This window comes from Natrix helvetica, assembly GCF_964273705.1.
Source record: "Natrix helvetica genome assembly, chromosome: Z".
Classification (NCBI taxonomy): domain Eukaryota; kingdom Metazoa; phylum Chordata; class Lepidosauria; order Squamata; family Natricidae; genus Natrix; species Natrix helvetica.
The window spans coordinates 119,629,450-119,773,628 of NC_138554.1; the positions used below are offsets into that span (position 1 = coordinate 119,629,450).

The 144,179-nt window shown below is 39.1% G+C and overlaps 4 protein-coding genes across 7 annotated transcripts; 2 read left to right on the forward strand and 2 right to left on the reverse strand.

Annotated features, from left to right (window-relative positions):
• Positions 1-865: 865 nt before the first annotated feature.
• ACBD5 (acyl-CoA binding domain containing 5) lies at positions 866-36,589 on the forward strand. 3 transcript variants are annotated; one of them, XM_081932924.1, is made up of 14 exons: positions 866-924; positions 1,829-1,957; positions 2,620-2,795; positions 6,659-6,779; positions 7,484-7,556; positions 9,758-9,869; positions 14,087-14,203; positions 17,911-18,126; positions 20,558-20,661; positions 21,950-22,211; positions 24,135-24,334; positions 25,806-25,847; positions 27,656-27,765; positions 31,551-36,589. In XM_081932924.1, exons 3-14 carry the CDS (start codon positions 2,705-2,707, stop codon positions 31,561-31,563), a joined length of 1,461 nt encoding a protein of 486 aa, XP_081789050.1. In that variant the 5' UTR covers positions 866-924; positions 1,829-1,957; positions 2,620-2,704; the 3' UTR covers positions 31,564-36,589. The 3 variants fall into 3 exon arrangements, with proteins under 3 accessions (XP_081789050.1, XP_081789051.1, XP_081789052.1); XM_081932925.1 differs by lacking the exon at positions 866-924 and adding an exon at positions 1,175-1,192 and having other exon boundaries at positions 1,833-1,957; XM_081932926.1 differs by lacking the exons at positions 866-924; positions 1,829-1,957; positions 2,620-2,795; positions 6,659-6,779; positions 7,484-7,556 and adding an exon at positions 7,829-7,971.
• Positions 36,590-37,941: 1,352 nt separating this feature from the next.
• On the reverse strand, positions 37,942-58,758 carry MASTL (microtubule associated serine/threonine kinase like). The gene is made up of 12 exons (XM_081933759.1): positions 58,362-58,758; positions 57,261-57,398; positions 54,330-54,469; positions 52,885-52,973; positions 52,609-52,715; positions 51,801-51,930; positions 48,304-48,476; positions 45,849-47,063; positions 43,839-43,974; positions 40,029-40,142; positions 39,837-39,938; positions 37,942-39,131 (listed from the first exon to the last, which is right to left on the reverse strand). Exons 1-12 carry the CDS (start codon positions 58,548-58,550, stop codon positions 38,974-38,976), a joined length of 2,691 nt encoding a protein of 896 aa, XP_081789885.1. The 5' UTR covers positions 58,551-58,758; the 3' UTR covers positions 37,942-38,973.
• Positions 58,759-59,755: 997 nt separating this feature from the next.
• Positions 59,756-89,397, forward strand: YME1L1 (YME1 like 1 ATPase). 2 transcript variants are annotated; one of them, XM_081932634.1, is made up of 20 exons: positions 59,756-59,955; positions 63,539-63,670; positions 66,458-66,620; positions 70,031-70,129; positions 71,217-71,326; positions 72,628-72,778; positions 74,205-74,309; positions 75,243-75,325; positions 76,311-76,401; positions 77,000-77,152; positions 77,444-77,576; positions 78,388-78,450; positions 78,919-79,031; positions 79,523-79,678; positions 80,939-81,090; positions 82,224-82,350; positions 83,389-83,462; positions 86,115-86,201; positions 87,186-87,320; positions 89,119-89,397. In XM_081932634.1, exons 1-20 carry the CDS (start codon positions 59,923-59,925, stop codon positions 89,119-89,121), a joined length of 2,163 nt encoding a protein of 720 aa, XP_081788760.1. In that variant the 5' UTR covers positions 59,756-59,922; the 3' UTR covers positions 89,122-89,397. The 2 variants fall into 2 exon arrangements, with proteins under 2 accessions (XP_081788760.1, XP_081788759.1); XM_081932633.1 differs by having other exon boundaries at positions 59,757-59,955; positions 87,186-89,397.
• A 20,617-nt stretch (positions 89,398-110,014) lies between these two features.
• On the reverse strand, positions 110,015-119,039 carry PTCHD3 (patched domain containing 3; the record flags this gene model as incomplete). Its single annotated transcript, XM_081933082.1, has 4 exons — positions 110,015-111,537; positions 112,847-112,992; positions 115,532-115,653; positions 118,284-119,039. The coding sequence occupies 4 exons, from the start codon at positions 119,037-119,039 to the stop codon at positions 110,015-110,017; spliced, it is 2,547 nt and encodes an 848-aa protein (XP_081789208.1).
• Positions 119,040-144,179: the final 25,140 nt, after the last annotated feature.

Consider the following 144,179-nt stretch of genomic DNA (forward strand, 5'->3'; position numbering starts at 1 on the left):
CCATTGTTTTTTCATGACATTTCACAATTGGCCAGTGCTGCTGCTTTTATTTTTATTGCTAGAAAATAATGGAATTTCCATGTTGCTGTATCTGCTGCGGTTTTAAGGAAATAGTTATTTATAAGGAAAAATGAGGAATAAGTGATTTTAAGGAAGAATGAGGAAAACAATACCGGTTGGTTAAGGATTTTAAATTTCAGTCATTCAGAGTTTATTAAGTACATTTAAATGTTGTTTAGTGAATAGTTAACTTACATTTGGGAGTGGCTTAGATTCGTAAAGAAGCTTAAAATAAGAAAGGAACACAAAGCAGTTGCTGCTTTCATTATATGTCCGAAGGAACAACAATGCCTGGAATGCACTACCGACTCTGTTGCTACATCCTCAAACCCCTATAACTTTAACCTTTAAGCTGTCGAGCGTGGACCTCATGCCATTCCTAAGAGATCTGTAAGGGGGCATGCATAAGTGCACCAGCGTGTCTACCGTCTCTGTCCTATTGTTCCCATTTATTCGTACCCATTCCCTGTGTTCATATCCATGTTTATCTCGTACATGTTTGACAAACTAAATTAAATTAAATTAAAAAATTCTACCAAAGAGGAGCATTGCAATGAAATGCGCTGCGTGCCCAAAGTTAAGAAGCATCCATCATTACATTTCCTAATATATATAAGCATCTAAAGTTCATTATCCAGGAATAAAAGATCCACACGCTGAGGAAAAGTACTTTGATTTATTTAAAAAGGGGTTTTTTTCTACGATAGCCAGGATGTCAGCAACAGGAAGTACTAGTAAGTGGACTACATTACCCAGAATTCTCCTTAGGAGGTGGGACAAGAATGAGTCGAAGGCTACTGTTGGAAGACAATAACAGAAGATCTTGAACCGTGAGCAAAGGCTGGAGGAGCCTGTCATCCCAAGGTAGGAACAGTCTTCTCTTGATAACGATTTGCAGTCCTTGAATACTGGACATCGGATGGAAGCTTAGCTATTGTTTGATGCCGCCGGGCCTTCCGCCTTCTTAGGATGACGTTTCAGTCTTGAAAGTTGGAGGAAGGACATTTTACTGCAATTTGGCCTTAATAACTGTCACCTGCTTGCAAGTGGGCAGGTAGAGTCGGCAGCCTGGCAGAGGGGCACCCTGCCTTGCCTCTCCAGCTGTGCATGATAATAGTAATAATAATAATAGGTAAAAAAATCACTCGTGGAATAAGGCAAAGTATTACTCTAAGCGGATCGCAAAGCTGTCTTGGAAAAGGAAGGACGGGAGGAGAAAACTTGGGAGCGTCCAGCTTGGTGAGGGATAAGGGAACGCAGGTCTGCCCGCTATGCAAGCCGCCGTGGGAAATCGATTGGCTAGGTTTGCATCGCGAGGTTGTTAATATTAATTATGAGAAATGACATTCTTGATGGTGGGGAAGAGTGAGGAATAAGGATTACGTTGAAGTTTTGGGTTTCGGTCAGGAGTGTGGGCAGGAAAAGTAGAACGTACTGAAATTTGGAGAATGTTGATGGGCTGGGGGGGGAAAAGAAACATTTTTTTTAATTGAAGCTCACTCAATGTCTATAATCAACTTTTATTACTGCCTTTATGCTGTGGTAACTAGCCAAAGGTTGAATTAAACTTTCCTAGATAACTTTCTTTCCTGTGCGTTTGGAAATTGAGTTTAAGTTACAAGTCCCGAATCAGAAGGGTACCGATTGTGAAGCTATACGCGCGTGTTGTTTACACGTCGGAAAGCTTCATTTTTTTAAAAAAAATCTATATTTCCTACGGGTCGTCTGTATAACCTGCACAACTGCAGTCCCCTATCTACAATTTCAGAGAGAAAACCCCCCTAGACCACAGTGGAGCTTCTAAACAAATCTGAATACGATTGGATTGAATGATTTCGGAGTGTGAGGAGAGATTTTTTTAGTATGCAAAGATACAAGTAGAAATAGAAGAGAGAAGGTGAGTAACATTTTTTTTTTCCAAAAAATGCTGGGCTAGAACAATTCCATCCTCATTTCTTGTCATAAGAAATGAGATAGCACAGTAGTTCCTTGCCCCGTGTCTCTTTTCTCCTGAAAGGATACGGATAGGGACCCTGCATAAGGGGTGAAGGTGGCCTCCGTGCAACAGTAATAAATGGAAGAATAGGAGGACGAAGTTTGTGCTATTGGGTGAGAAATCAGGATCAAGTATGGGAAATAAATCCTATTGAATTCAGTAGCGCTCGCTCCTTAGCCTGCCCTGGACCAACTTGTCTTGTCTCACCCTTAAACTTTTCTGTCTTCTAGCCAGCAGGAGTAGGGATAGTTGCCGAAGTTACGTAGGTATACAGGGTGGTGCAGGAATAGGACGAGATTGTCTTCTGCTTATAAGGGGGTAGAAGTTTGCGTTCCGTTCTTTCCGACGACCACCAGCTGTGTAGACCCCCAGAAGCATGGGTCTTGGAGAGGGGTGGTCTGGAAACTGGGGGATGCAGATATTGCCGAGGAAAGACCAAACGGAGAACCGAGGGCGGTGCTGGGCAAAGGACGTGAGAAGCCGGCTTGGCTTAAGCGGACTGCTCTTCTCCGTTTTCCCCGCGGCCTTCGCCCTCCCTTGCTCTTTGCCGGATGATCCCGAAGTGCCTCGGCCGCAGGGCCCTCAGCCGACAAGGGAAGCGGTGGTGGCTGTGGCCCGTTTCGGCTCGCCTGAACCAGGAGTCCGGCCATGGCAGAGACGGAGAGCGGCGGAGACAGCTCGGTGCATGAGACTCGCTTCGAAGCGGCCGTGAAAGTGATCCAGAGCCTGCCCAAAAATGGTAAGTAGAAAGGAAACACGATGGAGGTGGTAGACCTGGAGCAAGTGAGGGGTGGGGGTGGGATTGTAAAATGTGGATGAGTCCGATTCCCCCCCCCCCTGACTTTTTGAAATAAATGGTGCCAATAAATTAATCAGCCTTGTGTAGTATCAAAAGCTAAGCAGAGCTGGACCTGGTCAGAACTCCAGTGGTCCATTAAGGCTCCCTGGCTCCCTAAGCACTGACAAATCTTGGTGCCCCTCCTTTGTACATACAGTACAAATATTCATTGGTGGGGTTTTTTTCTTTCTCAACTTTGTGGTGCCCTCTTTGGGGCTGGTGCCCTAAGCACGTGCTTAATCTGCTTAATGGTTAACACACCACTCTGGGACTCCCTTCAAAGGACATTGTGACTGGGAAGTGAAAGGCTATACCAGACTACTTAAGTGGGATTGCCAAAGTGGTCAAGGACAACTTGAGGAAGTTTTATGTTAGATCTGGAGTGTCCAAGGTAGACTGCTCACTCTAGATAGAAAAAAACATCAAACATCTCTCTCCCAGTCTGGAATGACACAACGCTCTGGCCCACAAACCAGTCAGCCATGTTTTAGCTTAGTGTGTTAAATTAATCCAGTTAGGGCGGTTTACTTATGATTCTGCATATTCTATACAAATTCCCATACATTCATTGAATGGCATTAACAATTAGAATTACATCCATGGTAAGGGTTTTTCCACAATGCTGGGAAATTTTCCATTGATGGCAAACTAGAGCCAAAAAGGTAGCGTGTGCGATTGCACGCACGCTCATCTGGGTCGCAACTCAGAAGAAGAGCTGCCCAGGGGACATGCACACTTCGGGAAAATGAATTTCTGGTTTCCGGCTCACAGATGCACGCTGGCCAGCTAGTCTTTTGGTTACTAGGATGCATGTGTGCGTGACGATCAGCTGGCTGGCATGCAAGCTCATGCCGGAAAATGGAAGACCAGCTCTTCCAGTTTCCGGCACTGCTGCAGCACAAAGGACAGTTGGCTGACGTGCGCACATGCACACCAGAAACCCGAAAGAGGAGAGCAACGATGTACATGCCAGGCGACAGGGCTCCTTGTGCCACTTCGGGCACACGTGCCATAGGTTCGTCATAACAGTTATAGAATTAGGTTGCCACCACATTTGTATAATTACTACAACGTATATTTCCAGGCTGAGAATGGACTTGAATCTAAATTTTGCAAATTCTATGTTCAGATAGAATTTAGGCTGAAAATGATTGTTCTTGGAATATAATTCTATGCAATTCATTTTAAAATCAGTGAAACTTCAAATATACAATGATATGCTGAAAGTAAAGGCATGGGTATTGACCATAAAATAATAAACTTAAATCTGTACTGTAAAAATATCAGGAAGTTAAATCTTGGCAACCAGACTTTTCCTGTTCCTACATATGTTTCGATGCTTCTTCAATCTTAGCAAGCTGGTTGGGGAAACTCCATATATATTCCAGGATGGTTTCATTTTTCACCTGATCTGAATAGATTTGTTAAGTGAGGAGGCAGAGAATAAATGTTTCAACTCCTAAATCCTTTCCCTCCACGAGTCCCTGTAAGTGTGGGGTCCCTATACTGAAAAATGTTTTTTATCCAATTGCCTTAAAGTTACAAGCTAAGCTTCAGAAATTCTCCCCTTAAGCAAAATAGTTAGAAATACATAAAAAAGTTCAGTGGGGAAGAGAATGTGGCCAGTGACGAAGCCATGGAGTGTTCGGAATGTCTGTAGAATGTAAAACGGTTAACCCTGAATGAGAACAGCTCTTCAGAATCTAAAATTGCCTTAATTTTGGCAACTTCTTTAACAATTAAACAGATGATTTACATTTCAACCAATTCTATTCTTCTTTGGCTAGCATCCATATGTCCACACTAGGATTAGGAATACATTGTCCCTTTTCATTTGTGTAGGCGATGGCTTATGGGTGTAACAATATGTATTCATGTATCTTGCATTTCTACGCAATCCTTTTTTTGAAACTGCTGGAGCAGCACAGGAATTCACTAAACATAATTTGTAGACGCTTTAAAAAGTATTTTGAGAAACAATAAATCAAGAACAAAATTTTGTTTCCATTCCTTCATCTTTGTTTGTTTATCTTGTCAGTGGCAAAATGATTTCCTGTGCAATGGTCTAAGCATGATTTTAGCTGTGAAAATAACGCCTCCACTTTAATTTCTCTATTTATTTAAAGGAACCATCATTTATTCCTTCATTAGTAATATTGATTGGTTGGTTTTCTTCTTAAGTAAAGCCATGTTTTGGAATCAAAGGCTCCTTTTTCAATACAGGTGGTCCTTGACTTACAACCACAATTGAGCCCAAAATTTATGCTGCTAAGTGAAACATTTATTAAATGGGTTTGCCCCATTTTACGACTTTTCTTGCCACAGTTGTTAAGTGAATCATTGCATTTGTTAAGTTGGTAAAATTGTTCTTAAGTGAATTTGGAGTCCGCCATTGACTTTGCTTGTCAGGAGGTTGCAAAAGCTGATCACATGACCCCCGGACACTGCAACTGTCACAAATATGAACCACTTGTCAAGCATCTGAATTTTGATCATGTGACCGTGGGGATGCTTCAACGGTCGTAAGTGTGAAAAATGGTCATAAGTCAATTTTTCCGTTGTGACTCTGAATGGTCACAAAACGAACTATTGTAAGTCAAGGACTACCTGAATATATATCAAATTGTTGTCACAAGTAATTCTTGGAACTATAAATGTAAAATAGGAAGTACTGTATGAACATAAGGTACATTTGCCATAAGCAAGATGGATGTGATAAACTCAATTTCTAACATATTGAGAAGTATCTTAATAAAATAAATAGAATAGATTTGGGAGTAGTTTGAATAAAGACTTCAGATTTTTAAAATCTTTTTTACTGGCCCATTCTGCCATTATTTTGCAAATGGTCAAAGATCTCCTAGATAGATCTAAAAGAGCTAAACTGCCTAAAGAGTAAAGACAGTTGTGGATTCAATATTATTAGTTGAGTCATAGGGATAAGAGAGGGATGTGGAGGCTCAGTGGCTGAGCTTGTCGATCAGAAAGGTTGGTAGTTTGGTGGTTCGAATCCCTAGTGCCGCGTAACAGAGTGAGCTCCCGTTACTTGTCCCAGCTTCTGCCAACCTAGCCGTTCGAAAGCATGTAAAAATGCAAGTAATAAAATAGGGACCATCTTTGATGGGAAGGAAACAGTGTTCCATGTGCCTTTGGCATTTAGTCATACCAGCCACATGACCACGAGATGTCTTTGGACAGCGCTGGCTCTTCAGCTTTGAAACGGAGATGAAAACCGCCCCCTAGAGCTGGGAATGACTAGCACATATGTGCAAGGGGAACATTTACCTTTACTAGGGATAAGAACATTCTGATTAATCATTAGTAGAATAATTGTCATATTTTACTGCAATGTGCTTTGAATTTCTATGGTGTTTTGTTTATCACTAGAATATGGCTTTTATCCATGGATTCCACTTCAGATCTAATATGAGACATAGCAGCAATCATCCTTTTTTATGTTTGTCTGGACATTATACTTTTTCTAAAGAAACATAAAATAGTGTTGATACCATTGCTTTAATATTCATATTGATTGGTTCTTTTCTATTTGTGCAAAGGTAGTTTCATCATTAGATCTCCTCAGAGTTTAAAGTCAAAACAAACAGGCAAGATGACTGATCTTTGAGCTAAAACTAGTGGGAATAAAGCCATTTTTAAATGATTGGCTACTCTCTTTATTTTGACTTTACAATAACCTAGAATTATTTTGTAAAAGCAATCATGTCACTGTGTTCTTTTCTCACACTAAAAATCTTTTCCCGTAGGTTCTTTCCAGCCAACAAATGAAATGATGCTGAAATTCTATAGTTTTTATAAGCAAGCAACTCAAGGACCTTGTAATATTCCAAGACCAGGATTTTGGGATCCCATTGGTAGATACAAATGGTAAATAGTATACAACAAATATGTTTTTAATGATTTAAAGTGAGCCTTTTCTATTCTCCTCCCTGGTATGGAAAGTACGTATTTGTCTTGGGATTACAGCACATCCTTTGTCCAAATTCTGTCCTTGTTATCTCCAGATGGTGCTGAAAAGATATTTTTAAATAATGAAAAATAGGCAGAAAAATAGCTTCTATCCCAGAGCAGTAACTATATTGAATTCTACTGTATGGTGTAATATTAATACAGTATAGGGGGTTTTCGATTCAATTTTATAGAATGTGAAGGATGTGAGTTTTTTGTTTTATTTTTATAGTCTTCTTATGTATGATGTAAATTAAAGATGAAATTTAATTTCGTTGCACAAGGTGCAATGACAATAAAGTAAACTAAACTAAAATATGATCCTGAAAACTCTGGAGATCATAAAAATATTTTTCCATCTGCCTATTATTGTTATTTTTTGGGGGGAGGGGATAAAAACTTTATTACAAAAATATGAACGTATGCACTATTTGAAATAGAGTTTGACCACTTTCTTGGTGTTTTTTTTTGAAAGTGAACTAACAATGTGATTCTGTACTGGAAAAATAATCTATGCAGTTTTGTAGACAATAAGCACACATATTAATTATCAAAGTTACTATTATATAATAGTAAAGCAGCCCAGTGTTTTGAAGATGTTCTTCCTGTGGCATTCATTGTAGGGATGCATGGAGTTCATTGGGCAAAATGCCCAAAGAAGACGCTATGATTGCATATGTTGAAGAAATGAAAAAGGTAAGGTGTCTTTTATATACCTAGATTGACTATATTCTGTATATTTTGCAGGGATTTTATTTCTAGCCTCAGTAGCCTTCCAACTGGTTTAGGCGGGTTTTTTTTTTAAAAAAAAACTACATTTCAAAAGGAATTTCTGTGACTTACTTATTGAATGTTAATCTTAGAGCCAGCTACCCTCATATGGAGAGCATTAGGAAAATTACTGCCACAAAAAATAAGTGATAAATAGTAGTTTAGCGCATTATGGAAGTTTATGCCTGGGAGATGGCAGGCTCTCCATAAAATTGCCTGCACCTGTGCTGCCTTCTCTCCTCTTTAAGTGCTCTTCCCAGCATCAGCATAGCAAACCTGATTACAAAAGTTGAGCTGTAAAAAAACTCAGTGTGAGCAAAGGAGAGAGAAGATGATGTGGGTAAGCAAGCAAGCAAGCAAGCAGCCAAATAGGCAATTTTTTTTTCTAACAGTACTCACAAGGAATAGTAGCAACTGTAATAGGAGTAGTAGCAGTGGAGAAGATTAGAGAAGAGTGAGTAGTGAATAATAGGATGTATGAGTACATGTGTATCTCTTATCTAGGGGCCTATGTTGTTGTTAGCTCTTTTATGTCTTCAGCTCACCAAATTGGGCATAGTTTAAAAAAAACTCCTGCAAAAATATGAGGCAATCAACCTTCCATGGATTGCTGGGAGTTAGTTTATAGCAAAATAAAATTAAATGTGTGCCATTTAAAATTTGTGGTTAAAGGCCATCAGGTTTTTTGTTGGATGAAATGTATTTCTGGGTGGCTTGAAAATGAAGCATCAAAAACCTAAAAATATGTAAGACTCTCACTACAGTTTGGTGGCTTATCAATCTTGTTCTTCTCCAGAACTTTTGGTATGTATGATTTCACTTTGAATAGAGAGAAATGTAGTATTTTCCAACCTTTTGATACTGAGTAAAAATGTATCATTACATTCTAAATATATACCCTTTTCAGTAAATTTAATATATATCGAAACAGTGTGTGAATTCATATGACTAGAAGACTAGGAAGTTGATAAATCCTTAATAATTTTCTAGCGAAACCTGTTTTGTTTTTAAAGCTTGCCCAACTATAGAAGGGCAAATGTAAGCAGAAAACATGGAATGGCAAGTATCTATTTAATAGAGTAAGTTAGTTAGGTTTGTACAGGAATTGTAAGTAACTGTTAATGAATTAACACATCTTGATATACCATTTATCACCATCTTCAAAACAATATATTCCTCATATAAGAATAAAAAGCAAGTCTTTGTGTACCATTTTTGTTATGGCATGTGTATTCACATTTACTATATATCTGTATTAATGGTCAACAGAACCTTTCAAATAAGTAGGCCCTACTTCAGTGATAGGGCACCTTTTAGACAGCAAGTGCCCAAACTGTGCATACCAATTATGATAAATAACATGGAAGTGTAATTGCTGATTTACTGGACATTCATGAATAATGGATGTCTGCTAGGTTTTACTCCTAGCCAGGGGCAAACTATTTAGAGAAGCTCACAAGAAACAAAATAATAATAATAATAATAATCAGATAAGTAATATTTATTAAACAAAATTAGAAGCCACAACCAAATGAAATGTTGTAAACAATAGTGAAATCTATTACATGCACAGATTATGTCACCGAGGTACAATAAACTGAAGTTTTGCTATAATTAAAAAAACTACTCTGTACTCATTTAAACAAGAAATAAACAAAAAGTCAGGTGGAAGAAATTGGAGCAATACCAGGAGTTGATCAGCGTTAGTTCTTTATCGTTGAGTGCCTATTTACAAGAATTTTGCCAGGCTCACCCCATTCTCTTGGGAATAGCTAGATAAGGGATTCGTGGATTCTGGAGGTGGTCAGATCCATGTGGCTTCTTGCTGTGCAAGCATTCTAAGATAGCTAGTCTTTTCTTCCTCCCACTCTAGCTGGAGATTCCACTACGAATATGCCAACATCTTAGAAATATTGGGAACCCTTCTAAAAGTAAATAGTAGATAAAAATTAGCTAATGCAAACATTGAAGGTTTGCTGATTTAGTTTTGATAACTGTTGGATACAATCCAAATCTGCTTGAGAAGAGATTTTTCTTGTGGGACTGGTTCATAGCAAAGCATGACAGAGATTGTCAAATTTAGCACTGAAAGGTGGGCGGTTCATTCATGTTTTGTGTTTCTCCAGATTCTTGAAACAATGCCGATGACGGACAAAGTTGAGGAACTGCTACATGTTTTAGGCCCATTTTATGAAATTGTAGAGGATAAAAAAAATAAAGGATCTGATCTAATCACAGGTGGGAATACATAACAACTCTCTTATCTCTTATCAGCTTTAAATTGCTTAATTTTACATTACACAACATTTTTAATGCTGTTTCTCTGGCTTGTACTACTAGCGATTTAAAAGAATGTTAAACCTTTTTTGGGGTACAGATGAACAACCTCTCATCAGCAATTTGTTTAACTTGCAAAGACACTGAATGAATGGTCCTCATTTGCAGCATCCCTATTTTTACATCACCACCATTCAGAGGTGGGTTACTACCGGTTCGGCCTGGATTGGCCAAACCAGTAGTAGCGGTGGCAGGAGGCTCTGCCCACCCGCCTGAATGCTTCTGCACGGGCGCACATGGGGCCCCGCCTGAACCAGTAGTAAAAAATTAGCAACCCACCTCTGCCACCATTTGTGACCTTATCTGCCAACTTCCTACAAATAAAATCAAATAGTAGCCAGTGGTGTCCTTGCTTAACAATCCACAGTGAATTGCTTAATAAAGGCAATCAGAAATGTTGAGATTTCAGTCACCAAAGGGTAGTTGACATTGCATTTTACTACATGTTGCTCAATTCCAATTGCCATTGCTAACTGAGGATTATCTGTATTTGTTTTAGAATAAATTATATTGAATATTGAAAAAAGATGTATATGGGTAGGGTTACCACACTCGATTTGCAAAGTTCTGGAATTCCCCTAAAATGGAAGCAAAAATTTAGACTTTCTTGATCTTCCCACCTAGTGGTTGTTTTACAACCTGTGTGGATTTTTGCAATCTAATATATAAAGTTATAAATATCAGAAAAATAAGACTGCTAATAACTCCTGTGAAAATACATTTACTTATATTATCATGACATAACTTCTGTTGCTTTGTTCTGGCTTATCTTGGCTGGCTCTTTTTTTTCACCATGTCTAAACCAGGTGTGTCCAACCTGCAGCCCACAGGTCACCTGTGGCTCTGAACAGCTAGCAGTGCAGCACCACAAGGTGTGAACTTTTAACAATAATATATTTTATATGCCACCCAAGTCAATCCCTCTTCATTCAGCGTGGCCTGGACAAGTCAAAAAGTTGGATACCCATGGTCTAAACAAATATGCATCTTTTCCCTTTTTTTCCTTCAAGAATATATATTTGAAAAGGCACTTAATATGAACTCAAATATGAGATCTAAATTCTATTATTAATAGCTAGTTATATTCTGCATAGGGTGACAAAAAATAGCAATCATGATATCATGCAATTCTCCTTTCAATGCCTCAGGTGAAAAAGATTTTACATAACATATTTAGCTTGATTCAATATTTCATTTTGTAGTTTGCGGAAGAGGTTGGCTCACAAACCAAAAAAACAAGCTAGCTTTGCACAACTTAAAAAACATTGGAAGGTTAAAACTTAACTGAATGGCTAATTTTTAACTGATCTGGTTGTATAAATTCAACCACTTTTAATGCTCAGGTTATGAGTTGTACCCCCCACTCATCTCCCTTGTAGAGAGCTGCAGGTTTTCGGTTGTGGCAGAATGTGGGAATGTGATACCACTTTGCTATGCAATGCCTGATGGCTATATTTCTAAGCAGTACAATGGGGGAAATGTAGAAGAGATGTTGGCTACATTCTCTGAGTAAATATTAACACAGTGTAGCTTTTGTACCGCATAAGGTCAATGCTAGTTAATCAGATAAGTAGGTCAAATAAAATCTGTAAATTCAGGCATTTAATTAAAATATTCTCTTGTCCTTCTCTCCTAATTTGCCACAAGTAGTTACATTATCTGAGGATACATAGAGATAAATACACAGAGAAAATAGGTCTTGATTTTTCAATATTATAGTGATATGAAAAAATTCTGACAAAACAGTCAAAAGGACTTTGGTCGTATTTACTTCTAAGAACATTATTCTCTTTTACGCTGCCAAATCATGCAAAACAACTTAAACAGAACATTTGCAAAGCAGTTGTTCAATGAAAAATTTTTTTTCAACTATTTCGTTAGCCAAAGTAGCATTTTGCAGCTTGATCATCAGTCAAAAATCAGTATGTATATCAAGAACCTTTCTTTAAAAATAAGTATGGTAGTTTATTTATCTTCTTAAAAACAAAAGTATGTAATATGGTTTATTTTTGTTGTTATCAAAGAAACAACCCCTAGCTATATATGGATACCTGGTATGAAATTTAGCACTTGTCTCTGAATGTGAGTAGAATATTTTGGAAAAGCCATGACTGTCGAATAGTGCTATTGTACATTTAGTCTACTCCAAATGCTCGTATGACTCCATAAGTGGGTGTCTATTTTGTTCATGAGATATATTCAGCAGCAACAAAATTCTTACAGAGATTGCTAAACTTTCCAACATGTAAGGCATGATTTGAATATGTATTTCTCTGATTGACAGCAAGTAATGATGTTACAAATATAATGAAAAGTCTTAGTGCATATTAAAAGTCTTAGTTTATATAGCATAAGCCAATATTTCTCAACCATGGCAGCTTTAAAATTGTAGATTTCAAATCCCTGTAAGGTTGGCTGGGGAATTCTGGGAATTGAAGTCCACTCATCTTAATGTTGTGAGGTTGAGAAACACTGCCATAATGGCAGATGGTATCTTTTTTAGTGTGGTACATATTCTCATGGATGAAAATGTATTTCATCACAGGCATGAAATATTAGCTTCTGATGAAATGAATTAAGAAATACACATTTATGCCATATTAAATTACCATAATCCCTTTTTTTTTACCATAAGAGTCCCTGATTCTGGTGAAATATTGTTACTGATTTAAAAAGCTGTAGAAATAACGTTCTGACTGCTATGGCAATAGTGCAAATTGAGAAAAAAGTCAGTAAATGATTATATCCATGCACGTACATTTTTCAGTAATTATAATTTAGTGTTGAGCCTAGATTAAGGTTTTTCCTCTTCTGTAAAAATATTCTGAGTTACTAACGTATTTGGGAAGGCGTGACATTGATTGATGCAGTCACATTTCATCCTTCTTCTTAGGAGCCCAACGCAATATAATAATTTTCGCTCTGATATTTAAGCCACAAAATATTATCAGCTAGTCCACCCCTTAATTATCCTGAGCTTTTGGGTTCTGAATAAAAACGGACAGCAAAAGATGATGCACAATATCCAAGATGTAACTTACACATGCATAGTAGGTGGTCAAGTTATGTTACAGATTTGAAAATCTGTCAATCTGTGAATATGACTGTGGCTTGCATAACAGCCCTGCACAAATTGTAAAATCAGTAGTAGAAATAAATCCCACTATTTTATGTAGTAATGAATGAAAGCGATAGAGAACTATATACAGGTAATCCTCACTTAATGACTTAATGATTGTTGTGATGGACATTTTTAAAAAAGCTATTTACGGCCATCCTTAAAGTTACAGTTGCCATATACATACCTACCGTCATGGGATAGCATTTTGAGTATTTGACAACTGGCTCGCATTTATGATTGGTTCCAGCCTCTTGCAGTCACGTGAACCACAATTTGTGACAAAAATGTTAAAATAACATCCATTGGATAGTCAGGATTCATTTAATTACAATGTGGTTAGCTTCATAAACTTCCCTTATTGTTATAGATCGGTTCATAATCTGTCTTCGATTCTTCGTAGACTTTAGTACATTTTGTGTTTTAAATAATCAGCTACCATTTCCAAGGAAATGTCATGTCCTATGTACAAGTTAGAATAATACAAATAAGATTTTTGCTGTAGCCACTGTTAACATAGTATTACCCTCTTGAAGTTTCACAAAATGTGGACTTGAAGAGGAAGGAAAAGTGACTTGCGTTATTCCAAATGAAAATTTAGGTAAAGATTTCCCATCTAGTCAAGTCTTACTCTGGATTTAGGAGTCATGCTCATCTTCATTTCTTAGCGGAGGGAGCCACCATTGTCCAAAGATGCTTCTGTGGTCACGTAGCCAGTATAGCTGTACGCCAAGGTGCATGGAACACTGTTAGCTTCCCGGCAGAGTTGTACTTATTTATCTATTTGCAGCTGCGTGCTTTCTAGGTGGGCAAGAGCTAGAACAAGCAACAGGAGGTCACCCTGTTTTGCCGCGCTTGGGTGTTGAACCCAGGCTCTCAACTTTCTAGCTGACAAGCTCAGCATTTTCAACCACTGAGGCATCATGCCCCATGAAAATTAGGCATCTAAATAATTATTTTACAACTTCAGTTTTTAGGTAAATAAAATTTATCTTAATAGATCTCCATAAAGCTGTGCCAGCTGTGAATGGAAAATCAGAAAACAATGACAGTGGAGCAGAATCAGAGGACGAACCACAGCCGGAAGAATTGAGAGATGTCCAGCAGATTGATAAAGGTACGTATTTATTTCTGAATAGCATATACACTTTTTCACAGGTTTTTGTTAAAGCTGCTTCTCAGGACGGCCCCCCACCTTAAAAAGGCAAATATTGTTGGGAAACAATTCTGTTCTCCTAACAATAATGAGAAAGCATGATTTTCATTTATATTATATTTTCAGTATTTTGAATTGTACATTCTAGTTATTTGAGGGATCATCTGTGTTCCATGGTATGATCGAAGTGGCCAAGTTGATGTTCTCTGTGTTCCTTTGATTAAACAATGTCAAGGATTCCAGAAAGTCATCTCAATGTGAAGTGCAATATTTGTTAATTAATTAATATTATATATATATAAATGGCTTGTTCCAGTATAATTCTGGAACGCCTTGAGCAATTTCAATCAAACTTGGTACACAGATGATTCATCTCTGGAGGGGTAGGACACCCCTAACACTCCTCGGGATGTGTATTCTGTTAAGGTGCAGCCTGTTGTGCCTTTAAATGGATTCTACTGCACAGCGCAGTGGAGTTACCATGGTAGCGGCTTCACTGTACTCCACAAGGGAGAGTCCTCCTGGTAAGGGGGAAAATCCTACATTAGAAATTACGTTTGGTCTGGACATTTCCCCCCTATAAATAAATACCTGGGCATTGCTGGGTTATCAGCGTGCGTGTGTGTGTTGGGGGGGGTTGTTCTGCCGGCATTACTGCCGCTTCGGTGTGCAAAAAATTTGCACCTAAAATTTGCCCCCCAAAATTTAGGTGCGTATGCGCATTTGCACCAAAAAGATCTGCACATGTGCACAACGTTAGAAAAGGGAAAAAAAATAAATTTCTGTAATGAAGATTGTTCTGCACATGTGCAGAACTGAAAATCAAGATGGCGCCGCTGCTGCCAGAACCGGTTTGGGTGTGTGACAGGCCAAGTAGGTACTCAGCTGAACCAGTCTGAACCAGTAGGAACCCACTTCTGGTGTGTGTGTATCAGGAGTGGGTTCCTGCCAGTTCTAACCTCTTCTATAGAAGAGGTTCCACAAATCTACAGTGCCGTTTAGAACTGGTTCCAGCTCCCTCCCCCTGCCTGTGCTCACATCATCAAGATGAAGAGCGAGAGGAGGAATTCTGGGAGTTGAAGTCCATAAGTCTTAAAGCTGTCAAGTTTGAACATCCCTGGGTTTTATTTCTAAAGGATTAGGGGTGCAAGAGTCTTGTAACTTGACAGCTTTAAGACTTGCACACTTCAATGGCAGAGTTCCTGAGACAACATGACTGGAGGAGGGATTCTGGGAGTTGAAGTCCACAAGTCCTAAAGCTGTCATGTGTGAACACCCCTGGGGTTTTTTTCCCTAAAGGGTTAGGGGTCAAGGGTTTTGTAACTTGAGAGCTTTAAGACCTGCGTGCTTCAAATGCCAGAATTTCTGAGCCAACATTTTTGTTGTTAAGCAAGAGCGTTGTTAAGTGAGTCTCACCACATTTTACAAGTTGGCCACACCCACCCGGTCACATGGCTGCCAAGCCACTTCCACCCGTTCACATGGCTAGCAAGCCACTCTCACAAAGCAGGCCATATCTACAGAAGAGGTCTAAAAAAAATTTAAACCCACCATTGGTATGTATGTATGTGTGTGTCAATTTGTTAAAAGTCATAAGCTTAAAACAAGGAGGCTGTGAGTTCTAATTCCATTTTAGAAATGAAGCCAGCCTCCTTCTCTCAGCCCTAGGAAGGAGGCAATAATGAACCGCTTCTGAAATCTTGCCAGTAAAACTGCAAGGACAGTAATGAATTGAATAAATAAATAATTCATTATGTTACTCTTTGTCACTTATTTATGAGCTAATCTCACAAAAAAGCACCTTTGTCAAATAAGCAATTATAGAGTTGGGCTCTGCAGCCTGAATACCAATTCATTAGATTCAGACTTCTTTTTAAAATGAAAGTAACTATTTACATCAAATCTGGATATTGCCCCTCTCAATATCTAAGTCAGCAGCCCCCGACCTTTTGGGCTTTAGGGACTGGTTCTGTGAAGAGAGGTTTGTCTGTGGACCAACGGTGGTTCCATATGCTGCCTGCATCTCATAGATGGGGTTTTGCTTGTTTGCGTGGTCCGGTTTCTGACATGCTTTGGACCAGTGCCAATTCATGGGGGCTGGGGACCCTAGTCTGATTCTGGGTGGTTTATAGGTAAAAATCATAAAACCATATGAAAACACCATCCATTACGCAACTAAAAACAAATTTGGAGACAGTTAAAAGGTGGAGGGAACACTTTCTAGCCATCTAGACCTGGGATTGCGTGCTACTCTTCAATCCTTGTGCCACTTAGCAGAGCCAAGTCTACACACTATTCCAAAAGGCTGTAAAAGTGGGGACCATTGTCACCTCTGAATGCAAGGTTTTCCATAGAGTAGAGCAACTCCCTTCCTAGTTCCTCCCAGACAAAATTCTTTAACCAAGTGAGTCTTGTAACATGGCCTCCTCCCTGCCTAACCAGGTGGAACAGGTTGAAGTAATTGGGACAAGATGGTTCTTCAGGTAAGCTGATTCCAATTGAGAAATCTTTTAATGCTTGTAAGTAAATCCTATAATTCTGTACCTGGGTAGTTGGATTCTTGGAATTCTGTTGCACTTAGTTTCAAAGATTCTACTCCCAGATACTGTAAATATGTACACTGTACCCACTTTTTTTTTTCTAATGGCAATTAAAATTTCAGTTTTCCTGTACAAAATGAAAATGTATGGACAGCAAATTATTGGGAGAAATCAGATTCATGGGTCAGCCATGGAAGTTCAGAGCCAATTTGGGTGTTTCTCAAGTGCTCTTAACCTAACACTTAAAGTTGTCATAGGAGAAATGAGAGAAGCTGTTGTGTCTGTTGCCTTGACCATCTGGAAAAATCGGTGGCACATATGTTGTTAAATATAATAGAAATAGATAGCAGTTTAATGGATTTTTTTAACAACGAGCTGTTTTAAGCACTTTTATTACCAATGGCCATTTAGATTAATCTGTGAAATATTTAATTCATAAATATTGTATATCACTACGTGACTCTGTTGCTACATCCCCAAACCCCCCTAATTTTAACCTAAGACTGTCTACCATTCCTGAGAGGTCTGTAAGGGGCGTGCATAAGAGCACAAGTGTGCTTACCGTCCCTGTCCTACTGCCTCCATTTATTCATACCCATTTACTGTGTTCGTATTATATTTATACTTATATACCTGTTACCTTTTACATGTTTGACAAAATAAATAAATTAAATTAAAAATGTACAGGTAGTCATTGATTTGCAACAGTTTGTTTAGTGACCATTCAAAGTTACAATGGCACTGAAAAAAGTGACGACCATTGCAGCGTCCCCATAGTGACACGATCAAAATTCAGGCACTTGGCAACTGACTCATATGATGGTTGCAGTGTCCCAGGGTCAAGGTGATCATCTTTTGTGATCTTTTGACCAGCAAAGTCAATGGTGAAACCAGAGTCACTTAACAGCCATTTTACCAGCTAAATTGATGAAGTTGATAAACTTCATTGATTCACTTAACAGCTGTGATACAGAAAGGTCATAAAAGTGGGGAAAATTTACTTAGCTTACTTAGCAACAGAAAGCTTGGGCTCAATTGTGGTCATAGGTTGAGGACTATCAGTATTTGTAAAAAATGTAGAGTACTATAGGTGATAATGAAGTTCTGTTTGCAAATTTATCTCCGTAGGACCTTCAGAAGATGTGAAACAAAATTCATCCCCAGATAAGGATCTAGATGGTGTGGTTATCAATGGCAGTTGTAATGCTGTTTCTAACATTGACATAAACAATGGCTTACAGACCAAATCTAATCTGAATGGCATCAATGTGGATGACGAAATACAGATAAGTGAAAAGTGCCTTGAGTTACCAGTCATCCCTAACTGGGATTCTACTCATCAAGGTACTGTGTTCAGATGCTTTTGTTATCCAAATCCATGTTAATAAGAAAGATAGAGTAGGGTGGGGTCGGGTGGGATGGGATAGGATGGAAGGGACCTTGTAGGTCATCTAGTTCAACTCCTCGCCCAAGCAGGAGGCCCTATGTATACCATTTCTGACAGATGGCAGTCCAGTCTCTTCTTGAAAGTTCCCACCACTTCTGAAGGCAAGCTATTCCATTGGTTGATTGATGTTTGCCAATGTGGTTAATTTTTTGGAAAACATTTCCTGTTGGTGCTACTTCAGTGGTGGGTTGCAGGCAGTACGTCCTGATACAGGCGTACCGGAGCCACTGGATACCATTTTGGTATGGTGCTCCGGAGGGCCCACCCACGCCCCCGAGCTCCTCACTGGTCTTTTAAGTCTTCTGCGCTTCTGCGCACGTGCATGGTGCATACAGCACCTGCACGACGCTCCGCTGAGCAGCTGGAGCATTGCGGAGGCTTGCAGAAGTGCTAAGATGCATGCGTGCACTGCGCGTGTGTGCACACGCACTGCATGCGTCCATGTGGATGCCGCCGGGCCTTTTCCAACCGTACCGGTTGGAACGGGATCTGGAACTCACCACTGTGCTACTTGGTTTGTTTTCCAGCATTGATACATATAGGAGAGCAAACAATTGGTTGATGCCCAGTTTAAGTGAAGAATTAATTTAAATATCCTTTTACATTGTCTGCCATGGTACCATGAACACCGCTTTCCTTTGGCTGCAGTCAAATGGTCCTACTTTCTGATGATTTGTTTTCCTGCTTCACTGGGAAGATTAATAATCCCTACTTACTCTTTTGTCTGCTTAAACAATGGAGCAAGTAATGGAGCCCCCTTAAATTTTAGCATCTTTAGAAAAGATGGTCAGCTTTTTGTTTAAGCTAATGAATACTTTTTTATGCAAGCATACTTATTTATAACTATTATTATACCAGACCTGTCAAACTGGCAGCCCACGGGCCAGATGCGCCACGTATAGGCCACACCCACCCCTGCTCCGCAAAGGAAAAAAATGTTGCGATATATCACATGATGTGATTGAGTTTGACACCCATGTTATATTTCTCCCTGGAGGGGAGAAATACTGTAAAAGTGCTCCAAGAGGCCTTTTGGAAGAAAAGAAGGAGTAAGAGTAGGCTGGTATCTACATATAAAACATTGTATACTGTATGTGGATATATATCAGTGGTGGGTTGCAGGCGGTACACCCCGGTACGGGTACCAGTTGGAACGGGATCCAGAACCCACCACTGATACACACACACACACACACACACACATACATATATACATACATACACACACACATATATATATATACATACCTACATACATATATACATACATACATACATACATACATACATACATACACACACACACATATGTATATGTGTGTGTGTGTGTGTGTGTGTGTGTGTGTATATGTATATGTTTTCGTAGATTTTCACGGGTGTAGGTATGCTGGTTTTGTTGTATTCGGGTCTTTTCCCGTGTACAATCTCAACCTTACACGGGAAAAGACCCAAATACAACAAAACCAGCGTGTGTGTATGTATGTATGTATGTATGTATGTATGTATGTATGTATGTATATATATATATATATAATATATATAAATATAAAAATAAAAATAAAAATAAAAATAAATAAATAAATTATGGCAAGTATATATGTGCAAACTATGAAATTGGAAGCATGGCTTCTGATAGAATGAAGTTAAAGATGCTTTCAAATGGAGCATGGCTCTTTATGATTGCCTGGGCCCAACCCAGATTTTTCTTGCTTTGGAATAAAGTCTTTTCCAAGTTGTCATTCAATTTCAATCTAACATACTCCCATCCATGTATTAACCAATCTGATCATGGTTACACACCCAGACTAGATTGACCACATTAGCTAAGACTGAGTGAGCGTATCTCTGATGTTTATCAATTTAGAAAACACAGAAATGTAAATATACATAAGCCTTTCATGTGCAAAGAAAAAGATCGGGCCAACTTAATTAAGAATTGCATATTAAAAATGTGTGATTTGTTTTCCCCTCATGCAGAGAGTGAAAAATCTTTGAGATATTAACTCTTCTACCTTTGATTTTGCATGAAAACAGTTATTTTAAAATATATTTATGTGCATATTCTTCTTCCCGCAAATTATTGGGATTAAATTAATTTATCACACAGACACACACAGATATAAAGATTATATAGCAGCATTTTTTTCATTGTAAACTATCATTGCAAAGAAAGATTCAGTCTAGCTGCTTTTTAGCCCTATTTTTTTTTTACAAACTGCTGTTAAAAATGAATTCTCAGTAATAGTGTTTGATATTACACAATATTATTGTAATAATTAAGTATTAAATATCTACTGCTGCTAAGTATTTGCCCATGTATACACCTAGGTCAAAATGAAGATACTACTGAAGTGTCTGGAATTCAACTCTTGACAAGTGATTCAGACAGTGAAATATATTGTGATTCAATGGAGCAGTTTGTACAAGAAGAGGTAAATTTGCAATCTGTCGTGTTGTAACATTAAAAAAATATTTACATGATAATCATTTCACAAATGCACAAAATTGTTTTGAGGCTGTAAACAGTAACCATCTTATATTGCCTACCCGGTCAAAGAATTCAGCTCAGAGTCAGTTTCGGTTTCTAATCAGCAATAGTAAATCTTTCTTCCCAAGAGCCTGAATAGCTTTTGCATCTTTCTGAAGCTTAATGTTAGCTTTAAAAAAAGGAATAGTATACATCTATGCACCTTTGCATTTAACTTGCATTTAATTAAAAGCAGAGTAAGGGGGAGGCTAGTAATTAATGGTGGAGCTTTATAATGAGAGGGATAGAGGTAGTCCTTGATTTATGAACACAATTGCTTTTTTATTGCTAAGCAAAGCAGTTGTTAAATGTGTCATACACAATTTCATGACTTTTTTTTTGCCATAATTGTTCAGCAAATCACTGAAATTGTTAAATGAATCACATGGTTATTAGGTTATTCCAGCTTTCCCAATTGACTTTACATGTTGGAAGCCAGCTGGGAAGGTTCCAAATGGCAATCACATGAACCCAGGGATGCTGCAACTATTGTAAATACATGCAGGTTGCCACGTACCTGAAGTTTGATCACATGGTTTCATATCTTTTCTGCTGTGACATCTGCCTCGTGGAATATTCTTTTAAAAATTAGATTAGCTCCATTGCTTCTGATATTCCATAAGGCCAAGATGTCAAACTCAAGGCTCAGATCTGGCCCATGGGGCCACCCTGGAAACAGCGAAGGACTGGCCCGTGGAGCCTTTGCCAGGGAAAATAGCGGCCCTCCCGAGCTCAATTTTCCCCGGCAGAGGGTTGCAGGAGGCCATAGCAGCTGAAAATGGAACTTGGGAACCCGTTTTCTCTGGCAGACACAACATGAGTGATGTTGAGCTGGTCATGACCAGCCTGGCCATGCCGATTCCCCCCAAGATCAAACACAACCCTGATGTGGCACCTGTGCACAAGGCTCTCAAAATCAGATTATGTTATTGGGCCTGGAGTTCCCAAATAATCAGTGACATGCTTGGATAGCTCCATTGCTGAGCTGGTTGTTTTGTATTCCCTCTTCAACTAAGGTTTGTACCTGTTTTTATAATACTTATTGTTAAGGTGACTTTTTCCATTTTTAAAAAATCTGTGTTTTTTACATATGATTATACCTGTTTGTTATGCACCAGAGACTCCTTGGGTAAGATGGGCAGCTATATAAGTTAGATAAACAAATAGTGCCTTTTGCTCTTGTTAACTTATAGATCCTGGAAATCAGCTCATCAGTCAAGGAAATTTCCAGAAATCCATTAACTTTCTCGGAAATAGATTATAATAATCTGTTAGAAACTTCTGGTTTTCTTGAACTTGGAAATCACAAAGCAGAAGGTATAAAGGAAGCAGCAACTGAAGGAAAAGGTGAAATCAAGTGTGGCGGTGAAGATGGCAAAGAAAATGATGGAGGTCCTCAAAAAGAGAAGAAAAATGGTGAAAAGGTTGACTTCTATGGAGTTCGAAGGGGAAGAGGTATTATTGGAATAAGTATTTTGTTGGAACTCTTGCATAAATGAAGCATACTTAAACTCATTCTTAACATTCCTTGTATTAATGGTTTTGTGTATGATTGATACATAAATTATATCTATATATAATACATATTAGAGCTGTGCATACTTTGAAAATGATTCACACTAGAGCTTTGGAACTCTGCTATTTATTAAAGCAGCCACATCTTTATTAGGCTTCTGTGCAAGTAGTGGTGGGTTCCTACTAGTTCAGACTGGTTTGGTCGAACCGGTAGTAGCTTGGCGGCCTGGGTCGCTGGAACTGGCAGCGACCCAGGCCTGGCACAGCCCTGGTTCTCTCGGCGGCGCCATAGGCACTGCCATCTTTTTTGCTTTTGTGCATGCACAGAACAATTTTAGTTGTACTGCGCATGTGCGCGGCATGCCCCTGAGCAAACAAGCAGTAGAATCCACGACTGTGTGCAAGTCTAGCTTTAAGAATCCTTTTAAAGTAGTGGTATCTTTTTTTCACGTTTTCCTGTACGATAGGAAAAAGTTTATTTTATGAAAAATATTGTGCCTTTGCACAATGTACAAGCATCATAAATCTTTTTGAAAAGATACAGTGCTTCCCCCAAAATAAGACAGGGTCTTATTTTCTTTTGACCCACAAAATATGGCTTGGGCCTTATTATCAGGGGAGGGCTTATTGTTTTGGGGTTGCCGGGCAGCTGCTCCCTTGCAAGCGGGCTCCCAAAGAGCCAGCACAGCCTCAGGGGTGAAACAGCCATGAGGTGACCATGCTCAGGAGCAGCCGCCCGGCAAACCCCCTCTCCAGCCATGCAGAACGCCATTCACTGCCCTAGGGGGTATCCTTAAGGTGCCAAGCCACGTGGCACTCTGCCCGCCCCCCAGCTCTAGCAACTTGGCACATTCGGGATATCCCCTAGGTCAGTACATGGAGCTCTGCCCGGCTAAAGAGGGTGGTTGCGTGAGCATCTGTTCCTCCCCCAGCTTGCATGCCTTCCAGCCTCACCTGCCCAGGTCTCCCTGCAGGGCCAGGGCACCACCATCGCTGCCGCACTCCGAGCATAACTCTTTCTCCAGCTTACAAACTCCGGAACTCAGCTTCCGATTCTTCTAGCAGCGGCTGCTCTAGGAGTGCGTGTTAAGTAAGTAAGCTCCCCGTTAGGAGAGCGAGTGTGCAGAGAAGCGTAATGAGAGTGGTATGGAAGAACACACACAAACCAGCATACAGGGACACTGAATAGTATAAAAATATAGTAGTTTACTATGTGGAAATAGAGAGTTATTCAGAGTTCAGTTTACATTCCAAGTCATACACGGTTCAGTCAGTCAGTTATCAAATAATCAGTTTAGCACACAAAACAGCTAACCGTAGCAAAACACAGTACCTCACAATACATCCACTATCAGCATCTAACAAACAGAGAGCTAACAGTCATTGTGGCTCCCTCTTATGGCTGCTTGAGGTAACAGCAACCAATTACATCTCTCTAGCATTTAAAGTAACAGATACATTTGTTACAGTCATGGCTTATATACATTGCCAAGCCAAGACTAGGGTTACATCCCTAACAATGCGCTCTATGGTTGTGAGCCCTATGGCTCCCACTCCAGCCAGGCAGAACGCCACTCCCCAACCTAGCAGTATTCCAAAGGTACCAAGCAACGTGAGCGCCTTTCCCCCCATGGCTCCCGCAGCTTGGTGCCTTTGGGATACCGCTAGTTTGGTGAGCAGTGATCTGCCTGGCTGGAAGGGGAGTTGTCCAGGGGGATTATTTTCAGGGGGCCCTTATATTTTTGCCCACGCAAAAAATGTGGCAAGGCCTTAGTTTCAGGACAGGTCGTATTTTCGGGGAAACACGGTATCTAGCTCTGATTCAATTACTTTCCTTCTAAAAGTATATTTCCCTTAATTTAGGACATAGAATGTATCCTTTAGGAGATGGTGGCCAAGGTGGACAGATGGGCAGTGGAGGAGATGGAGAACGATGGGGTTCAGACAGAGGACCACGGAGCAACCTCAGTGAACAGATTGCAGTTGTACTCATACGATTGCAAGAAGATATGCAAAATGTTCTTCAAAGATTACATGCACTTGAGGCACTCACAACTTCACAGGTAAACGTATATGGATTAGTATCCAAGAAAGTCTCTCTGTCTACCCTTCTATCCAGTGCCATACAGTTCAATATGGGGTATTTTCAAGGCAAGTATATATCTGAATATCCATTTGAATTTTTAAAAAGTTTTCCAAGGAAGATAATTTATTAGAAGCTCTACCATTATTGAATCTGGTGAAGAAATGTCTCTGAAACCATGGGTCATGGATTGTCTAGTACAGTGGTGGGCAACCTTTTTTTTCAACTGAGCCAAATCTCGCCAGAACCACGATTGAAATTTATTTTGAGAGCCACATTTTTAAAACCGAAAATACATAGGATGGTACACTGTTTTTAGTTTCAATAAACTCTGGCATTGAAGCATGCAAGTCTTAAAGCTGTCAAGTTGCAAGACCCTCGCACCCCCAACCCTTTAGAAAAAAAACCCCAGGGTCTTCAAACCTGACAGCTTGAAGACTTGTGGACTTCAACTCCCAGAATTCTGAGAATTGAAGTCCACCAGTCTTAAAACAGCCAACTTTGCAGACCTCTGTGTTAGCCCAAAGCCTGGCGCTGGGCAGGCCTTGCTCCCCCATTGGTGGAGCCCCAAGAAGCGAGGAGGGAGAAAAAGAGACGGAGGCCAAGGAGCTTCCCCCCCACCCCCTCCCAGCAAAAATCTAACCGGGGAGCTGGGCGGGCAGTAGCAAGTTAGCCGATCACGCTGCGTGGGCAGTAGCAAATTAACCGATCACGCGGCATGATCGGCTAATTTGCTACTGCCCGCCCGGCTCCCCAGTTAGATTTTTGCTGGGAGGGGGCGGGGGGGAAGCTCCTTAGCCTCCGTTTCTTTTTCTGCCTCCTCGCTTCTCGTCCCCGCCTGACTTCAGGATCCTCCCTAATCATTGTGGGTCGAAAAGAAAAAAGGGAAAGGGGCGCTTGTTTTGAAGTGCCCGAGAGGAGGGGGGGAACGGGCGCCCAGCACACAGAAGAGCCGCATTAAAATGTGTAAAGAGCCGCGTGTGGCTCGCGAGCCGCGGCTTGCCGACCACTGGTCTAGTACATGGGTGTCAAACTGGATTTCTTCGAGGGCCGGATCAGCATTATAGTTCTCCTCCCTGGCCCAGCTGGTGGGAGGGGAGGAGATGTGATGGACCGGACATCTCCTGCAGCATCCTACCAGCCAAAATGGGGTGCAGCCCCCCCCATGTTTTTTTTTGGCTGGCAAAGTGCTGCAGGAAGCTGTCCATGCCTAAAACGGGGCACGGGGGTGAGGGGCTCATGCAGCCTCCCTGTGCCCAATTTTGGCTGCCAGGCACCATAGCACCGCGGGCCAGATTTAAACACCATGCAGGCCGGATTTGGCATGCGGGCCTTGAATTTGACACCCCTGGTCTAGTATAGGTTACTAAAACTTTCATGTGTCTTTGACTGAAACTATCAATTGAGCAAAATGGTACACTGACTCAATTTCAATTGGTTTGTGTTTGTAGGCAACACTACAGCCAAATAATCAGCCTGAGGCACCTGTTAAGGTAGATTTTTATTTACTTCTTAATATACAAATAAATCAGTTTAGAGCTTTATTGTGATTTTCTTAAACTGCACAGATTAGAATAGAAGAGTTTTTTGCACCCCAGTATCTAAGAAACTATCCCAGAAAATATTTTAAATGTTATTTTAACTATATTGAAAAGATGAATGAGTTTATTGTTTCATCTAATTAGAGGTAGTTCACAATTTACGAGCATAACTGGGATTGGAATTTTGGACTCTAAACAATGATGTCATTAATGCCATCATCAAATAACTGGACCTGATTTGGGGGACATTTTTATCATACACATTAAGTGAACCTGACTTCTTCAATGGACTTTGTTTATTAGAAGTAAGCTGGCTAGAATGCAACTTGCAGTCAGTTGCAACTGTGTTGAATTTATATTTACTGACAAATAAAGAGAGACTAGTACAGATCTATTTCAAGCTCTTTAGCTCTCATTAGCTAGCCAGACCCTTCTGGGATTCAAACCTAGGCTACTTGCATATTAGGTAGATATATTACCCTCTAAGCCACAGGCTGTCCTTGCTTTGTCAGCTTTACTAGGAGAGAGTCTAACCAAATATGGGATGAAGCAAGCTGCTGCCACTTTCACCTTTCAGCCCCAATGCAGGAGCCTTCACAGGCTGTCACTTTTACATCAAACTATATTTGTGTTGAATTTATATTTATTAACAAAGTACTGTTGTAAATGCAAGCTAGCAATGCCAACGGGCGGCGCCTAGGAGTAGAGCCTTCTCTGTGATGGGCCCAACCCTCTGGAATGACCTCCCCCCGATATCAGAACCACCACCGACTTCCGCTCCTTCCGACAAAAACTGAAGACTCACCTGTTCCGTTTAGCCGGCCTGGCCCATTCATAGTCTTATTCTACCTCCTGGCAGATATTTTAATTGGGTATTTTTAGGGTTATTTAAATATTGTTTTTAACTGCTTTGCTTTTTGTACAGTTTCTTATTGCCTCCTCTTTTATGTTTGTATTTTCTATCTTGTTGTGTTTTATCTGACTGTACACCGCCCCGAGTCCCTTTAGGGAGAGGGGGCAGTATAAAAGTCTAAATAAAAGTAAAAGTAAAGTAAAGGTTGCCAAGCACCCAAATTGTGATCACTTGACACAAGGGTTGGTACGAAAGTCAAACATTTGAGGATAGATAATAAGTTATTTTTTCTGAGGCTTTCGTAACTTTGAACCATCAGTAAATAAATGGAAGTCAAGAACTGTATTTTCAAAGGTTGCATGCCAGCGTTCAGACCAAAATGGCCAACAGAAATAAATTGAAATAAAAAAACATATTGAACATTTTAATGTATGTTAAGAAACAAATTTGTGTTGCTACATTGGCAGCTGCTAACAAGTAATTTAAATCTTTCAATGTTTATTTACTTTCAGAGAAAATACTCAAATTGCAGGACAATTTCAATAGTGTTATGTTAAATGTAATTTTACGGTGGTACATATAAAATTAAAAAAGCTCTTCAGAAATAGTGAAGTGTGGCAAAACAGTGTTTGCTTAACTTGCGATAACATATGAACCACAGTTTGGTTGCAAACTTATACAGTAATCCTTAAAAGTTTTTGTCAGAACAACAATTATTCCAAAGTCTTGGGAGATGATGGTCATCTTGATGGAAGTGTTTTTAAATAGTTGATAGGCATCTTATTTATGATTTTTGAGCTACATAGGTGATTATTACCAGGGACATTTTAATATTTAATGTTGAAATTTTTATAGCAGGTGATGATTTAATATTTATTGGTGAACATGAATTTTGTATGCCATTTAGAAACCATCATGGTGGCCCTTTGAGATTTCCCCTGGTACTTTAACCTTTGCCGTTTTATGGCCCTTTGTTACTCAATGGCTGGTGCATTTATATCTTCAAAGAAGAAGAAGGTAAGAATAAGGTATCAATTAGAGTTATACACACTTTATGTCTTAACCTTTAGGAACAACTTAATTCTTACCCCAAGTCTTGGGAATAATAAGCATGTTTTGCATACAAAAGCTTGGCATCCATCTTAGTCTGGAAGAAATATACTTTCACAAACCTTAAAAGATCAATTCTAGTCAATCAGACTGTGCTATACTGGGAAATACCAGACACTATCTAGCTAAGATTGAATTTAGCCATTTAATACAAATGTTGAGAATAGGAATAGGAATAGAATAGAATAGAATAGAATAGAATAGAATGGAATAGAATAGAATGTTGGAAGGGACCTTGAAGATCTAGTCCACCTCTGCTTAGGCAGGAAACCCTACCCCACTTCAGACAAACGGTTATACAATCTCTTCTTTAAAACGTCCAGTGTTGGAGCACTTACGATTTCTGGAGGCAAGTTGTTTCACTGATTAATTGTTCTGTCAGGAAATTTCTCCTTAGTTCTCTCCTTGATTAGTTTCCAGCCATTGCTTCTTGTTCTGCCCTCAGGTGCTTTGGAGAATAGTTTGACTCCCACTTCTTTGTGGCAACCCCTGAGATATTGGAACACTGCTATCATGTCTCCCCTAATCCTTCTTTTCATCAAATTTAGACACACCCAATTCCAGCAACTGTTCTTCATATGTTTTAGCCTTCAATTCCCTATTTTAGCCTCCAGTCCCCTTGCTAAATCTCCTTTTGCAAGAAGTATATAGAGAATGGGCAGCGTTTCCCAAGTTTAAGAATTTTTGAGTTTCATTACATTGTTTTTTTACATATATGTGGTTTGTTGGACACATCCAGAGTATGGGAAAAGGTACAAAAGTGGAAATAAAATATAAATAAATGTATCTAAAATAGTGAGAATATACTAGTATATCTTATAGCTGTAACCTATCTGCAGATTTTATAGATTACATTGACACATATTTTAATGAATACTGGTAATGGAAAATATTGTGTATAGTTAAAGTGTTGGATTAGGACTGATCTGGAATAATTTCTAATCTATCTTCTACTACAGAGGATCAATAGGGTGATTATGGGCTAGATTTGCCTGGTCTTTTAATCTAACCTCACTGGAGGAAAATTGCATATAGTTCCATCACCAACACAATTCTGTAAAAGGTTCTACTGATTCTTAACACAGCAATCTGTTTTCTCCAATTTTTTTTCTTTTCTTTTTCATTCTTCTTTTATTTATTCAGCAATGCCAGATCAATCAGTGGGGGCAATCATCAAGAGTATTCGCTCCATAAATCCTGTTTAGGAACAAGAGCATTTGTCTGAGTTGTGTAAAAAGCAACAACCTCAAGATCCACCTTTGGGACTAAAGCTCTGGGCTTTTTAATATGTGTCTGTTTTAAAAGGGCAGAATTTCAGTCAATATGTAGTCCTGAATGAAACTACCGGGAGGGAAGCATGCGGTGGGGTAACCCAAGGGGCCCAATATTTTCAGCATCTTCATAATTGATTTAAATAAGTGGATAGAAGGGGAATTCATCAGATTTGCAGATGACATCAAGCTGAAGGGATAAAGAAGACTTTAGAAGAAAAGGCTCAAAAATCCAGAAAGATCCTGACAGACCAAAACGCTGGGCCTGTCCAAAAAAATTGAATTTGGTGGCAAGTAAAATAATAGGGCAAGAAAAAACAAATGCGCAGGTGTAGAATAAATGGCACATTGCTCAAACTGTTGGAAAAACCTAGGAGTCTAGTGGGCAACTTGTTAAGTGTGAGCTAGTAGTGTGTGCTGCAGCAGCCAAAACAGGCAATGCAGTCCTAGGGTACATCAACAGAGGAATAGTACTGAGATCACAGGGGATGTTAATATCACTGACAAGTCTGACAAGGACCAGGGGTGGTATGATAACAAACTTGCAATATTTGAAGAGCTGTCAGAGTGAAGAGGGAGTCAGTCTATTCTCCAAAGCACCCGAGGACAGAGCAAAATGCAATGGATGGAAACTTTTCAAGGAGAATTCCAACCTAGAACTAAGGAGAAATTTCCTGACAGTGAGAAGTCAGTGGAGTGGCTTTCCTCTAGAGGTTGTGGATGCTCCAACAAGGGAAGTTTTTAAGGAGGGATTGGCTGGTTGTTTGTCTGGAGTGGTATAGGGTCTCCTGATTGAGTAGAGGGTTGGACTAAAGACTTGCAAAGTCCCTTTCAATTCTGTTATTCTGTAGAATGGAATAGCACAGAATTTGCAAGTTTCCAATGTAAGTAGGACAAGAGTTACAAGATTGGGCCCTGCTTGCCAAACCTGATACGCAACTTTATCTCAGCTGTGTACATTATTGTTATGGAGCAATGGAGGATAGGCTTTCCCCCGCCCCCCACTTTCTGAATTCTTTTTCACTGTTCATCTTACTATCCTTCTACTCACCCAGGGCCTCCAGTAGCAGTCCATAATAAGGATGTCTAAAATAAGAGTAAAGGTTCAAAAAGATTTTTGCTATGTGTTATTGGATCAGTTACTTAGAAGTGGAAAATAACAAATCCTTACCTCTGGGTGTTTTCTGTTTTTGATTCTGGCAGATTAGAATAATTAACAATGCAGAAGGATTTTTCACAAGCGTGTAGAATTTTTGTTTTGCTGTATAAAAAAAGGGTTTCTTACAGATACATATTTGAAATTATTTCATAATCAAAGACAAATAGATACATGCCATGACAAATAGATACACTCTGTACAATGCAGAATTATCCAGTATCCAACAGTCTTGTGGGGAGAGAAAATGTAGACATATTGGCTGAATTCAAACTATATTAATCTGAATGCAGTTTTTGTTTGTGGCTATAACATTTATCCTGTGGTTGAGGCAAAGCACAAGCTGCTATTTTATTACGCTCAAGAAGCATTAATGAGGTTGATTACAGATTTAAAAGAGCAAGTTCACCTCTTTAACATAGTATCTTCTTTCTCCTATTTATATATTTATACAATTAAATAATAATAATGGAAACTTCCCAAGCAAACATATAGATAGTCTTAGACTTATGATTATTCGCTTAATAACTGAAGTTATGATAGACTTCCCTGGGGATAGTTACAACTTGGTTCTGAATTCCAGCGGCTTTCTCCATTCCCACAGTCACGTGACCACATTAGGCCTTGGTAGCTGCTCCACATTTACATCTGTTTGTAGTGTCTTGCAGTCACATGACTGCACTTTACAACCTTTTTGTTCAAACCTTGTATTCTAGTTTTCAGCAAAAATGCCCCATAGCAACCAATTGATTCACTTAAGGACTGCCACAGTCACTTTACAATTGCTGTGTTCACATTACTACCACAAAAAATGTCATAAAAATGGCTTGGTCATGTAGTTGACCCTTTTACAACTATCATGACTTATGACTCTAATAGGCAGGTTCTACTATGGTCGTAAGTCAAGGAAGGTATAGATGAAAGAATATATATGAACCTGAGAGCTTTGTTAAATATTTAAGGGTTTCAGTAACAGAAATCGTGTTGCAAAGAAACCTTTTCTGTTTTAAGATTAAAATTCATAAATTGAACTTTATATATAACATTTAGCTTATTAATTATGTGCTTACACGTTAAAGTTTACACTAGGAAGAATACTAAATGTCTAGCTCTGTTATTTACAAATAAAAGAGAAATTAAGGGGGCATTTTGCATGAATTTTGAGAAATAATCTCACTGGAAGAAATGTATATGCCTGTATTTTCAGTAGAAATGCATGGGTTTGCACTGAAGTTGATAATCTCTGCCTCTCCTCTCTCTTTCAGAAAACAGAACTGAGCCTTCCATTCCTGATTTTGCTTAAGAACTACTAGTATGGGAAGATTTTGAAAAATACTATAGTTAACACAGGAAATATAAGCCCTGGAATGATTAAAACATCCTTGTCTTTTTCCTTAACATTTTTCTTTTTCTTTTTGCACTACTGAAGATTCTATACTTGAATGAGACATTTTTCCTATATTTCTAATAGAATAAATACAACTGTCCTACTAAGCAATCATATGAACTACAATTATTATGACAACACCTTCCTGATGAACAGTTTGTATAATGTCTTTAATTTTCAGTTCCTATTGGGGAGAAAAAATAAGTCTTTAGAAAAGAGAGGAAAAATCCTTGAAAGCATGTATCCCCTCCCCCCAAATTCCATAGTACTATAACTGTATGATTTGATTTATAATAACAGCCTTTTGGTTAGACACGCAATAGATTGAGTAAACGGTACACCCCCAAAGGCCAAAATAAACAGGATCACTACTATTGCATTTAAGAGTATTGGGTCTAATTTCTAACTGCTAGTATATGTGATAACTTTTTAATAAAGTGTTTGAGGCTGTTGATTTTGCTTCCACAGATGCCACCAAGATTATATATTTTTAAAAGCCACAAAACTAGGCATAGCCATACATTTCAGTGTAATAATACTCAAGTGAGTCACAAATAGCACAATTGATTCAAAGTAGTTGATTGGACAAAATGCTTAAGAAAGGAAAACAGCTCTGAAGATACTAAATTAAGTGCAACCTCAGGGCAGGTATGAACAAGTCATGAACACATCTAAGTACTATCTTTATTCAAAAAGTCCAATTTAATTAATACTTAGTCATACGTTTTGCATATTAAAAACTTGCTCAATGATGCTGTTCTGCATTTGTAAAGAAATACTTTGTAAGTAGATGCCAATGGAAAAATGGTGTTAACAGCTATACTTTTTCTAAAGCTATGCAACCAACTCTGCTGTTAAGATACTCCCACTGATTAATTAGGACTGGGCAATTCATTGTACTGTATTCAACACTGGAAGAAATGTATCGAAATGAATAAGACTATGATACTTGCAAGCAGGCTCACTTTTTAAAAAAAGTAAAATGTCTTAAGAGCTTATATGATTGCTTTCAGCTCTTTTCAACATCAGAATGGAAGGAAGCTTTCAGCCATCGTGGCAACAGGGGGCAGGAAGCCCCTGCCATGTACAGTGCCTACAAGAGGGATGCAAGCAAATCTTAACATGCTCCAGGAACCCTAAATTTGGTGACATTATATTATCCAAAAGCTAGGTGCTTTGTTCTTATGACTGAGCATTCATCAGTGTTAAAACATCCCCTGCAGTTTGCACTCTGTCCAGAGATTGGCTCTTGAATTTATAAAACAGTAAATCTTTCAGCTGTAGTTGTTCAATATTGCAGGTTTAGCGGTCTGAATGTCACCTTGAGGAAAAGTAAATGCTTCAAGCCATATAGATCTTTATGCAGGTGCATTTGCAGGATATGGTCAGAAAACTCAAGGTGGCAGCAAAGCAAGTGTGTTTGAAGTTCTGCTCATATTTTATATAAAACTAGCAAACAGCCTGGCATTGCCCGGGTATTTATTTATAGGGGGAAAATGTCCAGACCAAACGTAATTTCTAATGTTGGATTTTCCCCCTTACCAGAGAGAACCTGCTTGTGGAGTACTGTGAAGCTGTTACCATGGCAATTCCACTATGCTGTACAGTAGAAGCCATTTTACAGCAATACAGTAGAAGTCATTTAAAGGCACAACAGGTTGTATCTTAACAGAACACACATCCCAAGGGGTGTTAGGGGTGTCTTACCTCCACAGTATTTTTCTCCAGATAGTAAATTATCTATGTAACAAGTTTGGTTGAAATTGCTCTGGTGTTCCAGAGTTATGCTGTTACACACACAAACATACACAATTTTATATAGATCAGGCAGAATTTGGGTCACATTGTTGGCCATTCTTTAGACCACATACTCCTACCTTCCTGCAAGAGTTTATAAATTTTATCAGGCTGTATAGATATGAATATTGTACGAAGCCACAGCTGGCTGTTTCTGTAATGTTTCCATATTGCTGAATCCAGAACATTCATTTTTACTGTAACAGATAAGCAAAATGTTTGACTGTTACAGTAAACTTTTACTGTAAACTTTTAACTTTTCCTTTGTTTTAATCCTTGCTTTTGTAGTCCATCCCCCCCCCCCTAAATTGCTTTAAGGAAATCATTTTAGCATTCTCATTTTATATTTCTGCCTATCGATCCTATCTATATAAGGGTATAACAGCTGTAGTAGTTTTCTAAATGCAATTAGAAAGAAGACAGAAAACGGTGAAGGCTAATTTTGGGGGGTTGATATGATCTTCAGCTGTTTTGCAATGCAGCTTAAAGTGATTGCCTCCTGGTTATAGTGAAAAAGAAAATGAACTAAAACTGACAGGTTTCCATATTTCCAGATAATGATGTACTACACTGTAATTGATGAGACTAATGGGAAAAAATTATGCTCTTTAAGGTTTCAAAGTTTGAAAATCAACTTTATATATATATTATGTACAAATACTGTAATTGCAGAAGTCAAACACTTCTGTTATATTATTTAGAACATGTTTTTATGGTTAAATTTTAAGATAAATCATTTGAATCTTTTGTAAAACAACATTTCAAATAAAAGAATGATAGGAGTATATTACCCTAAGATTTGTTAATGGTCTTGTATAATTGTAAGAGTCAGTTCTGGTGCATGATTAAAGCACAAATTATACATTTGCGGTCTTAATCCTACCTTAGGCACAAAGCGAGCTGGGTGACTTTAAGTCAGTCTCTCTCAGCCTTAGGCAATGGCAAACCACTTCCAAAACATTTTGCCAAGAAAATATGCAGTAGCTTGTCCAGTCAATTACTGGAGTAGAATATTGACAAAAGCGCACTAACCCACAAAATAATAATTGTATATTAGTTTGTATCATAGGCCAGGAGGGAAATATCAGGACTCCCAGAATATTGGTGAATTCTATTATCAGTCTTTACATAAATGCATACATTAAGAATTTAAAAGGACACCAGACTTCTGGCTGTACTTCTGGCATGATCAGAAGTGAGTTCCACGGCCCCACTCTCAGCTCTCCTCGTCGGAGGGCTACAATAGGAGCCATAGCCACCACCTGTAGGGGTGGTGAAGTAAAGGGAGGTGCCTTGTAGGTCAAGGAAAGCTGCTTCTTTCCTCCCTGATTTGGAAAATCATCCAAAGACGAGGAGCAGCAGCAGCAAATATGGCTGCCGTGCTGGGGATCATCTGAATACCTAAGACAGTGCAGGAGCGGAGAAGGTGAATGGTGTGTGAACTGGGTGAGATTGTTGACAAATTGTTGAAATTTGACCCAAAGGCAATCTAAGGGGAATATATATTTAGAACTACTTGTTAAAGCTGCGAACAAGCACTTTGAAAAAATACCAGATAATTTATGAAGATAATTTTTTAAGAAACAGAAAATTGAACTCTCAAAGTAAAAAGATGTGGTATCGAGAAGGAATTTTAAAATGCTGGAATTATGGACCTAAAATATTTTTTATTGATACTGCTTTACTTATTGGATTTATAATTTAAAATAATTAAAATCAGATTTGCCAATAACATTGCAAAGAGGTTGAAGCAGGGAGCACCGTGTGTTTATGAGAGAGGAACTATGCAAGCCTGTGATTAACCAGCTGAAAACTGAAAATACTTACTGGACTATATTTATCTACTCTAATCTGGAGATTTAAATATTAAATAAGAACTTTAGTTAAAAGACCCCTGAATATTATTAATGTATAAAAGTGCCTTGAAGAGGCTCGGATAATTCCCTGGTGTATTTAAATTGATTTGATTGATTATTGATGAGATATTAAAAATTGTGATTTGGAAGCTCTGTTTTGAATCGATTCCTGGATAACTGGCTAAAAAGGAGACCCATTAAAGATGCAGCACAAGGCAGAAGTGAGTGGAGATCTGAACAGAATGGAGCTGATGTTTCAAAGTATTAAGGACCTTATACAGGAACAACATGAGATGGTGGAAATATTTGATCACATAAATCAAAAATGGAAAAATATTATACAAGGAACAATGAGCAAAGACCAGGACAATGAGGAAAGAAAGGAGCACCAGAAGGAATGGAGGGGAAAGCAGAATTGAGAAACCAGCAATAAGAAGACGAGGAGATATTACCACAAACTAATAATGATTAAGGAATTAAAACAGGAGGAAAATACTTTATAAAAGATTATAAAAGGGAATGGGAGAAACAGGAAGGTATCTGGAGAAAAGAGATAGGGGCTAGAACAAATAGCTTTAAAATTAGACAGTGGGAAAGGGTAGAGGGGAGAAAAAGTTAGATTGCATAGTCAGAATATAGATCTAGAAGTAATGGAATAAAATACTTAAGAGAAGAATATGGGAGGCAAAAAAAAAGACTAAAACTTCTGATGCAGGCAATAGATGATGGATAAAGAAAAAAAGAGACAGTAAAAGATCTCCCATGAATATATTTCAATAAAAATATGTGTATTAATATCAGAATTATATAGGCTGGATAAATATTTTGTACGTAATCTGATAAATTAGGATAATATTCTAATATAACCAAATATGAAGAATGAAATAGAGGAATTATGAATAAGAATTAAGCATTAATTAGAAAATTAGAATTTGAATGGTGATATTATTAAATATACATAAAAATATGATTAGCAGTGAAATTATAAGATTGATGATTAGTGATTAGATAATAAAAGAATATACTTTAATGTAAATGTGTATTAACCACAGAATCACATGGAGGATTGGAAAGAACATGAATAGATGTATTTTAAATGTTTAAATGATTGTGATTGGTACTAGAAGTGTACATTGAGACATTGAATAATGAAAGAATGAAGGATGAAATTTTAACATAAATTGATGTGAAGATCTAAATAAGAGAAATATGAATAATAAAACAGGCAAAAGATGGGAAATAGAAAATAAACATCTTTGAATATTACAGTGATATGAAAAAAATAAAAGAAATAGAAATAAGAGGTGAATAATATATATTATGATATTAAGATATGTGAAAGAGGGATGTTTAGAAACTGAAGGCAGGTAGTAAAAGATATGTGTAAACAATGTGAAATAATGAAAATGAAATGTAATAACTATAAGTAATAATATTATGCCTATTTGTATAGAAATGTATGATACCCATGTATCACGCCATTCACGCATTGATATGTATAAATAATATAAAATTAAATAAACGTGATGAAAAAAGTTTAAATGGATTAAGAGTTTAAATTTAAATCAAGTTAAATTTCAACATCAACCTACTGAAAATAAAAAAGCATTGTAGAGTTCCAGTGTGAAACAAGAAAGGAGAGGGAAAAAGTATTTGAAAATGGTAATTGTTAACTTAACAGAAGCATTTAGGTTTGGAAAAATCAGTCAATATTTCAACAGGTGATCTGGATATCCATCTTTAATTAATATACAGTAGCAACTGACAAAGTTGATACATTCTAAGGCAGGGGTGTCGAACTCAAAGCTTGGGGGCCAGATCTGATCTGCAAGGTGCTTAGATCTGGAGCTGTCCTGGAAATGGCAAAGGTCTGGCCCAGTGCCTGTTAGAGAAAATGGAGCTTGTGGGGGGGTGGGTGTCTGCTGGCAGAGGGTTGCAGGAAGCAGTCTCGGCCGATAATGTGGCCCATGAAGGCTGTGTATGGCTCCCTGAGCTCCATTTTTGGTGGCAGAGGGCTGCAGAAGGTGGCTGAAAACAGAGCTTGGAGCCGATTTTCACTGGCAGAGTGCTTCGGCCAAGCTGGTCATGCCCACCCTGACCACACTCACCCCAACCCAAGATCAAACACAACCCTGATACAGCCCTCAATGAAATAGTTTGACACTCTGTTCTAAGGATAGTCAAATTAATTGACATGTGCCTAAAGGGAGGCATTCATCAGGTTTCACGTGTCCCTTAGTTAACATTAGAAGTGAAGAATAAATGATTAGGAAATATCATGGATAGAATACTGGTTTCATAATATAAATAGACTTATTTTTAAATTGTATTATATAATATTTCTTTCATTATTAACAATTGCTTTGATATTTTTTGGCAGTGAAATATAATAATTGCCAATATTTTCTAGCTGTCCATAATATAATTGTTCTGCTTATAGAATGAAGAATCAGATATAATTATATTTCTTGCTAGGAATCTATTCTGATACAATCAGTAAATATGCTTTTAATTACTTGAGAATATTGAAGAGTTATCCATTAAATTTCAGATATGCAACCAGACCAACTAAAAATAGAGACTGAAGCTCTGTTCCAAGTTGATCCTATAGTATTAAAAGAATATTGCTACCAAACAGTCCAGCAGCCATTCCTAAAGTCCTCCTAAAAGGCAACTCTATGTTACTAAACTCCTTTGTGCAATCCTATGGGAGACATGGAATAAAATTGAGAAATTTTGCAATGTGGAGCTTATTTAAATAAATTCTTATAACAGTAATACAACCTGAAAGAAGTAATATTCAGTGCTTAATTCAAAAGAGAATTAGAAATTATGCACTACAAAATATATACATATTTTTTATTTTCAAAGTTTTAAATACATAGTAATTGAAATAAACCACTATCTTTTCTGTTTCACTGAACTGGAGTGAATAAGCATGCATGATTATTTTTTTCTCCAGACTGAAATGCAAATTCTCATTTTCAATATTTAAAATGGCAATATAATTTATCCAAAAACATAGCAATAACTAAACCTTTTCTTGTTTTGCTTTTGCCACATTTTTATAGATAAACTAAGAATGAAAACGTTGACAATAAAATTAGAAACCACTGGGAATACTAATAGTTTAAACACCAGGATAACTAACATATAAATTATACCAAATGCCTAAAAACAGGCAAATTTCCATTCAGTGCATTGAAAATATAGAAGTACAGCTCCAAATCGACCTGAAATCAGTTTCAAATAGATTCTAATATTGAGGCATCATGTTATAATTACAAGCACAATGATAATTACATTGTATGCATTTAAGTTTCCCTGTTACAGCTGATAGCTAAGACAGTCATTTCACCCATATTTGGAAATACCCATAGCAGCAGAAAAATAATTTTTGTTGAGTAGGAAAGTGTCAGAGATAATAATTACATTATGTAATACAATTAATATAAAGTGCAGTATTCAAAGTAAAAAATTAGGTCAGAAGTTATTTTTATATAAACTAGTTCAATATAGCTTTTACAGAAAAATATTGAGTTAAAAGCAGACTCTCTTTAAAAAAAACTGAAATTCTTACAAAATAAGTGTTAGGAAGTTCTGTCATGATAAATATGAAATCCTCTTCACAACTCTTTTTCTTTGATCCTACAGACTAAATCCAGACACTGTTAGTTGCTGAGCATTATTCCTGGCTTCAAAATAGGATGTATCTGTTTCATCATTTGGCTGAGGTATAAAGGTCATGGTCTGATGGTGAAGATTATCCCAATCCATACCATGAAAGAGGGGATGAAGCTTCAGCTCTGGAATACATAATTAGAGCATGTGTTAGATTTAATTCTCTGTCTTTCTCATTCTAATGCATGTTGGCTGAGGAATACTGAAAACTGAGGTCTAGACATCTTTAAGTTGCCAATGTTGACAAACACTGTTCTAATTATTTTGATTTATGATTCTGGATATTTTAAGAATTCAGTCTGGATTGATTACCTGGACTTAGTCTCTGAACAGTTCCCTGGCTAAAGTTTAAATTAAACACAACCAATAAGAATGTTTGCTAATTTTGTCCTGTATTTATTTTTGAAATGCCGCCTTAACAAACATAGTATCTTGTCAAATGCTTATGTCAGTCCTTTATTACCTTGGAAATTCCAGGAAGCAATCCTGTAATTTCTGAATTTTACAAGTAAATGAAGCAAAATATATTTACATTTATAATAGCAAGAGAAGAATCTCGTGTGATATTCTGAACTCAAGGAACAAGACTGTTGTCCTTTAACAGATTTTGTTTTGTTAATTGTAAAGTATTACATTGAACAGGTTTGTGACCAATTGTATCACTAGGTTTTAAGGACAGATAGTTTGGCTTTTTCCTCAGCCAGCTTTTTCCTCCAAACCCTCAACGCCTTAAAAAGAATTCCATGCCCACCCTGCCTCATGTAGCTTGAAACTATGAATACTAAATTATAATCCTCTAAATTTTACTGGATTAAGAAGAAATAACTAACCCTTGAGTCCAGCTCGCTTAGCACTGTCAACAGTTAAAAGAATATCAATGGCATTCTGAGAATTATCTGACAACTTTTCTTCACCTTCAGGCCATGGGATATCTGGAAAGACATACCCACACAAATCAGTATCACAATATTTACGCTAAATAAGGATTCTTTGGATTTGATTTTGATGGAAGTAATAATTACCCCTTTTAAGAATATTCTGGAATACTTGCTGTGGTGTTTCATCATTGAATGGTGGAATTCCAGTTAAAAACTCAAACAAGCAAACCCCAAGGGCCCACCAGTCTACAGAAGCACCTGAGATAAAAGCAGTTCAAATAAATTAACATTGATTCCTGGAGATGCATTAAATCATGTTGTACTTACAGGAAGAAAATGTGTAACAGCTAAACATCCTAGAGAAACAGGAACTTTCTTTTATGCACTTGTCCCCTCACTGTGTTATTATAGTAATATTTGCCTAAATTCTTCATGACAAAGGCATATTGATGCAAGCCATGTGACTTCCAGAGGCCATTTGCAGAACAGAAAACTAAACCAAGCATGCTGAATTTCTTAGGCTTTAAACGGAAACCAATTACTCCAACTAGATTTTACATAGCAAAGATTAAACTGTCTAAGAAAGATTTCATTTTGTTTTTTTTAAGCATTTCATTGTTTTGGAGAGTGATGAATTCTTTAAAAACTGTGTACATAAAATAATCTCCAGTGAGAAGTTTGGATTCAGTAACAAGTTCTCTTGTGTTTAGGGCTATATCTAGTTAATGTCTTTATTGTGATAGCTTTCAGGTCATGAAATTCAGCATTGCAATCAGAAGCAAAAGCAAGCAAAGCTGCTGAGGCACCAAAGCCATGATTAAGCAACATGCATTTTCTAGCTGCTATGTTACTAAAGCCCCAGTCAGCTCATTTTGCTGGAAGTTAAACATGCATTTACTGTGCCAAATTATATGCAGATATATAGATATATCCCCTTGGTGTTTCATAGATAATAGTTCAGATAAATTGGATACGCTGGCCAACCCCAGCTAAAAACCTTCTGTAAGTTCCTTAGTTACCTCAAAGATTGGCAGCAATCAAATTGAATCAAATAAAAAAATACTAAATCATTTCATTCACTCATTGTGCGTGAAGGTAATTTAAAGCACTCACATGACCAAGAAATATGTCTGAACCATTTCAACCATATTTAGTTAGAAATCCCCCCCCAAAGAGCAAAAAGCCACTTAAATATTGAAAGCCTAGCCCTATAGTTCAATTTAGCGTTTAATTTTTAATGAGACCATAGTCAATAATCACTGAGGCATGTTTAAGAAGAACTTGAATATTCTCCTGCATTAAAATGTCAATGCGTAATTGTTCTATGCACTGACATTCTATACAAGAAAATCTAGTTTATAAGTGGCCAATTTTCCTAAGCAAACAAACAGGTTTTCTTAAAAGATGTAGTCAAAATCCACAAAATCTAAAATTTATACTGCATTTTAACCTTTGTGTGATAAAACTATACACTGTAATAGGAAACTAATAAAAAAAATTCATGGTTGTCTTCCTCTTCTCCTTCATAAATCACTGAATAAAATAACCTTTGGAATACAAGTGAAAACGTTTTTTAATGTTGCAACACAGCATATTTTAAAGGAAGGAAGGAAAGTCAACACTGTATTTTTTTAAAAAAAAATCCACTCTGAAATGAAGGAATGTGAATATTTCCCTGTTAGAGATGTTAGCTTCCATAAACCATACTTTAATTTTATTGAACTAGACTAACAAAATGATGATTTTGGAAATCTAAACTGCTCATTGTAAAGGTCTTTCAATACTTGTCTTGAACAATGCAAACTTTGTTTTGCGAAGTGCTATAAAAAACTTACCAGTGGTGTGACTTCCTGTATGTAAAAAAAATCAAGTAAATATTTTGGTATATTTACCACAGTTACTATAATTATTACATTGTATTCACTTATTAAATGTTGATAATGCTTAGCATACCAAGTTCACCATCAATTAGCAGCTTTCAAAATAAAAATGTTCTCCTTAAAATAATGTTTTGCTTTTTATATAAGCCAAAGGAATATCTAGTCTATTTATTCACACATAAGGGGGAATTTTAAATGTCTGAGAATCAAATGAAAATACTTTTAGGTCACTTCAAGCTACAACTGCTGGATTATATGTTTGAATGTAATATCCCCCCAATATTCATATCAATGAGATAAATAAGACTACATCAATTTCTCTGACATTTGTTTACACATATGAAAGATATTTTTACACAATTAAATGTCAATCCTATCTTTATTATGAATTCTGAAGTGCTGCAAACTTAGGAACATCTAGACAACATATAAAAATTTGAAACCATGGTTTGATTCTTATTTGAACCATCTTAAGGTAGAAACACATTAATTTCAAATACTTCTATAATGAAACTGTTAAGTATTAAAAAAAAAAACCTTCCCAAATAAATTAGATTGTTGTTCAAAATGCAACATAAATGGTTCATATTTATTTTACTCGTTATTTATGGAATGAACCACAATTAACTCTACATATCACCATGCAGAACGGTTAATAAATCATAATACTTGACTTGATTGCTAGGTGTACTCTGTGAACCTGATTCAAAAGAAAGATTAAGCTATTTCTGCACTATAATCAGAAAATACAGGCAGTCCTTGATTTGCAACTACAATTGGATGGGAACATCTGAAACTCAGTGATGTGGTCCTAAGTGACTCATATGTGGTTTTACAACTTTTTTGTGTAGTTGTTAACCAATTAATTGCAGTAATTAAGTGAAACCAGCTTCTCCCATTGACTTCGCTTGGCAGAAGAACCACAGGAAGGTCACAAATGGCAATCATGTGACCCTCAATGCTATAAGTTGTAAATATATGCCAGTTGCCAAATGTTCAAATTTTCATATGACCAGAGGGACACTGTGATGTTGTAACTGCAAGGCATAAGTCACTTTTTTTAGTGCCATCATAACTTTGAATGGTCGAGGACTACCTATACAAATAGTCCACAATTTACAACCATTCATTTAGCAACTGATATTTAACAGCCATGTAATTCACTTTAACTGCAGTGATTATCAACAATTTTGTAAATTTAAGCACAACTCACTTAACTTGCTTAGCAACAGAAATTCTGGTCCCAGTTGTGGCTGTAAGTCGAGGACAACCTGTATTATAAAACTTTTTGAGACATGGGCCTTGAGAAGGTAGACTAATTTCTTGTTAAAAAAAAAAAAACCAGTGTTACATCAAGTATGCTTATCTCTCTTTGCAGAGATTTTACAATGTCGGAAACAATTCAAGTAATATTTTTGTTGTTTCTATTAACATATACTGTAGTTCATGAAACATAAAGACAAATTAAATGATAAGAACTACAGACTATCATCCCACAGTCCTCATCCAGTCCTTCCTTTTTTCTTTGTTTGTAAGATTGAATCAGATTACATACTAAATTTTTATGGGCCATCCATGATGGTTCAGTGGTTAAAGACATTGAGACTGTCAGTTGGAAAGCTGATAGTCCATGTTTGACACCCAAGTGCTATACTTCCTTGCTACAGCTACTGCTCACCTAGCAGTTTGAAAGCATGCAAATGCAAGTAGATAAAGAAGTAGTTCAGTGGAAAGGTAATAATGTTCCATGTGCCTCGGTGTATGGTCTTGCTAGTCACATGATCAGAGAAGTGTCTTTGGACAAAGCTGGCCCCCTCGGATAAGAAATGGAGATGAGCACTGTCCCTAGAGTCAGACATGACTGGATAGAGGAATCATTTCCCTTTACCTATATAATAAATTGATGTGAATTCAAATGATATTCTCGATTGAATAATTTTTAACATTAAATCTTGGATTTCATTAGGTTAATAATTAAGGATTTTTAAAAAGTCAGAATCTTATCACAAGACTGAAAAATATAAGTGATGAAAACATGTAATTATCCATAACCAGTGAAAATTAATTTGCTTACCATGAGTTTTTGCAATGAGAAGCTCAGGTGCCAAATAGTCTGGGGTTCCTAAAATGCGTTCTCCGTCTACTGGAGCAGCCCCTCTTCGCACACTTTTTGGGGTCCTATAGGGTGTCCCAACATTTCCCTGAGGAGTCTGATGCAAAAAATAAATATTACATCAAATATAAAGTAAGATGCTCAGAATATATTCATTTTATTCCTTGATTTAAATCAATGGTTCCCAACGTGGGTCCCACACCCCACAGGGGGGCAATTTGATTTTTAATGGGGGAAATCTGAACTTTGTTTAAACCAAGTTAGTGGCCTTTTAGGCTTCCTCTGTGTGAGTAGAAATCACTTTTTGAGTAAAGTAATAATTATATGTGACAGGGGGGAGGGGCATCAGGATTTTAAATATGCTTAGGTGGGGCATGGCCACAAAAAGGTTGAGAACCACTGAAAAAAGAACCTACCGTATTTTTCGGGGTATAAGACGCACCTTTTTCCCTCAAAAAAGAGAATGAAAATCTGGGTGCGTCTTACACACTGAATATAGCATTTTTTGCCACCCGAAACCGCACCCCTTTCACCAAAATGGCCGTGTAGAGTCTTTAAGAGGCTTGCAAAGTACTCCTGGAGGCTGGGGAGGGCAGAAATGAGCAAAAAACAGGCCCCCCGCCCAGGAGCACTCTATAAGCCTCCTAAAGGCTATGCATGCCCTTTTTTGACAAAAGTGAGCTGTTTTTTGTTTGTTTTAGGGGGAGGGGCACCCCCCCAGGAGCACTCTGCAAGTGTCCTGAAAGCTATTCATGCCCTTTTTTTAAAAAAAAAAACGGGCCTGTTTTCATGAAAAATGGGCTATGTTTGGAAGGTCTGAGGAGTGCAAAAACTTTTTTTTTTTAATTTGCCTCTTCAAAATCTTGGTGTGTCTTATACTCTGGTGCACCTTATACTCCGAAAAATACGGTAGTTACTTTACCTGCAATGAAGCATCTTATTCAATTCCAAAATACTCAGTATTATCTCAAGCTAAACAGGTTTTTTTGTATGTCTCTTTTGATAAGTAGGGAGCTATAATTTATTATTACTTTTAATTATCCAAGGGATGTAACAGGGAAAGTTAGGCAGATCTTCAGTTCTTTGGGGAAAGACTGGAGTTTTTTTTTAAAATGCAAATGAAATGTCTTAAAAATAATTATTATGAACCGAATTGTTTTGGGTCTAATTTTGGCTGCATAATTCTGGCGTTTTTATGGATTGGACCAAAGTGATAAAGGATCCATGAATTGCCTATGCTGTTGTAGAAGCAAAGTTTCATTATAAACAGTAAATGGTAACTGGCCATGAAATCTTAATATCACTTGTGAGAAGCTCCCATCTGAAAAGTACAACAGGTTTTGAGCTTTGAGCTGTACATTTACCATAAAACTAAAGCTAGCCTTTATTTACCTATTATTCAGGTTTCTACACTGTTTTAATTCATTGATTCTCAGTGGATTAAAAAAAATCTCAATTCAGTATTAAGGTTAAAAACATAGCTATTAAACAAAAGAAATATTGCCGGGTTTTCTCAAAGCCTAAATCGAGTACCCCCAATCTTTCTCCAGTTTAGCCCTCAACCATCGTTTTTTTAGCCTATACAACTACGAGCTGTACAAAAAGCCTCCGGACGGTCCATGAAGCCTTCGGAAGGCTTAAAACGACTCTCCGAGCAACCTGGAAGTCACTTCCGGTTTGCTCGGAGGGTGGTTTTAAGCGTTCCGAAGGCTTCAGGGAAGCCTCCGGACGGTCCCTGAAGCCTCTGGAGGGCCTTGGGGGGGGGGCAGGGGAGGCTCTTTTCACCCTCCCCAGGCTCCTATAAAGCCTCTTGAGCCTGGGGAAGGCAAAAAATAGCTTTAAAAGGTGCCCTGACAAATGGCTCTGCATGCCGCTTGTGGCACGCGTGCCATAGGTTCGCCATCACTGCTCTATATAGAAATGTCCTATAATGCTATGTTGTATATTCAATGTGTTCGTTCAGTTACCCACCTGATATATCCTGTAGGGTGTTCCTTTTTGTGCAGGGGTGATGGTCATTGGATAAGAACCACTGCAGGCAGAGATATTCATTCCTTCTACAGATAGCATACTGATTTTTGAAGGCTCAGTCATATTAGACATATTAATAGAACTATTGTAACTTCGGAAGGCAACAATATTTTTTTTAAGTGCCTTTAGCATCTCCATTGGTGAAGAGTGAACACCAGTGTGCTTCTCTGTAATATATTTCAAACTCTTATCTTGATTGCGATCCAGGGATTTGCTTTCCTGGACAGGGAGCATTGGCTGATCTCTGGTTTCCCATCTGGAGCAGCAAGGTAATGATAACATAGTTTCTGATTTTGATTCCTCAAGGGGGACATCTTTAATGCTCCCATTTAAATCAAATGTGGGTTTTTCTAAATGGTTCTCTGTAGCAGAGATCTCTGGAAGGGATAAATCAGAGTCTATGCTCATGCTCACTAAAGGCTTTTCATCATCAATGCTTACGAAACTGAAGTTTGTGTGTTTCCCACCCTTTTCATAATCTGCATCTAGTTCATTCATAAGATTTTTAGCTATTAAGGGGCCCCCTGATTTATTCCCTTTATTTTCTTCCAAACAATTTGAATCCTTTGTTTGACTTTTCTTCGGGCAGCTCTCTTGCAGGCACCCTTCAAGTTTTAAGCAACAGATTTCAGCTGTCAAACTTGTGCTTTTCTTTTCTGGGAACTCAATAATTTTACAACCACGCTTATACTCGCTATTGTTTTTTTTCACAAGGATACGTTCTTGAGAAGGGCTAGTATCAACTAATTCAAAGCATCTTTTAATACCAGTCTTCTGCAACACTGGTCTCTCCTTCTCTTCTTTCTTGAGATTATCCAAGCCCAGATGGGAAAAGTGACAGTTAGGTTTTGCTACATCTTTGGATTGAACAGAGTTGTTTGTACAAAGCTTTTCTTCCCATTCTTTGTACTCTGAAAGACATTTTCTGACTAGATCTTTCACATCACAAATTCTTACGGAAACATCAGAGGAGTCGAAGTATTCACTCTTTCCATTATGCTTGTCTGTAGAGTCATTACTACTAATAGGAGAGATAGCAGTTTCCAGCAACTTTTGCTTTAAAACTTTACTATTGTTGACAAGCGGCATATCTGCAGCCTCATGTTTTTCCATTGCATTCATTTGACCTGCTGCAGGACAGAAATTGTCTTCTTCCTGAAAACCAAGCAGTTTCAAACTAAGTAGACAAACATTACTCTAATCCAACCCAAAGTAATTACACACATAGAACAACTAAAATTAAAATAAACTAGAATGAAACGAAGGATGCATAAACAATATATACATCTAAAAAGTATAGTTTTTTTCAGCCCCTTAGCTGAAAGAGACAAGTCTTTGTTTTTGAGGAACAGATCTCTGTACATTCTGGATTCTGAGCAGAATATATAGTCTGTCTGCCATATTTCAGATGGAAAAGGCCTCTAATTGAAACTGAATGAAAAGAGAGAACGTCCTTTATCACAGCTGCACCCTAGTTCAATTTCACATCCAATCACAAAACTATCTCCATGGTGGTTGATATAAGATGCTTATTACTATTAACTCATCTTGCGTTAATACTGAACTAAAAATAAAATGGCATACTAGTAAACATATTACTGAGAAGCCTTTCAATCTTAGTTTAGTAATACACTTTTTGTTCCCTACTCCAGAAATATTGTATGTGGTAAAAGCAAGAAAATTATTATACTTGTTTCATATTCTGCTTAGAGGACATTGCTTTGAATCCACATTTAGATATAGAAACTCACGAGTTACGAAAGGACAATCTCTTATTTCTCACATGCCATCCAAATCATACAAGCCAGTATTTATTTACATATTGTCATGAAATGTATAATAAAGTCTCAATTTGCAATCTTCATAAGAATAAAACTGAAGACTAGAATATTACCCTATGAATGATATTCTGAGCTGTTGGGAAAAAGATACATTTAAGTCTAACAAATAAATAATCCATTGAATTTGAAGACGGAATCACCATAACATACAGATACTATTTGAAAGTAGAGAGGTTTTACTAACTTTGGAGGAGCTTCTGTTTCTATAGACATATTCTCTACTAACTAATGTAGGAATGGAATGTGTTGAGGGGACAAAACAGTCAGAAGATGGGCGTGTGAGCCGAAAATTGCTATCAATTACTTGAACCAACTTTTAGAAAATGTGTATTCCTATCCTTTGTAACAGGATCGGAAGGAACAATTTTCCAAAAATATAGCAAAACAAAATAACTAACAATTATATCTCTTCATCAGAATATGCTATCCATTTCTTGCAAGGTTATCCTATTTAGAAAAATAATTTTTAAAAGCCTTTGAAATGTCGTTACGTACCAACAGAGAATCATTCAGGTTAAGAAGAAGCAAATTCTTAGAAAAAAAGCAGTCCTAACCTGGATGTCTTTTTCCCACCTGGGGCTGCTGCAGCACTCTGATTCCATACTAGAAAGCTGGGTCCGAGAATGGCTACTGGCACTAGATGTTCCATACCTTCTTCTGGACTGAAGCAGAGTTGGTGTTAAACTTCTTATAGGCATTCCAGGGGTAACAGCTGAAGAATCAATGCCTTCAAAAGGAATAGGTCATTTTTGTCTGTTTAATAAAACGATGTCTTACAGCAAATCGAACCATTAAGTAAAATTGCTCAAAATAAGTAATGTAAAATGCATTTCTTTTAAATAAATTAGATATTTCTCTCCTGCCTTCAAAAATTTTTCTAATGTAATTTATATTTTAATATATATTGTTTTGAATTTGTTCAATTAAAAGAATTTTCTGGAAGTTTAGAAAAGGTACTACTGGCAAAAGTATAAAATATAGAAAGAGTATAATACAAATAATTATATATTTCATAAAGCACACCAACACAAATTTCTAACTTAAATTGCCGTGCATTTAGTCTGAAGAAGTACAACACTAAGAAGAACCAAGTTGATTGCAATTATTGGATATCTGCTTTACAAGAAAGGCGGACAGTGGAACAATGGAAAAATAAAGATTTTTTATAGAGGGTGAGGGCTGCAAGGCAAGAAATCCTAGGGAATCTGATTTGCCTGGTCACTTTGGGGAAGCTATTATTGTGTTTCCCCGAAAATACGACATTTCCTGAAACTAAGGCCTTGCCAGATTTTCATGGTGGGCAAAAATATAAACCCTCCCCCGAAAATAAGCCCTAGCGAAGGGGTGGGTTTAGCCAGAACAGGGGGCAGCCCTTCCCTTCCCCGGTCACCTCAGGGCTTTTTGGCCCCTTAATCGGATCGGCTGGGCTGCTCTGTTCACAAAACAACTGATTCGCAGGTGCCGCTCAGGTCTCTGCCTCCAGCAAACGCCAGTCGCTTTTGTAGCCAATTGCGGCTGCAAAAGAAGCCAGAGGCCAAGCAACACAACCTAAGTGCCTCATGCCCTCCTTGCCTAACAGTAACAGTCACAGCTTGCAATTCCGTCCATGGAACAAGAAAAGAAGGCATGGAAATCAATACACCTGGGACATCGGAAGAAGCCATGCGAAGAGATGCTGTTGCCAAGTGCAGGAAATCTCCCACCACCACCTGCAGATCGTCCTTTCAAAGAGGAGTTTCACCAGGATGAAGGCGACATAAACGCCACCTTCAGCCACCTCTTCTTCCTGGTGAAACTCCTCTTTGAAAGGGCGATCTGCAGGTTGGGGAGGGGGGAGATTTCCTGTACTTCGGCAGCAGCGTCTCCTCGCAGGGCGTCTTCCAATGTCCCAAGTGTATGGATTTTAATGCCTACAGGTCGCTTCTCACCTGCATATTCACATTGAAGACTCGAAATGGGGTGTTTTTGGAAATGGCTTGAAAATGGGGAGATTTTCCTGCCTCTCCCCCTGTTCTGAAGGTCAGCACAGACTGAGAACAGGATAAGAGACGAAATCCCCCCTCCCCATTTTCAAGAGGTTTGAAAAACGCCAGATTCCAAGCCTTCACATTATCCAGGATTGCAGGATTGAAGGCATGCGGGAGGGAGGATTTTGTCTCTTATCCTGTTTTCAGTCTGTGACCTTCAGAACAGGGGGAGAGGCAGGAATATCCCCCTCCATATTTTCAAATGGTTTGCAAAAACGTTCCATTTCGAGCCTTCAGCATATTCCAAGATTGCAGGATTGAAGGCTCGGAATGAGGCATTTTTGCGAACAGCTTGAAAATGGGGAGGGGAGATTTTCCTTTCTCTTACCCTGTTCTGAAGCTCAGCACAGACTCAGAACAGGATAAGAGGCAAAATCCCCCCACCTTTTCCTGGCAATCGTTCTTTCCTTGGGATCTCAGCGCAGACGCACATCCCCCAAATGCTCTATCCGAAGCCGCCTCTGCATCTGTGCAGAGCTCCCAAGGAAAGGATGGTGTGTATGTGTGTGTGAGAAAGAGATCCCTACCCCCCCCCCACTCCCAAGGCAGCCACATCCCTTCACTAACCTGCTTTCCTACTCCATTCTCCACTGCCATGTGCAGGGCAAGAAAAGTAGTTTGTGGGACTACTTCCAACTTCGCGAGAACTTCTTTTTTTTGCGTGAGAACTTGGAAAGTATTTTCTGGTACTTTTTTTTACCATAGGCACACAGTCTACTTTTCTTGTCCTGCACGTGGGGTGGACAATGGAGCTGGAAAGCAAGTTAGTGAAGGGATGTGGCTGCCTTGGAGTGGGAGGGTGTGTGTGTGTATTCGTTCTGCCAGGAAGAGCCCCCACCCCCCGTGAGGCCAGAGCAGCACAGTCAGCTGGTTCCACGGCCAGCAAGCAGGGCAGGCGAAGGCCAGGATGCAAGGAGAACTTGGGTCATTGTGGCCGCAGACAAGCAGATGGTGGGACTGGTGGGATATCTGCGTCCTCCACCTGAAAAATAATAAGCCCTCCCCCTCTAATAAGCCCAAGGCCATATTTCGTGGGTCAAAAAAATATAAGACCCTGTCTTATTTTCGGGGAAACATGGTAGCAGGACAGAGCTGATAACAAAATGGGTCTTTCAGGAGAGCTGAAAAAGTTTATTGTTAAAGGGGGTAGAATGTTAATTTCATTAGGTGATAGCAGATGGAAGGCTGGAGTTTCTTTATGTTGCAATTTTATACTAAAGGTTAGGTTGCCATAGGGCTTCATTGTGAGGGGGCTACTTTTCTTTGCCTTAGATAATATTGCAGGAAGCTTTGTTTAGGGGGAGGGAGAAACAATTTGGGACTGATGAGATTAGGCAAAGCTATGAGTAGGCATTTGATCTTTGTCATATGTAAAAGGCAGTTGGGGGGGAGGGAGGGTGCAGTCTCCATTTTGTTTGTTAAGATTTATTTTCTCCATTACAATAAAGTAGGATAGAGTCATTCAGAAATTAATTGCTCCGAATTTAAAGCACTCAGAAGTGAAATGTCATCAAGATGAACAATGGATATGCCTATTTTGGATAGAATTCCAATAATGGGCAGGGCACTTCAATGGCCCTTTCCACACAAATTGATCTCTTTAAAAGGATAGGATCACCACTGGTTTGAAAGATGGGCTACATTAGGATTGAACAGCCCTCTTTAAACAGAGGGAGAGGGATAAGACACCACCTAACTCCTATACAGTACAGTCCTTTCAGCATTTCCAAGAAGGATTCACGCCCACTTGCACTAATAAGAACACAGAAAAACTTCCAAGTGACCTCAACGACTCTTAAAATCAGAATAAGTGGTAATGACCATATGGCTGCAAGATTATAAATCCTTCCATTTTCCACCATTCAGTGAGAACTGAAAAAGCTTTTTGGATAGGAAGCGAAACATCTTCAAGGAAAAACAAAACTCAGTTGCTTTTTGAAAAAGCATCTTTGGGACAACCATGACTTGGAGGATTGAGAATCTCCATAGATGGTAGGATCAAATCATTCCAGTTAGATACTTACATGCTCTCAGAAGCTTACTTGATGCCATAGAATAATCTTTGCAATTTATGGATTCTCGAGACACCTGAGGCATATCTGCAGAAACAGGGCTTGGACTCTGCACAGGCCCTTTTCCTCCAACTGGAGTATACTGCCAAAATAAAGATATATATATATTTAGTAGATAGACAAATCAAAATTAATCATGGGTGTTTCTGAACCCAAATATATGCTTTGGTATTTAATTTTTTGTGAGATAGATAGATAGGTAGATGATAGATAGATAGATAGATAGATAGATAGATAGATAGATAGATAGATAGATAGATAGATAGATAGATAGATAGATAGATAGATAGGCAGGCAGGCAGGCAGGCAGGCAGGCAGAATCTCAAGCTTTCTGCCAAAATAAAGCCCTATGGATCAGTTAACATTATAACAACCAGAGTTCCACTGATATGCTGCTGAATGTTAGATGTGTGAATGACAAGCTTAAAGAAGTTTCTTTCAATGCACAGAGATTAAGCCAGCCAAAAGGTGAGGATTTATTAATTGTTCAAATGGCTAAAAACCACCTAATGTAATTTAGTAGAATTTCTTTGTATTCTCCCACTTAGTATTCTCATTGCTGTTTCATGGGGGTCTAGTCAGATTTTTTTTTAGACTTAAGTATTTCATTATGTAATTTCCAACTATATCAGCAGTGTGATCTTAATGGTTGTAAAAAGATAGCTGCATTAGCTGACAGTTTTTCATTTATAATTTTAAACATTGTGTATTCATTATGTTGTAAACAATACTGTATAAATACATTATTTTGAACACTTACAAAACCAAAAGAGCTGATAAGAGATAATACTTGTCCAGGAGTACGAGAATAGTCTTGCATAGGTTTGGACATTGATGGTGTAGTAAGAATATCTATCATATTTATTTCTGAAAAAAAGTATGATCATTAAGTTCTATTTGATATTTATAAACATGCATCAAAGAAATAACATTGTAATTGGGCATGTAAACTTACACTGCATATTAAAAAAAGTATTTGGCAACAACTCTGACGCATATATAGATGCATAAATACATCAAGATGAGTAGGGCTTACCTCTGTTCAAAGTAACTCTGGACAGTCCAAAGTCTGTCAATTTAATGTGACCCTCATTAGATATCAGCATGTTGTCTGGTTTTAAATCTCTAGTAATTAAAAAAAAAGATTTATAACCCGCTTTTATTACTTTTACAAATAACTCAAGTTGGCAAATATATCCAACACACCTTCTTCCTCTTAAATTCCCTACAATAATAACTCTCTGAGGTGAACTGGGCTGAGAAAGAATGACTGCCCAAGGGCACCTAGCTCAATGTTGGCAAATCTTTCTGGAACTGAATGCCGGGCAGAGGGGAACACCAGAAACTGGAAGACCAGCTCTCTGATCCTCCTGCGTGGGAGCGCCAGAAACCAAAAGAGCAGTTCCATGGCGTGCATGCTTTTCCTGTTTCCAGCGCTCCCGCATGCGCGAAGGCCAGTTGACTGGCGTGCACATGCATGCCGGAACCCGGAAAAGCAACAGGCGACCGTTGGTTTGCCCAGAGATGGCCACTTCCAGCATGCTTGTGACTCTTTATTAAGTATACATGTAGAGGACACAGATATCCTTGCTTCAGTAGAAAACAGGTTTTCTGTGCCTACAATATTCCTATAGTTTATTATTACCAAAGCAATCAGAATAAAACTTCTTAGAATGGTTTACTTCTTATGTAGTGTATACTCTATAATACTGCATTTCAGAGGACACTAATTTCAATTTTCATCTGAAATTATATTTCTAATAAACTTTTTTTTTTGGAGTATAAGACGCACCGGAGTATAAGATGCACCAAGGTTTTGAAGAGGCAAATTTTAAAAAAAAGTTTTTGCACTCTGCAAACCTCCCCAAAACGGCCTGTTTTTCACGAAAACAGGCCCTATTTTTTTTTCAAAAAAAAAAAGGCATGAATAGCCTTCAGGAGGCTCGTAGAGTGCTCCTGGGGGGAGGGGCAAAAACGAGCAGCAAATGGTCCATTTTTTGTCCAAAAAATGGCATGCATAGCCTTTAGGAGGCTTATAGAGTGCTCCTGGGGGCTGGGAGAGGGGCAAAATTGAGCAAAAAAAGGCCCATTTTTCGCTCATTTCTGCCCTCCCCAGCCTCCAGAAGCACTCTATAAGCCTCCTAAAGGCTCTGCATGGCCATTTTTGCAAAAGGGGTGGGGTTTTGGAAGGCCAAAAATGCTGTATTCAGTGTATAAGACGCACCCAGTTTTTCAGCCTCTTTTTTGAGGGAAAAAGGTGCATCTTATACTCTGAAAAATGCGGTATTTAAGAGAAAAAGTACACCATTTTAAAAAAAATTAATCTAAATCCATTAAACATGAATCTTAAAGCAGCAGATCTACCACAAAAGTTATTATAGGTGATGAGTTAAGTTTCAGCCTTTTGAAATATGTGTAAACTCTATGGTCTATTTGAAAATGTTAAAATTTTAAGGAAATCCAGCACAGCATGATTTTTACCTATGGATTATTCCATGTCTGTGAAGGTAATCAAGAGCCAGTGCTACTTCAGAAATATATTTTACTGCCATTTCTTCATCAAAGTAACCACATATATGAAGAAGAGATTTAACATCTCCGCCAATTAGATATTCCATTACCTGCAAGAGAAAAATACCTTTGTAAAACTTGGGGACGAATTTGTTAAGAGCAAAGATAGACAATATATGGCTGACGTGAATCCTTCCATCTCGTATAGCCCATTCCAATTGTTCTGTTAAATTCCAGAGGCAACACTAAGAATAATCATGCTAGCAGAATCACTGAATCATAAATTTCAAAGAGCCTGGAGCATAGAGTTATTATTATAAGACTGAAAACCCTAACCCTAGAGAAGAGCTGGCGTGATTCCCATTTCAAAAAAAGGAAAAATGGATTCAAAAACTACAGACCAGTCAGCCTGATATCAATACCTGGAAATATTCTGGAAAAGATAATTACACAACAGATCTATGAATCAGAATCAGAATAGAGCTGGAAGGGACCTTGGAGGTCTTCTATTCCAGCCCCTACTCAAGCAGGAGTTCCTATACCATTTCAGACAAGTGACTGCCCAGTCTCTTCTTAAAAACCTCCAGTGATGAAGTCCCTACAACATCTGAAAACAAGCTGTTCCACTGGTTAAGTGCCCTCACTATTAGAAAGTTTCTCCTCAATTCCAGGCTGCTTCTCTCCTTGATTAGCTTCCATCTATTATTTCTTGTCATGCCCTCTGGTGCTTTGGAAAATAATTGACCCTTCCCTCCTCTTTGTGACAGCCTCTCAAATACTGAAATACTGCTATCATGCCCCCTCAGTCCTTATTTTCTCTAGACTGGCCAAACTCAAATCTTGCAATAGTTTTTCATGTTTTAATCTTCAGGCCTTTAATCATCTTTGTTGCTCTTCTCTGCACTTTTTCCAAAGTCAGCATCTTTTTTGTAATGTGGTGACCAATACTGGATGCAGTATTCCAGATGTGTTTTTACTTTATAAAGTGGTACTAATACTTCACGTGATTTTGATTCTATGCCTCTGTTTATATAACCAAGGATTTTATTAGCTTTTTTGGCTGCTGCCGCATACTGCTGTCACTTGCTTAAGTGATTGTCCATTAGGACTCCAAGGTGCCTCTCAAAGCTACTGTTTTTGAGCCAGGTTTTGCCTAACATGTACTCTACCTTTACTTTTTCCTGTCCAGGTGTAAAACGTTGCTTTTCTCCACATTAAATTCCATGTTGTTGCATAGGGTCCATTGTTCAAGTCTGTCATAGTCTTTCGGAATTCTGAGCTTGTTTTCTGGGGTGTTGGCTATTTGTGCCAGCTTAGTGTCATCTGCAAATTTGATGAATTCTTGTTGTATTTCATCATCTAAGTCATTTATGAAGATATTGAAGAGTATTGGACCTAAGACAGAACCTTGTGGTATCCCACTGCTTACTTCCCTCCATGTAGATGTAGTACCACTAAGGACTACTCATTGAGTATGGTTTGTCAGCCAGTTACAAATCCATCTGGTGGTGATGCTGTCTATCCCACGTTTTTCTAGATGACCAAGAAGTAGATTGTGCTCTATTTTGATAAATGCCTTGCTGAAATCTAAACATATGGACATAGTATACTTGGGTTTCAGTAAGGCATTTGACAGAGTAGACTACAACCTACTTATTAATAAGATAGAAAAATGTGGTATAGACAATATTACCACCAGATGGATTCCCAATTGATTAATTAACCACGCTCAATGTGTAGTCCTCAATGGAACTAAATCTACATGGAGGAATTCTGTCTTAGAACCAATACTCTTCAACATCTTCATAAATTATTTGAGGGGGTAGAAGGGAAACTCATAAAATTTGCAGATGACCCCAAACTGGGGGTAATAGCCAACCCTTTCAAAGATAGATTCAAGATACAAAAGGATCTTGACAGACTTGAACATTGGCCCTGTCCAACAAAATGCAATTCAGTGGCAAGAAAAGTAAGCTTTTACACAAAAGCAAGAAAAATCAAATGCACAGGTATGGAATAAGTGGCACATAGTTCAACAATAGAGAGGAATCTAGTAGTCCTAGTGGACAATCACTTAAATATGAGCCAGCAGTGTGCTGCAGCAGCAGCAAAAAAAAAAGGTGAATGCAGTATTAGGTTGCATGACAGAGGGATAGAATCAAGGTCAGTAAAGTGTTAGTACTGTTTTATACTACTTTGGTAAGACCACATCCAGAAAGAATGTAGAGAAGAGCAACTAAGATGATTAGAGAACTGGATGCTAAAACATACACTGAATGGTTGCAGGAACTAAGTATCTCTTGTCTAACGAAGAAAAGAGCTAGAGGTGATATGATAGCAGTCTTTCAATAATTAGGGGCTGTCACAGAGAAAAATGTTATTCTCCAAAAAGCACCTGAGGGCAGGACAAAAAGTAATGGATGGAAACCCATAAACGAGAGATTTAGAACTAAGAGGAAATTTTCTGACAGCGAGAACAATTTATCAGTAGAACTACTTGCTTCCAAAAGCTTTCCATTATTTCCAGAAATAATGGTTTAAGATTGGCAACTGAAGTTGATATTCAAACAAGAGGTGGTAAGGACATTGGAAAGTACTATAAAAATAAACAATAGATTGAAACAATAGCTACACTAGGTACAGTAGAACCTCCAATCATGACCATAATTTGTTCCATAACTATGGTCACAACCCGATTTGGTTGTGACTCGAACCTAATTTTGGAAATTTGGCGCTTACAAAAAAAAATGGCATGGAAGGGGAGATTGGCTATGGGAAAAAAATGTGAATTTTTTGGTTGGAACCCGATTTAGTCGTAGTCAGAAGCTTTCATGACCAGAGGTTCTACTATACACTTAAAAGATACAGGGTTTTCTAAGACACTACATGTAGATTACTCACCAAGTAGACATTGTTGGCAGATTGAAGTGAATAGAATAAGTGTACTATGAAAGGACTTTTACTAAGAGCCAAGGCATTTCTTTCTGCCTGTACCTGATGGGCCATATTTTTATTGATCAGATCAGCCTTTTTCACCACCTGTAAAAACAATTGTACCTATAGTGATATATGCATCATACTTCTCCACTGCAGAAAAATGCATTATAAAATTACTTTTCCTTATCCCTATAATTCATAAATCCTCTATATTAAGGGTTTTTGCAGAATGCACCATGCATTTAGTCCTAAATACATTTTCATAATACATGATTTAGTTATTAATTATACTATAGCAACAGCACAAGACTTATATACCTCTTCATAGTGCTTTCCAGCCCTCTCTAAGCAGTTTACAGAGTCAGCATATTGCCCCCAACAATCTGGGTCCTCATTTTACCCACCACAGAAGGATAAATAATTTATGCTGGAAATCTTAAATCTTTTGTTTACTTTCAATCAAAATCTGAGATACCTCACTCAATCCTTAAAAATTAGGAATTAAACTTAATTATAAAGATGATTACACTCAATTACATGGAATGATTAGGCATTTATACCATGGTTCATTTACCGGCTACCTTTTCTAATAATGAAGTTTGCTAACTTTCTAAATGCTTAATGGACTCGATATTTTAAAAAAGCAAATTGGAAGGATTAAGTATATATATAAAGGAGCATGAGATGACTGTAATTTTTCAAAACAGAAGCTACATAGGGGAAAATACACTTGACTCTATCCACTGCCACTTGTCTCCCACAACTAACTCCTGTAAGATTGTCAACGCTGCACAAGTAAGTAGACATGGGCAGCAGCTGGAGAGGGGGGTGGGTGGAGGAAGCAATGCCAGAAAAACGAAGGATCGATATTCCTGGAACACATTTTTCTAAATGTAAATCGTCCCCTCACGCCAGATGCTCTGCAACTTTTAATTGCCATTTCCCTATTTTGTCACTGAAGCCTGTGACCAATCAAAATGAAAGCTAACCATTTTTAACTGTATTTCGCGACAATTGTTGAGAAGAGGGAAGACTCCCGGGCAACCCCACCCGCGGGAGCCTCACCTTAACGGCGTAGAGTTTTCCGCCTTTGCGACCCAGATAAACTTTCCCGAAAGCGCCTCGGCTGATCGGTTTAACGATGGTAAAGTCCTCAATGGAGGGCGGCTGGGGTACGGCGATGCGCTTCCCGCATGAGGCGCCCTTCTCCTCCTCCCTTCTCACATCGTCTTGGGGTACAAAAGTTTCCGCCATCACGATCACTAATTGCCACAGTCCTGCTCTTCTTCTCCGGGCCTTCCTGCGCCCAGCCCGAACAGCTGCTTCGCCCCGCGACAATTCAAACTAAGCTCCACCCCCTGCTTCCGTCATTTGCACGTTAACCGAAGCTACGTAAAAAGTATTGGCCTCCAAGGGACGCACAAGAGAGGCGGGGGGCGGACTAATCATCCACACTTCCGGTTTACTCGCGCCTGCTCGGTTGCCGCTCTCGGCGACGCTTCTCTATGATCCAGGAAACACTAACGCAACTGGTACGTTTGTTTTGGATGTCATTTTATCTCCCCTCCCCCCCGCCCAAAAACATATTAAAAACAAGCGCGATCTTTCAAACTGTATTGTTACTCGTGATATTACGTACTCCTCCCCAAATTTATTTTTAGATTTCGTCTTTATCAGTGTGTAAGAATTTAATCCAGAAATTCAAGACTTTCATAGACCCCATGGGAATCCTGCCAGAGTTGGAGATTGCGGCGGCACAAAGTCCGCTAGTGAGGTTTAAGAATAGATCTGAAAGTCACCAGAGCCAGTCCGGTACTAGCAACCCCTCGAAGGTGGCTTTGATCATCTCTATTCCACTCAGAATGCTGTTCGACCATCAGAAGGACAGGCTTGGAGCGAAGACGGAAAAAAACTGCTTCCTCCACAAACACATTTAAACGGGCTTCAAATTAAAATAATCGATGAAAATAAACTGTCTTTTTTATACATGGGTGGAGAGGAAACTAAATGCCCCCACATCCTTTTATTCTGCACTTAACAATGCCGACGAGAAGAGGAACTTATCAGGCACACAGGGAAAGTTTGTGGGGAAGCCAGAAAGGAAGAGAAGAAGCCGCTTTTCGCCCCGGTCCAAACAAAAGCTTGCTTCAGTCTCGTTGTCCTCCGCCACAGAGAGCGCATGCATTTCACGAACGCTTCCTTCTAATTCAGTGTTCTTATTCATGTTTATTCCTATTCCTGTTATCTTGTGCATGAGTGACAAACTAAATAAATAAGTTTTAACTCAAACTAGCTTCCCCTCCGACCATTTTACAAAAGGCTTCAGACACAAAAACACCCGCCAATCGTCTACATTTACAAATTCGAGCACAGGCCCATCCGAAGCGCTAGGGTTGCTAGGAGACGTACGGGGGATCGTGAGGTCACCCGGAAATACTCGGGACAACCGTCATCTGCTGGGCGGGGCTCAGCCCGCCCCGTTCCAACTGTGAGAGGCGGCCATTTTCGGGAAGAGTTGATAAACCACCGAATCCTCTTCCCCGCGAAGAACGAGGCCGGAGGAAGCGCAGAGGAAGAGGCGTCCTCGGTCTCGGACGTGTCAGGCCGCTTGAGTGGGGCGAGAAGGATGCTTTCTTTTTCTACCACGGTGCAGCCGCAGGTGAAGGCCTCCCTAAGAGCAGCTGGAAGCCGCTATTGTTCTGCGTAGTTAGAGAGCCCGGGACGGGAAGGGAAACAGGATCCCCCTTTGTGGGAGGGAGGTTCCGAAAGGGGGACGACGGGAGGGCGAGGCTTCCTTGGCCCTAGAAGTTTATTAGACAATCTGCGGGAGAGGAAAGAAAAAGCCTTTGGAAAATGTGCTGGATTTTACCTTCAACGGATGTTAGTTGAAGCCGAGGAAAGCATCCAAGACGGTCGCCCCTTCCCTGAAATTTGAAGGGATGCCACTCTTGAAGGGCGACGCCTTCTCTAATTATCCTTAATTTCATTAATTTCTTTTGAAAAGGCTATTACTTGGCTGTCTTTGTGGAGATAACTCCCGTTCGTTAACTGTGACATATTTTTGGTTCTGAGCCTCCTGATTTGCAAATTTCCTGGGGTGGCGATGAATTGAAGAACGGATGGATAGATGTTCCGTTTCTTAATGTTACAGGCTCTTGCTTCACATTTTCGCCATAATCTCAAATGCCCAAAGCAAATACTTGAGTTTTTGAGCACATTATCCAAATGTTAAAAGTACTATATTAAGCTGCCTTTTACTGGAATCAAGATCTTAATTTTAGGTTCAATGAGATCTGGAGGCAGTTTTGGTAAATTTCAGGATTAGGTTCATAGAAAGTGTGTAATTCAATACAGGACCTGTAAAATAATATGACAATTAAACATTTTAATTTTTTTCTGATCCTTGTATCCAGTTGAGTTAGGTCACCACTCATAATTCCTGCTCAAAATCGCTATGGGTGGAATTTGTAGCCCAGTAGACTTATCTAATTGGAAAGTTTGCTTTATATAGAATTAAAGCATTTTGAGGTTGCAAAGATACAAACTAAGGTAATCTGAATCAATCTTTCAAAGATCCAGGTTTTATGTTATAGCAAAAGATTGATATTTTAGTCTTTAAAAAGTGTATTTTATTATTTTGGCCAATTGGCTACAAACAACAGAGCAAATTTGGTTTGGTAGTTAAGGCCAAAAGTCACTCTGACTAACCCATCTCACAGGATTGAGATTGTAGGGACAATAGGAGAAAGGTGTGTTCAATATATTTTCCACCTTTAATTACTTAGTAAAAGTAATAAAGGTGGGATACAAATAAATAAAAATATATTGCCAAAAGCTGTGACAAGTTGCATGTTATCTTTAATCTCAAGGAGAAAATGAGATGAATTTTAATGGAAATTACAAAAAAATACAGACAATCCCTTTACCTCTATTGTTTATTTATTTAGTAAACATGCCATCCATGTCATTTTACAATCAAAAACAAGATAAAATTAAAACAATAACACTTAAATTGATCTAATATTAACAAGATGGGAAGGAAGGCAGCAAGATGTACACAGGGAGGAGATGACATTTTATCCATTAACCACCTCCAGAATGACATGCCACCCTCCATCGAGGACTTTACCATCGTTAAACCATTAGACCCCAGCCCAGGTGGTAGAGAAGTCTTCGGGTTCTTTCAGAAGGCAAAGAATTGGATCCAACTCATTTTGGGGATAGGGCACAATATTCATAAGGATAACAGCCATGGCAGAAAAAGCTCTTCATCTGGAACTGCCATCTGGAATTCCTTGACCAACAGGGGCCATAGCATGCCTCTTCTACCAGCATGGGTGGAAGGCAATCCCATTAGGATGAGATGGTTCCTCAGATAACTTGGTCCTTGCAAACATGATCTTTAATGTTGCTAACCAACACCTTGAATTGGACCCAGAAGCAAATTGACAACCAGGCAGCTTGCAGAACATCAGCATAAGATGGGCGCCGTAGAGCTCCCAAAAGCGTTCACATAACTGCTTTCTGCACCAGCAGTAGCTTCCAAATACTCAAGAATACACCCATGTATAGAATGTGGATATAGTCTAACATGAAATGACCTGGTTTTATGTGACTAAGTGCAGGGATTTCTGATCCAGGAAAGGGCACAATTGGTGCACAATACATAGTTGGACAAGCTCTCTTGGCCACAGCTACCACCTGCTCTTTGTGAAGTTGCAATTCCAGGAGAACCCCTTGCATATTGGATCTGTCTAGAGCAGTGCGACTCCATCCCAAAGTAAAGATGTTACAGTCCCGATCTTGAAACCCCACACTCCAAAAGCCTCTCCATCTTACTAGGGTTTAGCCAAAGTCTGTTGCCCCCCACCTAAGCCTCACAGCCTCAGCAAGAGAGCAGTGACTGTAACATTTAGGACACCAAGGATGGACAGATAGTTGAATATCATCAGCATACTGGTGGTACTCCATGGGGTCAGATGATTTCACTCGGGGACTTCATGTAGATATTAAAAAGGAGTGGAGAGAGCACTGGACCCTGAGGTACACCACAAAGGAACAGCTGTGGGCTGGACTTCTCATTCCCTGTCAACAACAATTGAGACTAGCCTTGGGGAAAGGAGCCAAATCAGCGCAATACTGCTCAGTTCCAAACTCAATAGCTGGCCCAAAAGGATACCATAGTCAATGGTATTGAAGGCCACTGAGAGGTCAAGGATGAATATACTGGTCCCATCCCAATCTTGCCAGAGATCATCAAGTACAACTAATTTGTTTCTGTCCCATAAACTGGGTCTGAACCATGGCTGGATATCGTGTATTAAATAAATAGAATCAATATTCTTCATTTGTGTTTACATTATTCAACTATTTGTCTTCTAAGAATAACATTGTGCATTAATAGATTGGTAGTTACTATAGGTCAGGACTGTCAAACTCCTGGCCCATCACGTACTGGCCACGCCCAGGCCTGGTTTAGCAAAGGGTGGAAAAGTCCCGATACATCACATGATGCTGCTGTGGCGACGTGAGTTTGATACGCCTACTATAGGTGAAATACAAACTATGGCTAACACGTATTCTTCACAGTTTATCATTCTGGCTTAAATGTCAGTTTCAAGGCTGTAGATTGTAAACATTTTCAGTAAAATGATTGTTAATATAACAATCTGTTTCAAAAATATTTTACAATAAAAATGTTCACATCCTTAAAAACAATCAGGCGAGGATATTAAATCTTTGGAAATATTTGGTGTCAGTAGCTATTACCTTTATCAGTTATGTGGTCATATTAGATAAGATACGGGCAACACATACTTTGTTTTCATATAGTTTAGTAAACATGGTAAGTACATTTTTATGTTCTACAATGCTATGCATATTTGTAGTTTCAGTTTTCTAGTTTAAGTAGGAGCAGTTACAAGAATAATTTATTTCACAAAATCAAAATATTAAAATTAGTTTTGCTAAGTGGGAGGAACTTTTTGTACAATGTATTCCGCAGTAATGAATTGATTGCTTCTAAAAAGTTTGTAAATATTTGCAAAATTAAAGTAGAGATTTTATGGTTTCAATCTTTCTGTTACTAAAAATTTCTGTGATACCAAATCCGTGTTCAAACTGTGTTTTGAAATATACAGCAATAGCTGCTTGTTAAAGCAAAAATAGGGATTTTACAGTTATTTAAGAACAACCAAATTATATAATATGTGACTTAATATATATACCTTTTATTTTACCAGGTTACAGTTTCTTTGAGCCACCTGATAAATGCATTTCATTCACCCAAAAATTTAACACAGACTTGCATCCCAACATCCACCCAGTCTGTGCAGAAAGAAGCACCACCTGAACATGATGTGTTGAGCCCTGAAGTAAGGTTCCTTAAATGGTGTTTGTTTATGAATATTTTTCATATAATTTATACATTACAAAAATATCAGTAAGTGTACTTGATTTTGCCTGTAATACGAAAATGTTATAGAGACTTGGGTTGATATTAGGCATCTCAGAGAAAAAAATCTATTACAAGTGAAACTCGAAAAATTAGAATATCATGCAAAAGTTCATTTATTCCAGTAATGCAACTTAAAAGGTGAAACTAATACATGAGATAGACTCATCACATGCAAAGCAAGGTAGTTCAAGCCATGATTTGTCATAATTGTGCTGATTATGGCTTACAGCTCATGAAAACTCCAAATCCACAATCTCAGATAATTAGAATAATGTGAAAAGGTGCAATATTCTAGGCTCAAAGTGTCCCACTCTAATCAGCTAATTAAGCCATAACACCTGCAAAGGGTTCCTGAGCCTTTAAATGGTCTCTCAGTCTGGTTCAGTAGGAATCACAATCATCAGAAAGACTGCTGACCTGACAGTTGTGCAGAAAACCATCACTGACACCCTCCATAAGGAGGGAAAGCTTCAAAAGGTAATTGCAAATGAAGTTGGATGTTCCCAAAGTGCTGTATCAAAGCACATTAATAGAAAGTTATGTGGAAGGGGAAAGTGTGGAAGAAAAAGGTGCACAAGCAGCAGGGATGACCACAGCCTGGAGAGGATTGTCAGGAAAAGGCCATTCAAAAGTGTTGGGGACTTGGCATCAAGAGCCACCACGCACAGATGGATCCTGGACATGGGCTTCAAATATTGTATTCCTCTTGTCAAGCTGCTCCTGAGCAACAAACAATGTCAAAAGCGTCTTACCTGGGCTAAAGAAAAACAGACCTGGTCTGTTGCTCAGTGGTCCAAAGTCCTCTTTTCTGATGAGAGCAACTTTTGCATCTCATTTGGAAACCAAGTACCCAGAGTATGGAGGAAGAATGGAGAGGCACACACTGCAAGATGCTTGAAGTCCAGTGTGAAGTTTCCACAGTCTGTGTTGATTTGGGGAGCCATGTCATCTCCTGGTGTTGGTCCACTGTGCTTCATTAAGTCCAGGGTCAACGCAGCCGTCTACCAGGAGATTTTGGAGCACTTCATGCTTCCTTCCGCAGACAAGCTTTATGGGGATGCTGATTTCATTTTCCAGCAGGACTTGGCACCTGCCCACACTGCCAAAAGCACCAAAACCTGGTTCAATGACCATGGGATTACTGTGCTTGATTGGCCAGCAAACTCGGCATAGAGAATCTATGGGGCATTGCCAAGAGAAAGTTGAGAGACAATGCAGAAGAGCTGAAGGCCGCTATTGAAGCATCCTGGTCTTCCATAACACCTCAGCAGTGCCACAGGCTGATAGCTTCCATGCCATACCGTTTTCATGAGCTGTAAGCCATAATCATCACAGTTATGACAAATCACGGCTTGAACTATCTTGCTTTGCATGTAATGAGTCTATCTCATATATTAGTTACACCTTTTAAATTGCATTACTGAAATAAATGAACTTTTGCATGATAATTCTAATTTTTTGACTTTTACCTGTATATTGGTAGGACTGGCTAGCTCTGTGATGATGAACCTTTGGCACCCGTGCCGGAAGTGGCACGCAGAGCCATCTCTCCGGGCAAGCGAGCCATTGCCCGTTGCTCTTCCAGGTTCTGGTGCGCCGGCCAGCTGCTTTTCATGAGCGCGGGAGCACCGGAAACCAGAAGAGCAGCACACATGCCAGCTGGAAGACCAGATGGCTGGTGCATATGTGCACGCCGGAAACAGGAAGATCCTCTTCCTTGTCCATGGGGGTGGCTGCTCTTTTGGTTTCTGACACACCTATGCTGGTCTTCGTGTGTGCATGCATGCCAGAAACCGGAAGGGCAGCTGCCTGGTGCTGGTCTTCGTGTGTGTATGCATGCCAGAAACCGGAAGGGCAGCTGCCTGGTGCATATGCGCTCACCGGAAACAGGATGATCATCTTCCTGGTGCGTGCATGGGCACTGGGCGGCTGCTCTTTGGATTTCCAGTGTGCGTATATACACTGACCAGCTGGTCTTCACATGTACATGCGCCTCAGAAACCGAAAGACCAGGTGGCCAGTGTGCATGCACGTGCCAGAAACCAGAAGTTCATCTTCCTGGTGCGTGCATGCACACCGGGTGGCTGCCCTTCCGGTTTCCGGCACATGCACGCACACTCCCATTTCGGCACTTGGCTAGCTCTAAGTATGTGTCCATGGGATTTCAATATGAATTCCCAAAGAAATTAAATACATCTTTGAGATTAAGTGTTCATTAATTTAATAGTATGCTGTGAGGGAGATAACATGTTACATGACTATTAAAGAGCACCTGTAATTTACATGTTTAAATATACTAATAATTCTTACTGTTGTTAAATAATGGTACAATATTTTAATAGATATTTGTTTATTTATTGAATTTGTTTTGCCGCTTATTTGACCATGGCAACTCAAGGTGGCATACAGAATATAAAACCACATTTAAAACAAAAACTAACAAAAAGAATCAAATAAATTAATATAATACAATATAACAAAATCACCTCCCTGCCCCCACTTCGGCGACCGCAGAAAACACGAGCCATTTAATGGGTATTGAGTATGAACACATGTTTCAGAAAGAATAAGCAAAAACATAGCTTTTTATCAATTTGGTACTTAAACACATAAGAATCATGGTTGTCAGATTTTAAAAGTTAAATGCTATTTTTGAAGTAATCCAATTTTTAATTATAATTTGAATCCTTTATGATTTTTACAGCCATTACTTAATCTACGAGACCTAGGACTGAGTGATCTGAAAATTAGCCAACTTAATGAAATAGTGAACAAACTGATTCCTGGCTTTGGTGAAGAAAATAAAATACCCTCACATTGGCAAACGTCATATGTATCAGCAGAGTCTTTCTTTGAAAATAAATATGGTATGCTTTGGGATGATATTTTAACATATCTGGGCAGAAAAGTAATTTAATGTATTCCTAAACTGTATCACCCATTAGCAATGCTTCTTACTAAGAACAGCAATATAATTAAAGTGATTTAATTATGTTGCTGTTTCATTGTAATGCAGTTCAAAATTCAGAATTCTTGCTAGTTTTGTTTCTAGATTTTGTCATTCTTCATCTAAGGTCAGCTTATTCAGCACTACCTTGTTTACATGATATAGCTTGATTATACTGGAATTAATCTTGACATTGGTAATAGTATCAAACATAATTAACGATAATTTGCAAATAAGGAATTACTGTGTTTCCCCGAAAATACGACATGTCCTGATAATAAGGCCATGCCACATTTTTCTGGTGGGCAAAAATATAAGCCCTCCCCCGCAAATAAGCCCCCTGGACAACCCTCCACCTCCGACCAGGCAGAGTGCCACTCACCAACCTAGCGGTATTCCGAAGGTGCCAAGCCGCGGGAACCGGGGGGAGGGTGAAGGTAATTGCGTTGCTTGGTGCCTTCAGGTTACCGCTAGGTTGGTGAGCGGCGCTGTGCCCAGCTGAAGAGGGGTTGCCAGGCGGCTGCTCTCTTGCGAGTGGGCTCCCAAACCCCCTTTCTAGCTGGGCACAGCGCCATTCACTGACCTAGAGGTATCGCCAAGCCGCGTGAGCACCTGTTCGCCGCCCAGCTCGCAGCTTGGCGCCTTCGGCATGCTAGTGAATGGCGCTCTGCACGGCTGGAGAAGGGGGTTGCCTGAGCGGCTGTTCCACTCCCACTTGCGCGCCACCCAGCCTCACAATGCTGTGGCCCAGCTCTGCCTGCAGAGCCAGGGCACCTCTGCCGCCGCCGCCATTGCACCATGACTTTTTTGGCAGCTTCCAAACCGAGTCTTCCGGCAGTGGCTGCTCTGGGCGTACGCTCTATGGTTGTGGGCTGGCTGTTGGCAGAGCATACAACCATAGAGCGTACGCCCAGAGCAGCCACTGCCAGAAGACTCGGTTTGGAAGCCGCCGAAAAAGCTATGCTGGGATGGCGGTGGCGGCGGCAGCGGAGGTGCCCTGGCTCTGCAGGGAGAGCTGGACCAGGGCATCGTGAGGCTGGGAGGCGCGTGAGCGAGAGCGGAACAGCCGCTCGCACAACCTCCCTCTACCCATGCAGAGCGCCATTCAGTGGCATTTTGAAGGCGCCAAGCTGCGGGAGCCGGATGGCGGCGAACAGACACTCATTCGGCTTGGTGATACCCCTAGGTCAGTGAATGGCGCTGTGCCCTGCTGCAGAGGGGGTTTGCTGGGTGGCTGCTCGTGAACATGGCCGCTTCATGGCTGTTGTGCTGCACTGCTGCGACAGCGCATCACAGCCATTCGCCCATGAGGCTGTGCTCGGCTCTTTGGGAGCCCGCTCACAAGAGAGCAGCTGCCCAGCAATCCCAAAACAATAAACCCCTCATAATAAGGCCCAAGCCATATTTTGTGTGTAAAAAGAAAATAAGACCCTGTCTTATTTTCGGGGAAACACGGTAATAAAATCATTATTTTAAATAAATAAATAAATAGCATTGTCAGGCCCAAACAACCAGAGCCATACTTGAATCCAGTTGGCTGCTTTATTGCTCAAGCATACGCACAGGGATTTTCTGACAATTGCATCTGGGTGATACTAGATAAGGTTTCACAGCATTCAAGGAGGGGTTGGACCTCACCTTGTTGTGCTCACATAGAAATTCTAGACTATGTCCCCGTTTGACTCTAGCTTGGCCAGTCTCCTTCCTACAGGCAAAATTTTGTTTGCTCTTAGTCCCTTAATCCATTTTATTTCTAGTTCTTTTGTATTCTCTTGGGTCTGAAATATCCCTTGTGTTTATAGAATTAGAATTCTGACTTCAACATAATATATGCATTTTCCAAATATTAAGTAGACAATCTTTGTGTAGCTTCTTCAAAACTGCTACACTAATACACCCACACGCAAGAGAGAGAGAGAGAGAGATTGTGTATATCTCTCTCTGTGTGTAAATGTGTAATATGATCCTTCAGAAGAACCCTCACTAGTTCACTGTTGTTGTTTTTAATTACACTATAGTTTGGTATGAAGGAGTCGTGTCCACACTGAAACTCACTGAATTTCTTTGGCCTTATTACTTTTCCTTATCCCAATCTACTTGACAGAATTGTTAGGATGAAATATGAACTCCTAGAGAAAAGGCAGGATTGAAATATTAACAATGTAAATAAATAATTTCTCATTTATTTGCTTATTCCATTCTACCATGTATAATGAGTCTGATATCTTGGCTAACGTTTTGGTCTGACATTGGAGTGACTTATACATTATAGTCCTCTTTTAACCACTTTTCCTTAGCCCAATCCACCTCAGGAGTATTGTGGGGTAAAATGAGAGGATGAAGTAGAGCATACCACTTTCAGTTACTGAATGAAAGATGGAGCATAATTCAAAAAAATTATATGGCTTTTGTTATGATAGAAGCTTCAGATAAAAATCATAATTATTCACTATAGAGAGAATGTTTTTACAACAGGAAATTGTAGAACCTTTATCATGGGTTCTTCCATTATCGCAGTATAATTGTATTTGCAGCTACATAGCAAGATTGTTGGAATTTGCATGTACAAGTTACTCTCAATGCCTAGCTCAGTTATACTTAAAAATCTATATGTACTCCAATTTTCATGCTTAGAGTTTGCTAAGTGTAGTTCCCTGTTCAAATCTATATGGATTGCACAATTATCACTTATCTGATGACATGGGCTCGTTAATGGTGGATAAATCTTGCTATATTACAAATTTCCAATGTAAGTAGCATTTGGGAAGCTATATTCAAAGCAAAATTAATACCTGCTATTGTAATTGAAGAGTTTTTGGTTTTTATGCTTGCACAGTTACTTAAAATTCAGATCCATTGTCTATATAGTTAATTTTCTCCATATTGCCTCCCATCTTTGGTTCTACTTATAGTAGAAGTTGGCCCTTAAGAAGGCTTAAATCCATTAATCCAAATTTTAAGCAAGAAATGCGTAGCATGTATCATGTTTAACGTTATTCACTTTCCTGAGTTTTGAGAGGAAAGCAATAATCTGTTTACTCATACACAAATCTCTTATTCTTTGTTCTCTTTCAGCTATCATACCACAATTTTAACTAAGCATAAAATATTCAGAGTGATTTTTGATTTTGTATACTGTATATCATCATTGCAAAATTGCTTATTTAAGGGACCGCATTAGCACATTGTCTAATTTACCAAAGCAGTATCATATCAAACTTCATGAATCTGAGATGTATGTATGTGTATAATTTAAAATTTTTAAATGCACAAGATCTTATTTTTGCAAGGCCTAAGTAAATGCTAAATAAGCTTTTTATTTTTTCCTAGGTTTTGCAGATACATTTAGGGTTTTACGTTCCTCTTACCTCTACAGGCAGCATCCTAATCTTCCCCAGAGTATATGTTCCAGTCTTCAGCAATGGCCAGGTAGGAAGTCAAAATGTTTCTTTTTCCAAAGTAAGAGAAATATGGCTTCATCCAGAGTTTCCATGATAGAAGATGTCTTCCTCTATATAAAGGAGTTCGCTAAAAGATTTTCCAAAGAAGAATAATTCCCTATATTTCACGATAGCAGGAGAACTAGTTCTGTTTTCCTTGTTTTACAACAGTTCATTTAATGACTGTTTGAAGTTATAACAGCACTGAAAAAAGTGACATTATCTTTTTTCACACTTATCAATGTTGCCACATTCCTATGGTCACGTGATCAAAATTCAAATGGTTGGCAACTTTTAGCGGTCATTAAACTGTTGTAAGTCGAGAACTTCCTGCAGAAGTGAATGCAAAAGCAGTATTAAAGAAATGGTATCTTTTTAACTAAAACGAACAAGACATTCTAAAAAAACAGTTCTGAATTTGCAAAGGGCTGCCTTACGCATTATTGTTTTAGTTCTTTTCCTCTGCCAGTTCTTAACTTACTCCCTATCTGCTGTAGGTATTTCCTGAAGCCTTCTTACTCCTCAGCTGCATATCATCTAAGCTCTTTCTTTCTTAGTTCTGATCTGAATTGCTCTCTTAGTTCTGATCTGAATTGATCACTTATTTCATAGGCATCTCCTGCAGGACTTGAAACACAAACAAACAAACACACAAAGTTTAAAAAAATTCCTCTTATGAAGCTTATATCTAACATGCTTACATGACAGTTAGCAGGTTGTTTCCATTTATTTTATTTTTCTTACCTCGTTGCTCTCATATCCTTGCATTCAACCATGAGTTCCCTCAAAAAAAATCCCTTTAATCTGCATATGTATATTTCTACAAAAAACAAACAAACCAAGTTTTCAAATATGTTCTCAAACACTGCTACAATGGTGCTTAGGTAGCTATTTTGGTATTGAAAATCTGAAACTGCATACAGGATTACACATTGAGAAATGATTATATAGATTTTTATATTACAATATCAATTAATGATTAGTATCTAAGCAGTATGCCAGAGAAGCTATTGAACACATCTCACTGTTTTTTCTCACATGTTCTTAAAGTATATCATCTCCTTTTCTGTATTAAGTTTTCATTCAGTCTCGAGGTTTTAAGACTCTGAAATCAAGAGCAAGGCGGCTACAGTCCACATCAGAACATTCAGCAGAAACAGAAGATGTAGCTCCCTCATTTGTAAAGGTAATTATGAAAATGTGCACATTATGTTGATAACAGGATCTTACGCCTTCTCTGGTGACTGTTACCATGTAATGTCTTCCACACACATATAGTAGTACACTTGAAGTTAGCAAATGCAGTCAAATGTCAGACAGCTATAAAGTTCCATAGAAATAGTAACATTACCAAGCGTTGGTGACTTTATGCATCAAGTTTGTTGTGCAAATAGGATTAGATTCATTATATTTTTAAGTAATTAGTACAGGCAGTAAAGAATGAAAGAAAATATAAATTAATGAATATTCAAACTAATTCCTGTGAAATACTTGGAACAGATTTCACCTAATTGATGTTTGTTAGATGTATTAGGCTTCTACTACCGTAATAGCATAGCCAAGGATATCAGCTTATGGAAAGCAAAACTAAATAATTAGGCTTATTTTTTAAAGGCCAAATTATCACAATATTGCCACAATGTAATATTTTGATATGCTTGATTTAAAATATTATAAAATATTGATAGTTCTCTTTAAATCTTAGGAGAGTTTATTGCATTTTTGAAGATTTGTCTATTTAAATCATTTAAACTTTTGAAGGATTCTCAAATATCTGGTCTGAGAGGGAGTAGGTGATAGAGTGTTCATGAAAACTGCATTGCCAATCCATTCTTTGATTAGTTGCATGTTTATTATTAGTTTATTAATTTTATATGACAAGCACATTCTCTTGGTTGGTAGTTTTAAGACCTATGTTTATTTGGCAAAAGACACATTAACTTAAAAGTTCAGTAGGAGTTCTTGGGTTTAGAATTGCACTTTTAGGGGAAAAATCACTTTGTTATTATCCAATATATAATCCTTTTGTTGCTAAGATTAACATATGGAATGGGAATTAATGTGGAATGGGACAACTCTTCCTGGCCATCTCATCACAGGTGACTTGCCATGGCCATCTTGCCATAGTCGACTCACCATGGCCAACTCGCCAAGGGATAATTCAACCCAAGATAACTCAAGAGAAGAACAAGTGGAATTGCAGCTCATCTCAACCTCAAAAACTTGAGAAGATTAAAACGTAAAGCAAGATAATGTCCACTGCAATTCACTTGTCCCTCTCTTGAATTGTTGAATTGTTCTGGGGTGAGTTGGCCAGGGCGAGTTGCCCTTGACCCTGCGTAAAGCTTTTTAAAAACAAAGGTTTGACTAATGCCATGAAATTACATAACAACAGAAATATAATTATAAATACTTCTGGAGAAATTGTGTTTTAACATGAGATTTGGTAATTTTTTTAAAATAATGTTTTTCCTGTTTTGTTCTTAGGGTCTTTTACTGAGAGAGAGAGTATCTGAGATTGAAAGCTTAGACAAACTAATGAAAAGAAAAAACATACCTGAAGCTCATCAAGATGCGTTTAAAACTGGGTTTGCAGAGGGTTTTTTGAAATCACAGGCACTTGCACAGCGTACAATTGGTCAGTTAATCTGTTTTGTTAAAGCAGATTTTGTAATCATTTGTAAATTTCCTTTCTTTTTAATATTGGGAGAACATATTTTAAATATGTAGTAAAATCAATTCCTTTATGCCTGTTTTGTCTACCGATAGATAAGTATCTCTCCCCTCCATGTCTTCATCACATGTAAGATGATTAGTTTTAATAATTTTCTTGTTCCTTTGAGGCCAGATGTCACCAGATGGGGAGAGACATAGCTATAAGCTTCTTCTTTGTGCATTTTGCATAGCTTGACTCCCCATTCCAAATAGACATCTATGTGAAGTTGCTGTGTGAGGCAATCTCTTGATGTAAGGCTAAGTATCAATAGTGTTCATACTCAGCTATACATCTTTGTTTCAGGCCACCTACGTTATTGGCCTGTACAGATACTCAGTCATCCAGATCATGGTTGACAACCATGATCTGGATGACTGAGTATCTCTTCAGACATTTAGCTATTCAATTTGGAATGAACACCCTTTGAATGGTGTAGGAGTAGGAATGTATTTCTAGAGAAAAATTGCAGACTACAGGAAGCAGGAGCACTACTCAAGTGACCCTGAAAACACAGAAAAAACTCCCAAGTGCTTCAACAACCCTCTAAAATGATGCAGATTATCAGCTATCTGCAAGGAATATAAATCATTCCATTCCCCACTATCCTTCATAGCTGAAGAAGCTTCTTGGATGAGAAGCGAAACGTCTTCAAAAGAAAAAGCAAGAAAGTCCAGCTGCCTCATGAAAAAAGCACCACTGGGACACCCAAGTTATTGTTCTTTCCCAATACCTGGAAGCTTTGAGAGTCTGATTGACATTGTTAACCAAGTGAGGATACCATTCCCCAGTGAGTTGTGCAATCTGAGGGTCAGTCTCATGGTTCCTGCTCAAGAAATGGATGGCAACTATAGCCAGGCATTTTGCACTGCACCATCTTTTGTATCAGTTGTCTCATTCCTACACTGGGAGATGCTTCCTATAGTCACTGATGGCATATTATCCAGTTGAGTTATTGCAGTGTAATGTATGGGAGGGGTTTTTTCCTTGAAAAGCATTGGAAGGTGTGAAACAATGTCACTTTGAAGGACCCAGGAGGCATGCCTTCTCTCTTACAATGCCAGCCACTTGAAAGACTCTCTGTCCTAAGTTTCAGACGGCCCTGATCCTGGGAATATTCTGGAAGCCTTAAAGATCTGGTTTTCCACTCAGAGGCCAAAAGATGTAATATGTATATTTGATTTTTGTGTTGTTGGAGAATATGTAAGGAGCCTCGACTTTTTATTTTAATTGGGTGTTTATGATATTTTGTGTTGTGCTTATTTCAGTTTAATCAGATGCACAGATTAATTTAGTTAAAATGAGCCCGATAATCAACTGACTAAACAAATATTCTTTTTTTCCCTTTCAGATTCCTTAAGACGAACCCGATTATTTGTCTTTCTAGCAGTGTTGTTTGGTATTTATACTGTGTTAAAAAGCCAGTTCTTACCTAAAGGCTCCTTTTCTGATGCTGGTTTGTTAACATTTCATTTTACTAAATTTTTAATTTATTATTATTTATTTTATTATCCTATGCTATACTTAAAATTTAAAAGTCAAGTTATTCTGTGTCCGATTGTTAAAGAGTATATTTTAAGTAGAGGAAAGAATTGCCTGAAATATAATGGAGATAAGAGAAAGAGATTAGAGATTACTATCTGTATCTTTGTTTTATATTCATCTGTTTGAAGTATTTTTGAATAGGTTACATAGATCACAGCTGGCATTTTCTTCAAATCAGATAAATAATCCCAGCAGGTTTAATACTGTAGTAATGTCTCCTTTGCATTCCAGTATCTATTTACTGTAGCATCAACCATTTCAGTACTTCTATATTGAACAATATCAGAATCTTAATTTTAATGACATATTTTCTATCTTCTTGAATCTTTGTGAAGTCTTTGATCAGTATTTTAATTATAGAAAATTTGAAGATGTTCTTATTGTAGAAATCAGATGCCTGGGTGATATGAGTCCAACATTTGATATGAGTGGAAAAACATCTAATTGAGTAAACAGCTGTTAATGGTTTGTGTACATACTGAGACAGAAGCATTGTCAAAGCTGGAGGTATTGGTATATATGAATATGCATAGTCACTTTTGGATCCCTTCTAAGAGTGAAAGGAAAGTATAGTTTTTAAAGAATATCAGTTTTGCATTCTTATGGTATTTTAGTATTTATTTATGAAATAAATTTATACAGCTGCCCAGATCATACAAGAATATTGTCACAGATGAAAAATTCTTAGTTATTTTGATTGTGGTTTAAATGGCCACCTCTCTCTGTGTAGCTAAGTAGCTTTAAAACACCAATGCAAGAACAAATAGCAGCAATAATAATATATTGTACAAAAATAAAGTAAATGACAAAATTTATTTCATTAGATAAATTATTTTGCTTGCAGTTCGCTTCCGAGCAAGTTCTGGGCTTGATGCAGCAGTTGATCCTATTCAAATGAAAAATATCACCTTTGAACATGTGAAGGGGGTAAGTTCAAAGGATTGGATGTCTTCCGATTATGCAATAGAATTGAAGCAGTCAAATAAAACATGATAAATCCAAACCCTGATAAATCCAAAAAGGCAAGAAGTCAGTTCCCATAAAACATGTTACTGGGACAAGAAAAGTGAAGTGAATGAATTATATTGTGGATGAATTTTAAAAACCTGATGCTTTTATTTAAAAAGTATATAATAGATCTGAAATGGCAGGATCGGATCCAATTTTGCTGTATTTAAGATGAACATTTGATACTTGGGCTATCAGAATTGTGATCTGTTCAAATGTTTACTATTAATACTTGACAGTATATTCTCTCTCCCGTGCTGCTAAGTATCTGGCAGAATATATTTTTTTTCTAAGAATTGCTTCAGATTGGCTTGGCATAGTATTGCCCACATGTATTCTACAGTTATCTTCCTTTATAATGGAATTCATTGTTTAACTTCAATCATTAATGATTTTGTTTTTTAAAAAAGGACATATAATCAGAGGAAGTTGCTATTTTTCACCTTTTAAAATTATGTAGCATTAATATAAACTCACAGGGTTTGACTTTGTTTCAGCAGTGTTCCAAAAAGTTATATAGCAATTAATTTCCCTTTTTACCAAGTGTACAATGAGTATTTGTTTTTCACAATATTGTTAATACTAGTAAATATTTCTACCAAATTTGCTCTCATGGGCCACGGATACTGCCATTATACTGATAGTATCCAGTTGGGAAATTCTTTTTTTAAAAAAATCCATTCTGTTCTTATTTTGCCCAGAAACATACCACCTTGAATAATACAGAAATATTCTGCTTAATGTGTGAAATAGCATAATGAAGTCGAATCCTATTTAACAGTTACATTAAAGGAAATATCTTTAAAAGTAACTTTATGTAGGGTAACTATGTAATTAACATGTTAGAAGCATATTAGTATGAAATTATGGTAGTCTACAAAAGTATTTTCTTAATTACATTCAGGTAGATGAAGCTAAGCAAGAGCTGCAGGAGATTGTAGAATTTCTGAAAAATCCTCAGAAATTTACCATTTTAGGAGGTAAACTCCCTAAAGGTAAGTGTGAACTTTTTTATTGTAAGCATGAACCTTTCCTTACTAATATTGTATGATTTTTGTAAACCAAATACAATTTAACATAATGTCTGATATACATTCAAATAATTTATTCTCATTCTGAATTATCAAGTTGGTTTTAAATCTTGGAGGGGGGACGAAAGGGTCGGGCAAAGGCGAGATTGCTTAGAGAAATCTTTTATCCCCCTCCCAGCAGAGATTGGATACAGAGAGATTTGCCTGATGACACTGCTTTTGATATACAGGAGAGCAAACAACGTACTCTTTTGAAACCTTTCTTTTCGATCCTCCAGGAGGAACAAAAAGAAAACAAAATGGTCAGGAACAGAACAACGTGCACTGAGTGAAATGACGATCATGTAACTGAGGGTCATAAATGGGTCAAAAAGTTATTTTTTCAGCATAGTTATAACTACAAATAGTTGCTGAACGAATGGTCAGTAAGCTGGGACTACTTGTACTTCTTACTGTGTAATAAAGTTGCTTATTAAAAAATTACAGAACTTAGGACCAGTATTGACAATAATACAGTCTGTATGTTTAGCTTGATATTCTTTTCATTCTTATATCTTTCTAGGTGTTCTGTTGGTAGGTCCACCTGGTACTGGCAAAACTCTGCTTGCCAGGGCTGTGGCAGGAGAAGCTGATGTTCCCTTCTATTACGCTTCTGGGTCTGAGTTTGATGAGATGTTTGTTGGAGTGGGAGCCAGCCGTATTAGAAATCTATTTAGTAAGTTTTGGGTTTTTCCTTGAATCCCTTTAGTGAAAATATCATCAATGCCTCAACATCTTATTAGTAAATAGCATCAGTTCCTTATTAGTAAATGGGTAACATATATATTTTTGTTAACTACATTAGAAATTAGTGAACATCACAATAACTCAATTTGTGGGGTTATTCAGAGAATAGCTTTTGTGAATAAAGAAAATGCATAATGATAGTCAGAAAAATCTCCTGACTTTTGTACTAGAAACCAATGGAGACAAAGATTCTAAAGAATTTGACGTGTTATTTTCTTAGAGGAAGCAAAAGCAAATGCCCCTAGTGTTATATTCATCGATGAATTAGATTCGGTTGGTGGCAAACGAGTTGAATCTCCAATGCATCCCTACTCAAAGCAGACTATAAACCAGCTCCTTGCTGAAATGGATGGGTAAGTTTTGATTTTTTGTCTAACTAAAATTTTAATTTCATTTTAGTACGAGCAGTGGGTGTTGAACCAAGTTGTACAAAACATTTCGGATTTGAAATGTTTTATATATGTCTAGAAGTGAACATGATCCATAAATATTGAGAAATCTTTTTATTCTTCTTAGGAGGGAAAGTTATTTATTTTGGCCGTAGGATCCATAAACTCTTTTGTACTTAAATATATGGATTTTGGGGATTTGGGGTGAGGGCAAAATCCTACTCAAGAGTTAAGGACAGTGCAGACATTCAAGTGGGGGAGTAGTATTAAAATCACAAATGGGTGAAAAGTAGGATGGTGCATTCTTCAAAAACAATTCAGCTTAAGTATTTTGAACCTTACATAAGAAAAGCAGCTTTTTGATACTTGAGAAATTTGCCCATTGAACAATGCCTATATTCATACAAGGTCTGAAAAATATATTGCTAATCATTCTCCAAGCATGTACACCTGTATTCAAAAACTAATTTTCAGGGTTTTCCCTATTTCTTTCATTTTAAAAGTTGAACTATCCTTTTGTTAAAATCCAACTGGTATTGGCTGCTATTGCATGCACTGAATATGATTAAAAATAGTTATTCTGTGATGCACAATGTCAGATGCTCAAGGAAGTGTTGGCTTCAATTGGAAAAAAAATCCTCTACTACTAGATTTGCCTATAAAATAAATGAAGCATTCTTTGCAAATCCACTGAATAGAATATGACTTGCTAGATCTAAATAACTAGGGAAATATCACTGTAAGTATATTAATTACTTCTTTTTTTCTTTTGAAGCTTTAAATCTAATGAAGGAATCATTATCATTGGTGCAACAAATTTCCCTGAAGCACTAGATAAGTATGTCTGTGTACATGTGCGTATGTGCGTAAAATACAACTTTGAATGATTTGATTTGTGCAAATAAGGCTTTGGTAGTTTAGGACAGTAATAAGGATGAACAATTAATAATCCTGCTAATATTCCTTGATTTCATAATTAAGTAATTAAGAAAACAGCTATATTTTGCTGGAGCAACCATTCTAAATGGAAGTTCTTAACTGAAAATAATACAGATTTAAATGCAGTTAGTACACTAGAAATATAGCTGTGTAATATTGGTTCTTAAGTAGTCTTTCAAGAGATTCTTGTGCTCATAATTATTGTGAGATTTTCTGTGGAAAGCATTTAATTGTGCAAACTGACTTTAGTGGAAATTACAAATGTATTAGCAACTTTTCGTATTAAATTGCCTTTTAAAATATTTTAATATAAAAAAATAACCAAGATTATTAAATCATTCACAATATTTTTTCCTTCCCTATTTAGTGCTTTGTTACGCCCTGGCCGCTTTGACATGCAAGTTACAGTTCCCAGACCAGATGTCAAGGGACGAACAGAAATTTTGAAATGGTATCTTAATAAAATAAAATATGATAAGTGTAAGTGCTGCATTTTTTAAATAAAAACATAGAATTGCTAGCAGGCTGGCTACATAAGAAATGCATGCTGATTGAGATTCAAGATCTTCTCATTAATATGAATATTTGTGCTTAATAGAACATACTCAGTTAAAGGCTAGAGGTCTGCTGTTTGAAGATTTTATAACTATCTTTACAATTAAATTTTATCAAGTGAAAACTAAATTAAAAATTGATGCAATGCTTGCTGCACTGAGGAACTACTGTATATTTTTAAGAAAAGGAAAGAAATTGGTTCAATCATTTGAACAATTCTATTTGTTTCTCATGTCACAGTTCTTATTCAAATATTATGATTATAAAAATGATAAATTCTTAAAGCTGGATTATCATAAATAGTGTATGCAATGCAGAACTCGGCATCTTTACGTTTATTGTTTGTGCTAAATATTGCCTGAATATTAACCTCAATTTGGATTAACAAATACAAAAATGTGTCTTTGTTTGCACAGCTATTAATCCAGAAATCATTGCCAGAGGGACAGTAGGTTTTTCTGGAGCTGAATTGGAAAACCTTGTGAATCAAGCTGCATTAAAAGCAGCAATTGATGAAAAGGACATGGTTACTATGAAGGAGCTAGAATTTGCAAAGGACAAAATTGTCATGGGTAGGTAGTATATTTTAAAATCACTTATTTATATTTGTCTCCAAAATTTGGTTGATTGCATGTGATCATGTTATATCAAAATTTACAGAATCATTGTATGGGATAATTTTTACAGAGATGTGAGATTCTTACATATATTAAATAGCATTCGTGAGTTGAAAGCTTTATTTGGATTGTTTATTTTCAGGGAAACCACACCACAGCTGTTAATAATATAATATTTATACAATAAGCTTCAGAAATAAGTTTAATTAAACAGACCTTACAAATAACACTATTTAGGGAGTGAGATGCAGGGAATATAAGGGGCTTGGTTTAGGCTCTGTGTTTAAGACTTTTCTATGCATCTGTATGGCATATATAGATTTTGTGGCCTGCCATGGGTGCTACTTTTCTTATGTGAATAAGGCATGGAGTTCATATTGGCCTTGAATGATAGCTGGGCTGCCATGAGGCTTGGTGAGCTCCTAGCCAGGATTGATAAGGGGAAGATTTAGAGTCTGCTGTGGTTTAGCAGAACCCTAAAATGGTTCTCCCCCTAGCACAGAAATGGATGATGTTTTGGCTGATCTAGAGAAAAGTCAAGCAGCACTGAGCACACCCCACACTTTTTTTTTCTTTTTCTCTCTCTTGTCAAGCCCAGAAAAGGGAAGAGGGAGGCAGAAAGGGAGAGGAAGTAGGAGAAGTTGAGGGGGAAAGCCCCTGGTAGGGAGAAATGGGAAGTAACCTAACACACCTGTAGTGTTTTTTGTTATCATTGTTATAAATATCTTCGGTGAATACTGTCTATAACAAAAAGACTGTCATATGTTTCTTTGTCCATTGCCACCTTTGATTCATAATATACCTGCAGTCCAAAAATGAATCTAGCCTGAAATGCAACTGTGAAGCCTCTGAAATATAATAAACGTCCAGCAAATCTAGAGTGAACACAAATCTTTTGAATTCTGATCGTCAGTATCAATCATATACAAAATGGAAATTTTTATACATAATAAATAGATCTGAGATTTATAGAAATGTAGACTATCTTAGAAAAAAATGAAATGATGGAAGGGAGTAGAAAAAAAAGCAGACTAAGGATATTCATTATTAATGGAATACTGACTGGTAAAGGGACGGGGCAGATAGTAAGAGGAAAGGGAATAAAGACAACGTGAGTGAGTCACTAAAATCCTGAAAAGAAGATACTGTTCAGTTTTTGTCAATATACTGTAATTGAAAGGTTGTTAAAGTTCTCTTGATTTATTTTAATTTCAGGTCCTGAGCGTAGAAGTGTAGAAATTGGTGATAAAAATAAAACAATTACAGCATATCATGAATCTGGGCATGCAATTATTGCATATTATACCACAGATGCTATGCCAATCAATAAAGCCACAATTATGCCACGAGGACCAACACTTGGACATGTAAGATTTTGAATAGTAGAAAACACTGCTTACCTTGTTGATTTTAATAGGGCTGTTTGAAGGGATTCACGAAGTATGTAATTTGATGGGTTATATAAATCTTAGCGTATGATTGTGCTGTATACATTTCTTCTTCGAATCTGGAATAGTGTATAGCCCTAGAGTTTAACAATTTTACAACTTAGAAATTCTTAGAGATTTTTTCTTGGTCCAATGATGCCAAAGACTACAAAGATAGTTTTTTATGTAAGATATTCCTTAAAGCAGGGGTGTCAAACAGGCGATCCGCAAGCCAGATGTGTCACACGCAGGCCACGCCCACCCCAGCTCTGGGATTGGGGAAAACATTGTGAAATGTCACGTGACAGCAATGTGATGCCACACATTTGACACCCGTACCTTAAAAGAATTGGGCACCAAATCACACTATCTAAACTAGTTATGATTTAAAGCAAAATACGTTAAGTGATCATAGTTATTTTTATTGGTAAGCTTCAGGGAAAGCATTTCATTAGTTTTGATTATTTCCAGATTGCTCCACAATAATTACCTTAGCACAATTTTGTATAACACTATAGGACTGCAAGGATGATAGTATTAACAATGTTAACTTACTGAAAACTATTAATAACAGTAAACTTGTATTTATAAAGAATTATTTTTTATTGGGTTACCTATTGTAACTACATTGATTATTTTGCACATTTCTTTAAAGTCACAGTATTTTCTAGTTCCTTTTCAGTACTGTGAGTCTGTGTAAACATGCTATCTGCCAGTCCCACAATCAAATGTGCTGGATTTGGTTCTTAGGAAATGGTGTGGTAAGACAATAAATGAGAATATTGGCAGTTGGTCATCTCATTTTATTTTCTGTGACAAAGCTTCCTCTCGAACCCCTTTGAAATACCATGACAGTGATATTTTGGAGCCCTTCATGGATTTCTTACTTGCAAAATATGCTGTGAGGAAACAGCATATTTTACAAACAAGAAAAGCTTGCAGAGGGCTCAAAAATGTCTAGGCACTTAGAATCCTTAAGCGTTATCACTTTAACAAGCAGAACAAATCAACTGGCAGCCATTAAACCTGATTTATTGGTTTTGCTCAACTTAATGTGTAATTTTGTATTAAAGGTTTCTATGTTGCCAGAAAGTGACAGATGGAATGAAACTAGGTCTCAGTTGCTTGCCCAGATGGATGTCAGTATGGGGGGAAGAGTAGCAGAAGAACTCATATTTGGCAGTGAACACATCACAACAGGTTAGTCAAAATTAAGATAATGCACAAAGGGAAAATAGTGTTTTGTTTCAAACTTGGAACAGTTATTTCTCTGAGATTGTAGACTTAGTCTTCAATTTACAACCATTTGTTTAGTTACAACACCACTGGAGAAAAATGACTTATGACCGTTTTTCACACTTATGACCATTGTAGCATCCCTATGCTTACGTATCAAAATTTGGCTGCTTAGCAGCTGGCTCATATTTATGAAGTTGTAGTGTCCTGGGGTCATGTGATCATCGTTTGCAACCTTCTGACATTCTGAAAAAGTCGATGGGGAAGCCAGATTCACTTAACAAAGAGTTATTGAACTAGCAGCTACAGTTATTCCCTTAACAATTGTGGCAAGAAAGGTCATAAAATGGGGCAAAACTCATTTAACAACTGTCTCACTTAGCAATGGAAATTTGGATCGTAACTGGTTGTAAGTCTAAGACTATCTGTACAGAGTTTTCAGGTCAGGTACAGTTTTATTGAACCAGAACCCAAATCACTTTAGTTTTAGATGCAACTGACAGAGTGACTAAAGCAAGGCTGGTATGCATCACTCCTGCTTTTCTCCCAGCAACTTCTGATGAGGCACATACCACTGTCCACTGGTTTTCCAAATGCCTTCCCTTCTTCCTCAGCTGTTACAAGTGCCTCAATTTGGTATATCCCAACAGCTGTCTTCCTTCTTGCCTCCTTCAGTAATCACTGTCAGTGTCCCAGCACAGCACAATAATATAACTACTCATTCTCCAATCTTCCCAGTATTTCACCTCCCTTCTTCCTGGCCCCATTCATACATCCTGGTCTTTTCCTGCATTCTCTTCTTTGAACATTTCTCCCAGGAACAGATGCATTTAGTTGTGTGACCCATATTTAATTCCACTCATGCACTTAGAACAAAGATTTTAGTTAGGTACAGACTACTCAAATACTCTGTGCATTCCTAGTCAAAACAAGAACTTTCATAATTCATATGTAAGGAGTTTAGCTTTTTGAATTAACGTTATGCTGTTTATAATTATCTAGGTTCTTCTAATGACTTTGAGAATGCTACTAGGATAGCACAACTCATGGTGACCAAATTTGGAATGAGTGACAAGGTATAATTACATTTACTCTTCTTTATAATGAATTTGCATTGAAACATTTTCATGTCGTAGATGCACAAATATACAGTGCATTCAGAAAATATTCAGACCACCTTCACTTTTGTCAATTTTGCATACTGATTCTACATTTGTTAAAATTCATTTTTTCTCATTAATCTATACTTAGTAGCCCATAGCAACAAAGTGAAAGCAGAATTTTAGAAAAGTCTGTAAATTTATTTTTTAAAAAACCTGAAATATCACATTGGCATAAATATTCAGATCCTTCATTCAGTACTTTGTTGAAGCACCTTTGGCAACAAAACCTTGAATCTTTTTGAGTATGATGCAACAAGCTTTGCACACCTAGATTGGGGGATTTTCTGCCATTCTTCCTTGCAAATCCTGTCAAGGTTGGATGGTGACCATCGTTGAACAGCCATTTTCAGGTCCCTCCAGAGATGTTCAATAAGATTCAAGTCTGTGTTCTGGCTGGTCTACTCTAGGACATTCATAGTGTTGACAAGTGTATTGTTTGGACTGTGTGCTTAGAATCATTACCATGTTGGAAAGTGAACCTTCGGCCCAGTGCTGTGGAACAGGTTTTCATTGAGGGTATCCCTGTACTATGCTCCATTCAGCTTTCCCTCAACTCTGACCAGTCTCCCAGTTCCTGCTTCTGAAAAACACCCCTACAGCATGATGCTTCTGCCACCACCATGCTTCACTATTGGATACTGAGTAGGTGATGCAAATACAACATCCTCCAGACATAACGTTTAGAATTGAGGACAAACAGTTCAACCTTGGTTTCATCAGATCAGAAAAGTTCTTCAAAGTCTGAGAGTCCTTCAGTTACTTTTTTGTAAACTCCAAACTGGCTTTCATGTGTTTTGCACTGAGAAGAGGCTTCCGTCTAGACTCTAGCCCAGTGATGGCGAACCTATGGCACGTATGCCACAGGTGGCACGCGGAGCCATTTGTCAGAGCATGCGAGGCGCTGCCCTGTCAACTGGCCAGCACACATGTGCACGCTGCCCAGCTGAGTTCACCCTTTTTAAAAGCCATTTTTCGCACTCCCCAGGCTCTCCCCCGCTCCCCCCCGGAAGCCGCTCCCCCCGGAACCTCCCCCGCTCCCCCCCGGAAGCCCTCAGGAAGCGTCAGGGAAGCTCCAGACAGTCCCTGAAGCCTTCGGAGCGCTCAAAACGATCCTCTGAGCAAATCGGAAGTGAGTGACCAGGGCATAAGCAATACATTGAGGAAATTTGCTCATATAAAAAGAATGAATGCGTCCAAATTGCAAAAGAGATATATGAAGGAAGAGTGAATGGGTTGACAGACGAATGCCAACGCATCTTAAATCTAAGATTTACAAGACAACCATCCACCCTGTTGCACTGTATGGCAGTGAATGCTGGGCAGCAACAACAGGGACAGAAAGCTATCTCCATGCTCTTTTGGATATCCGGCATCTCCCTTCTTGACCACATCATAAATAATACCATTCAACAACGTTTTGGAGTGGCACCAATTATAGAGAAGAGAGAAGGCTGGCTCTGCTGGTATGTCCAGAGAGCAGTACCTTCCACTGTTGCCAAGACAGCCTACCAACTAGAAGTCAATGGCCAGTGACCTTGCGGACGCCCAAAACAGAGATGGGAAGACAAAGTTATGCAAGCTGAGGACCTGCGCCCTGGAGACGCAGCTGACCACGCAAATGATCCGAAAAGCAGACCCTGCATTTGTAGGAATATGCTAGGAGGAGGAGGAAGAAGTGGATATGTTGAGAGGATAGGAAGGATCAAAAAAGTTGTGGTTGCAGCTGATGGGCTCTTTCAAATCAAATAGCAAACAGGTCACAACTCATTTATTTACTTAATGGCTAGTTGCCTTCCACCCATCTCAAACTTCTGCTTTTGATTGCTAGTAGACCCATTTTACTTGCAGCATTTCAGATTGGATACTTAAACTAGAATGAAACAAAAATAGACATCGTTGAACTTCTCAGTAATGTTATCTTCCCTTTTTTGCATTTATTTTACAATTAGATGGCTTAAATGCATAAGTCTTTGAAAGTTTCTGAAATGAAAACAAGTTATTAAGGATGACTCATAAACCTCTTTAAAATTAATTATATGGGGGTTTCGTACTGTAAAGTGTATAACTTTATTTAATTGTTAGTTTGTTTGTTTATTGGCTGCTCATCTTACTTCAAGATAACTCTGGGCGGCTTACAATCATAAACGATAATAACTATATAAATTAAAACATAAATAAGTTAATACAAAATCCAAACACTCTACAACCCAATTAAAAGATGGGGACTAGTAGGATGGGAGCAGATGGAATCTGTTGTTAATCAGACAACCACTGTACAATTCTAGTCACACAAAAGACTAAGTTCCCACAGATAAACTCTTACATAAATATGGAACTGCAGTATTGGGCCGGGGGGATTGTTCAAATTAACAAGTCAGTTGACATGATATGTTGCTGTCAAATATGAATAAGACCCAGTGGTCAGATCCTTCAGATAAAATTATATTTATTACAAGATGCGTAGTGATCAAATTATCTAACAATTATGCTGCATTTGACTTCTTGAAAATGCTAAATAAATAAGCATTTTCTTTTCTCTCTCAAATCATTTCCTTTTTCTATAAGCTTGGTGTTATGACCTTTAGAGAGGCAACAAATTTCAGTCCTGAAACCCAATCTGCAATTGAACAAGAAATAAGAACTCTTTTAAAGGTAAACATTTTAATTCTCTGATTCAAAAGTGGATATTTTATAGATCCTTAATTTTGTTGAATGTTAATATGATTTGCTATAAATATTAATCAGCTAAGGATCTAAAACAGTATGTTATGTTGCTGCTTCATCTTTAATTTATTGCTTATAAATTAAATTATAAATTATTTCAGTAAAGTTGAGATTCTATTTATGTAAGTTGAAAAATTACATACCGTATTTTTCAGAGTATAAGATGCACCAAGATTTTGAAGAGGCAAATTAAAAAAAATAGTTTTGCATTCTGCAAACCTCCCATTTTTCGTGAAAACTGTCCCTTTTTTTTTTAAAAAAAAGGTATGAATAGCCTTTAGGGAGCTTGCAAAGTGCTCCGGGGGGGGGTAGCCCCCTTCAAACAAGCAAAAAATGGCCCTTTTTTTGTGAAAACGGCCCAGTTTTTTGTTTAAAAAATTGCATGCATAGCCTTTAGAAGGCTTATAGAGTACTCCGGGGGGGGGGGGGAATTGAGCAAAAAAGTCCCGTTTTCACTCATTTCTGCCTTCCGCAGCCCCCAGGAACTCTCTGAAAACCTTCTACAGGCTCTGCACAGCCATTTTGGTGAAGGAGTGGAGTTTCGGGAGGCAAAAAATGCTGTATTCAGTGTATAAGATGCTCCCAGATTTTCAGCCTCTTTTTTGAGGGAAAAAGGTCCGTCTTATACTCTGAAAAATATGGTAATTATTGAACTTGCTTGTTTCTTTGCGAGTTTTTAAAATTATTTTTATGGATGTTTATGCATTATACTTCTTATTCCATTCCTTGTGTTCCTTGGTTGTGTTGATATATACTTCAAGAGGATCTGATGTATTTGTATGACGTGTATTTGAATGAGCTACAAATGTTTTTAGATTAATTATAAATAATGTTAGTGGATAATCTTAGGTGTTTTTTTTTCATTTGCTGTGTTTTGTTGGTATCTTTCTTAATTTAACTTTTTTGTGCTAGGAATCATATGAACGGGCAAAGAGTATCTTGAAGGCCCATGCAAAAGAACACAAGAATTTAGCAGAAGCTTTATTAACCTACGAGACCTTGGATGCCAAAGAAATTCAGATCGTTTTAGAAGGCAAAAAACTTGAAGTGAGATAACTTCTTGTCAAGCTGTCAGTCAAAGTAGTGGCCACTTTATATGGTGTAACTTTCCTGCTGGATGTATGTGTGCTAATAATCATATTTCTTAAAGATAACAACTTGTCTTGTGAGCTTTTGTTCCCCTTACAAGTAGTCCTCGCTTACTGATTACAGCTGAGACCAACAACTCTGCTGCTAAGTGCCACAGTCACTAAGTGAAAAATCACATGACTGTGTCAGATTTATGATGTCACTTCCATTTTTGGTTGTGAATTAATGTAGTAGAGGAAAAGCAGATCTGGGAGGTGGAAGTAAACACGTCAGAAGTTTAAAATCCTTGCTTTGCCACAAGAGATCCAAGTCCAGCCCTTCTAGAATTCTGTTGTAGCACTAATTTAGTGCTGATTTTAGTTGATCAGGTTCTTTTCTATAGGTTGGACTAAATCTTCTATGCTGCAACTTTATGAATAATCCTGATTCTTCGTGCCTGACATTCGCTGCTTTTATTAAGCGAGACATCGTGTGATCTATTGCAATTTCACTTCCATGTTCTCCATTAATTCTGCTGGTTGAAAGTCAGTTGTGAAGCTTGTAAATAATGGCCACATGATCATGAGATACTGCAACAGTTGTAAATGCGAGGATTGGTTGCAAAGCTATTTTTCTTCCAGCTACAGTAACTTCAAGTAGTTGCTAAACAAGGCAGTCAGTAAGCAAGGACTACCTATATTTAATTTTGTTTTTTGTTAGGAGCAAGGTTATAAAAGTAATTTGTCAGGGGTTCTACCAAAACAAAAGACTGAATTTATATACTTCACTGCTAGCTTGTTCAAGTGGATAGGAAAAAGAACTGATAGCTGCTAATTGCGGCATTTGAAATTGCAGAACATACAGTTACAGGAAAATAAGACTTCTGTTTCTAAACCAAAATTTTATAAAGCCTTCATAATTTATAAAACAGGAACTTAAGGGCAGGCACTATAGTAATAGTGCTCTGTCCTCCAGTTGACTTTTAATGTGAGACAAGGAGTTTGAACTCTTAATGGGCCCAAAAATAATAAGGTTCATCTATCTGGAAGATAGAACTTCAGAATGAGTGAACAAGTGAGTTCACTGGACGGTAATATTTGTTACAACTGGAAAAATTGCATTGTCACCTCTAGTGTTGGGGAAATGTTTTCAATTTTATGGAGGTGTGATTTTAGTGCCCCTGTTAAGCTTTTTAAATAGAGAATAGTTATGGAAATTTGAGTCCGTCATTGTGTACTTGGTGGCCCTTTTTAAAATAAAGTCCAATTTTTTATTTCAAAAATTTTAACCTATTTTATAAGCACATGCCATTCAGATATTAAGTGATGATTAAAACATGTTCTAAAAACAGATTAGGGTGGGATTGACTATAGCAATTGAGAATAGCTAATAATAATTACACTGTTTTGTAGGGGAGTTAAGTGTTTAATAGATGGCTCTCCACAATTTTAAGCCCTACACTAATTTTAAAAAGGAGTTAAGTATTTAATAGATGGCTCTCCACAATTTTAAGCCCTACACTAATTTTAAAAAGGAGCTAAATGTTTAATAGATGGCTCTCCACAATTTAAAGCCCTACACTAATTTAAAAAGGAAAGACAGTTCTGTCAGTGAGAAAATAAAACAAGTTTAGCAAAAAAATGGATTTTGAATTACGACTTATGAGGCATTTTGGTGCCTTGTTGATAGTCCAGTTTCATTTGAATTTGTAGATAATTCGTTTTCTTTCAGCAATCCCAGTATTTCAATGGAACTCTTTTCTGCTTTTTCCATATAGTAAACTTGGAAGAACCTCAAGTTCATTTCATTATTGGAATTCCAAACTACTATGCTGTTCCATTATAAATATATACTTTTTTTAGCAATAAACAGTAAAAGATGTGCAAATGCAGCATGTTTAGCACATTTGGGAAATCATATATTTTAATTATGCAAAGTGCTTTTTAAAGTTTTCCTCTTATTGTAAAACTGCTTTTACTCTGGTTGCCCTCATATGTAAATTGAGGTGTATAAAACATATTTTAAATCTGTAAATAAATTTGAGAGTTAAGCAAAATGTGTAATTTTTTAATAGCTTGAATTTCCATAAATCTTTTTTTTTGTGAGAATTTCTGCTACTTTGTTGCTGCTACTTGTTCATAACATAATATGGGGACTTTACAATTTAAGATTGAATTGTTAAATAAATTTCACATTGTCAGTATTTAGATGCTATGGAATCCTGTAACTTCTAACGCATTTTCTCTTTCATGAAACCTTGTTAAGCTTTGAGATGGTGAGAATAACTAGCTAGCAAGTTTCATATGTATGTTCCTGCAAAAGCAAAGAATTAAAACTGGATAGAATATTTTGCTTCATATTTTGTTGCATACACTATTCCCTACACAATAATTTTTCATTTTATTTATTCATTAAATTTATATGGCCTCCCCTCTCATGACTTTCCTTGGATGGCAGAGTATAAAATATGCACACATTTCACCTTACAATACTGAGAGCAATCAATAGAGATTGCCTCAATACCAAGATTTCTGAATACAAACTGATGAAATTTTGGCTCACGACACTAGATTTCACCATGTCTTAAAAGAAGAAAATGTGGATAATTAATCAGGCAATAGCAGAATAATAGAAGACAAAGAATGTAAGATGATCACAAAGTAACGAGCTGAAAATTGGAACATAGCATAAGCTAGCCATCTGATCTAGTACTCCTTGACTTGAGCTCAAAATGTCTGTTGCTAAGTGAGCATTTGCTGAGTTTTCCTGTACACTGCTTGGAGAGTCCAAGCATGGGTTAAATTCTGTCTGACTGCCCTGGACTGAATTGAAAGATCTTTAGCCATGCCTCCTCTTCCGGTTCTCCAGATTTTTCTATCAGTTCTAGCCCAATGAACACGTTTTCAGTGGTTCCAGCATGTCAATAGAAATTTAACCTTTACTTGGACTTTCCAACCAGAAAAAATGTTTTTCCATCCTGCAAGGAAGTAAGGTCTGTTAAAGTTGCTTTTATTTCCCTGGTTTCTGCTTGTTGCCGGCGCTTGATCTGGGCTTCTCCAGGCGCCCGCGGCTTCTCTGACTCTCTGGGCAACGCGAGCTGGCTTGGGAGCCACTGCATTCGCTTTTTGTATGGTGCAGCAGCACTCGTTTCAGTGTTTTGGCGTGACGGTCAGTGGTGTGAGGACCCAGCCATCGCACCATGGCCTTTTACTAATGAAGCGTTCGGCGCGATGGTCAGTGGTGCGAGGACCCAACCGTTCGCGCCATCGCTTCTACTGACTTGAATTTCACGCTGCCTTTTGCCAGTAGTAGTAACCGAGGTGGCCATTTTGAGTGAGGGAAAACTTCCGGTGGCCATTTTGTTCTGCAATTTTGCCGCATTTATCCCTGCACTTTGGAGCGAGCCTTGGACAGTGGTGGCAGCCTGACTTCTCTGTCCGGCAAGCCAGCAGCAGGTCACACACACCCCGCCATTAAGTGGCAATTGCTAAATAACAGCGAGGTGTTGGTCCTTACCTGAGTCCTCTCTCCAGCTGTTCAATCTGCAGGCACTTGGAGGATCTGATCTAGTGCCAGAGATTCCCTCATGGAATAATCTCAGCCATCGACCTCCTCACTTGGGATCCAGCAGCTGCAGCTACTCCAACTGTGTTCCAGGTGGTGAGTGGTGACCAGAATACACCTGCCCACAACACAATGGCAGACAACAATCAGGAGGCAATTCAGCTAGGGCCCTCTAGCAGCAGGAGCCTCACCAGACAGGCTAGCAAAGCAGCCTCAGAGGCCATCAACAAACAGAGCCAGGCAGGGGGAAAGAAAAGGTCAAAGTCCCAAGATCAAGTTGCCCCCAGAAGCCAAAGAGCACCAGAGAAACAACCTGATCTAGTCCAGCAACAACTGGTGGTTAGTTCTCCAATTCCTGCAGAGGAATTACCAGAGGCCCCAGCTCCTACTTATCAGGACCCACCACGGTCAGATAGTGATGATGAGGGCCAGGAATTTTCATCAGATGATTACTCTGACTCAGCCAACTCCCCTAGGCCAGCGAGGCTAACCTTTTTTGTGGAGGGAGTGCAGGGGGCGTGCCACACCCATAATGCAATGCACAACCGCCCCAAGTGCGCATGTGCGCACTACAGACACTCCGCCCCATTTTTTGCATGCTTTTTTTGCCCTCCTCAGGCTCCAGAGACTTTATAGGAGCCTGGGGAGAGCGACAACAGCCTCCCCGCCCCTCCGGAAGCCCTCTAGAAGCTTGAGCGACTTTCAGGACGCTTCCCTGAAGCCTCCGGAGCAGTCAAAACGACCCTCTGAGCAAACCAGAAGTGATTTCCGGTTTGCTCGGAGGGTTGTTTTGAGCGCTCCGAAGCTTGAGGGACCTTCAGGACGCTTCCCTGAAGCCTCCAGAGCAACCAAAACGACCCTCCGAGCAAACCGGAAGTTCGTTCCCGAACTTTCGGTTTGCCCATAAGGCCGTTTTTTTGTGCTCCGGAGACTTCAGGGAAGCTCATGAAGCCTCTGGTGGGCCTTTGGGTGGGGGGCTCTTTTTGCTCTCCTCAGGCTCCTATAAAGGCTCTGGAGCCTGGGGAGGGCGAAAAATGGCTTTTAAAAGGGTGAACTCAGCTGGCCAGCGCACACATGACAAATGGCTCCACGTGCCACCTGTGGCACGCATGCCATAGGTTCACCATCACTGCCCTAGGCCATCCATTGGTGAGAATTTTCATTTGTTTCAGTGCTCCTTGGAAGTAGAGGATTCCCCTCCAGTTCTATCACTGGTTCCACAACATCCTCTGCCCCGCCGGGCCACTAAGCGTAGGTGGCCTGTGGAAGACCAAGGGCCGGCCCTCTCCTTGGAAATGCAGGAGGTTATCACCAAGGCCATATCCCAGGGTATTGCAGAGGGTCTCAAGCAATGTGCCAAGCGATGTTGCAGGGCCAGGTCTTCTTCCTCTAAGACAGCCCCTTCAGAGGCTCCCCAGGGATCCACCTCTCCCCATTCCTCACTGGACAGCGAGGATTCAGCTGTAGATGAGGAAGTCCTTCCAGAGCAGGAGTTCTCAGGGGCCGAGGGAGCGGTCATGGATAAACCAGCCTTCACTGAGTTGTTTAAACATGTTTCATTCAAGACAATCTTGAACAAGGCCAAAACAGCCACCTCTATGGGAGTAAATGCCACCGATCAGGTGACAATAGACCCGTCAGACCCTAGCGAAGGTCTCTGAGGAACCGGTAGTTCTCCAGGAGATTGTGCCAGTTCCTAAATTATTTTTGAACGTAGTGCAGCACCTGTGGGTTCAACCGGGCACTCTAGCCACGCCTGGTAGCAGTGATAAAAAGTTCTATACAGTGGATGCTTCCCTGGAGGAATTGTTAAAATTTTCTCAGGTGGATCCTCTGATACAGGCCCTTACATCCTCCTTAGTTTTACCTTCTGATCTATTAGAGGGTTTGAAAGCGGAGGATAAGAGATCAGAAAAGGCTTGTCACAAGACCCATCAGGCGGCTGCCTGGGCCATCAAGACGGCCACTTCAGCGTCCTTTATGTCCAGGGCCTCTCTTCTCTGGCTCAGACATATTTCTGCTAAGCTTCCGGCAGGGAGCACCAAATTGAGGCAGGAGTTTAATAAGGTTTTAGTGGCAGCTGAATACACTGCGGATGCCACCCTCAACTCCGCCAAGTTTGCTTCCAGGGTTCTGGCCTCTAATGTCACCACTAGGATGCTCTTGTGGCTTTCTCACTGGAACACAGTCATGAGGTCCAAGTGGAAGTTGGCCTCTGCCCCCTTTAAGGGAGGGAAGCTTTTCGGGGAACCCCTAGAACCTGTCCTAGTCGAGAACAAGGACAAAAAGAAAGTCATGCCCTCTGTCACTAAGGAGACAGAGCGCAAAGGTTCTGGTTATTTCAGGAAGCAATCCTTTTGTTACTCAGAACCGTCCACTAGCACCGGTCAGTACCACTGTCTGTACAATCAAGGACAGGACCGGTCACAGGACTGTCAGCTCTTTTAGGACAGGGACAGACAACAGCCCTTCTCCAAGCGGGCTTTTCATGGCAGATCAGGCTCTAGGCCTTTCTATCGCTATAAGTGACAGCCAGCTGACGGTCCCCATCGGGGGGCGCCTGCAACTATTTCAGACCCGATGGGAGCAGACAATGTCAGACTCGTGGGTTCTTCAGACAATCCGTCTGGGTCTGACCCTAGACTTCATTTTCCCTCCCACCCAGCCACTTCATCCGCTGCCCCACCCTTCTTCCCCAGCCAAAAGTCCCTAATGGAGCAAGAGATCCAGCACCTTTGCGATAGGTGGAGATAAGGGCAATAGAATCAGTATCAGCAGGTCAAGAAGGGTCAGGTTTTTACTCAATCCTGTTCCTAGTCCCAAAAAACTCAGGAGGGTGGAGGGGGATATTAGACCTAAAGAGATTAAGCTACCACCTAGTGTACAAACGTTTCGAAATGCAGTCCCTCCAGTCAATCTTGAGCTGCATCAGGCCAGGAGATCTTCTAACATCAATAGATCTCAGAGAAACATATCTTCACATCCCTGTTTGCAAGGCCCATCGCAGGTTCCTGAGATTCTACTATGCAGGAATGCACTATCAATACAGGGCACTGCCGTTCGGCCTGTCATTGGCCCCCAGAACATTTTCAAAGATCCTGGCAACTGTGGTGGCGTCCCTGAGGTTGTGTCCAGTGAGACTTCAAGCATACCTGGACGACATCATCATACAATCACCGTTCCGCCAACAGGCGGTCAGTGACCTCCAGATAACCATGAGAGCCCTGCAAGTCCACGGGTTGTCAATCAACATGGACAAGTGCCACCTCACCCCCACCACCAGATTGCTGCATCTCGGTGCCATCATAGACACTGTAAGTTGCCAAGTCTTTCTATCGCAGAGCAGATCTCCAGTCTCAGACAACTGATTCTTTAGGTGAGAACCTCACAGACCGCGCCCATAGTCCTGCTGTTGAAGCTCTTAGGCAAGATGATCTCTTGTCTTTTGCTAGTACCATGGGTGAGACTGCACCCACGACACTTGCAATGGTGCCTTCTACCCTATCAATTGGCCAAGAAGAGCAACTCCTCATCTTCGATCCTGATTCCCTTCAGGGGCCAACAGTCCCTGCGGTGGTGGGACTCTCCGGCGCTGGCCAAGGGCAGCCTCTTCCGCGAACCGCATCGCCTGACCATCACTACGGATGGCAGCCTATTTGGATGGGGGGCATATCTGGATTCTCAGGTCGCCCAGGGCAAGTGGTCTGAAGCGATCTCAAAGACAGCCTAAATTGGCTGGAATTGAAAGCGGCAAGACTAGCTCTTATTCACTTTCTACCAACCATCCAGGGCCAACACGTGATGCTACTGACGGACAATGTGGCCACCAAGACACATGTTAACTGCCAGGGGGGTACTCACTCCAACTCCCTAATGGCAGAGGCAGAACGCCTGGGGAAGTGGGCGGAACATCTGTCATCCCTTCGAGCAGAGCATATTTCCGGGGTGAGCAATGTCCAGGCAGATTAGTTGAGCAGGGCCACAATCGATCATTCGGAGTGGCTCCTGCATCCGTACTTCTTCTTCAAGATCACCCGGAGGTTTGGCCTTCCCTCAGTCGACCTGTTTGCCACCCCAGAGAACAGTCACCTCCCTTGCTTCTTCTCCAGGTACAAGTCCCCGGGGGGCAGAGGAGGTCAACGCTCTTCTTTGCCACTGGCCACCAGGCCTCCTCTATGCGTTTCCACCACTGCCTCTCCTTTCCAGTGTCATCTGAAAGATCCTCACAGAATGGGCGGAAGTTCTTCTTGTAGCACTATTTTGGCCCATACGGGCCTGGTTTGCCGACCTTGTGAGCCTCTCCATCACCAAGCTGTGGAGGATTCTGATTGTCTCTCAGCCAAGGGGCTCTATCACATCCGGACCAGGGGTTGGTGGCCAACACGTTGCGGCGCCAAGGTGTGGCACTGTCCACTGTCCTCGCTCCCAGCAACCATCTATCCCTAGTACGTCATTCCAAGGTCCGCAGCTTCCTGAAGGGAGCTTCCAACTTATGCCCCCCGGTCATTCATCGATACCTGACCTGGGAGTTGAATGTTGTGCTTCTGGCTCTAGTCGAGGCTCCCTTTGAGCCGATTCATACTTGTGATCTGAAGCACCTAACCCTCAAAACAGTATTCCTGACTGCAATCACCTCTGCACGTAGGATTTCGGAGATAGCAGCCTTGTCAGTCAGGGAAGACTTGTGCATCATACATCCAGACAGAGTCGTTCTCCGCTTGGGTCCTTCCTTTCTTCCGAAGGTCAATTCTTGGTTTCACTGGAGCCAGGAAGTCATCCTTCCAGACTTTTGTCCACACCCAAGGCATCCTACGGAACGCAGATGGCACAAGCTGGATGTGCGTCGAACCATTCGCAAGTACATCAACAGCACCGCAGCATTCAGGCGATCAAAATCACTTTTCCTTTCCTTTCAACCTGCTACCATGGGGCGAAAAGTCACCTCCGCCACCATTGGCCGATGGTTGCGTGCTTGCATCACCCTTGCCTATCAGCTTCAGTCCAAACAGGTACCATCGACCCATTCTACAAGGAGCGCCACATCCACAGCAGCCTGGGCGACGCAAGCACCCATAGAAGAAATCTGCAGAGCGGCTACATGGGTTTCACCATCCCAGTTTGCCCGTGCTTACAAATTGGACAAGTTTGCATCAGCAGAAGCAGCCTTTGGGAGACGAGTCCTTCAGGGTATTCATACCACTGTGGAGACTATTGATTCAGGTTCTTCCTGCCCTAGTGACATTTAGCTTGGGTATGTCCCATGCTTGGACTCTCCAAGCAGTGTACAGGAAAATGACCATTGGCTTACCTGAAGGGTCCTTTTCTGTACACTGCGAGGAGAGTCCAACCCCGCCCTAGGGTCTCTCTCACAGCTTCCATGTGTACACACATTGCACTTCTTGATGTGGATTGGTGACTTTATTACTGGACTTGACTTTTACAATCTATATTGACTTGAACTAAGTTTAGACTCAATGGAACCACGTTTGAACAGTGTTACAGGTCCACGCCTTCATCGAAAAATCTGGAGAGCCGGAAGAGGAGGCGTGGCTAAAGATCTTTCAATTCAGTCCAGGGCAGTCAGACAGAATTTAATCAATGCTTGGATTCTCCTCACAGCATACAGAAAAGGACCCTTCAGGTAAGCCAATGGTCATTTTGCACCATTTTATAACCTTACAATCTTTCTTGCCATATTTGTTAAGTAAATCACTGCAGTTAAGTTAATAACACAGTTGTTAAATGAATCTGGCTTCCCCATTGACTTCTCTTGTCAGAAGGTCGCACATGACCCAAGGACGTCATATATATGAGTCAGTCTGGATTTGTATCATGTGACCATAGGGGGGGTGCTGTAACAGTTGTGTGAAAAATGGTCATGTAACATTGTAACTGAATGGTCATTAAATGAACTTAGTTATCAGCACACTTAGGGCCAAACCAAAAATTCTTGGAGAATAGTTAAAAACTCTGCATTGACAAAATTCGATCTGACAGATAAAAGAACCCCATACTTCTTAGATCCTGCACATATATTAAATCAATATATTATGACATCTTAGGTTCTTGGGAAGAACTTGATGCGTATGAAGGCCAACCTCCGCTAAAGAAATTGGAGCCCTGATTTCCTACGCTTAAAACTTAAACCAGCTTACATTCTGTGACAATATCATCAAGCAACAATATCTGCATGTCCAGGTACTTGGGAAGAACTGGATAAAAATATAACCTATTGAATATAAATGACATTAACAAGCACTTTAAACCAAAATAGGTGTAGCACAGAACAGTAATTACAATAAGCTGAGTCACATGCAACACATTTCTTTTGAGATTTCTGCCCTTTTCGTTTCTTTAGGTAGCAAGTGCCACCTTCCAGCTTCTCTGATCTGTAAGAGGTAAAGGGGATTTATATATTTATCCAATTTATATAACCATCCATTCAGTCAAGAAAACCTGAGCAGCAAACAAAATAAAAACAAGAAAAACAAATTAAAATAAACAAACCTACTAGAGTTGCTTTGAGACTCAATAAAAATAAAAAAGCTACACATGTTCTTCAGTGCCAGAGCGACTGCTAACATCCTGGCTCCAATTCATTTATTAAATTTATTTGCCATTCATCTTGCCATGAGGGCTACTCTAAGCAGCTTACAACAGTGGAATATAAAATTATTAAAATATAACCATAGTAAGACAATGAAACAATAAAAATAAAACAATACAGCAATCTGAATTAAAAAGGATGGGCAGGGAGGAAAAAGGATGTGCAACAGAGGGAGGTGTCTGATATTAGTCTAATAGCCGCCTCTAGTGTGGCACTCCCCTCATTAGGTCACGAGGGCTACCAGCAGAGCCAAGTCTTCAAGCTCTTACAGAAGGAGGGTAGGGACAGACCTCACCCCAGGGAGTAAGATGTTCAAAAGGGATGGCACTATGGCAAAAAAAGAAAAAGGCTCCTCTCCTTGATCTTGCCAGCCCGAGTTCCTTGACCAATGGGATCTGCAGGGTTCCCCTGCCCACATACTAGAACATGCCTGTCTTAGCGGGATGAGACAGTTCATCAAGTAAGCTGGATCTAAGCCACGGAAGGCTTTCAAGGTTATAAGCAACCTCTTGAACTATAGGTAAATGTTCCCCTCACACATATGTGCTAGTTGTTCCCGTCTCTAGGGGGCAGTGCTCATCTCCATTTCAAAGCTGAAGAGCAAGCGCTGTCCGAAGATATCTCTGTGCTCATGACTAAACACTGAAGGTGCATAGAACGCTGTTACCTTCCCACCAAAGGTGGTTCCTATTTTTTTACTTGCATTTTTACTTGCTTTTAAACTGCTAGGTTGGCAGAAGCTGGGACAAGTAATGGGAGCTAACTCTGTTTTGCGGCACTAGAGATTCGAACCACCGAACTGCCAACCTTACTGATTGACAAGCTCAGTGTCTTAGCCACTTAGCCACCGCATCCCTCTCCCCTGAGCCATCACATCTCTCTTGAACTAAACCCAGAAGCAAACTGGCAGTCAATGCAAATTGCAAAGCAGCAGTGCAACATAGGCGATTTTAAGCCCCCCCAGAGATGTTTGGTACTGCTGCACCAATGCCTGACAGTTGAACTGCCCTGTGTTATGGGGCAAATCTGATGCAGCCAGACTGTTAAGAGACAGAGAATGCTGGAATGGTGTAGATGAGGCCAACTGTGGAGAAGAAGACATGATGGCAAAAAAGAAGAGGTTGGAAAGCCTCATTATACTGAATTTAGAAAACAGCTGGGAAAGGACTTTGGTCTTGGAGGTGAGCAAGCAGATTTCAAGCAAAACCCTGGTCGTCTTCCATCTCTTAATTGCTAATTTCTAAGATTACATGGAAGGCAGGTAAATATGGAGGTCACTGGATTATTGTAAGTAAAAATGGCTCTGTGAGCCACCTGGCTTAGCAGCCTGCTGATGTACAGGTAGCCCTTGGTTATTGATGGTAATTGGGACTGGACTTCACCCATTGATTCCTGCTGCAGATGGTGTTTTCCATCCTTTGAGGCCTATCTTTTAGAGTCAGTGAAAATGAATACAATTGTAGGTCAACTTCACAAAGCTTTTTATTGATTGAGAAATGAAAACTGCTGTAAATAATATGGTGGATAAGCTGACTTTTAAAAAAGAATTAGATTGGAACAAGAAACTTTGATTATCTATGCTATGTAATGACATTATTCTGATATCCAAAAACTGATAGGATCTGTAAACTCCAGTTAAGCTATGGAGTACAATGAAAAAAAATAGATTAAAATTACTGTAAATATAAAGATCAAACTAGTGACACAGGTACAACAATCAACAATGTCAAGGACTGTGAAAATATTAAGAGTGGTGGATATTCTGCCTTTTAGAATCCACCATTAACAGCAAAGAAAAAAGTAGTCAGAATACATTGCAATTATAATTTAAATACAAAGTCTGTCTTTAATAAACATCTTGTTTGTAAATTGCCTAGAAGCATCAGGTTCTGCATGCTTTGAAACAGAATTCTGATGGTGATGAATCATTGGGCTGAAAGCTCTTATGTTCCTATAAAATTATCTTTGAAACCTGAGAGGTGACAGAATTCCCAACTCAATTACACTGTAATTGTTAATCAGTAGGATAAGAAGAGGCTCTGTGAATTACATCAAAATGAAGGTTACCTTCCTTTCCTATTTTTGCCAAGCTGATCCACTGCATCCCTAAACTGCTATGATCTCATTGTGCATACTGATTCTAATAATATAGTCTTTTGTCTAGTAGAAAGATAGATTTTAATGTAAACTGTAACTTACATAAAAATAAACTTACCTCCTGGAGTGATGAGTGGTGGTGGTTAGAATCCAAGCAAATATTGAAAAAATATTTTTAAAAGTTCACAGAATAAATTTACAAACCTGAAATTTGCATCTGTTTATTAAATCTTCAGTTGATCTCAGAATGAGGTTGCCTCAAATAATTTCAGCAATTTTAACTGTAGCAAAATATTCCTAATGAATCCAGGGTTAAATTTGTAATTATTTAATCGAGATCATTACTCCAATTAATAGCTTCGTAGTGTCATCAAGGAGTAGGAAATTTTATAGATGGAGATAGCCTTCTGACTGTGGATGGCCAAGTTGTACTGTATAAAAGAAAATTCCCTTTTCCTATGATCAAATCAAGAGGAATGCAACATAAACCAGACAATAATGACTTTAATCTGAGCAAATGCTCATCATGTATCAGTCTCAGAAAGGAACTGATTTACATAGTCAATAATGCTGGAATATATGTCACAGTCCTATTGCTAGTTGTAATAATAATAATGGTGATCCCAGTGACGTGCAGTCAGGTGAGGCAGAGGAGGCACAGCCTCACCACTGTCATCATGAAAAGAAAAAAAATGTAAAAGGAAAAAGGCGAGAGCTGCGGTCGGGCTGAGCTGGTTGCTGCCTCACCATGGATGACTCTGCTTAACTGTTTAAAAAAGTGTCTAAAAAACCGCACTCTGCTATGAGGCAGGAGAACTGCATGCCTCATCTAGTCTGACTTTAGGCGTTTTATGATCACTCGAGCAGAGTTAAGCAAGGGTTAAAAGCCTAAAAATTCCTGATGTAGGTGAGGCACACCGTTCTCCTGCCTCATAGTAGAGGGCGCTCATTTGGGCGGGGCTTCTTCAGAGGACCCGAGGCAAGAGCAGAGTTGAAATCATCTCTGAAACAGCTGGAAAAGATATGTGTGGGTCGGAGAGAGGGGGAGGAATTCAAACTTCATCCTCCTGGTGCGGGGCTTTGGGCAAAGGCTGGAGGGAAGGACTCTGCCTTGCTTGTGCTCTCCCTGGAGTATAGTTTGATTGCAGGCAGAGCCATGTTGCCCTTTCAAACCTATAATCAGTGAAGTTGGGATGGATCCTTCCGGGGCTGGGGGAAAGTGTGTGTGCTCCAGTATGGCTCTTTGACTGGCTTCCTGCCTCCTCCTGTGGTCTCCTCGCTGTGCTCTTCCCTCCAATCCAACTGTCTGTGTGTGTGTGTGTGTGTTTGAGAGAGAGAGAGGGGGGGGGAAGGCGGTAGAAGAGATAATCCAATCCGACTTCTGTGTGTGTGTGTGTGTGTTTGAGAGGGGGGAGGGAGGGAGAGGGAGGAAGGAAGGGAGAAGAAAAAGAAAAAGAAAGAAGTCAACTTCTTTCACAAAGGAGAAAAAACAAATGCTGTTGCTTTAAATCGGAACTGAGCATGCCTGGCTGTGGAATTCTGGGAGTTGAAGTCCACAAGTCTAAAAAAATTTGAAATCCACCACTGTGTCAGTGCCTCACCAGCCATAAACCTCACCGCACGTCACTGGTGATCACAATTTGTGGTGTTTTCTGCTGAAGGAAAAAAACAACTGCTTGATCTTTAACAGTCCCTTTTATGCTCTCCCAATCTGTTTCTATAAAACGATATTAATTAGTTCACATTATTCCCTGATAGGCTTTGCAGAAATAAATGAATACTTCCAGTATTCCATGTTTAATATGTAATGCAATGAGGTTCTGCAAAGGGGAAGTGGGAATAAAAGCTGGCCAATAGTGCATTATGTTGCAAATGGTGCAATGTATATGGTATATTCATTTTGAACGTGTTATGAGAACTAAGTAGCCTTCTTTGCACAATGATATTATAATGCATGTGTCACTGTTGGGAGACCAAAACATCTTGATTTAAATACTACTGCATAGTCTTATGGACTGCTTTGTGGGGCCTATACTCAAGGTGAGAGTTAGAGTCAAATCCAAGCATCAAAGGACTTTTGCTATTGGAATCATTACTTACTAACGGTATTCCAAGTAAAATTGAAGTCCAAGTAAATTTAATTATTTTAAATTATTTAAACTCTTGTTTATTTTTATTATTGTACTAGACAATTCTTGACCAGTTGACTCATCCTTTCAGACTTTTTTTTTCTTGCCAGATGCTTCAATGCGTTCAACAATGGCAAATGTTCTAGTGTTCTAATTCTTAAATTGAGGAAAATTTTCAGAGATTTATCTGCCTTGAAAGAATTGAATAGAATTATATAGCACAATCAAACAACACCTGTGGACTTGTTTTATGACATTTTTATTAAGTCATAAAATATATTTTATTTTTATTTCATAAAATGTTTGATAAAATTTGACAATGTTTGGTTCCACAGGAGTCATGTGTCGTAGACTTTGGTTGGCCTTCTGTAAATTAGCCCATTTGAGGCACTTTGGTTGAAGAATTGTTGCCCTACGGTGTACTATTTTACCCTGTTAAAAGTTACAAAGGGTTTTAGTAGTACATAGATATTGTTCTCATAGCTAACCTAAATTTTGATTTTAATAATAGTTAAATATAATAGTGCTAAACTGTAATGAAACTATCTGCATAAATGTTTTAACCCAAGTTGCTACATCTAAACAAGATGCTTCTGCCAGAGAAAATCGCATTCCAGTAGCATCAGGGATGTTTGCAAAGAGGGTATCAAAAAAGTTTAAGATTTTAACAGAGTAGCAGAATTGGAAGGGACTGGTTTGCTCTTTTAAAAATGTATTTCATGTTACTGTATAAACTTTCCCACATATTTTTATTCTGTCATTTTTATATTTTTCTTGTCTGCTTTTAAAATAAATAAATTAATTAAAATCAAACTTAAAAACAGGATTCTGCAAGGTGCAATGGATTCTCTTTCGACCTGCTCACTCTCATTTTAGCATGACATATGCTTAGTTTCAGAACCGTCAATGAGACTCCTCATTTTTCAGGCAGAAATCCAGTTGAAAATTCCACTTTATTTCAATCCCCACATAGCTTTAGACTGCTTAGGTTATTTGAGACTACCATCTGCTGGCTGCTTGTGAACTGCAAATTTATTTCTAGTTCAGAAGTAGTTAGGCATCAGAGGTTCATGTTCTGACTTTTTATCAATTTATCAATTATTTATTTATATGTTTATGATATCCTGCTGCTCGTTCAAAATTCAAAGCAGAATAAGATGCAACTTTTCTTGTTGTTTTGTTTCCACAACAATAAACCACCGAAACTAAAGATATGAGTATGAAAAAGCAATAAAGTTACATTTATTTTATACCAGCGCAATTCATTGTTTGTTCCATATGTTTTCTGTCTTGCAATTGTAGGGGAACATCATGACACGGATAGGGCAAGATTTTGATAAGGAGGTTTCAAATGGGTGGGGGAGGAGTTGTTGTATTTCCCTGTAATTCATATTTTTAACATCAGTGGTAGAGAAAAAATTATCAATCATCAAAAATTATAGACAAAAGTAGCTCCTTTTGTAAAAGTTTGCAAAAAAAAAAAAGAATTTAAGGATCATTTAGTAGTTGTCACAATGTAACAAAAACAGTTTTATTTTCATTGTGGCCAGAGGATGCCACAAGAATGAAAGGGACTGACTTGAATAATGACCTTGGAATGGTCTGTCTTCTTTAACCTCAGTGGGACTCCACCTCAACTTCAAAATCAATATATAAACCATAATAAGCAAAATAAAACACTGAATAAAACTTTGCTCTTAAAGTTAATAATCGGCATACATTTTTTACAATTCCCGTACTCGAATTTAGCCTTATTTAAAGATCATCTGCATATATCGTTTAGAGATGGGTTGTTCCGGGTTTGACCCAGATCAAGCGAACCAGTAGTAGCAGCGATGGGAGGCTCCGCCCACCCACCTGGACATTTCTGCACATACGCAGAAGTGTCGCGAACGTGCCCGAACTGGTAGTAAAAAAATTGGCAACCCACAACTGATATGGTTTGTCAAAATAGCTTTTTCAAATATTCTTGGTCAAGTGTTATAATGTAGAGGGTTTTAAAAAAATCTTTTAGAAGAATAATTTCTTTCCTTGAGCTGTGGTGTGCCAGAACAAATAATCCAGACAAACCTGTGAGAAAGGAGATCTGTTTATTGCCAAGGGCAAAGAGATTTGCTTTTCAGGGGTAGACTACAGAAAAAAACGGGGTCTAGGGATTTGACTTTATAGGAGGACCGGTCCTTGGTTTGAACTTGGGTTGTGATTTGTGTACCTTCTATATCACTGATGGCTAACCCTTTCGGTGGCAAGTGCTGAAAGTGCATGTGCACATCCATAATGCAATATATGCGCAACCCCATGTTCTGCACATGCATGCGCATGACCACCTGCATGTGCTCACCCCTGTGCATGCATGCCCAACCGCCATGCATGCGTATGCAACCCTCCACACATGCTCCACCCCATGTGTGCACATGATCCCCACATGTGCACCCTACTTCCTCATGCATGTGCATGCATCTCCTGCATGTGCTCTGTCCCACATGCATGTGGGGCAGAGACCCCAAAACCAGCTGGCCGGTGAGAGGCATGCACATAAGCGCAGTGGAGCTGAGCTAGAGTGATGGCTCATATGCCCGCAGAGAGGGCTTTGCACGCCACCTGTGCCATGCATGTCATAGGTTTGCCACTATGTTTCTATGTTACTCATGTCTGCAACTAAAATATTATGCATGCCAAGATCTTATCATGCACAGAGGTTTTATTTCCACGCCAATAACTATTTGCATGACAATCAAGATATTATTGAGGTTTAAATTTAAACAACTGACAAAACATTAATTTAGTCATAGCTCAATTACTTTGTAAAAAATAGCCCAGGAAAAGGATTCTTATAACCAACTTTCAGCATCAATATCTTTCACCTGCATTAAAAACTATTTTGTGCAAATTTTCTTTAAAGAACAAGATATACATGGACCTAGTTGAATGAAGATTAAGTAGCTTCTCAAAAGAAAATACCCGAGTGAGGTTTATTCTCATCTACTGGTTGTGGTGGAGGAAGCATCCTGCTGTTCTTGGTGATGACATAGCCCTGAGCCGCATGAAAGGCAACAGAAGACCAAACTAGGCTGCCGGTCTGAGCGTTATCTTCGTCTTTGGGGAATTGCTCAATTAGCAGTCTGTGGATGTGTCAGAAAAGGGGAGGAAGGGAGCTGAAATTGAACCAATTCACTCTTCATTTGGGGAAAGTTCTCCTTCATCTCTGGCGCAATTAACTTTCCTGATGAAATTTCTCAGGAAACCAAAAATGAAATTGCATTTATATTTTAGATTAAAAGGACTGTTTTTTTTTCATTTGGAAGGTTTAACTGAGATAGATAATATGTTATCAGATGCTCTTAATATCAGAATGCTGCAGTGTTGTGCAGAGTAGCAAACTCTGTGTTGTACATCGGGCCTTATTGCACAATATTTGCCAGAGATACAGCATTGCTTCCTTTATTTTAAAGAGGGTTTCCAAGCTATGATTCTTTTCTTTTAATGGGAAAATAACTGAAGTCAGAATTGGCTGACGCTCTATGAGAAAGACCAATTCCTATAGTGAATTTGTACTTAATGTTCCTTTTATATGCATCTAATGTAATCTTCTCTATTTCATCTTCCTTTCTGGCTCTGTTCAGGTTAATTGGTATCTCTCCTACCCATTTAGATTTGGGAAAACTAACTTTAAAAACTGATACACAGAGAGGGACTCCTCCGGGTGCCGTCCACTAGGCTGTGCCAGCGGGCGGCGCCCAGGGGAAGGGCCTTCTCTGTGATGGGCCCGACCCTCTGGAATGACCTTCTCCCTGATATTAGAACAACCATGGACCTCCGCTCCTTCCGTAAGAAGCTCAAAACCCACCTGTTTAATCTAGCCGGCTTGGCCTAATTCCAGCTCTCCCACCCCAGTCTGTATTTTTAAATTTCACAGGTTGGTCTTAGGCTAAGTTTTTAATTTTTATAAATTTGTACAGGGGTTTAAAGTTTAATTCGATTTTAACTATATTTATGATTATTTGTATGGTTTTTAATTTGGTACCTGTACACCGCCCCGAGTCCCTTCGGGGAGAGGGGGCGGTCTAGAAATCAAATCAAATAAATAAATAAATAAATAAATGCTTCCTGCTTTTTCAGTGCTTATTCTTTGGGGGCACTTCTGGTGGTAATTAAACTAGTTGTTTCTGGAGTTTTTTAAACTTTAGAATACAGATAGAAACTCATCTGGCTATTGTGTATAGAGATGCATGTGGCAGAGAAAATTATTCCTTCATATCTATCTGTTTTTTCTGTAGTATGGCAGAATACAAATACCACTGACATGGCATTTCACTGTAAAGGTAAAGGTTCCCCTCGCACGTATGTGCTAGTTGTTCCTGACTCTAGGGGGTGGTGCTCATCTCCGTTTCAAAGCCGAAGAGCCAGCGCTGTCTGAAGACATCTCCGTGGTCATTTGGATGGCATGACTAAATGCCGAAGGCGCACAGAATGCTGTTACCTTCCCACCAAAGGTAGTCCCTATTTTTTCTACCTTGCATTTTACATGCTTTTGAACTGCTAGGTTGGCAGAAGCTGGGACAAGTAATGGGAGCTCACTCCATTACGTGGTGCTAGGGATTTGAACCGCTGAACTGTCGATCTTTCTGATCAACAAGCTCAGCATCTTAGCCACTGAACCACTGCGTCCATAAAGGGAGGAGGGATCATTTGTTTTCTAGGTTTGAGATTCCATTGTAATTCAATTGTTACATACATTATGTGAAGCTAAATGAATGCAAGACAAGAATATTTCTTGTAAGCCAGAAATCAAGGAATCTATGATGTAGAGTTCTTTAGTAAGAATCATGTTCATAATTAGAAAATATTGTTAGATTCAGCTTAGTCTGAATTCATAGAATTGATGCTGGGTAAAGGCTGATTTAGACTACCCATAGTTGTCCATAGTCATTGCTGCATAACTATACTGTTAAGGGGTTGATGTGTGAGCAGCATGTTGCAGAGGGCTGCAGACAGCCCAATGCAAATACTTCCCAAATCCCAACTGCCTATTGTGTAGACGTGCACGTCTTGCATGCTGATGGATGATCCAACTTCTTGCTCTGTCCTTTGCTGTTTTAGGACCTCCTAGTCAGAACATTAAAATTTGCTGACATATAAAAAGAAGACCTATGCAGCCATCCCTGAATGACAGACACAATACGTTTGTACGTGCAGTACTGGAGAAGTCTGCTCAAGGTTTAAACCTGCATTATACAGCAAAGGCTAGTGTGCTAACTGGTATATTTTCAGAAATGTTGCACTCAGGGCAATAGATTATTTTAGCTTTATGGCTAAATTAGATATGCAATTTATCTTGACTAATGTCTGTTTTTTTTTAAACAGGCAAAGCTTACAGCTGATTCTCATTTATGAAACTGTTTTTAGATCATGATTCCTTATGATTCTGCCTAAGCTTTAAAATCTACAGGTGGACTGATCTTATCATTTTGTAAAATAAAACAGCTTTCAATGGCGGACCATGATGAATATGCATTGGATTAGGTCAAGCACTTTATGCTCCCTCTTCCCAGTCTGCTAACTGGAATAGTTGATTCTTTGTACCCATGGACATTTCTCTACAGAGCATCCTCTATGGATGGCTAGTTGAAGGATAAGTGATGCTGTTGCCATTTCTGTGAAGGAAGATATGGGAAGCACATCAGAGCACCAGCATAAAGCCCCTCCTATCTCAGGTGATGACCTTTCTTTGGCCTGTGACAACAACCCTTGATCAGCAGACATACATCTCTTGGGAGAGGCCTTCTATATGGTGCTTTCTACTCCCGGCTAATGAAAGTCAGGCATACTCCCTGTTTACTAACTTTCAGCCAGCATTTTATGGAAGCAAGGTGTTTGCTGATAAACTTAACTAATGCTAATTAAACAATTAAATAAGTTCTGAAAAAGAAACAGCTTTTCAAAATTTGCTCAAATTTATCATGGAGAACAAATGGGAGACAAATTGTTTAAATATTTCAGTATAATGAGATTTCACTAGACCTGAATAGAAGATTCGGAGTGAACTAAGAGGAAAGTAAGAGAAACACAAGATTTTTTGAGTATGAAAATATTGACTGTAATCAAAACCTTAGATTTTTCTGTAGAGGAAAAATAGAAAACTCTGCATTCTGATTCCTCTGCTAATTACTCATAAACCACGAGAACTGAAATAGATTTCTTGTCCATGTCATTTATTTGCAGATATATTTAATGTATAGTTGAACTGTCTTACAGAAAGCAAAAGTTGATTATTTTATAGTCCCATTCTTATTTTTTAAAGTAATTGTTAATAACTTTTAAAAATCTCATGGAAAAAATGAATGAAATCTGCAAGTCTAATTGCCAAATCCTGACTTAAATTAAGAAATCTGCAAAAGCTAAGAGTTTTGAGTTGCTTTCAGTGATTCTTCTCTTTCTTGAATGGGTAAATCCTGTGGATATGGTAGTGGGAAACTGGTTAGGGCCAATTGTTGAGTGGTATCACAGGGCTCATTCGTTCCACTTAACATTTAGCTGAAGCCTTATATTTTGTGAGTATGTGACCAGTTTATTATGAGCTGTATGTTCAAGAACTATATAAGCTTGTTAACTTTTCTTTTGTATTTGTCAGGCAACAAATACTGATAAATGGTTATGGTCAGCATGGTGTACTGGTTACAGTTTGGAGCTAGGACTCGAGAACCAACTTCAAACCCATCATTCATCAGGGAAATTCACAGTGACTTTGAACCAATCATATTTCTTACTGCAACCTAAGTTAGAAGGTTCTATTGTGGGGAGAACATGAAGCAACATTATTATGAACAAGGCAACTGGTGGAAACTACAATGCATCAAGATCCATTTGTTCCATCCCCAAAAACCTGTGCGTTCGGTTTTCTCACATAAGACTGCCTTGAGCCTTCAGAAGAAAGCCAGGATACAAATCTCAAACTAATAAAAGCTGTTGCCATTTTTACTGAAGTGGAATAATTATTACAGTGTGTAAAATATTTTGGTAATGAAGAGTCAGACCTCCATTATCAAAATCATATTTAAATAGGAAGTATGGGCACATATAATGCTGAGGGGACACACACCTAAAAATCAGTTAAAGATTAATTTCTTTGCTCCAATCAAATCTTTATCCTACAGTACAATTTAGTGATATTTCCATTTAGATAGCTGATATTCATCTTTGAAAAGAGAGGGAGGAAAATCTAGGTATCAATGAAATAAATAATAAAATAAATTTTATTATGAAGATCTGAATAATTTATCTCAGCTTTCAGATTTGTATAAAATTTTATTTTATAGATATTAGGCTCTATTTTGCATAGGGTAGTATCTTCAACGTATAAGGAATCAAATCTATGCTGTTTGCCAATGTGGCTAACAGCTATTTTGTCCGGAGAACATATTGGGATAATATAACAAGTCTGGATACAATAGAATTACATATAAATGCATCTGAAAGTCCCAACTTGCAATTTCTGTAGCCATAAATTGTCCATTTGTGATTCATTTGGAGTTACATTACCTAAATATGGTACAATGCTTCTTTCAGCCAAGATGACATGCAGAGAGAAATTTAAAAGAATGGATCGATTCACTTTAGATGATCCAGACATTTTAATTATCTGGAAACTATAATACAGCATATGGGTAGTTTGCAGCTGTTAGTAATATTCATGTTAAAGTTAGGCTTGCTTTGTTGCTAGAATATGGTCTGCTTGTCCTCTTCCCATTATTGATGGGCATGAAGTATGAACTGAGAAAACATACAATACGAAAGCCTTACCTCAATATCAAATGAGTCCAGATTCTTTACAAATCTGATTTGTCATGCCTTATGATCATGATACTACCAGCGATTCCACGCTTTTTTGTACCTAATTGCATTCTTCCACATGTACATTGTGGCAATCACCACCATGTGGCATTAAATAGAATGGTTTCATTTTATCAGCATCCGAACAATCCTGATCCCATTTTACATTAATCATGAATGCCTAAATAAATGCACCATAAGAATTGTTCTAATAAATCTTGAATAGCTTATTATAAAACAGGCTTTATCTGTCCATTTCTTCTGATTAACGTACAACAATTCATTATGAGCAATTAGATCTTCCTGAAATGGAGGAAATTTTAGCTTACTTTTTTTCCTCTATTAGTAGTTAGCAGTCCCATGTTTTCATTTAAAGCAAGTTTCTTATTACACTGAGTAATTTCCATAAGCATTTACCATTGTTTTGTTTGTTATCTATTTGAGAATCAAGTACAATAACTGAAAAATGTTAAAAACACTGGGATGAACATGAGACCATGAAGAGTTCCAAGTGTAATAACAAGAAACATTATCTTAAAGCAAGTCCTAAAGACATAGGTGGTTGCCATAGAGAGAACGGAAATTCCTACAAGGGTGGAGGCAGATGCCTGCACAACTGGGTAACCCAGGTGGAAAAGAGCATCTATTGCCTTTTCTCTTGCACTGGTTTTACTATTGGAAACATAGGCATAGGATATGTGAGCGGAATAGTCTACAGAAAATCCTATGCAAATAATAAGATTGATCATAGATATGGAATCAAGATTTACATGCCAGAAGGCCATGTAACCAGACACACCTACAATCACAGAGCCAATAGTAAAAGTTACCCACAAAGAACAAACAGGACTGGGAATCAGCAGCAAAGAAATAATTAACATGGCCCCAGTTGCAATCAGAACATTTTGAATGGTATTTTGATTTATAACAAGGTACTGATCAAAGTGTATAAAAGCTGGATGATAAACCATTAGTGGTATCGTACAATGATTGGCAGTATGTCTTAGCTGCTTTAAAAGATTTTTCTCATCCAATGAATTTCTAACATTTATGGTCTGTATAAAGAACCGAGAAGCTACTATTTCTTTTGCACTCATATTAATATTCCACTGAGAATTGGGATCTACTCTGAATAGAGCAGGTAAATTTGTAATGAATACGTCATGATCATTTAAATCTAGAGACATGTTCTTAGCAACATTTTCATAAATTCTTAGCCATGACTCTGAAAAATTCTTTTCCACATAGTATCCATTTTCTAAAATATTCAAACAGTTCTCAATACCATCACGAACATTTATATCCCAATATGCTACACTATTAGTAACTATTACCATTACCCTTGGACCATATGTTGAAAGATACTGATCTTCAAGGTTGTAGTAAGGAATGATATAAGAATCATCTGTTGCTACGTTTCGAAGATCTATGCCCTCTTGAAGTGCAAAGCATCCCAATAAACTAGTTGCTAGGTATGTTACATATAGCACTACCACAACAGCCTTAGTCCAGGTGTGCATAAGGAAGGGACCATAATACTTTCTGAAGAAAAAATTCATGGGATGTTCAATCTCAGCTCCAGTAGCTGCATCATAAAATCCTCCTATGCAACATCGGTTATACATATCACCCCGAGAATCTTGGGGCTCCGAAAAAACTTTCATGAATGTTAGCCAATGCCTGTTACTTTTTTCTCTTCTACCATTTAGAGCTAGAACAGCCCCAAGAAATGTCAGGTTGTATACATAGCAAAAAATGAAAGCCGTTCCTGTATAGATACAAAATGATCTAATTGATGGAAAGGAAGTTGCAATTCCAATGTAGAAAGCTAAAACATCTGTCATCGTTGTGATAGTAACTGATACAGCTGCTTCTGAATAAGTGTTAGCCATCCGGTCTATGACACTATCCTTTACTTTTGTATGCTGCCAACAGGATACCAGGATGAACATATCATCAACACCAATTCCTGGATAATGGTAGAAAGAGGAGTCAGTTTTCACATGATAAAGAGAGCAAATTATACAAGGAACATGATCAGCAACTCATATTTTTTTAAGATAACAAATCCTGAGATACATCAACCTGTTTGAGATCAATTCAACAGCTCCAGTATTTTCATTTGGTCCAGAAAAGAACAACCTGAGTGGCTGTCTAGTTAGAGGGAGGAAAACATTTTATACCCAAGAAGGTTCTGCCTCACATTTGTATGCCCTGTCATATGGTACAGACAAAACCAATGCCCAGGAAAGTACAGATAGCACTCAACTTACAAACACAACTGAGTCCAAAATTTCTGTTGCGAAGGGAGACATTTGTTAAATGAATTTTGCTCCATTTTATGACCCTCCTTGCCACAATTGTTAAGCGAATCACAATTAAGTTGGTAACACAGTTGTAAATCTGGATTCCCCATTGACTTATCAGAATGTCACAAAAGGTGATCACATGACTCCAGAACATTGCAAATGTCATAAATAGGAGTCAGTTGCCAAGTGTCTGAATTTTGATCATGTGACTATGAAATGCTGCAATAGTCATAAATGTGAAAAATGGTTGTAAGTCACTTTTAAAAGTGCCATTGTAACTTTGAATAGTTACTAAACGTTATAAGTTGAGGACTACCTGTATAAACAGGCAGCAAGGCTCCTCAGATACTGTGATTCCAAACAATTTTAGTGTTACTAAGATGATAGCAGGATAAATATGTGATGAAATTATTGACGTTCAAGAAAAATTACAAATTACATCTGGATATGCATAGAATCATAAAATCCTAAGGTTCTTTTGAATATAATATTTTAATAGAAGACAATCAACATATATAATTAATTTTAATATAATTTAATATTGAAGAAAAAACATCTATTTCAATAGTAAAAAATAAGGAAAAAGAAAAAAATTGGATCAAAATTAATGAATAATGAAAGTGGAAACAGTGTAGTCTGAATTAAAAATTAATACAGATGAGAAAAAAACGAGTTTGTTAGACTTTGTGGTAGGCAAATAAAAAATAAGAAATCATCAGTGTGGTAGAATTCATGAGTAACAGTCATCTCACACTGAGATGTTCACAGAAGTGTGTACAGTTGTGCTCAAAAGGGATTATATTATGTCAGAGAAAAATATTTCATATATAAGACTGTAACCTTAGCCAATTTTAGAAAGAACTACAGAGAAGTTTAGAATACCTATCAGAACTAAGGAGAAATATAATTGGGAGAGATGGAACTTCTAACTGTTGAAAGCTCAAAGGAATATATATATTTATTACCTACCAAGTATAAGAAATGGTGAATTTGCAGCTGTGATAACAAACGGCACCCCATAAAACAGCAATAATCCAAAACTGCTAAGGACAGATAAGCCTGCTGAAAAAACTCCAAAAAATGCAACCCAGAGTTTTGTTCGGACACAATCTAGCCTATAAAAAGGATGGAAAACAGTTGAGCACTACAGAGTCTGAATTTCATTCTGCATTTCTAATATCTTCCAAAATTGAATAAAGAACTCACATTCAGGTATCAAATAATAAATAAATTTTACAGAACTTGTATAAGCAGAAATATACTTAATTTTAGAAATGGAAACTTGCATTCTTAAAAATGTATCAAATTGCTTAAAGTAATAAAGATATTTCACAAAATTATTTGTAGCCCTTGGTGTGTATAGTAAACATTTGTAATTCAGATCATGTAAGAACTCAGATACTGTATTTCTGACATTATTTCCACACACAGAATTAACACAATCTCACATTTCACATAGGTTTGTGGTAAAGCCAACTTAGTCATATTATGTGGTACATCTACTGTTCTCTTGATAAGAGGAGGTATCGGCTGACTACATTAAAAAATATGGGTGTGTATTTGGGACCAAATAACATTAATTTCAATGGGACCAACTTTTAAGCATACCTTTGTAGAACCATACTAACAATATATATTTCACCCTTCTACAACAATCCCAAAAGTAAATTATTGTGGGAAATGTAAAAAAAATACATTTTTGTCCCAAAAGATGAACTGGAAATTCTTCCTTTGACTCACATTAAATGAAAGAGGTAAGAATCCAAAAGACCAGTAAATAAGTGTTAATGGCGTGACATGTTTTGGAAAACAGTTTCTTTTTTAAGGGCACTGTGTAAACAGAAACAAAAATAAATAAAAACTGTTTGTAATCAGATTTGCAACTTTCTGTTATTATAGCCACTAGCAAATATTTTTTTTACCTTCATCATAAATGTAATGTTTATCTTCACCATATTTCTTGGTTTATCCTATCTACTGGGGCTGATAGTTTCCTTTAGTGCATGCCATTCATTACTCATTTATGTTACATCATATTCTGGCTAGGTAACTTATATCCCTTGCATAATCTCACCAGAAATCTAAGAAGAGTTACGATTTCATTCCTTGGGATTGGGATAGATTAGGATTAGGGATGGGAAATATACTTCATTTGTGTGTGCATAATTTCTCTGCCTATTTTTAACAAGCACAACATGCTATTTAACAGACAAGCTAGGTCAGGGGTCTCAAACTTGCTTCATCACGGCAGTGTCATGTGACATATCTTCACTTCCTCCACCCTCACTAAATAGGGCATGGGCGAATCTGGACCGTGACCACAACTTCTACGTCATGCAGTAATTGCACCAACTAATGCAGTAATTGCACCAATTGTTTATAATCATAGACTGGGGAATACTGTAAATCTTTAGAGGAAAAAGAATTACGTTCTGTTAAGACTGCATCTTGTGTAATTCCTTGGGAGTAAACTACAGGTAAACCTCCACTTAGAAAGTTCACTTAGTGACCTTTCAAAGTTATGACACTGAAAAAAGTGGCTTGTGAAAATTTTTCACACATGACCATTGCAGCATCCCCATGGTTACATGATTTACATTTGGAGGCTTGACAACTGATTCATATTTATGACAGTCGCAGTGTCCAGGAGTCATGTGACTTTCTTTTGCAACCTTCTGACTAGAAAAGTAAATGGGGAAATCAGATTCACCAATAACAGTTATTAATTTAAAAACTGCAGTGATTCACTTAACAAATGTGGCAAGAAAAGTCATAAAATGGGGCAAAATTCATTTAACAAATTTCTCACTTAGCAACATAAATTTTGGGCTCAGTTGTGGTCACAAATTCAGAACGACCTATATATTGAATTCTATTTCTGACTGGCTTTATTTTAAGTGGTGATGCAGCATATTAGACTGTACTGACAGGACAATTTTTATTAGCCATACAGGTAGTTCCTTACTTATAATTGGTTACTTAATGACCATTCAAAGTTATGAGGGACCTCCAAAAATTCCTTCTGACCTTTTTTAAAATTGCATCCCTCCCCTAGTTACATGACTGCATTTTGGGAGCTTAACAACAGCTCACCTTTATGATCGGGATGCTTATAACATCTCACAGTCATGTGACTGCAATTGACAACATGCTTTTCTGGTTTCCAATGTTTATTTCCAGTTTCTGAAAAACACCACTTACTGAACTAATTTGCTTAATAAATGCAGCATTTGCTTAACAACTAACATGCTTAACTTAAAAATCATGATGTTCACTTAGTGACTGCAGCAAAAAATGTAAAAAAAATGGGTTTGGTCATGTCTCAATTTATGTCCATAATTCCTGGCTCAATTATTATTATTAGTAAGTCGAGGTCTACCTCTGCTATTGAAAAATGTTAATGGAAGTGTGTTCCTTTCTCCCAAAGCAAGTAAGAGTTTGGTAGTTTTTGCATTTCCTTTTTTTATATAACTGATTACCTACAATAATATAATTTGATGTATATGTACTTATTTATTTGTTACATTTATTTGCTGCCTAACTTGCCACATGTGTATGCTGTATGTAGATATACTTTTTGGAATATGAACACTATTTATTCTGTAATAAAAATATAAAGTTATTTAATAAGAATGGGTGAGAGGAAAAATTTACCTTGCACATGAAATAATTGAGAATACTATTGTTAAAAGATATGCGATGGAGACCAATGGGATCACATTGTTAGCAAGGTTTTCAAATTCATTCTGTCTTGACAGTGAGGTAAAATAGGCTACCTGCCAGGTTAAAGGGGAAAGGGGAGAGAGAGAAAGAGAAAGATAATCTTTCAATTATTTTGCCTTAAAATGTATTTTAATTATCTATTTAAAAATAAGCTTAGATAAAAATATATTTCATTATTATCCATTTTTGTACCCTTTAATATATTACAAAGACAAGTTAATGGATATTTTTACAAGTAGTCCTTGACTTACAACAACAACAACAACAACTGGAATGGAATTTTCCTCTCAAAGTGCTGAGGTTGTAAAGCATCTTGGTTGCTATAGTTAACCGAATCGTATTAGGTGGCAGAGGGAACCAAATCAAATGGGAGGAGCAGGCAGGAAGTTGTAAGTCCCAAGTAGCTTGCAGCCAGGTAAGTGGCTGCAGCTGTGTGGGGCTGCATGTGGAAAAGGCTCGGGGAAGGTGCAAGGAAGATATGACAAAATTTGGGAAGGTTGCACAGGAAGCACTAGAGAGAACACGAGGGTGCAAGAGATGCAGCAAAGCTTTGGAACATTGTGCAAGAGTGAACAGAGCATGTAGTGAGGCTGGAAAGGATTAGTGGGAAGAATAGCAAGGGTCAGAGAAAGTACACAAGGGAGATGTGACAAGACTTGGGGAAGGTGTGTAGGAAGTATGTGAAGATGTGAGGCAGAGGTGGCAATTCTCCAGGGGTGTGTGCAAGGTGTATAGAAGACAAGGCAAGAGTTAGAAAGGGTACTTGAGGATGGGACGGCAAGAATTGGGGAGTATGAAAGGAAGGAGTGGCAAGGTTGCACAAGGGTGTCCGATGGGCCACTGTGGTACAGTGGAAGAAGGGGTGGGAAGGATGTGTGATGGGAAATCCTTACCAAACTACTTCCCAGTCCTCTTCCCCATTGATTTTCTAGAGATGCCAGAAGGGAAGGTCACAAGCGGCAATCATTTGATTGTAGGGCACTGCAACTGGTAGTAAGGCCACAATCACACGATTGTGAGAGTGTCAAGAGTCGACTACTGCTTCATCTCTGTTTTAACTTTAAATGGTTGCTGAACAAATGATCATTAAATTAAGGTCTACCCATAAAATTCTAAAACAAAAAATGCTTATAATACTGTAATACTTAAAACATTTTGTATACTGTAAGTTATTGTGTTATTGCCTCATTTCCTAAGTATGTTTTTCTAGTAAGTGGCATGTATGCTGAATCACAAAATACTTTAAATTAGAGTTCTAATTAGAGTTCTAGCTTGCATAAAATATGAACATACTTGAGAAAAAACTGTGGGTTTGGCAGAGTTAAGGATATAATGGCTAAAATATGATAATAATTGGCTAGTAATTTCCATTACATTAGGAGGGACTGGTTACATGTGGCACAGGTGTGAATAATAGTGGTGATCTACTCTATGCCCTCTTTATGATACTAAAAAACATTGTCTGAATGGAACCAAAGCTATGATGGACAGTAGTAGTCAATATCCATATTTGGTGATGGCCATGACATATGAAAGATTGCAATTTGGAATGTAAGGTAAATAAATATGCCCATGAATAAATAAATCTGTGAATTAACAATGAAACAATGGTAAGAAAAGTAGTATGTTTGTGAAACCAAGGGCAAATATAATAGATAAATGAGGATAAGTTTAATCTTGCAAATTGAAGCTGATTAATGAAGTTGCTGTAGATAGAAGTTAGTTATAGAAATGATTATATAAATGTAATTATAAATAAAAGAACTTTAAATCATAAAGTATTGATTTCATTCAGATTATTGTGCAGACAGATGACAGCTACATTTATGCTCTAGCAAATAGTGAAAATGAAAGGATTTGGAGTGAATGTTAGTAAATCCTGGATGACACTCAGAGTTAATGTATTAATTGAAAATGGCGTTGGTGAAGAAAATAAAACACAAAAGAAATGAATGGGCCATTTGGAAATCTAAGAATGAATGTGGATGGTGATTGGTAAATTATCTGCAGAGAAAAAACAGCTCATTTGGAAAATATGGTTTAAGCATAACGGGTAGTCCTAAATTTATGACCACAATTTGGACTGGAATTGATAGTGCTAAGTGTTGCAGTGTTAAGTGAGCCATCACATGACTGGACCTAATTTTATGACCATTTTCAACAGTGATTGTGAATCACAGTCAAGTGAATCCAGTTTTCTCAATTGATTTTGCTTGTTGGATGGCTGCATCCATTATGTGATCACAAGATGATGCAACCATTGTAAATTCAATTTGATTGAAGAAAAGTACCTGAATTGCAAGCACATGACTGTGGGGTGTGTGTGAGGTGACGGATATAAGTTTGAGGATAGAACTTATAGAAGTCATTCAGACGGATATAGAACTATAAAAAAACAAGAACATGAAGAAAAAGTGACTAGGCCAAAGCAAGTCAAGTGAATGGCTGGAAAGGACAAGAAATTTTTCAAGGGACCAAGGAGATCCTCAAAATCTGGGGTGAGAAGTTTGCAGAACTCTTGTATGAAAGTGATGCTGTAAGCAAGGGAGCTTTGCAAGAATATTGTTTAGGAACTATTAGTGTTTTCCATAACCTGCCTATGCTCAAAAAAAATGGGCAGGTTTCCAATGAAATGTAAGAAAGGGGGAAAATTTGAAAATAACATTTCCTAACTGAGCCCTACCTCGAGGACTGTAAGGTTCAGGGCGTCCACCATTAAGGGGATGCGCTCCAGAAAGGCCTTCAGCCAGAGAGTGCTGGATTCCTCTTTCAAGGGCTCATCCTCCTGAAGGAAGTAGATGAGGCGCACCGCTCGGGCCTCCAGGAGTGGCCGCGCAGGCTCATCGCCCGGGCCCAGCTTGACCCCCCCAATGGAGAAGCCCAAGAACAACCGTCCGCTGAAAAGCGGGAAGGTTAAATTGGGCAGTAACACCTCGATGTAGGCTGGGTTGTCTTGGACGAGGCTCAGGAGCGGGTTGGCGCTGAGGCAGCGGCCATAGTTGCGCGCACAAAGTCGGTCAAAGGAGAGCCCCGCCGCCTGGATGCCGCGCACCGCCCGGTCTAGCGTCAACAGCTCGGCGAAAGCCTCCCGCGTCAGCAGCGAGTCGCCGTGTTGAGAGGCCACGGCGATTAAAGTGGCATAAGCGCCCTCGGTGCTCAGTCTTTCTGGGGAGAAGTTATGGGCGTCGTCGGTGCGGAAGTACTTCCGCACGAAACTTCGCTCGACTTTGGCGGGGCCTTCGATGGGCGTGAATTGCTCCTCCAGGTCGTTCGGTTGGCGGCTGGGCAAGAAGATGAAGCCGACCGAGAGGGCGGTCGAAAGCACCAAAGGCACCAGGAGATAAGGCCACGGGTGGGTCCCCACGGAGGCACCTAAGAGGCGGACCGCGCGCGAGAGGGGCTCCTGGAGGCAGGTGGTGCGGTAGAAACGGCTCCCCATCTCCTCCAACCGGTCTTCCCGTCACGGCTCCGGCGCGATCGTTTCCGCGCTTCGCCGCCGCCTCCTCCCGCTCTCTGGCTGAGCGACCGTTATTCGCAGGACCGGAGCGCATTCCATTTGGTGCGGCTGCCCTCGCGCTCGTGAATACGCGCGGCGGGTTCCTGAGCGAGGCCCTTTGGAGAAGGAGCGCCTAGCCCTCCCTGCTCAGGTGGTTCTTGTACAAGTACCATGCAGATTTAAATTCCCCAGGCAAGGGAATCTTAACTTCTGCTCCTCCTTCACTCCGTTCCTCTGGAAAAATTCATACTTCAGGGACACTGCTTGTAGGACAATCACAGCTAAGAATAATGTTTATTTTTCCTGGCTGCAGTATAAAGAATGGAATATAACTCTTTATTGGCCAAGTGCAATTGGACACACAAAGAATTTGCCTTTGGTGCATATTGCTCTCAGCTAAGGAAATGTCCCCATGGCACATCCCATAATGAAGTGCATCATTCCTCACAAAATGATTGAAAAAATACTTATTACAACACTTATTCCAGCGTGATAAAACAGGAGAAAAGAAAAGCAGAATGAGTTTGCTAACTCTGCTGAATAATCAAATATCTTGGGGTCTTTTCTTCCTTTTACCTAACAAATTATCTATGGATCATTTTTTACTTCAGATTGGGTCACATTAAGAAGGATTATTTAAAGAATTAGTGTCAGAGCAATTTCTAAGCCACTTTGAAAATTGTTTTTTCACTGATGAAAGTGTGGTATAGTATTTAAAAGTAAAGCTGGGACTGTGGAGTTGCAGGTTCAAACCCCTCAACCATCAAGATACATTGAGTGACTTTGAACCATTCATTTTCTTGCAGGTGTTTCATTATCCAAACTAGATGACAACATCAGTGCTAATGAGGAGGTGTTTGCTAACAATTAACATTCTAGTGCCTCTACTGAAGCCTCCAGAGGGCAACAAACAACACAATGTGCAAACAGGAAGTTCAGGAATGGATTTCCGGGTTGCCCGCCGGAGGTCCTCCAGTGGGGCCAGGCGGCCGTTTTTGCCCTTCCCAGGCTCCTAGAAAGCCTCTGAAGCCTGGGGAGGGCAAAAAATGGGTCCATCGCATACCAAAAGTAGGGAGAGTGTGGGGGTCGCATGCGCATGCATGTGGGGCAGTGCGCATAGAATTATGGGTGTGGGCATGCTTGTTCACAACCCCCCTGTGCTCCCCCTGCTTTTGACATGTGATGGCAAAAAGGTTAGCCATCATTGTTATAGTGTCTTAACCTGTCAGTGTTGGTGGGGAGGTCTTTGGAGGTTCTGTGGTTGGGCTATTTACTATTAGTTTGTTTGGCAGTTTCTTGTTTGAGATATAGATTTCTTGTTTAATGTTTAAACACCTCCCCACCAGCAATCAATACCCAAATGAGCATAGATTAACACCAAGATTAGCATAGGACCAATGATCAAGAAGTAAATAATACCCCAATCAAAGAACTGCCAAACAAGCTAACAGTTAACAGCCCAACCAAAGAGCCTCTACTCCCACCACTGCTGACAGAATATGAATTGAAAATCCCACTCCCTAGTAGCACTGATGGTGTTACCTAGTTTGGGAAATGAAGTGTCTGCAAGAAAACCAAGTCCAGAGAGCACAAAGGATCCCTCAGTCCACAAAATGTTTAAACAGAAACATTACAAATTTTTAAAAAGTACAAAACAAGCTTGCTATACCAAAACAAAACAATCTTGCTATATCGAAGACCCACTTGAATAGTCCCACTTGAATAATATTAATTTATCCTGGTTTGAAAACAGACTATATAAATATCTGTGGATGATATAAACCTAACAAAATAAGTACACGTGGGTAAAATGCTTTGAAATAAGTATCTGTAGGGCAGTGTTTTTCAACCTTGGCAACTTGAAGATGTCTGGACTTCAACTCCCAGAATTCCCCAGCCAGCGAATGCTGGGTGGGGAATTCTGGGAGTTGAAGTCCAGACATCTTCAAGTTGCCAAGGTTGAAAAACACTGCTCTAGGGCCATATTTCAAATGCCTTTTATTTTCAAACATCTTGAATTGTTTTTGTATTAAAAATTCCCCTCCAATGCTTAGCAATCATATTCTACTCTAATTAAATTATTTGTTCTTGGACTGCAAGGTGGAAGGGAATGTGTTTTGGCCTCATCCATTTGGATAGTGTTTTGGCAACTTTCAGGAGGAATTCTGGGAGTTGAAGTCCACATATCTTTAAATTGCCATGGTTGAAAAACATTGCTAGAGGAAAAAAAGCAGAGAAATACTACATACATTTTTTGGGAATACTGTACACAATTCACGTCTCTTTTTCTTCACTACTGCAGTGCTGTATCATTCAAAAGCTGGGCAATAAATAAACTATTTTTATTCATTTATAGTTAAGCCCCTCCTATTTCAATGAAAAGAGGAATTTGGTAATTTTCTTAACTATCTCCCACTGTTACATGATAATATTCTTCTCTATAGATTCAAACATTATTCCAACTCAACAAATTGTAGTTGAGTGTTCTGGTTTGTCTGGAATCCTTTGTAGTTCTACGCGAACGCACAGAGGATGAGCACAGAAGATACTTTGTGGAGCAATACCTGTATTTTGAGCTGTTGTCACACTGTTAGTCCTCCAAATCTCTGAATTTACTTATATAGACCACCAGGAGGCAGAACGCGACCAGTTTCATCCTTCTGGTGATCTACATAACTAGAAATACTGCACAGAATAATATACACTATATAAATATAAAGAAATACCACCCCCCAATCTCCTTCAAGAATCAAAGGAATGGAGCTTGGAAGTCATGGAAAGCCTCATACATTGGGCACAACATAAAGTAACATCCATAGTTTCCTGGTGTGAATGTATCAGGGATTGCTGCTCATACACTTTGCTGTAAGAAATAGTGCTGTAAACTAGAGAAAGCTTAGCCAATGTGATTGGCAAAAACAACAGCAACTGCAATGTTAAACAAGTTCATTATGTTAATTTCCACCTCCCCCAATACATCCATCGCATTTGACTCATTTCTTTAAGTATATTTAAGATTTGATTACATCTATTTTAGGCCACATGTTTGCAAACTTTAAGCTGTGCTATGTAGTTAAGCATTAATTAAAAAAAAGAAAATCCCCAGAATTCCTGATCTACAAAATGGCAGCTGCGGCACTTTTTTGTTGGTGAATACACCTTAACATTTTCATTATGGATGCTCCTGATTATTATTTTTTAAAATAATAATAATCAGGGTTATTTTTTTTAAAAAAATAATGTTTTAAAACTCACTAAATGAATGGTTTTAAGACTATCTGTATAAATATAAACATACATATATGTGGACATGCATTCTCAATTTTTTTGTGTACTTTGATTTTTGACAGATTCTTTTTTTCATTTTTTTCTAGTATAGCTTTTCATTTTTCAAAAAAAAATGATGGATAGCACTATAGATATTTAATACTGTATTACATTTATTTGTCAATTTCTAATTTTTAATTATCAGTCTTTAAGTGGCCATTTAAAAGTACAGTTAAATATGCTAAAATTTGGAGTACAAAAATAAAAATTAAATAAAATACTAAGATGATCTTTGTGTTTGGAAAACATGCTTTAATTTTAAATAGTTAAGTAGATAAATTCTTTCCTCTGAAATCTCACTTATTAAAGTTTGCTTGTTGTAACCTTTTGCAGTGTGCATCGTTTCTTGATAGCATCACTCAAATATTTTATCTCAGCTATAAAAGTTATGGAAATATTTCATGACATTAGAAAAGATGCATTTTCTTCCTGGAACTCTGATTGGAGTTAATGGAAATTGCATGTGCAAGTATGTATTTGGCAGTAGCTACCATACTTGTTTAAATTTCAGGCTAGGAATTCAAATCAGAGAAGATTAGCTAAGGAAAATATCCAGAATGTGCATGAAAAATAAGTCAGTCATGTTCGAAATTATGGCCAGATTCTGATATGGTAATTATATATGACAATGGTTAACCTCTTGGAAGAAATACATGAAGGGAAAAAGATAAACTATCTCAAAATTATATGACTCTTCCTTTGAACGAATTATTGCTGAAGGCCAAGCCAATTAAGAGACTCTAGATATCGGATCCAATCCAATTCGGGATTCTGATTTTGGGAGATAGCAGAGATGAGAATGGAGGCTTTAACTCTTTGCTTTACATTGCAATTCTGATCAGTAAATTTCAAGGGCTGCTCTTATTGCGGGAAAGAAAGCCTCCACTGATTATTATTATTATTGATACAAGTAGGGACATCTTCAATATAAATGGTTGTGGGCCCTTCAGCTAGGACTTGATAGAGGTAGCAAATGTTACACAAATGATACGCAAATGTTCCAAAGCTCAACATTCTCTGTTAAGCATAATGTCCCTCAGCCCTTCTTTATTTTTCATTATTCTTGGAATAAAGGGAAATTGTGATTAAGCCTTAGGGGCTGGGAGTGAGAAGAAGGCAATGTCAAGAGGCAGGTGGGACGGGAGAACTGACGTTGTAAAGAAATCCTTGTACTTTGATTGAATGCCAGAGGAATGTGGCTATCCTAAAAACTCCTGCATATCCAGTTTAGACTGATTTTGAGGTAAGAATTAGGCAAGCCACACCACATGCAAGGATACTATACAGTATTTTGTACTTCACACAGGTTATGTATTGTGATTTCTTTCTTTTTGTTCAGGACTGTGTTGTGTAAAGTTTGTAAACATATTTTATGACTTCTCGGCTTTGTTAATACAGCTGTTGTATTCTTTTTAACAGCTCATTAATCAAACAACATTTAAGCACAGTGTCTGAACCTAGTTCAAAAGGTAAATGTTTTTTATCCTTAAACTATAAATTTACTTAGTTGGAATCCTCCCCCCACTTCCCACAATTATTGTTTGACCTTCCTTGTTCCTCCCTCTTCATCCACATATTACAATAGGTGTACAACAATATTACAATATTACAATAGTGTCTAAATCCTAGTTGAAGATGCACAAGAAAGCAATAGACAGCACTAGTATTACTGTAGGTGTAATTTTAAAAAAAGTGAGGGTTTCCTTTGCTGAGTCATGTTCAACTGAAGGGGATGGGTGCTCATTTCTATTTCCTAGCCAAGGGAATCAGTGTTGCCCTAAGATGCTTCCATAGCCACATGACTATTCGAGGCTGAGGTGATTCTGTAGTATTGTTACATTCTCACTGCAGGGGTACCTATTTATCTACTCACATTTGCATGCTTTTGAACTGCTAGGTGAGTGAAGAGCTGGGGCAAGAGTGGGAGCTCATCTTGGGACCCTAATTCATTTTCCATCACAGCATTTAGAAAAGTTCTATGTAGGCAATTTCTTAAGAACATCCTACAATGATTACTTGTACGTGTTCTTCTTGTGTAAGAAACTTGTGTAAGAAACTCTAAAACTATATTGTGTAAGGAATGGTGCAAAGGAATTGTGTAAAGGAATTGCGTAAAGGAATTGTTTAAAGGAATTATATAAATTGTGTAAAGGAATTGTGTAAGGAACTCTAAAACTATACTGCAAGGTCATATCATTTCTTGTATAATGGGCAGGCAGATATTATGTTGAATATCAATCCAGTTGTTTCATTGTCATATGGCCATGCTGGCGACCTATGGCATACATACCAGAAGTGCCAAGCAGAGTCATCTCTCCAGGGATGCCAGCTGTCGCCCGTTGCTCTTCTGTGTTCCAGCAAGCACATGTGCGCCAGCCAGTTGGTCTTAGCACGCACGAGAGTGCTGAAAACAGGAAGAGCAGGTGACTATCAAGCATGCATGTGCCGGAAACGAGAAGCTCAGCTCTTCCGGTTTCCGGTGCTCCTGAACGCCTGTGCCAGGAAGCTACTCTTCCGATTTCTGGCACTGCCCCGCACGTATGCGCACGTTCCCATTTCAGCACTTGGTGCTGAAGAGGTTCGCCAACACTGTCATATAAGGTACAATATTAGCTCTTCTCAGAAGAATTTATAGTAACTTGGGTAAATCTTGTCTTCTCTCTGAAAGAGCATGGAGAACCAATGGAAGACTTGATTGGTGGCAACAGCTGTTTGGGGAAAGAAAATTCTAGCTATCCCTTTGCGTCATGACTTCATATTACTTATCCATTACAAGATAGTATTGATGACATAGCTGTCCCTCATTCCCACCAAAACAACTCATAGGCCAACTGTGGGACTAGACATCTGTTGAACCCGAAAACCTGTGAATGCATAAAATCGAGAAGTCAAATCCTGGGAGATAAATGGCTACAGTAGTGGCTGGGTATGTCCAAAAGGGAGTGAGGTTGTATTCCCCCACACCTCCAAAAATTCCCAGGTCATCAGACTTTGTTTCCAAGGTAACCAGTGGACAAAGCCTTATGCAATTTAAACACCTTGACTATGTCAGAAAAGAATCAGATTAAGGCTAAAAATAATCCAATGAGCAACTTTGGGTGTGATTATAAACAATGATAGGATTCTAGGGATATCATAATATCCATGGATGACGTTTCTGAATTTGTAAGAGATACAGAAGCACATCTAATGCAATGTAGGGAGGTCCACAGGTGTGGTAAAAAAAAAAACCAAGGTCAGCCGCAATGGTGCAATCAAAGCAGATTAAAAATGGGTAGAGTTTTGACTGAATTGTTGCAGTCATGTGACTGATATTCTTTTAACTATACCTTGTGTATATCACTCCTGCAATGGGAACCATTTCAAGACATTGTGAGTCTATTTTAGCTTTGAGAATATCTGATTTGAAAAATGTTTCCATCTATCTGAATGTGTTTTTTGATAGAAGCCAGTAGGGGGCAGTGAAGAATCATTAGACATATCTATATTGCTCCTGTGTTTTATCAGACTGACAGTAAAACTTTGTGCTGACTGCAAGAAGAGTTTGCTGTGAAGTTCTTTGCCTAATCTCTCCAAAGCTATCATTTTTCCAATGGAAACATGTACGACGCATCCTTTCCCTGCAAACAATCACATCAGCAATTACCTTAATGGAAAATCAGATGGCTACTTACAGCCTTTGTCTGCTGAATCCATAGTGGAATCTGTCCAGGAAAAATATATTGGCGGCTGTTTTTGCATCATCTTGCAGCATTAATAGATTTTGGCTGCTTTTTTTGTACCAAGTTGTAACATTAATAGATTTAACTCTCTCTGGAGAGGCCTAATTCTAGACTTGATTCAGCAAAAGACTGTGTTACTCTTACAAATTAAAAAAAAAACTTGGTTGGAAAGAGTTGAGATGCTAATAAAGCATATTAAGACCTCAAATATTTATAAGTCTGATATGAAAGGTTTGACTAAATTGGCAATTTACTCACAGGGTGTGGGATGTAAGAATAACTTATTTAGATGCAAAATTTATCTCACTTCCTCAACAGGTGCATAAAAAGTTCAAGAGCAAAGAAAGAAAAGAAAATCAAAGATGACATTTATTTTTGCAAGGGGACAAAGAGGCTATTAAGAACTAAGTATAAGATGTTGTTTCAAGACTGTCAAGACATGAATGTTTGCAGCTGGAACAGGATGTACCAGATGCAAAAATATTCATTTATAAATTTGCCTCATGTATTCAATGGAAAACCTTAATTATAAATATGAAAATGGGGTAAAAGAAATGCACAGACATGCACACAAACACACATACCTTCTTGGAAAAAATAATAAAAGAGGAACTTAAAAATAATAATTAATTCCTCCTTTCCTTGCCCTTACATAAAATGGTAATCCACTTACTCCTCTTTCTCTGTCCTAGTAGTTACACAATTTGTTAATTCTTCTTTATATCTGAGGGATACAGCCACTTTTAAACATTAGTAGATCAGGACACCATTTCTGGAATGGTTTGGAATCTTGCAAATTTCTAATCCCCCCCCCAATTTTAAAAAAAACTAGACTAGAAATGTCCAGGAGCAGTTCTCAAATCCTAACAGTCGTAGGTGGTCAAATTGCTGTTCTTAGAAATCACACTTTTCCATTAAGATTTTTTTTTTTTAAAAAAGAGGGAAGATAACTACCTTCTTATGTGTACAAAATAAAGGGAATTTTTATCAATCATGCCCCTGACCGGTTCCATCCCCCACATAAGCAACATTTTGGCTGTCATTTGTTACATTAAGAAACTGTTAAAAATGAAACATTCAGACAGGCTTTGGTTTGGTTTTTGGAAGGACTATTTTAGTGTTTGGTCACTGATATAGGAGGAAACTATCACCTTTCTTCTAGATTATCTAGAACGCTCCCTTAAATTTTGAGCATCAAGGAATAATTAAAGAAGACATATAAAAGACATCAAAGATATCAAACTATCACCTCGGTTTGTGCACATTTGTTCTCATTGCCCCCAAAGGGATAAGGAATCTGGATTAGTCATTTCATATTCATTGTCATTTTTAGGTTCTACAAAGTTATTCCAAGAAGTCGCCATCCTCCTTATGGAATGCAAATTTATTAATAGAACACATTGTATGCAATTCCGTGCAATTGCACAATTAAAGACTCATTTAGAAGCACCACTGGCATTAGGTTGACTCTTCAATGCTGGTTTCCAAGTCAAGAGGAAGGCTGCACCGTTCTGTGAATTACTCAGTGCCTGTTGCCGCCTACAGTTCCTTCCTTTGAAAGAGAGAACTCTGGTACCCAATTCACCATACCTTAACATTCCTCGTTTGGTTAAAATGGTAATGGTGGCAGAGAGGGAATCATCCAGATATCCTAGGGAACAACGATGGGATACTACCAGTTTAACAACCGGTTCGGTGATTGCACGCTTTTTGCACGTGCACAGGTTTGGGAAAACTAAGAGTCTTTCTTCATTTGGAAAAAGAATGCAATCCCGCCAGAAGGAAGTGCATACTCTCCCTCACCATCAGGCAACTTTTCTGTGGAGAAATAAAAATGCAAACGATTTGCAAATGTGGGGTCAGGGGACCACAGATGGTGCAGCACGAATTGCTAGGTCTGCAGATTTTTGGCTCGGTTTTTTTGTATACCTACAAGAATGATAGCCAAAAATTCTAGCCTAAATGGAGAACAGAAACTTCTAAATGTCTCATAGTAGTGCAATAAAAGAAGACGTTATTGACAGACTCATTTTACCTAATAATGACAGTGTGTTTCATTTTAGTCATTTAAAAGGCATCGTTATTTCTGCAAAGGAAAGGGAGGATCTCTTCTAAGATTTTATAAAGTAAACACATGCTGACATTAATTATTGTAATATTTATCTGCAAAACAGATGGTAATGTTTTTCAAAAACTAGTGAGCAGTGATCAGGATGAATTTATGGAAGTGGTACAACATCTCCAGTGTCTCATCTAGGTGTAACCTTGGATTCTGGTCCATGCAAAGTGCTGCTTTTTCAGCAAAGTTCTACCAGACAGATGGAAAACATTATTAACTACTGTTTTCCTTTCTTGTCAGAAATGTTTTGTCTAATCATCACATAATTACACATCCATATTGTAGTAAATCACACTGTATAAACATTTCAGACAGAGTGGAACTATTAAGGTGAAATACAAAATATTCCAGATTTTAAAACAAAACAAATATGAAATGGACCATGCCGAGTAAAAAAATGTTAAAATCAGGGTCAGAGAAAAATGAAACTTCGCAATTTTGGCCACTGTTGGCCAGGCTCAAGTAATGCCAATGTGATCTACAGTCCACAGAAGGGCACAGCTGGCATTTTGTCTTTTGTTGGCGAATTCTAATAGGGAAAAATTAGGATCAATACGGCAGGTAATACCAAACACGTACAGAAGATGTCAATACTGAGTTACTGCATTAGGAGAAACGGGCATTTATTACACATTCATTCATTTATAAGGATTTATAAACTGGTCAACTACTTTCCAAGTAGGAGAAGATTTGACTTTAGCAGATTAGGCTATTCAGCCATGTGGGCACCAGAAAAAAAGGGGAAAAAATTTAGAACAAAAAAAAAATGGATTGTGTAATAGCTTGTCCCACTTTTCATGCCACATTTGTCCATGAATATAATGCAGTTTCAAAAAGGAAGGCTCGCAATTGAGCAATCTTTAAACATAGAGGCATTTCAAATGCTGGAAAGATGCAAATAAATAAATAAATGATAACGAGTCCCTTCGGGGAGAGGGGGCGGTCTATAAATTTAATAAAATAAAAATAAATAAAATAATAACATGTTTCTCCATAACTGGGAGATGGGCAGCTGGGAGATGATTCCTTCCCTTCCTTCTTTTCCACACAATTATTATATAACTCCAAGGGGCTAAGACGCTGAGCTTGTCGTTCAGAAAGGTCAGCAGTGTGGTGGTTCAAATACCTAGTGCCGCGTAATGGAGTGAGCTCCCATTACTTGCCCCAGCTTCTGCCAATCTAGCAGTTCGAAAGTACGTAAAAAGTGCAAGTAGAAAAATAGGAACCACCTTTGGTGGGAAGGTTACAGTGTTCCGTGCGCCTTTGGTGTTTAGTCATGCCATATGACCACAGAGACGTCTTCGGACAGTGCTGGCTCTTCGGCTTTGAAACGGAGATGAGCACCACCCTCTAGAGTCGGGAACAATTAGCACATATGTGCAAGGAGACCTTTACCTTTACCTACGGGGAAAAAGGCAAAGCTTCATTTTCCTCCTCCTCCTCCTCCTCTGAATAAAAGTAATGCTTATACAAGTAGCATTCACATTTAAAAGCATATAGAAAATATAATAAGCAAGGAATCCCATGAAATGGTTGCCTTATTTGAATTCACACTACTGAAAGTGATATTCTATGGAAAACAGGGCAATTGTTCCAGCTCAAGGGATTTAGATAGTCGCAATTTGAAAAATCTTAGATTGGGTAATGGGTAGGTTAACACAGGCTAATGGTAACAACAGCTCTTTATTATAACACGTGAGAACAATCAGCGAAGGTTGATTCTGACAGCAGCCCTTTTATAGGGAGCTGTCAGACCCTTTGACCAATAGGATTAAACCTCTGTTCCCGCTGGAACAGAGGACCTTGGTGGAAACCACTGCAGTTAGTACAAGTATCTAACACCCCTCCCCTCTTAGATGGAACAATCCTACTGGTAACGTAGTCACGCAGGTAGGCGGGCTTTTGGATAGCTCTGCCTGACCTGTGCAGTTTGGTAGGAGGGGTTTCCTTGGACAGGTCAGACAGACCTGTTTGCTCTGCAGCTCCGCTTGGTGGAAGCTCTTGGAACCTTTCACAGCTGGAGCTGGAGCTTCTGGAGTTGGTTTGCTCGGAGCTCGCTGCGGGCCTGCAACAAAACCAGATAAGTTTCCGGGTACCCTCGGGCTTGAGCTGGCCATGGAAGGCGTGAGTGTCTGCTCTGTTTGGGTAGGGCTTTGGCTAACTCATGCAGTAGTTACCTCTGGTTGTCTAAGAGTGGAGTTGGAGAGGCGGCCACGGAGTTGGTCAATGTGCCTTCTCCAATTCCTACTGTCCTCGAGCTCTAGGAGGTAAGAGCAAGGGCCGGTGATGCCAATCACTGTGGCATGAATCCACAGAGTTTCCCCGGCGTAGTTGTGGGCATATACTGAATCCCCTATGCTAAAAGTCCGAATCTTGCTTGTGGAGTCTGGGGACGATGAGGCAGAATAATTGGGGTGTAGCCAGTCTAAGTGGGACCTTAGCCAGTGACCCATGAGAAGCTCGGAGAGGCTACTCCCTGTAGTGACACTGGGTGTGATGTGCTGAATTAGCAAAAAGTGTTCAACCCGTGTTTGCCAATCTCTCGAGTCCATCCTAGAGAGGGACTCTTTTGCAGATCTCACCATTCTCTCTGCCTGACCATTGGAGGCTGGATGGAATGGCGTGACCAGGGCAGGCCTGATTCCCTGAGCTGCTAGGAAGGTCTCAAATTGCAAGGCCGTGAAGTTGTGGGGCCTGTTGTCAGAGACCAAGATGTCGGGCAGGTCGTACATGGAGAAAAGTCTCCGTAGCACCTTGATGACCACTTCTGCCGTTGTGGAGGTCATCAGGACTATCTCTAACCATTTTGACTAGGCGTCCACAACTACTAAGAATGTCTGGCCATGAACTGGGCCAGCAAAGTCAATGTGTACTCTAGACGATGGTGCTTGAGGTCGCTCCTACTCCTTAGCGGGCGCCTCTGGCGGAGCTGGTCTGAACTCCTGGCATGGTGTGCAAGTAGCCACCCATTCTTCGATTTCCCTGTCCATGTTAGGCCATCACACGTAACTCCTAGCCAAAGACTTCATCCTGACAATTCCAGGATGCCCTACATGTAAAGCCTCTAATACTGCAATACGCTGTTTGGGTGGAACAACAATCCGGTCCCCCCACAGTAAACAGCCATTACAACCAATAACTCATCACGTTTAGTAAAATACATTTTAAAATCAGCCCCAACATGCCCCTTGGGCCACCCCCTCCACACCCAGTTCAAAATTTGCTTGATGGTGGAGTCCTTCGCAGAGTGACGAGCAACATCAGTGGACAAGACAGGCCCAGTCTCCAGGCAGTCAATGAGGAGGACTGGCGTCTCGGGAGTAGGATCAGCAAGAAGTTCAGGTAGCGGGCAGCGGCTGAGAGCGTCAAAGTAGAGCCTGGTCGGTGGATGAGGGGTAGGAGTAGGCAGCTAAGAAAATGGTCCATCTGGTCATGCGGGATGATAAAGACACTGAGGTAGGTCGGTCCCCAGCCAGTAAGCCCAACAATGGCTTGTGGTCCGTAATCAGTTCGAAGTCCCGTCCGTAAAAGTACTTGTGGAATCTTTTTACTCTGGCCCTTGCAGCCAAAGCCTCACGGTCCAGCTGGTTGTAGTTCCGCTCTGCGGCAGACAAGGTCCTGGAGTAAAATACAATAGGGGCTTCAGTTCCATTGGGCATGCAGTGGCTGAGGACGGTGCCAATGCCAAACAGTGAAGCGTCGCAGATCAGCACCAACGGCAGGGTCTGGCTGTACTGAACAAGGAAGGAATCCGCCGACAGAAGTCGTTTTACCATGGCAAATGCAGTAGCCTCGGCTCTTACCCAGGACTACTTTGCATTCTTAGCCAGGAGATGGTGTAAGGGCTCAGCAACAGTGGCTTTCTGTTTAAGAAAGATGCTGTAGAAATTAAGGAGCCTGAGGAACGCCTGCAGCTCGGTTTGATTGCGAGGGGGCGTCTTGAATTGCTTTGATTTTTTGTGTGATCGGGTGAATCCCAGAGCCATCAATTAGGTACCCTAAGAATTCAACCCTTGGCATATTAATTTGGCATTTCTCTTTTTTAGATGGAGACCTTTGTCTCAAATTCGAGCCAAAACTGTTCGTACACATTTTAAAAGTTGCGCCTTGTTTGCAGCCGATACCAAGATGTCGTCGAAATAGGCAACAACTCCTGGAATCCCCTGCAAAAGCTGTTCCAGTCCAGGGGCAATACTAATGCCGAATTGCAGGCAGTGACATTTGAATGCACCCCTGTGTGTCACAATGGTTTGGGCCTCCGCCATAGTGCCATCTACAGGCAATTGTTGGTATGCCCGCACCATGTCAAATTTAGCGAAAAATTTTCCAGGGCCTAATGAATGAAGGAGATGCTGTACAATGGGTACAGGGTAGACGCTTTGTTGTAGCGCTTTATTTATTGTGCATTTGTAGTCCGTGCAGATGCGGACAGACCCATCATATTTGACAGGTGTCACTATAGGGGTCCCCCAGCATGCGTGATCAACCGGCTCTAGGATTCCCTGGCCTACGAGCTAGTCAACTTCCCTGTCAATTTTGGGGCAGAGAGCAACAGGTACTCTCCTGGGTTTTAGCCTTATTGGTGCGATGTTGGGATCCAAACTATAGGATATTGGAGTCCCCACATACTTACCCAGACTGGTGCCGAAGATGCCCTCGAACTCCTTAAATATGGCTTCAGCACCGTCGTCTTTCAAGGCGTTGATACTGGTCACCTCTAGGCCCAGGGCTTGGAACCAATCTAGCCCTAGGAGGCTCTGCAGGTTGCCGCTGACCACTGTCACTGGGAGTTTCCCGCTGAATTGCTTGAACTTCACCTGGAAGGTTCCTTGGCCCACGATGGGGACCGGTTTCCCTGGTAATTGCATAGGCAGATGTCAGGGGTGCGAAGATGTTGCTTCTTTAGGCTAGGGATAGCCTGCTTCAGTGTAGACCATGGTATGATGGTCAGTGATGATCTGGTGTCGCTCTCCATCTCACATGGAGAGTCCTCGATGAGGACTGTGACCTTCAGCTTTTTTGGCCACCTGGTGCGGACTTGGCCGATTGACATGTGATGGGTGACTCTATTGTTGCCCTCTGAGCACTGTGGTGGCTTTTGCTGGGTCTCTGTTGGCGGTTTGGTGCACTTCTAGGCTGCCAGGCAGTGGCAGGGAATTCGTTCTGGCACACCATGGTGATGTGTCCCTTTCGCTCGCAGTGCTGGCAGGTTGCTCGCAGAAATGGCAAGCCGATCTGACATGGTCTCCTCCGCAGCTAGCGCAAAGCGGGAGATGCAGTTTGAATTTGCGTGCCGTCTGGGCACGGCTACTGCGCATGCGGCAGCTGTCATCTTCTTTGCCTTCTGAACTCTTGGACTCTGCAGCCTTGCGATGTACGCGTGTACTCTTTTGTGCGTCTTGTGGAGTGCTTTGCCGCTGCAGAGTCTCAGTAGATTTGACGGCTGATTCGGACACCCTGGCTTCATCCAAGGCGATCTGCAGAGTGAGATTAGATTTAGCGAGTAACCTTCTCTGTAGGTTAATGTCCCGTACGATGCAAATTATGCGGTCCAGAATCAGCTCGTCCAGGTCTCGAAATTCACAGTACATTGTGGCCTTGCAGAGCGCCGCAACGTAATCGTTAATCGATTCACTCTCTTTCTGGTTCCTGATGTTAAACTCATGCCGGCAAACGTGCTTGGACGGCTTGGGCGCATAGTGAGTCCTTAGCATCTGCTGAAGCATGGACCAGGCGACTGATTGTAGCGGTGTCGGCTCAGAGAGGTCTTTTGCCGTCTCGAGTTTTCCTCAATGAGAACCTTCCTCTTCTTTATTTTGCACAAAGAACAGTTAGTGTCTAAAACCACAATGGCAAGCATGCACACGCTAGCCTCAACCACATGCTTTAACCTCTCACTAACTGATTTTTGGCTCATATGTAACACATCTGGTATCAATTTATACATTGCACTAAATCAAATATCACACTATTTCAACTTGTACTAAACACAACCTAATAAAAAAGTATAGGTGGATAATCAACAAATCTTGAATAACCAACAGATATAAACTATCATATGAATAATATATTTTAATATTTCAGTTACTAAGTACTATAAGACATTTCTATAGTACTTTGAGTTGTTTTGGAAAAACTAAACGTGCAGGTGTAGAATAGGCAGTACCTGTGGTAATTATTAGATGGATCTAATTGTCCTACTAGACCCCCGACTTACGTATGAGCCAGCACTGTGTAGTGCAGCTGTCAAAAAAGCCAATGCAGTTGTAGACTATATCTACACAGGGATAGTATCTAGACCATGAAGTGATAATACCACAATAGTGAGGCCACGCTTGGAATACTATGTCTGATTTTGGTCATCATAATACAAAAATTATGCTGAGTACCTAGAAGGTGTGTAGAGAAGAGCAACAAAGATGATATGGGGTGTGGAAGTCATATGATGGATGCTTAAGGAAGCTAGATATGTCTGGCCTAACAAAAAGAAAGTTTTGGAGTGACTTGATAGCTGCCTTCTGTTACTTGTGGTGCTGTAACAGAGAAGAGGAGGGTGATTTATTCTATGAAGCACCTGAGGACAGAACAAGAAGCAATGGGTGGAAGCTCATCAAAGAGAGATCCAACTTAAACTAAGGAGAAATTTCCTGATAATGAGAACAATTAATCAATGGAACAGCTTGCCGCCAGGAATTGTGGGTGTTTCATCACTGGACGTTTTCAACAAAAGATTGGACAGTTATTTGTCTGGGATGATATAAGGCAGGGACAGCTAATCTTTTCCCCATCGCGTGGCAAAATCGGGGGGAGTGCAGGGGGCCCGTGCGTGGGTGTGCCCACACCCATAATTCTAAGCATGTGATCCCCCTGCATGCATGCATGCGTGACCCCCCTAACCCTGCCCCCCCCACCTGGGGAGGGCAAAAACGGCCTCCCCCAAACCTGGAAGTTCAGGAATGGACTTCCAGTTTGCTCATAGGGCTGTTTTTCGCCTTCTGGAGCCTTCATGAGGCTTCTCTAAAGCTTCTGGAGGGCGAAAAACAGCCAAAAATGAAGGCCAAAGTCAGCTGGTCAGAGCATGCATGCACGCTGGAGCTGACAGGACAACACCTTGCGTGGCTCTGAGTGCCACCTGTGGAACACATGCCATAGGTTCGCCATCACGGGTATAAGGTTTCCTGCCTTGGGCAGGACGTTGGATTAGAAGGGACATAGGTCTCTTCCAACCTTATAATTCTGTGTGAAATAACCATGTTTGTAATCCTTTGCACCAGCTGATCCCAGGACTGAACTCTGAAACATGGCAAGTAGTAATACAGAAAATGCTGAAGAATGAATAAGGAAAAGAGTGGTTGGTATGGGAGTAATATTATTGGGCCACACAACATAGAATTCCAATTCAAGATAGCCATGCTAACTGGTGAATAGTGATGACTATATTGTCCCATTATCTGGACAGTACTGAACTGTGGAAAAGTACCATGGTCCTCAACTTACAAGCATTTGTTTAGCAACTGTCCAAAGTTATAATGGTACTGAAAAAAATGACTTACAACTGGTTATCACATTTACAACCATTGCAGCATCCTCATGGTCACGTGACCAAAATTTGGGTGCACGGCAACTGGCATGTATTCACAATGGTTGCAGCATTCTAGGGACATCCAAAGGCCATTTGCAACCTTCCCAATCTGCTTTCAACAAAACAAAGTCAATGGTGAAAGCAGGATTCACTTCCACACTGTGTGATTCACTTAATAGTTGTGTTGGAAGTTATCACCCAGCCCTCTCCCAGAAAAATGAAATATCCTAGGAAATATTGAAAAGGCAGAATATTTTCCTGGATGTGAAAAAAGGGAGAAACACATTTTAAACACAAAGTAAATTCCTGCAGCTTTCTGCCCATCCCCACTTTGTCAATGGGCCATTAAGAAGGCCAAGCTAGTCCACTTTACATAATAAAGAGTTCTCCTCTTCAGCTCCAGAGTGATGGGATTAAGGCAGGATAATATTGCCTTTTACTCAACTGACCACATGGCATCTGAGAACTCAACCAAACCTGTATTCAAAACTCAGCCTAGAGGGTTGCCCTTGCCCAGGCCCATGGGAGTCTGGCAACCAATCAGAATACATTTCTTACACAGGAACAGGAAACAGATAGGTGGGGCAGAACAGATTATAAAAAGCCCTGCAAGCCCTTCTTCACTCTCTTCTCTTCCCTTCTCTTCTTCTCCACCAACATTGAAGCATGTGATCACCTTTTCTGTTCAGGACTCAAGCCATGTGGTCCTGTCCACCATTAAAACCATCTTTCCAAGCAGCCTCCATGTCTCCCCCACTTGGAGCCAAACCCAGAAGGACATTTCTTCCAACAGTTGCAATGATTCACTTAGCAACCATGGCAAAAAAATGTAAAATCAGGTGTCTCCTTTATTGACCATTTCCCTTACATTGAAAATTCTGGCTCCAGTTAGGGATGTAAGTCAAGGACCACATGTATGGAAGAATATGAAACTGATGTTTATTAAATAGGCTACCAGGCTAATATGTACTACCAGACAGCATTGAGCCGTGATGGTGTGGTGGTTAGAATGCAGTACTGCAAGCTACTTCTGCTGGCTGCCAGCAATTTGGCACTTCAAATCTAACCAGCTCAAGGTTGCCCTTCCAAGGTCAGTAAAATGGGGACCCAGATTGTTGGGGTCAATATGCTGGCTCTGTAAACCGCTTAGAGAGGGCTGTAAAGCACTGTGATGCGGTATATAAGTCTAAATGCTATTACTATTCATTGTCCAGACGTATTTCTCAACTTGCCTGAAAATAGCCAAGAAATGTGGCATTGAGTAGTAGCAGATAAGCACTAAAACATAGAAATTATTTATATTTCAAACTGACTTCATATTGTGTGCAGAAACCCAGTTTCCAGAAATATATAAAAGTGAGAGTCTTGATGGGAGAACAACCAGTGTTTTCTAGTTTGTTTTCATCTGAGGAATGTTACAAAATATGTGACCGAGCAGACTTTATCCTATCTCAGGTTTCATATTTCCTGTGTACGCTGCAGGCTTTGGACACACTAAATCAGTGTAGCTGACTTTCAAAGAAACAAAACAAAACTTCTGTGTCAGGAAATGGCTCGAATTATGTCCTCAGTGATGTCCTACCTAAAAGCTGAAAATTCTGTTTATGAGTGCTAGGGGGAATTTGTCTCCCTTTCTCAACTTGACAGAGACAAGCCTTAGTCTGGGCTTGCAATCAATATGGGATGGAGCAAAAAAGAATTATTGAGAAGAGGGGGGGGCAATCGTATCTCCTCCTCCCGCTTCTGCCCAAAGGCAGTCTACAGCTAGACCAATTCAATATGTAAGAAACAATTTATGAACCTATAACATTTCTCATCTTTAGCAAAAAATGAAGTGGAGCTGTCTGGACAAATCTCTTATTTCACCTATTTCAACAGCCCTCTTGCTGAGCTGAAAGGCAATGCACTAAACAGAAGGTTTGCTCTGATGAAAAAACAACAGACTGGGAAATTATTTAACTACAGCACCTTGTTTACAAAGGCCAAGTCCCAGAGTTTGAACTAGAACATAAAATAAACTACATGAAAAAGAAGTGAAATTTTCATTTATGAACTATTTTTAAAGCCAATATGGATCTGGAGGCTGGATATTTTAAAAAAGTATAAGAAGTCTTCTCTGTTAAAACTGGGAAAATGTCTTTCTTGAATCCCGCTACAAGTGGACTTGGGATTTTGCATTGAAATCTGGTAATATAATCTTTAGTTTTGAGGTCTGATATTGAGATCATGATTTCGGTGTCCTAATAATACTTCGACCACATGATCTAAAGCTTTTCAAAACATAAGATCCATACTAAAGTAATCTATATTCTTTTTCAAGACAGGGGTTTAAATAATAGGTATAAAATCCTTTTCATCCATCCTGAATTGATTTCCTTTAGTTTAGAAAATGGTATTGTGTCATACAAAATTCTACAGCCTGGTACCTGCTAGATAAATTGGATCATAATTTCTTTTAAGCATGTAGCAAAAGCTTTTATTGGGCTGGAATACACCTATTTATTTTTCAACCCTTCCCCAGTCTCTGATGATATCACCTCATTGACACCAAGTCCTTGTATAGTCCTTGGTGGCCAAAAATAAGAATCGCAAGAAATTATTATTTATTTAGCGTATGATGAGAACACAACAGAAGAGAAGTAAACACACACACACACACACACACACACACTCCATGTAATTATAAGTAAAATATCTATGGGGGTATGGCAGTGGCCTCATAACTAGATGTCCAATTCAATTATCCAGGCAGTCATTTCTAACATGGCTTCATGCAGATTTTCTAAGGAACCAGAGAACACACGTCATGGGCAATCTTATGCAATATGTTTAATAGTTTGTATATAACCAACACAATCACAAGGGGAATCTTTCCAATCCCACTGATACATGGCAGAGGCATTTCTTTCAGTATCATTCTTAATTCTGTTCCATTTCGATCAGACAAAGTGAGGCAGGTCAAAACAAGGGTGGTTTGGTGGAGGGATCACTAATGGTCAGGCCACAAGAAGGTACATTGGACCACCCCTCTCTCTAGACAATCTAGGGCCATGATGGTGAACCTATGGCATGCGAAGTCATGTTGCCTGGCACATGTGGTGTTGCCCATTCCTCTTCCAGGTTTCTGGCGCGCATGCACATGTGACAATCACCTGGCCTTCACGCATGCAGCAGTGCTGGAAACTGGAAGAGCTGGTCTTCCATTTTCCAGCATGAGCATGCGCACCGGCCAACTGATTGTCGTGCACACATTCATGCGAGGAGGCCAGTGCGCATGCACTCGCTGGAAACCGGAAGTTTATTTTCCAGTACGCTCATGCCCTTCTTCCGAGTTGCAGCCCAGACGAGCCCGCGAAGCTGAAAAGGTTTGCCATCACTAATCTAGGGATTAAATTGGTTAGATATTAAATGAATAGCTATTTCCAAGCTGGTCTATAGGATTTCAATTTTGTAATAGGCTGTGCATTATCCTGGTAAATAGGGAGGGCCTTGTTGTTCAATATCCTTGATTGTAGCTGAATAAGAACCTGTTGTTTTCTAAAATGGGTTGGTATGATATTGCTAAATTCTGGTAACCAGTGAACAGGAGTGGGATGCAATGTGCCAGAGATGATACGCATTGTCTGGTGGAATTGGACATCAGCCATTTGGGTATGAGAGCTGTTAAGCCATATGCTGGCATAATATTCAGTTGTGGAATAAACCAAAACCAAGGCTGTTTTTGTAGGGTGTTAGCATCAGTGCCTGAGGATGTTCCAGCCAATCTGTTTAGAAAACTGTTGCAGCTTTTCAATTTTTCAGCTGTTTTTCCAGTTATTGCTGGAAGGTTAGTGATCTATCCAGTATTACCCTGAGGTACTTCAGCAAGTTATTACATTGCAAAATCCAGAACTTCACAGAAAGCTAGTAATTTGTGTATTTATTGCTGAGGTGGACTGTGATTATTTCTGTTTTGGTTCTGCTTGGTTAAAAGCGCTATTTTTTGAAGTAGCCATCCAGCTTCTGGAGAGCTTGAGAGAAGGTATCTCAAGATTATCCCAAGAAGTATAATTCCAGCATGGAGTCTTTTCTTTTTACAATGGAGAATGCCAAAGCTTTTATAAATGTTGGTCCTTTGATGGGCCCAAATAAATAGACTGTTTGTTGGATAGAAGGGAGAACTCTTGCATGCTTGTCACCATTTGGTACTGAAGGATTCAATCTTGATGTTTTAAAGACAGAGTGTATCTGTCTTCATCATGGTGGTGAAGCCTGCACTCCACACTGCATGAATTTTCAGTGAAATTTCTATGTTAAGAACATATTCAATTCAAATACTGAATTGATGAAATACTAGCATGGATGATGTTACCTAATTTGGATAATGAAATGTCTGCAAGAAAATAATCACGTTCAGAGAGCACTAAGGACCCCTCAATTGAAATATTTTTTATCATATTACTTGGGAAAATTTCCTAAGTTTTTTTTACATTTTGCAAAAGTAGACTAAAGGCAATGCCTCTGTCACGGTTCTGATTAATACTCCAAAGTATGGCTTCAGCTAGAGTCTTTTCGAGAGTTGACAGTCTCACTTGAATCAAACTTGATTCTTAGTGACTTTATTTGGCATTTTTATGCAGTCCTCTTGGCAGTAATCTTCTTCTTGTGCCCTAGCCGACATTGGACATTGGCGATCATGTTGGCGATCTTATTTTTATCAACAGCCACATGCAAAAGTGCTGCTGAGTTTTATCCAAATCAGTTCCTTAGATTTTGAAGCCATAATGTTCTTCTTCATGGTAGTAATATAGCAGAATTCTCCTATTGTCTTACTTCAGAAGATTTTATCATTTTTTATGTCTAGCTTAAAGTTCTGGATTTTCTGTTGATTTCCCCTCCAAGTACCAACTAAATCAAATCCTTCTTAGCTCTTCAAAACCAGCTGAAAAGAATCCAAAACAATAATTATCACAATTAGCTCATCCCAACTTTTCCCAATATCCGTGTTAATGGAGATGGACCTAAAGAACTTCAAAATGAAAAGAAAGGATACAATCCAATTCTGTTCCATGCAACCATACAAATGAAAGCATTCCGAACAAATGATTGTCTAAATTCTATGTGAGCAGATCCAATCCACCTTTTTAGTATTTAGTTTTACTACTAAATTTCTGGTAGTGTCACAAACTTTGTCTTAACTTCCATCCACCAGTATCTATGTTCTGTTTGTAGTTTGAACCATTTAAAATACTGGTTATATTATACTATATAACCTATATATACTGCTATATTTTACACCTACTACTTGAAGCAGGCACGGTATACTTTTTTTGGTCTTCTCTTTTAAATTACGTGTGTGTGTCACAAAAGAGGCTCTCACAATATACACATCAATTGTCCCCACATCACCATATCAGGCAGATGGAGTTGAGAGAAGATGGATCTAAAGTAACTCAATTAACTTCCATAAATAAGGATGGAATCCCACACCACAACTACACCATTTTTTAACATGTTCTCCATTCTTGAGAAAAAAATGGAGGAGACAAATTATATATACATACATAAGTGCACACATAATTTGCTACACTCATATATGAAAGCATTTTCATTTTTACTTCAATCCATCAGTTTCTTGCTATTATTATGGGATTTTGCATCCTGGATGGGCAACTGGGATGACCCAGGGCACGACACAGAGACAACACAGTCAGTGGACAGTTCAAACCGCCTCTTTATTGTTCCAAATGTTCCCCAAACGCTCCCACATTTCTGGCAATTCCCAGAGCAAAGTGATCACACACACACGTGATGGGATTCATTTTTTTTACTACCAATTCTGTGGGCGTGGCTTGGTGGGCATGGCATTGCTTGGTGGGCATGGCTTGGTGGGTGTGGCAGGGGAAGGATATTACAAAATCTCCATTCCCTCCCGATCAACTGGGAAGCTGAGAATAGATGGTGGTGAGGCCAGTCAGAAGTGGTATTTACCGGTTCTCTGAACTACTCAAAATTTCCGCTACCAGTTCTCCAGAACTGGTCAGAACCTGTCAACCCACCCCACACACACCCCACACACACCTCCAGCAGTTTCTGGCTGCAAGTAGTCCAGCATAATGCTGTGAGCACAACAGCTGCAAAACAGGAAATCCAGCAAGGTGAGGGAATTTATCATTTAGTCCAAGAAGTAAAGAAACAAGGCAATTAATCCAGGAAGCAAGAAATAATGCAAGAAGTCCGGGAAATGTCCAATGTCGACAACAGCACACAACCCTCCATGAATTCAGTGTTTGTTCCCGAGAAGCGCCTCTCCCCACAGCGTCTCTTTAAGTCTCAGTCCCTAGGTGTGCCTTGTGGAGAGGGATGGGTTGCTCTCCTTCCAAGTAGTTGGATCAGCCTACGCTGTTCCCACCTTCTGTCCACTCTCCATGCTGGAGGATCAGGATGGGGTGGTTCTTACTCATTGCCTGAGCTCTTATATTCACTGCTTAGCCTCTCTTGATCATCCTGCCTCTGTTCTTCCCTGCCTGCAAGCCGTCTCAATCCTGAAAGGCCCTAGCCTGATTTGGCCTGCTCCTCTCCATATTCCTCCAAAGCCAACGAAGCCATCCCCTTGATCTCCGTGGGCTCCAGTTCTAGATCGTCTTCCTCTGCAGATTCAGGCTCTGACGGGGGATGAGAGACAACATTATTATTGCCTTATTGTCTCTTTCACAATTTGGTATTGCTAAATGTTTCAACAATGTATATGTGTCCATTATTTCAGACAACATAATTATTGTTATCGTGCTCATGTAGAGCAATTAACTGGTAATTATACTCCTTGAAGAAAATAAGGCTAAGGTTAACATTGGAAGAAAAAATGCTTCAGCACGTGTTACAAATCAGTACATTTAGCTATCCATACTTCAACTCAATGTTAGTTTCCCCCCCTATTGGTTCTATAACATATTTTTTAAAAAACTCAAATCAATATTCTATATAGAATAATATAGTAACCATTTTGGTGAACGAATATTTTTCCTTTCACTTTTCAGTCCTTTTTTGTTCAAAAAAAATATAATGTAAAATAACACCTCAAATAATTGTTATTGTGCTTTGATTATTTCCACTTAATTCTCAATGGTTAGAGGAAATACCCCCCCCCCCCCACATACACAGAGCTTCTTCGTTACCTAAACTCTTTCATACAACAACTAGTGTAATTGCAATCAAACCCAACTCTCTCCAACTGGTCTTCATCTTATAACTGGAAACATAGCAACCATTCAAAATTACAATGGATCTCCTTTGAACGACTTACAACATGGATTCAAAGTTAAGATGGGTGACCCCCCTGTGGTCATGTGATTGCATTTGGGGCACTCAGCAATTGGCTGACACTTACATTTGTTTGCAGTGCCTTATAGTCACGTAACTCAGATTTATTATATTTTTTGCCAAAACCAATGTTTACTTCTGGTTTCCAGTAACAAATGGCTACAGAGGACAATGGATTCACTTAATGACCACAGCATTCGCTTAATGACCATGATTCATTTAATCACTGCCGCAAAAAAAGTTGTAAAACAGGATATAGTCATGGGGTGACTCTTTTAATGACTGGCATGATTTATGACCATAATTCTGGGTTCAGGTCTGGTTGTAACTTGAATATTACCTGTATAAAATTAGGAAGAGTTTTACCCACATTATCGTCTTCTGGAACACCTTCCAGTTGTGTGCTAGCTGAACTCTGCAATGGAGAAGTGAGCCATGTTTGACAACTGGATGTCTAGTTTTGTTATTTTGACTGAAAAGTGAAGGGAAAAATAAATCGTTTACCAAAATGGTTACTATATTATTCTATATAGAAGATTGATTTGTTTTTAATTTTGTGGTCCCTACAATGGTGGGTTACGACTAATACTCCCCGGTACGGGTGTACCGGTGCTTGCCGTAACCAATAGGTACCACCCGCCCACCCGCGCTTCTTACCGGTATCTGAAGTTTTCGGGGCTTCTGCTCATGCGCATGGTGTGCGATGCTCTGCCAAGCAGCTGGAGCATCATGGAGGCGTCACGGAGTGTCACGGGAGGTAAGTACGCATGCGCGTGCTGCGCGTGTTCATGTGGTGGCCGCCCAGCCCCATTGCACCATACTGGTTGCACTGGGATCCGGAATCCACCACTGGGTCCCTAGTATAATTAAGAAAATCTTAAAAGAGGGCAGTATGGCTAGATGTTTCTCAATTAGTTTTTTTTATTCATTTCCAAAGCAAAATATGGTTCTCCAAGTGAGGGGCAGGTCCACATAGTTTTGTTTGTTTATCTTTTGTTTTGATGCTTGAAACAGGCTGGTTATTTGCAAAAAGT

Bases quoted from the DNA above. Each gene is read 5' to 3' on its own strand.
- ACBD5 (XM_081932924.1), top strand. From the start codon at position 2,705: ATGGCAGAGACGGAGAGCGGCGGAGACAGCTCGGTGCATGAGACTCGC. The intron at 14,204-17,910 runs GTACGTATTTAT...TTATCTCCGTAG, and splicing joins TGTCCAGCAGATTGATAAAG to GACCTTCAGAAGATGTGAAA. The intron at 22,212-24,134 runs GTATTATTGGAA...CCCTTAATTTAG, and splicing joins TGGAGTTCGAAGGGGAAGAG to GACATAGAATGTATCCTTTA.
- MASTL (XM_081933759.1), bottom strand. From the start codon at position 58,550: ATGGCGGAAACTTTTGTACCCCAAGACGATGTGAGAAGGGAGGAGGAG. The intron at 52,974-54,329 runs GTAAAAATCATG...TTTAATTACTAG, and splicing joins AGACATGGAATAATCCATAG to AGATTTAAAACCAGACAACA. The intron at 39,939-40,028 runs GTAATTATTACT...ATGTCTTTCCAG, and splicing joins CCAGAATATTCTTAAAAGGG to ATATCCCATGGCCTGAAGGT.
- YME1L1 (XM_081932633.1), top strand. From the start codon at position 59,923: ATGCTTTCTTTTTCTACCACGGTGCAGCCGCAG. The intron at 63,671-66,457 runs GTAAGGTTCCTT...TGATTTTTACAG, and splicing joins ATGATGTGTTGAGCCCTGAA to CCATTACTTAATCTACGAGA. The intron at 78,451-78,918 runs GTATGTCTGTGT...TTCCCTATTTAG, and splicing joins TTCCCTGAAGCACTAGATAA to TGCTTTGTTACGCCCTGGCC.